Below are 121,896 nucleotides of genomic sequence, written 5' to 3' on the forward strand. Positions count from 1 at the left end.
TTCAAAAATATACAAACCCTTTCGTAAACCACTTCACTCCCCCCTGCCCACCACAGTGCCCAGGACTCTCAGAAAACCCACCTCCCACACATTGGCTGGTTGCGCCCAAGCAGGAAGCCCCCAGGGTCAACCAGGCCTGGAAACAGGGTACGTTCTCATGGAGAAGCAAAGAATGAATGAAAATATGACTCCTGCGATGCACGGGGCATGCCACCTCTAAGCACAAAGTGAAACTTGAACTATCCCTTTGAACTTAGAAGGAAAATATCAAGGAAATTAAAAAGACCTTTAATGGCACTTGAACTTGTAGAAGAGCAAATCTAACTTTCATTATGCTTTTTCTCTAACATCTGCACTGTCTTAAGTAGAATTGCAGATGGTCTTTTGTTACCTTTTTTTTTAAAAAAAATTTTATATTTGGAGAAACAGCTCAGCTTTCAAAGTAGAATTATTAAAATAATTCTGGGTAAGACGTAAAATCCTCCACTTGTCCCAAGCCATCAATTGTTTCTGCATTATCATAAATTCTCAAGCTTAGCTATTTCCCTCTCCTCCCCTCCTTGGCTGCACTCTTACAATAATGTGGGTTCAAGGGAAGAGATTCCTTCTGATTGGGTTACTATGGGACGAAAAGGCAAGGAGTTGGGGAAAGAGAGTGGCTAGACAGCTCCATCAAAATGATATCCTAGTATAGTGTCTACTTTACATGGCTGGCTTTTAAATCCTCACCTGAGGATATTTGTTTCATTGCTTTTTAGAGAGAGTGGAAGGGAGGGAGAAGGAGAGAGAGAGAGAGAGAGAGAGAGAGAGAGAGAGAGAGAGAGAGAAACAGTAATTGGTTGCCTTTCACATGAGCTCCAATAGAGGCTGGGGATTGAACCCACCATCCAGGTATGTGCGCTTGGCTGGAAATCAAACTCGACACCCTTTAACTATTGAGCCACACTGGCCAGGGCACAGCTGGCATTTTTTAAAAAAATATATTTTATTGATTTTTTTACAGAGAGGAAGGGAGAGGGATAGAGAGTTAGAAACATCGATGAGAGAGAAACATCGATCAGCTGCCTCCTGCACACCCCCTACTGGGGATGTGCCCACAACCAAGGTACACGCCCTTGACCGGAATCGAACCTGGGACCTTTCAGTCCGCAGACCGACACTCTATCCACTGAGCCAAACCGGTTATGGCACGGCTGGCATTTTTATGTCAGTGTCCTAAAGTCTTGTACCCATGTATGATCTGTTGGTGCTCTCTGTAACATCCCTTTAAGAACAATGAAAAGCTTAATTAAATGGCTATAATATGTAGAGAGAAACAAGAAAAAGAAACTCCAGATTCTGGGATTTTTTTTAAAAAATATAAACTCTGTATTTTGTTGAAAATAATACTTTAATGTTTTCATTATAAAAGCACCCGTGGATATTAAAGAAAATTTAATGGAAGCGTAGAAAATACTAGGAATCACCAGAGTGCTATCATCCAGCCATGATGGCTGTTTCCATTTTGGTTGGGTTGTCTCAAACGTGTACTTGTGTGTGTGTGTGTGTGTGTGTGTGTGTGTGTGTGTGTGTGTGTGTTCACATACAGAGCAGAAAGTGCAAAGGGGCAGCCTTTGAGCCAAAAACAGCCTGGCATGTTTTATTTGGCCCACGCAATATATTTATAATTTTAATTAGACTTTAACATGCAAGAATGAAATCCAGACTGAGGCGTTTTCTTGAAAAATTGAGCCTGCATTCCCAAATGGCAGGGCCTGAAGAGAGGCTGTCACCTGGGAAGGGGTGTGTGCTCCCCGTTTGAAAACGGTTCCAACACAGTTTCTTTTATTTGTTTATGCTGCCTGTTTGGCTCCTGGAGGTATTTTAACTTTGATGCCCTTGATGTAGAGTTTTGGGTGTGTCTTTTAAAATCACTGCACTCGTTTTGTAGACACAACTTTATGCTCAGCTCTTTTCTTTTAAGCAACATATCATTAACGCTTCCATACGCGTTCTCCGGTGTACAGACAGTCGTACATAGAAAGTGCATAAACATATAAAGAGCAAAGTGTTATTTGGAATATTTCCTTCTAATTTTTTAATGCAAATATCCTTGTTTTTATAGTGGGAGTCGTACTGTATGTACAGTTTTCCCTCCAGCCTTTTCGCTGATTCTTGTCTTATAAATACCTTCGCTGCTCACCCGCTGTATGCAGCCTCGTTGGCTTAGTCTCGCCTCCCATCCGCCACCCCCCTGCCCCCAGGCTGGATATAGCTTTCTCTGTCATAATGAATATCTTTGTACTGAGAGCTTCTCTCTATATTGGAGATTCTTCTGCTGGGACACATTCCTAGAAATGGGCTATGAAGTTAAAGGATACAAGCAGTTTTAAACTCTTGATGTGTATTGTCAAATTGTATCCCAACAGGGCTAGCCAAGGTTCTGATTTACACACACACCTGCAGTATGTGAGCATGTTTCCTGACACCTTTCATAGCATTAAATGGAACACTCATTACTGATTTGACACAGAAACATAGTGCTTCTGGTTCTAATTTGCGTTTTTCTCCTCCTCAAGAACCCACGTTTACCTTTTGAAAAGAACAGAACACCAAGGAAAGAGAATCCCTAATCCAAAAGGACAGCCACAGCCATGAAGGTGGAGGGAACTGTTAGAGGCAGAACCCCAGGAATCCCCAGCTGTGCACGAGGAGCCAGGAGCAGAGGCAGGAGGAGGATGGGATGAGGCCGAGGAGTGGAGGCCACGGGAGTCAGCCCTGGGAAAACCAGGAGGGTTCAGACCACTCTCTATGGTCCAGACCTCATAGCTAAAGCCCAAATAGCTAAACCCACAGAATACTAATTTTTTTTGTCTTTTAGTGTGTGATGTTTTCAGGTCCAAAGTCCTGATGAGGCCAGTAGTCTTGGGGGGCCACTTTTCTGTCATGGGTAATTTTTCCATTTCTTTATCCTTCTCCCCAATTCATCCTGCTAGTTTAAAATCCCTCTTGAAAAAGGATTTGTCCAGAACCCACTGCCCTGAATCCAAATCATTTATTTAATCATTTATTTAACAGGAACATGTAACCAAACTAGAAACCAGGTACAACCTCCAACCTGGAAGAAAATGACCCAAGACAGGAAGGAGAGGTCAATGGGCCAATCAGACTTCAGAGCCAAGGGCAACCCAGGGAGTGGCTGGCGCTCACTGCCTGGGGCTATTTATTATTAGAATGGAATCAAAAATCTTTTCATATTTTTTTCTGTGAACATTTCATAAAGCCAAAGTTTAGAGGGAAATATGAAAATCTGGAACCTCATATGAATAAATAAACTTACTTTGCCACAGCAATCTGTAATCAAACTTGAAGGGATCAGTTGTTTCTAGATTTAATTTGAAATTTATTTCATTAAAGGTGTTTTTCTTAGTTGCCACCTCTGGGCCTTAGGATTTTATTCTAGTGACATTATTGCCTGGGAAACTGAGAGGGAGGAGCATAAATTATAGTTGTCCCTAGCTCACCATCCTATATAATAAAACCCTAATATGCAAATCGATCTAATGGTGAACGACCAGGCACTATGATGCACACTGACACGAGGGGGTAGATGCTCAATGAAGGAGCTGCCCCCTGGTGGTCAGTGTGCTCCCACAGGAAGCCGGGCTCATGGCTGGTGAGCACAGCCGTGGTGGCGGGACTCTCCTGCCTCCATGGCAGCACTAAGGATCCCTCCGGGGATGTCAGCCTGCTGGCTTAGGCCCACTTCCTCGCTAAGCCAGGAGGTGGACATCCCCAAGGGGTCCCGGACTGCGAGAGGGCACAGGGCAGGCTAAGGGACCCTCCCTACCCCCAGTGCATGAATGTGCACCGGGCTTCTAGTATCGGGCTGCGTGGGGCAACCAGGCCGCGGGGAAGCTGTGAGGGGTGACCAGGCTGGCATGGGGGGAGGGGGCAGTTGGGGGCAACCAGGATGGCAGAGGGGAGCAGTTGGGGGTGACCAGGCCAAAAAGGGGGGCAGTAAGAGGTGACCAGGCCGGCAGGAGGGGGGGGCAGTTAGGGGTGACATGGCTGGCACGGGGGGAAGTTGGGGGTGATTAGTCTGGCAGGGGGGTCAGTGAGGGGTGACCAGGCTGGCAGAGGGGGGCAGTTAGGAGCGACCAGGTCGGCAGGGAGGGGGCAGTTAGGGGCAATCAGGCCGGCATGCAGAGGCAATGAGGGGCGATCAGGCTGGTTGGTGGGGGGGGGGGTTAGTTAGGGGCGACCAGGCAGGCAGGCAGGTGAGCAATTAGGAGCCAGCGGTCCAGGATTGTGAGAGGGATGTCCAACTGTCCTATTGGTTTAGGTCCAATCCTCGGGATCAGGTCTAAACCAGCAGTCGGACATCCCCCGAGAGGTCCTGGATTGGAGGGGGTGCAGGCTGGGCTGAGGGGACCTCCGCCCGTGCATAAATTTCATGCACTGGGCCTCTAGTGTTAATATAAGTATTGGTCTTGTGGATGAAAGGGGCCACATGCTAACCTGACAAGCTCAGGGAAGGCCCGGTCTTGCAAACTCAGAGACCTAAAGTAACCACAAAAGGATGGTCTTAAACTTTAACTAAAAGCAGTTATGGTGGGTAGTTACATCCTAGACCGGTATCTTCACTGACAAGGTCAACCTTTACTTTAACTGAGCCTACCTGCCTTTTTGCATCTATAATAACATATCCTTGAAATGTCTGGGTAACTTGTAACTTCCCTTTTTCTGGACCCCTTGGAGCACAACCTAATGTGCCTGGGCACCAGGACAGATACCACAAATTCCTTCATGACCATGTTAATTGTTCCTGCACCCACCTAAGTATGTGTCTATCATTTTACTTTTTATCTAATCCCAGGGGTCCCTCTTCCCCTCCTCACTTTGCTTTCTTCTGCCTCTCTAATCTATCACCAATGGATTTCATCTAACCCACCTACGTCCCTTCCTTTGATTGCAATGTATAAAAATAGGTGTAACCTGACATTCTTGGGAGCATTATCTCAATCTGTTGAGGTTCTGCTTCCAGGCAATTATCGACAGGTTGGCTCAAATAAACTCATAAAAATTCTTTATGGTTTGAATGTGTTTTTTTATGTTAACAGTCTCTACATGGGGGCTAGCAAACCTACGTGAGATCATACAGTATGTCTTTATCTCACTTAGCATAATATCCTCAAGGTCCATCAATGTTGTCACAAATGGAAGAATGTCCTTTTTATGGCTGAATTATATTTCATTTTGTGTGTGTGTGTGTGTGTGTGTGTGTGTGTGTGTGTGTGTGTATACACACCACATTTCATTTATCTATTTATTTATGGACACTTAGGTGGCCTCCATGTCTTGGCTATTGTAAGTAATGCTTCAATGAACATAGGGGTTCAGTTATCTCTTTGAGATCGTTATTTCAATTCTTTAGGACAAATACTCAGAAGTGGAAGCATGAAAATAATCTTATTTTTACTTTTTTGAGGAAACTCCATACTGTTTTTCACAGTGGCTCCACCAATTCACATTCCTACCAATAGTTGTACAGGGTTCCCTTTTCTCCACATCCTTGATAACACTTGTGATCTCTTATCTTTTTGGTGATAGTCATTCTAACAGGTGTGAGATGATAGCTCATTGTGGTTTTGATTTTAACTTCCCTGATGATTACTGATGTTGAGCACCTTTTCACTTACCTGTTGGCTATTTGTATGTCTTTGGAAAAAATGTCTATTCAATTCCTGTGCCACTCTTTAATCAGATTTTGATTTATTTTTATTTTTGCTATTGAGTTGTATGAGTTCTTTATGTATTTTGGATATCAACCCATTACCAGATATATAGCTAGCTCACTGTATGTTCATATAAGTACTGCTGTCTACATTGGGGCTAACAAAACTTGCTAAATCTAGCCTGTGTTTGTATAGTCTATGAGCTAAAAATGGCTTTTAGGTGTTTAAGTGGTCAGAAAATATATTGAAACGGAAATAATATTTTGCAAAATGTAAAATGATATGAAATTCAAATTTTTGTGTCCACAAATTAACCTGTTTTGGAACATGGCCATGCCGGTTTGCGTATGTATTGTCCACGTCTGTGGTGTGTTGTTGTTGTTGTTGTTTTGCCATAACGGCAGAATTGAGTAGTTGCGACAGAGACCGTAGGGCTTGCAAAACCTAAAATATTTACTCTCGAGCCATTTACAGAAAAAGTTTGCCGACTCCTGCTCTAGCGCATTTACAGATATAGCCTTACCCAGTTTTACACCCTCACCCAGGGTTTCTCTCAGTAGTGGGAGAGAAGAGAGATGTCCCACAGGACTTGAAATCAAGTATTGCACTTCCGTTGGCCAAATGTGTAGATGCCACTCAATCAGGCAGGACGAGGAGGGAATTGTTCATCTACTGTCAGAAAAAGAATGAAAGATGAACAGGATAAATGATTAAGTTGAAGCGGACATTTAGCATCTAAAATGAAATGCTACAAGTCCAAAATGAGGAAAGCCCAAGGGAAAGTATGGCATTGGCATTCCGAATAATGTCATCATGTTGTAGTGGAAATAAGTCACTTTCTCAAGAGAAGCAAACATGGACAAGCTTTTGCAGGAGAATTGGTCAAATCAGCTGTTGTGCTTACACTGGGGAAGAAAAAAGGAGCAGCTTAATGCTGTAGAGCCAGGAGTGGATGTGAAACAGAAGGCTTGGTCTTCGATGCCTGGCCTGGCCACTCACTAGCTGTGTACTACAACCTAGCTAAGCTTCTTTATTTAAGTAATAGAAATACTATCTCCTTAAAAAATTCTTGAGGGAATTAAATAAGGTAATGTTAAAAGAGTTTGGTAAATCTAAAACAGACAGATGTGGGACAATGTTAGTATGAGAAAGCCAGGCTGTAACAATGACTATTCTCAGGGACTGAAGAATTATCCCAGGGTTTGCACACTGTACCAAGGGTTGCAGCCAAGTAGGCCAGTGAGGGCTTGCCAAACCGCTCTGGTCTGGCTCGGCCTGAATCCAGGAAGAGGAGCATCTTTTTTTCATACTAAAGCATCTTTTGCTGCCAGACTTGCACCCATTCGGAGGAGGTATCTTTTTAAAAAAACAAACAAACATATATTTTATTGATTTTAGAGAGAGAGGAAGGGAGAGAAACACTGATGTGGACCAGGAATTGAAGCAGCGACCTTTTGGTGTATAAGACGACACTCAACCAACTGAGCTGCACTGGCCAGGGCCAGAGGAGGTATCTTTCCACATTCCTTCTCACAAAGGTGCTGATTAGGTTACATATTTACATGCGAATATACAGCAGTGTTGTATATTTCAACTGTAGTCAAGAGGTGATGGTAGATAGTTGTTTTCTATCTTCCTCAGAGGAGATAGAATATCTTAAGCAAAGAAGAGCTCAGCCAGGCAAAGAGACGCTTTCTGTTGATCTGAGAGAGCTCCAATATTAGCCCACTTGAGGCAAGAACAGAATATCCAGCTTTGCAAAATCTAACAAAATAGAAAACCCAAGTGTCTGCCTTCTGAATGTCTCCCTGACACTCCTGGTTCTCTGATTCTCATGTTTATCTGAGACTGGAAAACACAGAGACTGCCAAGTGGCTTCCCTGTCTTCACTCACCAGATAATAAAATGGTTTCTTTTTCTTAATTAGATTTGCATTTATCAAACATCAAACTGTGCTGCATGGTGGTAATAAGTAAGAAGAAAACATGCAGGGAATATTTGAAACAGTTTGGAGTCTTTACAAATGTCATATATCCTGTTCATACATCTTATTTATATTTTCCCTGACATTTATTGATTAATTCAACTTTTTAACCTAGTTTGTAAGAAATGCTTTCCATATGATGATGCTTCCTCTCCATTTGCAGGAAGCTGAGCCAATCATTGAGCAATATATGTCCACAGCAACACAGGCATCAACAGCAAATATACTGCCTGCTCTGAGCCCAGAACTGAAATAAAAGCAAACAGGTAAGCTGTTGGCCTGAGCCAGATGTAACTTTTAACGATCCCAGCATGCTGATCTCCCACTTTTGGAAATTCTCAGAAATTGTAGTTAAACAATGGCTTCCCTCTCAGAAATACTTTATGCAGAGGACTCTTTGCCTGGAACATATTTTTTTTTTGCAAAGCAATGACCTCGTCACCTGTACAACTGCACCATAGAGAACTTTTCAGTGCTGGCAAATGTCCCACAACATAAATACCATTTAAAATGCATTCAGTGACTGAAGGGGTGCTCAAGAACTTTTGCTACAGAGTACTTTACATTATATATGCCTTTCTATATTATTTAGTCTTTCAGAACAACTCTGTGAAACACAGACAAATATGGCCCCTATCTAACAGATGAGGAAATACAGTTGGAAAGAAGTTAAATATTGGAATTGGGTTCACACAAGAAGTTAGTAGCTAAGTCAGTTTCAACCCATAACTCTTGGTCAGGTTCTTTTTGGCTACTCTCACTGAATAACAGGAGAAAAAAGAAATGTATTTTTGTCTATTCTGAATGACAAATAAGCAGACACCACCACAAGTTCACATTGGATGTTCAGATATATATAATTGATTTCAGAGAGGAGAGGGAGAGAGAGAAACATCAATGATGAGAGAATCATTGATTGGCTGCCTCCTGAACGCCCCCTACTGGGGATTGAACTCATAACCTGGGCATGTGAAAAGACAGCAATCAAACTGTGACCTCCTGGTTCATAGGTCGATCCTCAACCACTGAGCCACACCAGCCAAGCTATACTAGCTTCTTGAGCAACTCAATTTTTTGTTTTATTTTATATTATGGCCATTGTCAGAGATAAATTATACATCATACATTATAGTTCAGGAATCCTTATGTAAGCCAATGAAATTTACTATATTGGACAACTCTTGGTCAGTTACTCTACAAAGCTCTCAATAAAATGTGAGCAAATAAAATGATGGCTCAAAAAATTAAAAATGGAACTCCAGTAATCCCACTTCTCGGAATATATCTCAAGAACAGAAAGAATATATAAACCTCTATCTTCATAGCAGCACAATTTACCATAGCTAAGATTTGGAAACAGCCTAAGTGCCCATCAGCAGATGAGTGGATTAAAAAACAACAGTGGTACATCTACACAATGGAATGCTATGCTTCTGTAAAAAAGAAAGAAATCTTACCATTCCCAATAGCATGGATGGACCTGGAGAGCATTATGCTAAGCGAAATAAGCCAGTCAGAGAAGGATAAGTATCACATGATCTCACTCATTTGAACTACATAAACTGATGAACAAAAATAGATCCAGAGACATAGAAATGTCGCATAGACCATCAAACCTCAGAGAGAAGGCAGGGGCGGGTAGAGGAGGACGGGGGGTAAGAGATCAATCAAAGGACTTGTATGCATGCATATAAGCATAACGAATGGACACAGACCATAGGGGGGTGAGGGCATGTGCTGGGGTGGGGGTGGGTGGGACCGTCTGGGGAGAGGTCAATGCGGGGAAAAAGGAAGACATATGTAATACTTTCAGCAATAAAAAATTTAAATTTTAAAAAGGGGTGGTTTTGAATACTAGGAAAGACTAGATTACTGTGTTCAAGATCAGATCACATTTTGGTATGGTAAGGACAAGAAGACTTTCTTTTTCAAAAAGAATAGATTCAAGGATACTCATTGAGGTGCTGTTTAATGAGGTGCTGTTTAATAGGTGCTGTTTAATAGGTACTAATAACAGTCTGATCTTCATTGGTCTAACTGTGGAGGAAAAATTCCCGGGGAGAGTTAAAAAAGTCATGCAATGATTCCTGCATACCTTTATGAGGAAACAATTGGACAATTTGCATCATTAGTCACATGTCTCCTGATTTTCTGATGACCTTGGGTCCCTCTGAGGCTGTAAAAAATTACAGTAACAGCAGCTAATTGGTTGGGGCCTAGAATCCCATTTAAGCATATAGATGTGCCACAGTTAAAAAAATATGTATTTTAATGAGTGTTGAAGGTGTATATCAAATTTAATATTTAGAAAGTTTGGTGATCACTGATATTTGAGAAAAGCAAATTTAAGTCAGAGAATTTTACAGAAAAGTAAATAGTTGAGAAGAGAGGAAAAGAGATTAGCACAAAAGGAAAGAAATAAAGAAGAAAGAGACAAACAATAAATCTTAAGTCCAATGACAAGACTTTTGACCCTGTCATTGGTGTTCAATCCAAAGGTATTGAAAGGAAACTGTCTACATTTGATGTCATCTTTTCTATCCATCAGGGGTTGGGAGAAACTGATGACCTCCAGAAGTTGTTGGCTTCCTGAGGCCTTTTAGAGCTCCTTCAGTCAGGTACCCAGTGGTCTAGGTCGTGGGATCCAGATGGAGGATCCTAAGTGTGTTTACCAGCAAGAATGTGTCTATGACGTATATCTTGGAATTTAATAATTTTTTTGTAGTTAAGAGTACTTAAAAGTACTTAAAACTTTCCATATAGTTTTAAGACTGATTTTCATCAGAGCCTGAATATATTTGGTCTTCTAAATCTGTGTCATGTGGTGGTGAATTCAGTCATGTACCTTTGGGAATTTTAGCTCACATCTGTTGGATCTATGACCACATGTCAACCTGATCATATCTGACAAGACCAGGATGTTCCAAGTGGCATCTGTCAGAGGAACAGTCAAGACGAGACTCGGGGGGCTTTATGTAACCATTTTATACAGTGAGAATTTATGAGGGCTTGGACAGGTCCCATTAAAATGGAAAACCAGGATAGGTTTGGTTATAAAATACCATTAGCTCATTTTACGCTCTTAGAGTTTTGGAAATAATATGTCAGTGACACATTTCTTTAAATATTTCTTTGCATATTTTAACTGTAAAGTGAAATTTTCTAAAAAATAATCTGTTTTTTCCTGGGTTATGATAACTCTGGATTAAGCAAGCTTTGAGCACCTGTTGAGTCTCTCAGGTAAAATTTTCCCACCCATAGTTTGTAAAGTCTGAACCAAATTTGACCCTGCCACTCCCACTAGGTTACTTCTTTAGTGCGTATGTATAACGATGTGGCTCGGAAACATCCAAGGATGTGAAAAATTTTTGAAATAATATATTTTCTTTCTAGTGGAGAAAATTGTTATATTTGAGTAAGCCCATTTTATTCAGAAATCAAATCGAACAACTGTCTTAATGATAATAACATTTGTAAGGGTTATTTGTTTTGTATAATAGTTGACTGAGATTTTCTTTAGATATTGGATTATTCCAATAAGTAGACATTAATTTCATTTTTAAAAATTTGATTGGGCTGTCCAAAGATGTTAGAAAAACCCTGTTTTAAAAATAGAGTAATATGTCAAAATCATGAAAGACCAAAAATATTTCTATGCATCAGGTGATGCTGTAAGATGATTTAGAGTGGAGCAGGTCTGCAGCCAAGGAAATTAGGAAAATGTTGCAATGTTTTTATAGGCATGCGGTGAGGAGGGCCTGTCCTTGAGAATGGAAAGGAAGAATCAGATCTGCAGTTGCAAATGAAGTGAGAACTGGCAGGATTACCTGGGAGAGAAGGCACAGGAGAAGCCAAAGATGATGTCTAGATCCTGGGTCACTGGGATTGAGAAGGAAACCCCAGACAGAAATGAGTTGATAGTACGGAGGAGCTGAAGGGGGGTGGGGAGGAGGATGCAAGCAAGGGAAAAAAAGGCAAGTGTAACCTTGTAAAAGAGGAGAAGGAAAGATATGTGCGCTTTCATTCATTCATTTATTAATTACCTCATTCCACAAGGATCTGAAACCATTTATAAAATTACATAGAATATAAGTAGATGAGGGAATTGGATGAGAAAAAATAAGCACAGGAAATATCAAATCCAGATGTGATGTTAGCACATAGGTGTGTGTACTATAGACACTACACTGCACGTTGCTAGGGTGATGGTGTAACTTTGGCTCCAAACCTCTTAACGACCTGTGCAGGCACAGGAGCCTGCCAGCAGAGGATTCCCTGCATCCATGAAAACGAATCTGCAGTTTAGTAGGAGCACAGCTTTCCATGATGCCAACGCTTGAATATTTTCCTGTTGTGCACAGAAAAAGGAAACAATGATGCAACAGATGATGTAGTCTCCTGTCAGATCCTTCAGGGATTTGAATGGAGCAAAAGAATTGACATATGATGCTGCCAGCCGTCCCCTCCTCCCTGCTCCTTAGAGAGTACTTTGATTTTGCGCACCCCGTTTCTTCTTCCCCTTCACCATTTAAAAGCAGTTTGGCCTTTGCAGACTTTCCCCCCTGGATTTTGTTGCTGACTCATTGAGGAGAAAAGGAGAGGACTGGGAAGCCAAGATATGTGTGAACTGAGGTTGGGAGAGAGCCCTTCACAGAGTTTTTGGAGGAGAGGTTGGCTCAGAGGAGCCACGAGGCATGAAAGAAGCACAAGGAGAACAAGATGGTTTTGAGAAGCAGTGCTGCTGGTTATGTATCTCCCTCATAATGTTTGAAAAATATTAACCAGGGACTGCTTTATTTTGAAGTCTTATTTGGTTGCTGGAGTTGTTTTTCTATGGGTGCTGGCCCCATTCAGGACCGTTTCATTATGGATACGTGAGGGAGCTGCCGGGTGGGATGCGGACCTGTGTTGCTGCACTCTTGCTGTGTGCTGGACTAAGTCATTGCTGCATCAGTCGGGAGCACAGTTTCCTCTTTGATGCGTAGACCCAGAGCCCAGGTGACCTTGAAACACTGGGACAGGGTCCAAACTTAAGATCCACTTGGAGTTGCAAACCAAGAGAGAGTGTACTAGCGGGTGTATGTTCACTGCATAGAGTTGTTTCATCAGAAACAAAACAAAACAAGAAGTCTCAAGAAATGACCAAGTTGAAATTGGTTTCTATGTCAATATATTTCAATATCTACTTTCTTTTTAAAAAATTGATTTTATAGAGAGGAAAGGAGAGGGAGAGAAACATAGATAGGTTGTCTCCCGCACCCACCCCAATCGGGGATCAAACCCACAACCTTTTGGTGTATGGAACGGCACTCCAACCAACTGAGCCACACTGGCCAGGGCAAATACCTACTTTCCTAAGCAAACACCAAGAAGAGGCATACAGTAGATCCACGCTCTGCATGACTGAGATTGAGATTATTCAGTGGTACATTTGACAATAAGACATTTCCTTGTGAGGGCCGCAAAAAACTGAGCGTCCCTAGCCTCTCCTTCCTATCCCTCCACCCCTCTTCTAGGAAGATTCTGGGTTTGGCTGATTAGTTTTCCCCCTCCCCTGTTTTTTAAGTTGGGTCCTGCTTTTTGGTAAACCAGATCTTCTGAGTTCATGATGAAGAACTGATAGGAAAGAGGGTGGGATGGTGAAGGACAATGGGTAGGATAAGTCAGGAATTTTCTTAGGGATTTAGCAGCTGAGAGGTTCTGTAGAAACTGTAGGATATGATGGTGGAACACAGGTGGCATTTTTTCTGGAAGCTTTATTTGTTACTTCTCACAACTTTCTCAATGTATAACATACTTCAACATGCATAAACTCCACATATTTAAAGTGTACTATTTAATAAGTTTTGGTATATGTGGACACCCATGAAATTATCACCACAATCAAGATAATAAATTTATAGATGAGAGTTTTAAAAACATTGCCTTTGCTATGTTTAAAAAACACAAGTTAAGAACTTGTATGATTTTGAAATTACTTTTTGGTTGCTGTGTGCTGGACTAAGTCAACATCTATTTTTTTTATTAGAACTTCACTCAGATTTTGGGCCATTGCTTCAGTAGGGTTCTGTATAATACAGAATTTAGGTGGCTGTTTCTTTAACATTCTTCAATTAAAAATATAACTAAAAATGTAAAATGCTGTGGCTGATGAGTGACTTGGGAGAGGGGAGGAGGCATAACAGTACAGCCATGGCTGCTGGACAGCCTGCTCGAGCCAAGAGCAAAGTGTCTCATCTCCAGTAGAATGATGAATTATGTGCGTGTTGGCAAGCTCCATCCTTATAACTGAGCTTTGGATATATCTTGGACCACAAAGTTGAAAGTTGTAATATTTAGCAAAACTTTGGAGTAGAGATTTCTGGGTTCCTAATTAAAACAAGATCCAAATGCATTGGCAATCAATAGAGCTGAGGATAAAATGATGATCCTCTTACTGACATTAAGGAGCCCAATCAGGACAGTTGTCTGGACAGATACCTTCTCACCGCTGATGGCAGGACCAAATTATCCTCAGGAAACAATTCTGGGTCTATTCTAATTTATAGGTGCCTCTGGGACTCCGAAGTTCTGTGGCACAAAAGCTATTAAAGAAGATAGTAAGTTTCCCACAAAACTCATAGAAAAGTCTAAATAAAATTCCCATGGAACTTCTGGTTTTAAACAGTGTACCTTTCTGGTTTGCTCTCCAATATAAATTAGTTGTAAATTGTATCCCCAGGTAAACCTATTTGATTTGCTCTAATCAGGAAACTTTCAACTGCAAGTCACAGAGACCCTGACTCAGCTGGCCCAAACAATAAAGGATTTTTATCTCATATAAAAATTGCACAGGTTGGGCACCTCCAGAGTTGGTTAGTGTAGTGACTAAAAGACATCATCAGGAACCCAGGGTTTTCCTAGCTTTCCATTGTGTCTCATGAGGATATCAGCCTCACCTCCAGGCTGCTCTTCTGTCACAAGATGGCTGCAGAAGCGTCAAACATCCTATTCTAACTCAACAACATCTGGTGGCAAAAAAGTCATTCCTCATTGTTCACCTTTTTAAGATCAGGTATAATGTTTCCCAAAGCCCCTCAGCGGGATCCCCTTTATACTGCACTGGCCAGAATGGTAGCATGTATCCACACCAAAACGAATTGCTAGCAAGCTGAATGGGACCGCCCTGAGAGACAGACAAATCATGGCCTAACACTGAGCCACTGGGGGAGAGGTGGCTCCTGATGCAAAACCAGGTTCTGCTAAGAAGGAAGAAGGGGAGCAACCACATCTGTCATGCAGAGTTAGGGACAGAATCTGATTGGATATTGGAAACATATGCCAAAGCTGATTATTTTCATTAAGATTTATTCTTAAGCCATTGTTTCAGGCAAAACTTTATTAGCAAGCCTAATAGTCTATAAAGCCCAGTTCTAGTATCAACACTAATAAAAGAGAAAAATGGTAATTGGCGTACGAGCTACCCTTTTCATTGGCTAATCAGGGCTATATGCAAATTAACTGCCAACTAAGATTGGCAGTTAACTGCCAACAAGATGGTGGTTAATTTGCATATGTAGGCACAATGCAGGGAGGCCAAAGGGAAAGCAGGAAGAAGCCCCCTGCCACTGACAGTGATTGGAAACCCAGGGGGGAGCTAAGAGCTGGGGGGCAGGGCAAAGGCGGCCCTGGGGCCGCCTTTGCCCTGCCCCCCAGCCATGATTGGAGAATCAGGTGCCTTTGCCACCCTGGCCAGTGATAGCAGGAAGTAGGGGTGGATCCAGCGATGGGAGCTGGGCACGGTCGAAGCTGGCAGTCCCAGGAGTTAGGGGTCCCTTGCCTGGGCCTAAAGCGAAGCCCACGATCGTGGGGCCGCTGCAGCTGCGGGTCACCGCTGCCCGGGCCGGATGCCTCAGCCAGAGGCGTCCTGCAGGAGCAGGGGCAGAGCCCGCCGATTGCGGCACCCCCCGCTGCCACTGCAGGTCCCCGCTGCCCGGGCCGGACGCCTAGGCCAGAGGCGTCAGGCCTGGGCAAGGGGCCGATCCTGCGATTGGAGGGTGATGGGGGTCAACGCCTGAGGGCTCCCAGTATGTGAGAGGGGGCAGGCTGGGCTGAGGGACACTCCCCCCTCCCCCCCCCCCGCCACCCAGTGCATGAATTTCGTGCACCGGGACCCTAGTGTTGTAATAAAACCATATCCTTTGTGTAGAGATAATCTTTTTCAATTGTTCATTGCAGCCATTTAGTCATTAAAATTCAAGCTCAAAAGAAGTAGGCATAGAACATCTCCCTTTGCAGTGCTGCAAATGGTTACCTGCTCAATTAGAAGGTGAGTCTTATCAGCCCTGACCCTCAGGAGCTATTAAAAGCTTCCTATGAGTATGATTACCTGGAGGGTCTGTATTCAAGTTCATGACTATAGAACACACATCAAAGAAAGGTCATTAAAAACTGCAAATAACTCTTATAATTCCTGTCTTTCTAAGGAAACAAAGAGCAGGATACATGTCAATAGTAGTTGTATCAGACATAATCTTTAATGAATCTATTCTTAATATGCTGTGATTCAGAAGTTCTATAGGCTTTCAGAGAAGTATGGGGCTGGGCTTGGAGGGGGAGGAACTGTGAAGAGAACTGGGCGAGTGGGGAAAGCCTCGCTGGGTCGCTGGGTCTCAGTGGTGAATGTTGGATGAGGGCACAAACAGGGTTCTTAGTTGCAATTAGGACCCAGCTGAGGTCGTACAAACCCAGCCAAGCCCAGCGGCCTGAGGTTGCCAGTGGAAAAGTCAAAGGCTGGAGAGACCCAAAGTCAATAACCCCGGGAGACCTATGCAGCCAAACGTTGGGGCCCAGCCTCTGCAAGGGGAGAAGTGAATCCAGAAGGAGGTTGGTGTTTGTGGGAAATGGAAGGGGGGGAGTATCGCTGCGTAGGAATTTGGTTCGAGGTTACCCTGGAGAAATAGAATTCCGAAAGTCAATTCAGAGAAGAAGACTTGAAGTTTAAGGTCTTGGAGGTGAAAAGTTGCAGTCATTGTGTGGATGGGGAAAATTGCACTTGGAAAGAAGCAAAAAACAAACAAAAACAAACAAAAAAACTGAGCTCTAGACACACAGCCAGTTAATGAGCTGGGCAACCTCAGAAAAAGGATTTCAGCTCTTGGAGTCCTGTCAGTGGAACAAAGTGCAACTCAGGGGCCCTGCTTGTCTTTCAGGCTCCACGGTGGTGGGGCAGTGGTAGCACAGCTCATGGCGATTGTGCCCGGGAAATTCTGTATAAGAACAGAAGCCACAAACCACAGAAAGTCTTGATTTTACCCTGCTGTGGGTGCAAAAATGCATCACGTGCTCCTGACAGTCCCTCCAGAAAAGGAGGAGGTAGATGGCAGCAATAAAGAGGAAGTGATAGAACTGCCCCAGAACATTGGAGGACCTGCAAGGAGCCATTTTTCCCACATTCTTCCTTCACCAGTTTGTGGGGTGTGGCTTCCGGGGCTCCACCAGTGCCCCTAAGTCATGTCTGCGCTCTCCCTTTCCTACCCCACCCCTGCAGGCCTGGCAACAGAGTGAAAAATGACTGGCCCTTTACCCAACTGCCCAACTGGACTTCCTTAAGCCCCTGCACTTGGCCTCTGCCAAGGGCATCACTAGGAAGGTGACCAGCTACTCCCTTAATGATGAGGAAACTGAGGGTGTGGCTTGGGAGGGGACAGGGAATCCAGCCCTGCGGTTGTCTGGGCCATTCCTGCAATATGTCTAGAGGGACCTCAGGCCCAAGCCCTTAGCCACATGCCTCCAAACCACAGATTTTTATATTTTGAATATTTCTCTCTCTGTGCTCTGTGCATTTGGATATTTTGAAGCCTTTTACATGCCAAGTTTTTGAGCTACTTTTTTTTTTTTTTTAACAAAGAGGATGAAAGCCTGAGATAGTTGAAGGAGGAAGATACTCTTGTTGGCATTGATTCAAATTCTTTTCTCTGGGGGAGGCCTGCTGTGGAGGCAGGATGGGGTAGTTCATAAAGGTTGTAGCATGTTCTGGTTTGGAGCCCAACATTGTTGAAAAATGCTCAGAGGAGACTCAGAGCACTTAGGGTTTTGGCTTGAAAACTGTCTTTGTTTAGATGTTCATATTTGTTTAAATATTTTCGTCAAACAGAAACAATAAAGGAACTTACATAGAAATTTTTTTCCACGGAGCAATTTTTTTCCTAACCCAATCTGACAAGTTCACTCTAAAATTACGTTCATGTTTAATATATGAGTATCATGCAAACTACATGAAATATAATAGGGTCCAGCTGAGTTTTAAAATACTCCCGACGTTTTACAATAATAGTAGCAACCACTTTCAGCTACTATTTGAGGCGAGGTCCCAGGTCCTACTGTAAGTGTTTCCTATACCTGATCTCCCGGAATCTTTTTGACAGTCTTTAAATGTTGTACTCTTGTCCCCATCTTAAAGGCAGGGAACCAGACACTCATGGCTCAAGGAGCTTGCCCAGGACACACTAGTAAGTGTCAGAGTTCAGGTTTGTATCCAGACCCCGATTTGTTTGACTTCGAAGCCTGATCTCTCAGTGGTGTGTTAGTGACTGTTCCACAACCAGCTCTCTGGCGGGGGAAGGGAAGACCCCTTTCTAGTTTTTGCCAATTTCCTGCCGTATACATTTTCCCACCCTGGCTGGTTTCAAGCTACCGACTTGACTTCACTGAACACAGAGTCGAGAAAAAAATACACAAAAGACACTCTTGCTGGTATCAGCTGCCTCCAGCACATACATCATGTTGTCATGAAATACATTTTAGGGCCTGGGGCAAACTTGTGTCACCCACCATTTAGTAGCAAGATCCAGTCTTCATACTCTTTGTATTCGCGTGCACTTATTCTTCTTGTAGGGCTCCTTCCTGGAACACTGCTACTGAGCACTTGACCCTGCCAGGCACTGCCATAAAGGCTCTGCATGCGTTTTCCCAGTAGATTTTCCCTACAGCCATTTTGAGGAGACTGTTGTTTTCCTTATTTCACAAAATGAGGAAAGAGAGGCTCAGAGAGCTGAAGTCATTTGGTGAAGGTCACACAGCTCACAAGTGAATGAGGTGAGGCTGTTAGACCAAGACTAGCCCTGGGTCTGGGAGTCCTGTAGATGGTGAACTTTTCAGGAGGACCTGGGAAATAAGATGCCGGGGAGAAGTAATGTCAGCCAAGTAAGCTTGGACATAGATGAAATTGTATCTATATAACGCCAAAAAAAGGACCAGTCACTTGTATCTGGATGATAACAAACATCAGAATGATTAGCTGTATTTTTAATTTTTTAAATATGGATAATCAGGGAAAAGCAATTGTGGTACAGTGAAAAAAATGTGGAGGGATGGGAGGGTCTGGATTGAATCCACCCTCAAGCAATGGATCTTGGCCGTGTCCCTTGACCCTTGACCCTTGACCCTTCCTAGCTTTGACTCTAAAATGGTTGCATAGGCACCAACTGAGACCATTTCAGTGAATGATGTTCAGTACCTAAATGTTTGTGTAATGTTACATTTTGGGGTTGAACAGGCACAGCTGAATAAAAGGAACGTCTTTTTGTTCAGTCTTTGAGCTTTCAAGAAAAATTTTAAAAGTTATGAATTAGCTAGTTACTATGTAATTTGGGGTTGGATGATAAAAAAGACACAGAATTTTTTCATCTTCAGTTTCATGGAACTAAAAAGTTGTAAGTTCATGGATGAATATTTGGAACCAACCTTCTCCAGGAGGACTTGGTCCCGTCCTTTTACTCAGTTTCTTAGACTTTCTGGTTCTTGCTGATTTTCAGGTTGGAACAGGAAACCACCTCAATCCAGATGGACTGAACTGTTGCTCTGGTTCCTTCTTACGGCTGCCTCTCTAAACTTGCTCTGCGTGGAAATGGTAGGTGTACCTAGCCACAGGTTTATGAAAGTTGTCTCATACATACAAATCACAAGCAGTATTAAGTTAAGACCTGATGTTTAAGGAATTAAATCCTCTACATTCTCCTTTGACCAGAAGGAATGTTGAGAAAGAAAAGTCCGGCTGTTTCCCCATGGATGTGATAAAGTCTGAGACTTGCAAAAGAGCTTAAGTAGTACAACTTGTGTAAGAAGAATTCTTTGGGTGCAGTTAGTGTAAACAAAGGGCCTTTGGCATGAACAGAAACTAAGCAGCTGCGAGAGATTTGCTCAGAAACCAAAAGATTAAATACTCCTAGGAGAGGCAGAGAGGAAATACCCACTAAGTTCTCTGATATTTCTTTTTTTCTTTCCTGCTTCTCTATAGCCTTCTAGGATAAAATATGCCTATCTGTGGCTTAAAAAGTCCAAAAATTTTTTTTCCTTGAAAATGACCATTTTGTCAGCATTTTCTCTTTAACTTTAAGCAAGCATACGGGTTTAAAGTTAAGTCACAAGAAATAAATTATTTACATTCTCTTGCCAGCGTTATCTATTCTCTATGAGATCATCAATGAAAGGACACTGATAGTAACTTAAGCCCCATGAGAATAGTATGAGTTAGTGGGAGTCACTGATGCAGAAAAGAATTGCCTTGAAATGAAATAACTAAAAGAACATACCAGATTCAGTTTGTTTATGATGGAAAAACCCTGTGAGCAATAATGCAGGGTAATAAATTTCTTCGTAGTCTTGCTATTCCTTGTCATACAGCAGCTACCCATAGGCCAAGTTTCTTAAGACATAAACATGAAATTAACTGGACCCTGCTTCATATTTCCACATCATTTTTCTAAAAGAGCCCTTATTGCTGCTGCAACACAATCAGATCAAAGCTGGGAAATGTGCAACATATAATTTCATCAGAGAATTTGTACAACTTTAAAATTTTACTCAAATACTAGAAATACAATGGCTATTATGTTGAAACATATGGAATTGTCAAAAAGTGACTTTATACCTAAAAAACAAATTTCTGTTTCATTAAAAAATATAACACAGTAGATCATTGAATAATAAGGCACACAATTGAATACCATGACACGGATGGCTAGCCAAGTTTATTGTTAAGTGATAAAAGCAAGTTTTCAAATAGTGTGTATAAAATGCCACCATTTTTGCTGCTCTGCCAAAAAAATAGGTATACTTTTGATCCATTCCCACTGACGGCTATTGTTGTGTTGACTATTCTCATTTTTTAATTTGACAATCTAAGAGAAAGGAGGTCAGTGCCCCTGACTAAATAGTCAGGTATTGCATGTTTCAAACATTCTTGCGGCACACGGGTTGACAGTCACTGTGCTGAGTGATAGAAGTCTGATGCATAGCTGTCTGGTTCAGTTTATGTGACATTCTGGAAAAGGCACAACTCCAGGGTTGGAAAACAGATCAATGGTATCCAGGGATTAGGGGTGGGTGAGGAAAGTGAAGGCAATGTTTTAGGGTGAGAGAACTGTTCTGTGTCTTGATTATGGTGGTGGTTATACAACTCTAAGCATTTGTCAAAACTTACAGAACTATACACCAAAAATGTGAATTTTATTGTATGTTAATTTTAAAATAACTTTAAAAAAACAGCATTGGAAAAAGATCTAATGTTTTATTAAAATAAAATCTCTTCACAAGTCTTGATGCATCCTGTAATTTTCTGGGTAGAATTAAGAAAAAGAAACTGCTTTGAAATTGACAAAGGTGGTTACCAAGTGTAAATATTCTTCCTACTTGAGGGAAGATTGGGAGTTCAGGGCCAAGCTCACAAACTCCCTATATAAATGCCAACTGTCTGAAGTGTAGACCAACACTCGGTGACTTGTGAGGACAAACAGACTGTGGGTGATGTCCATTGAGCTTTAACACCACAGAGCTCCCCCTGCACACCTGAACGTTGCTTTTCCTTACCTACCAATTAATCAGATGCAAGAGATTGTTTGGCCATGGGTGTCTTAAGTTCCGATGCTCCTCCTCCTTTTATTGAAACCATGAGCAAAGAAGGCCCTTGAGGACCAGAGAAGCAAGCTTTTCTCCCCTGACTGCTTTGTGGACCCTAACTGCATTTATCTGCTGGGGCTCCAAAATGTAAACGGTAACGCTCAGATGGGCAGCATGAGAATAATCTCTTTAGCAGTTAGCATGGTATTTGGCCAGTAGAAGCAGTGTTTCCAATTATCTTTTTTTTTAAGTTTGCTTGTTTAATGGAGGAGCAATCTTAGAAAAGAGGAAAAAGGAAGAGGAGAAGGAGGAGGAGGAGGAGGAGGAGGAGGAGGAGGAGGAGGAGGAGGAGAAAGAAGAGGGGGAGGAGGATGAAGAGGGGGAGGAGGAGGCCACAAAATCTGGGTCCCGAGGCCAGAAGACTGAGCTCTTCTTGGTCATGTCCACTTTCCAGCTTGGCTTAGCAATGAGGCCCACCCTATTCACATGGGTTACTAATGAGTCAGGCTAACCAACTTGGGTTTGTAAATAGAAGAGGCTGAAACAGATTGTTCCGTATAAATAAGTCTATAAAGTGGTACCCTGAGTAACGGCTATGATGCACCAGCTGTCCGTCATGAAGTGAGCACTTCACAATAATAGCGTGCCCAGGAGTCTAAGCTGGAGGAAGTTCCTCCAATGGCCTGTTTGTCCTTTTCTTTCCCTGTTTGTAATAGAATACCTCCTCCCAACTCACACCCCCGTGGGAAAATGACACCGGGCAGGCCGCTTGATGCTTATTTGATTCTGTCTGTTATTGTGACTGTGCTGCCAGATGCTTCAAGTGGGGGCTCAAAGGTCTTTTTAACCCAAACAATCAGGCTAATGCTGCCACATCTAAGCCCGGGGAGTGAGGGTCTGTTAAGCCCTTCTGATATGCTTTGTCTTTGAAGAGATCATACTGCAGCCAGGGAGCTCAGGAAAGAGCAGCACTAGTGCTTTGACCTGATCTGAGAGAGGGGCTTCCTCTCGTCATCTGTTTATAACTGGCAGGACGTGCGACAGAAAGGCCTGGGACTTTGGTCCAAGGGTCCCTAGCCTGGGAACTTGGAGACTTGATTCTGGTGCTGTGATGCTTGAACGTGTGACTGAATCTTCCTGAGTCAGGTTTTGTCACATTAAAGCCAGGGGATAGATTACAGGATTTCTCAGGCCCCTTCCAGTTCTGAAAGGCCAAGAGTCTATAAAACAAGGGGGAAATGTATGAAGCCCAACTAGATTAAATCAAGTAATGGAGCTCAAGTACACAGAATGCTCAGGATTCTTTTTTATTTTAATCTTTATTGTGGAAAGTATTACATATGCCCCCTTTTTTCTCCCATTGACCCCTTATAGCCTGCCTCTGCCACCCAACCCCAGGCCTTCACCACCTTAATGTCTGTGTCCATGGGTTATGCATATATGCATGCAAGGTCATTGGGTGGATTGCTTCCCACCCACCCACCCACCCACCCAGCCTTCCCTCTGAGATTTGACAGTCTGTTCCATGCTTCTGTGTCTCTAGATCTATTTTGTTCATCAGTTTATTTTGTTCACTAGATTCTACATATGAGTGAGATCATGTGATACTTGTCTTTCTCTGACTGGCTTATTTCACTTAGCAAAATACTCTCTAAACCAGGGGATTGGATTACAGGATATCTCAGGCCTCTTCCAGTTCTGAAAGGCCACACGTCTATAAAATAAAGGGAGGAAATGTATGGCCGCCAAGATTAAATCAGTAATGGAGCTCAAGTATACAGAATGCTCAGGATCTTCCTGAATCATTAAGCTCACCTGTTTATAGTACACTACTCATTCAACATACAGAATAAAAATGAAAGAAGTGGCAAGGTGACAAGTGACACTATTAAAGGAGAACCATTTAGATGGGGATGTTTCTAAAGTTTTAGGGCATATAGCATAATGATGTTCAATACTCAAGCTTTTGAGTCAGCCTGCCACGTTCGAATTTCAGCCTCACTATTTGGTGCCTGTGTATCCTTAGCTCATTTCTTTCTCTGGGCTTCAGTTCATCAGATGTGAAAAGAGATAACAATATTATTCACCTCAAAGAGTTGCTGTGAGGATTTAATGAAATAATGCATGCTGTCTGGATCATGAAACATTTGATAAATATTATATATTACCACTCCTGCTGTGGCTGCTGCTACTCCTCCATGTAGAATAAAGTGAATGATATGCTCCAGAACTATGAAGAACAATGCATGGTGCTGGGGAGAAGGGACAGCTGTTGGTGGGGCGACTAAGGCACCAGACTTGACATCAAAAGTCTAGGGTTTTAGTTCAGGATAACACTGAAATAAAGAATGTTCCCACAAACAAATTCCACAGTGCAAATTACATTAGGCACATACTGCCTCTTACTAGCTGGGTGACTTTGGGCATGTCACCCAACCTCTCTGAGCTTTGGTCTCCCCATGAGGATGTGAATGCTTATCTCCCAGAGATACTGGAATGAGCTGTGCGAGATAATGCATGTGAAGTCATGCATTGTAAGCCACAAACCCCTCTGCAAATGTAAGGATCGTTATGAACTAGATATTCATTCTTCTGATGCCCTGAAATACTTGGCACTTTTCACGATGACTCAGGTTTATCTTCAGGAACATCTAGTACTGACAAATAAAACATAGCTGTCTGTGGCGCTTTACCAATTTAACCTGCTTTCACGTACATCACCTCTTTCATCCCCACAACCTAAAAAGTACATAGGCTGTTTGTCCCCATCCTGATCCTGTCCTTAGTTCTAATCAGTGTCTTTCTTCACAGCTGCCATGGTCTGGCTTCTTATCCCACTTCTCTTTACTCATGGAGTTATTATTGGAACCAGACATAAGAATAGCAAACATCTTGAATGCTAGGTCAAGGAAGAATTTGAGCAAGAAAGGAGCATGTTCAGGTATTTTTAAAATCTTACTTAGCATCAGCTGAACTCAGATGGGCTGGAACATATGGCCTGAAGTCAGAATAGATTAGCATGTTATTTAATAACAAGGAAAGGTGGTAAGAGCCTACACTTGAGTGATGGCAGGGAGGATGGGAAGGAGCCAAAAGACTAAAGAGACTAGGAGATAAGGAAATAAATCTTTTGAACTTTTTAATTTGTTCAATAAATGTTTATTGAACATTTGCCATGTGTCAGATATTGCACCAGGGGCTGGGAACACTGACCAGTCAGATAAATTCTTGATCTTTGTGTATTTATGGTCGATGGCATTTGTCCAGCAATTGAATATCAATGAGATAGGAAAGTGGGAAGTCAAATAGAGGTGACTGGGGTTTCCAGCTCCAGTGTCTGGGGAAACGGTGTAATTGAATAGCAATGGGAGGCAGGAGGATGCCTGGGTAGGTGTGAAAAGTGACACATTCTGTGTCCGGCACAATGAACTTGGAGAATTGACATCTAATTAAAATGCTTTCCTAAAATGAAATAAGCTCTGGATTTAACTCTTGGGCTCTGGGGCTGGCACTACATGATCTCTGTGGAGCTGTACAGTCTCTCCGTGTCTAATTAACGACACACTCAGGTTGGGCTGGAGACACTTACTTTTTCCTGGCCCCAAATTTTAGGAGCCATTTTTCTTGTATCTTTATATGAGAAAACACATTAAAATAGATATTATTGAATAGAGTTATATGGAAAGATACTGAATTGTATACCAAGTTGACTTATCTCATAAAGACCTTCTATAAAAGTTAAAAGTATAAATTAAATTTTAATTTAGTCAAGGTATTTTTTGGAGGCAGTAAGATAAAATAATCCACGTACATTTATTTCTGATGATTTAACTTAATTTAGGGATGGAATATAGAGAATGTGTCCTCTAGGCTGTGTTTTAAACATCAGCTATATCTAAGAAACTATTGCTGAGGGCTGGATTTTGATTAATTCCTGATTAAATTCTCTGCCTGGTACCTGACACGGCAGTATGCAGCGTGGCTCATCGAAGAAAGCTCCAAAGGCCATAGATGCACATTAACACAGTTGACATGCGATTGGGAAATTTAGAAGCCTTCCTTTATTCTTTCCCAGGCTAGAAATCATTCTACTTTCTCATAGAAGTGGCCACAGAGGTCAGGCCATTTTTTGTCCCCCAAAATATATTGAATCTCCTCAGACTTTTAAAGGGTTTGTTTAAACCTTACTGCTCTGTACCATAAGCTCTAGAAGAGATCATTTTATCTTGAAAAAAATATTAAGATTAGGTTCAAACAATCAATCGCTTATAAATAGGTCAATGTGACCAGCATAAGCTATTTTTAAGGTGCCTATAGAGCAGTGGGTTTTAATCATGGCTATATTTTGAATCATCTTGAGAACTTTAAAATATACTGATACCTGAGTCTGGTGCCAAGGGTTCTGTTTTGAGAGTTTCAAATTTTCTCAGGTGATTAGATGGGCAGCTCTTATTGAGAACCACAGCTGTAGAGCATCTGCTTTGGAGTAAGACCACATCCCAGTGGTCCTTGCCACCATAAGTTAGCTGAAAAATTAAAGTCCAAATAAGCTGACTTATTAGAGATACTCATTTATTGTGATCCTATGCTAACTTGGTCCTTTCACTGGCTACCCTTGCGGTCCACCTGTCATAGGGCTCAACCAGAGATGGAGCTGTTTCTGAGGTCTGCTCCAGTTTTTTGCTAATAAAACTATGCCATCAGTGTAAAGGAGGGGGCTCCTTTTCCTCTTTATATTTGCCGTGGAAATGCACCTTAGCCAGCCCTAGCTGGTTTGGCTCAGTGGATAGAGTGCCGGTCTGTGGACTGAAGGGTCCCGGGTTGGATTCTGGTCAAGGGCACATGTCCAGGTTGTAGGCTCGATCCCTAGTAGTGGGCATGCAGGAGGCAGCCAATCAATGATTCTCTGTCATCATTGATGTTTCTCTTTCTCCCTCTCCCTTCCTCTCAGAAATCAATAAAGATAAGAAAGAAAGAAAGAAAGAAAGAAAGAAAGAAAGAAAGAAAGAAAGAAAGAAAGAAAGAAAGAAAGAAAGAAAGCACCCTAGCCAATTCATGGAGTGTCTTTATCAGGATACATGTCCCTGCTAAGATAAAAAGGGGAGGGGAGGGGCAGCATGGGACATAGTCCCATAGCCTACTTTACATCATTTAGAATTTGAGAGCTTGTTCTTACCCATGCTTATCTTGGTAGCAGTTTTACAATATGAAGAAACATGGGTAGTGTCTGATATGGTCATACTGCTGCTTAGTGATCTATCAATATATTAATGGAATCAAAGACTGAGGAGATTTTGTAGCCTTCACATTTCTGTCTTTTCTTCATTTGTTTGTTTGTTGTTATTTCAGATGTTCATGTTTGGAGGATTTCTGGCCCATTTTGGTGCTCACAGTCATTCTGGATGGCTTATGAACCAGGTTCCAGTCAACAGATGCATGAAACACAACTCTATTTATATTTGATGTGGCCCTTGGGGCCATCAGCTCCTAACTCAGCTACTAATAACTCTTGTAGCCAGAGCATGTCAGTTAAATTCTCAGAATCTCATCTTCCTTATCTTGTAATCTCATTTTCCTTATCTTGTGGTGTTGTTGTAAGGATTACAAATAATATATTACAGTGTCTACTGCATAATAAATCATAGCTATTATTATCTCCAAATCTAGATGGCAAACTCCTTAAGGGTCATGTTTTCTCTACCAAGTTTAGATATTTATAATTCTCAAGCATGCATGAGTTGGTGCTCAAAAAATATAACACAATTCCAACTTTACAAATGATAGGGAGTATTAGAACTAATTATCTTCATCAGGCTTGCAGAATTAGAGGTATAGTCTACAATCATGTTACTGAGCAATGTGACTGGTCCATGAGAGAATCAGATACACAGTCTTACGAGGTTAAAGCTTGGGTCCTGGAGTCAGATTGCCTGAATTCTTGATCAAGTTGCTTTATCCCTTTCAGCTCAGTTTCTTTATCAACAACCTGGACATGCTCAATAGATTAATGAAATAATACACATACAGTTCTTAACTAGAAGCTGGTACATTATAACGGTTTAATTAAGGCTTGCTATTATTATTGTTGGCTTTATTAGCATTGTTCTGATTCAGGCACTAACTTCCAGAGGAAGTGACAGTCGCCAGCAGGTTACTTGCAACAGAAACAAGGTGACTCAATGTGGTAAGAAGCACAGGATGTCTAGGAAAGAAGTACAGAGGGAGCCAAAGACAACAGCCTCTGGAAACACAGCCACAGCCACTACCCAATGGAGATAGCACACACTGAGGTCACTCTTGGGCAGTCATTCAATTCAATAGAAATTGAGCAGCCTTTATTTATTCAGCATTGTGTTAGATAGCTGCAGGAGTCTTAAAGGAAGTGAAAAGTAGAACCTTTGAGGAGCTTGGAGTCTGTGTGGGGAGAGAAGTCTTTGTGAAGAAGATGGAGACTGATGTTATATAATTCAGTACTGACTTGGCGCTTCAGCCTGTGCTTGCTGTAGCAGTTAGAAGAGGAGCGAGTAACACTGGCCTGTCTACACTATTCTTTCTAGAGGAAAATAATGCCGTTAGTAATAACTCCTCCAAATATGATGAGCAGGGAAGGTATCTTATCTACCGACATAAAAGCCATACCGTTTAATTTCTGTTTTCCAGAAACAATCCAGAATATAACAAATATGTGAAGAATCAGGAAGTGGGCTATTCAGGAAAAACTACAGGAGTTAGGAAAGATTTCATTATAACACTTTCCCCAATTCAAATCCACAACGGTTCATTAAACAGCCCAGAAGACTGCCCCAGGTACTGTGCTAGACCCATGAGATTTAGAAAGAAAAAGATATGGCCCTGCCCTCAAAGGTTGGCTCACATTCTCACGGTCATGGGCAGCCTAAGTTCCACCCTAAAGGCGAGGGAGAGCTACCAAAAGAACATGGGATGGTTGGATTTGTGCTTTAGATACATGTAGAGAAAGGACTTAGCAAAGTCTCAATTAGAATTGAGTACTGTTGCATAGAACAGGGCTGAAGCCAATAGGGGGTTTTCTCACATAAGCAGAAGTCTGGAGGTGAGCAGTTATTCACTGGCTCAGGCACTCATCTCCTTTCTCTTTTTGCTTTGCCATGCTTTGGTCCTCACAGTTGTCACCTTCTGGTCAGGAGGGGCCTGTCTGACTTAAACTATCACATCCACGTTTAAGGCAGCAAGGATGGCGAAAAATGAAACTATTCCCTTTAATCCCCAATGTAAAAGGCCTCTCAGAGACCACCAGCCTTTTGGCAGAGCGCTGGTGGTTAGGTAAGGACTATGCTAGATGGTTACCTATAGCTGCAAGAGATGCTGAGAGAGCAATCATCTTCTTACTTCTAGAGTAGATTTCTGTCAGGGAGAAGGAGGTAATAAAGAAGGAGTGGATATTGTTTCCATTAATTGAAATTCTTAGTGCATGTAGTTCTCTTGGATGTGGGTGTGAGGTGTCATCCCAAGGAGATATTCAGGGAGTTGGAAATAAATTAAAAACTCAAGTGAAGGCTTAGGGCTCGGGATATATTTGGAGGTCATTAGAATGTAGGTGGGGTGTAGGAGGATGCCCTACATTCTCACAATTTCTGAGGAGTGAATGGCTTTTCATCCTCCTAACATAATTTCACTTTAGCCCAAGTTTGTGGAGACGGGCTAATTTTTCTACATGCTCACACACCCACCCTGGAATTTAAAGGATAATAAAGTTATGCAAAGAATCACTGTGTGCAACAAAAAGCAGAAACTTTTCTGCCAAACCTACCTCCAGTACAAACATGTATACACCCCAGTCAGTGCTATACATAGAACTGGCTCTTTAATACCCACATACTATTTGCCACGCTGTGGAGTAAATGTGTTTTCATTCTCTTGATTAAAATAACAAGCACTATCATCATACTGGAAGGCTTGGTATTTGTTACAGAAATATAACCACACAAAAAATACAACTGTGGAGACTCTTGCTGAGGTCTACTGGCAAGGTGTCTGGTACTATCTGGCTTGGGATAAAAATCCTGCAACTAAAATAATCTTACCTCTCAAGCAATCCTCGGATCCACTGTGAAGACTATTGAAGTCCTCTCTTACCTGCGGCCTGAAAGGGGCCTCTGCCTTTTTAGCCAGGCAGGCGGGTCACGGAAATTCTACTCTGGAACTGTGGATACAAGAGAAGCATTTCTTCAGTATTTACTCTGACCAGTGAAATAGCTATGACAAATTTTTTCTTTCCCCAGAGACACAAGGTGACATTTTAAAGGAGAAACCACTCTTTTGGTGCCATAGAGTCTTTTAAAAATATTAGAATAAGGGCTCAAAGGAATGCCTGCTTAAGCACAGCGGTCCAAAGCCTCACATTTCAAGGAGAATTCAACCACTTTATGCCGACAGGGATCCATTCCAGCCTCTTCCTTGTTGGATCTACTTTGTACTCGGCATCAGATTCAAAACTAGTAACATCTTCTTGGTTCAAGGGCCCCCTTTTTCCTGCTTAGCTAAATCCATGTTATATTGTAACATTGCTCCCTGCCCCAGTCATGAGCTCCTTAAGGTTAGGGGTCACATCTTGTACTCGGTTATTTCTTGCAGAGTTATGTCTGTCATGGTGAACCTGCAGGAAATAGTTGTTAAATGAATGAATGAAAGAATGGAGAGCAATGGTAGGTGAGCTGCTAGGCAGCCTGGGAAAGAGGATTAGAAAACTCAGGTCAGGTTAGCAGGAAAGGTGGGGTAGGGGAAAGAATGTTTTATTGAGCCAGCAGACAGAAATCCTAGCCCCAGGTTGGCTTGTTTGCCTTTACTCATTCAACAAACATCTCTTTAAGCTTCTTCCAGTGAGCCAGGCAGGCCTTGCCACAGACATGAATAAGACAAAGACCCTGCCCTCAAAGTGCAGTGGGGGTGGTGAGGGGCACATGTGACGATCAGGGGTGATAGAGATTTGTGTGATTGGAGACACAATGATGGGGCACATGGAACAAGGAGAAGAGGCTTATAAGTCAGATTGTGGTTTCCTGAAAAGCTTCATGAAGGAGAAAGGTTTTGATTCAAGAATTAGGATGAGTGTTGACTCAATGAGAGAGATTGATTAGGTAAAACATCATAGGGGACTAGCATGTGAGATGTTCCAAACCATAAAACAGGAGGTTGCAAATGAGAGCTAAAGTCTCACCTGAAAGATTGGCTAGAGCTAGAGCTACCTTTCAAAGGGCTTTCTTGCAAGATGATTTAGTGCTTTTAAGAGCAGAGGTTTAGAAATCAAACAGAACTGAGTTCAAATCTCAGCTCTGGTAGTTACCAGCCATGTAACCATAACTGGTGTGTGTGTGTGTTTGTGTGTGTTTACCCCTCTAATTCTTAGCATAGTGTCTGGCTGTATCACATATATTGCTGCCTAACAAATTATCCCAAACCATAACAGCTTGAAACAACACGTATTTATTAAATCCTCAGTCTCTGTGGGTCTGGAATCTGGGCCCTGCTTATCAGGGTCCTCTGCTTCAGGGTCTCACAAGGCTGCAATCAAAGCATCAGCCAGAGCTAAGGTGTCATCTCAAGACATAACCTGGAAGGATTCACTCCCAAGCTCACTTACATGTTTGCTGGAAGAATCCAGTGCCTTGCTGGCTGTTAGCCAGAGGCTGCCTGGGTTCCTTGCCATGTTGGCCTTCCCATCATAACAGCTTCCTTCATCAAAGCCAGTGAAAGAGATATGCTATCAAGACAGATGTAGCCTAATCACTGAAGTGACTTCTCATCATGATTACCACATTGTACAGGTTAGAAGTCAGTAGGCTGGCCCACACTCCAGAGAAGGGGCTTATACAAGGCAATAATCACCAGGAAATGGGAGGGGCGTCATTGAAGGCCATTTTGGGGTCTGTCTGCCTGACCCACTAAATAAATAGCTTCTTACCACTAAATAAATGTTAGCTATTATTATTATACTAGAGGCCTGGTGCACAAAATTCATGCACAGGTAGGGCCCGAGGCCTGGCCGGCAATCAGAACTGATGGGGCCTTCCTTCTCCAGCTGCCAGCTGCTGGCTGGGGCCTTACCTTTGTTCCACACTGCCCCATGGTGGTCAGCACAAAGCATAGCAAGTGATCCAACTCCCAGTCTCCCCGTGGAACTCCTGAGGGGACACTTTGCATATTCAATTGAGAGTTGGAAAAGCTAGAAAGCCTGTGAAGGACTTCATATGAAGGAGTAACGTTAGGTGACCATGGGAAAGTAGTCACCTCATGTCATTGAGCCTTCATTTCCTGAATACATTGAAAAATACCTAGCCCCAAAGAAATGAGAACGCATCTATGCAAGCACAAATGCATGTTGTAATACCAAATATACAACTCTACACAGTCTGTGGAAGCAAACTGTTTTGGGCTAATTTTCCATTTTGTGTGGATTCTGTGAACCTCACAGTCTGATATCCTCAGCGTGGTTAGGGCTTGGCTCTGTGGGCCCAAGAGGATTTGTACAACTGGAATAAACTTTCACGAGAAAAAAATCGAGCAATGAGGGTCCCTTCAGCAATTCCAAAGGTTTGCCTTTTACTTCTTTTTACCTTCTTTTTGCTTCCAAGAACCCCTTGGGGGACTGGAGGGAGAAAACAGACTATCTGGGAAATTTCAAGCTCTTGATAATAAAAATGGTAATAAAATATCGTCCGGCCCCTGATGCTTCGCAGAGGGAATGTTTTTGGTGGATGGGGTTCCTCCACACCCTCGCAGCTGGTCTGTGCGGGTTTCCAGTTCGAGGATTCCACCTCTGTGTGCGAGGGCGAGGGCAGCTCCGACGCCCACGCCCTTAAACAGCGGGTGAGAGACCCAGGGTCCCGCGCCCCTCTGTTTGATGCCCAAACGGGACGCCTCATCCCACGCCCCAAACGGAACCGATCACACACTGTCGTTTTTCATGTTCTTCCCGGGTGCGGTTTTCCCCGGGGAAGGTAAACAGTTTCATGACCTGGACGGAACTTAGGAGTCAGCCCCTCCGACTTCGTACAAAGACGCGCTTCTCAACTGGACTTCTCTGGGTGGCGAGAAGCGGTCAGAGGGTGCGACTGCGACAAGTTCCCGTTGCTTCTCGGCCCTAGGGGTTGGCCTCGAGGACAAGGGGCTCCTGGGACCCCGGCACACACCCTGGCGCTGCCAGCCGGGTGGGGGGCACGCGCCCCCGCGGGGTTCCCCCTTGGCGCTGAGGTCACCTCTTGCAGCGCAGCTGCCTCCAGACGGGGGCGGGGCTCGCGGGGACCGGACGGGAGGGAGGGGGTGCCCCGGGAGGTCTCGGGGAGCGGAGGCGGAGCAGAAGGGGCAGCTCTGGGCAGCGCCGGCCGGGGGCTTTCCCCTCGCCTGGGGTAAAAGCGGGGCCGCTTCCGCAACCCCTGTCTTAGCAAACTTTTAACGAGAACCAGATGTGGCGGCTGCTGTCGAATTTTCTCAGAGCCGGTGATTGGTCCCCGTGTAGGGCCACAGCCAATCAGCGTGCTGAGAGGGCGGGGAGGCCCGCCCCCCGGAGCCCCCGGGGAACCAGGTTGGAGCTGGCGCTGCGCCGCCAGTGGACTCGCGGGCCGGGCCGGGACGGTGCGGCGGGGCAGCCCAGGCCGAGCAAGCATGCGGGGGGACCGGGCGGCCGGGCTGCGGGCACTGCTGGCGCTGCTGGCGCCGCCGCCGCCGCCGCTGCTGCTGCTGCTGCTGCTGTCCCGGGCCGCGGCGCTGGACCCCAGCGGGCTCTTCCCCTACGGGCAGTTTAGGGGGGACCAGCTCCTGAAGGAAGGCGACGACGAGAGCTCAGCCGCGGTGAAGCTGGCGAGCCCCCTGCGCTTCTACGAAGCTCAGTTCAGCTACCTCTACGTAAGTGCGGCCCCCTCTGGGTGCGGGACCCGGCAGCTCCTCCCCAGGGGTCCGTGCAGTGTGGGTCTCACCGAACCCTGACTTCCGAGGGGAGGGAATAGTGCGCACGCTGTGCTGTCCCCGAGCGCCCTGGGGTGGGACCAGCCTTTGCAGCGATGCTGCTGCCGGACCCGCGGCGTTCCTTGCCTCCAGTGAGAGAGCTAGACCTGTTCGCGGCATCAGGAGCGTCCGGGCAGAGAAGAAGGTAGCGTTGCTGGAGCAGCCAGTGGGGCTGCCAGTGAGGGCGGCGAGAAGGCTGCGCACGTCGGCAGAGCTGGGGTGCTCCCGCCTCGGACTCGGAGGTCTTCTCCAGGGTTGTGCGCCAAGGAAGGAAATATGCGAACAAGTTTTAGGGCTCCCGGACCTATTGCGTCGGGTTGTAGGGTAGGAGTGGGCGGCTGGGACTCGGGCCTTGGGCTTTGGGGAAGGGGGAGCGTCATGCCTGGGGCGGTTCCCTTCCCTCCTTGAGGAGCCGGGTGGGCGTGCATGTCTGGACCTGTGGTGGCCGCCCCCGGGCTCCTTGCAGATCAAGCGACCGCCACCTTTTGTCCCCCTCCTCTCCCAGGTGGGCACCAACGGCATCATCTCCACCCAAGACTTCCCCAGGGAGACCCAGTATGTGGACGATGGTTTCCCCACGGACTTCCCGGCCATTGCTCCCTTTCTGGCCGACATCGACACGAGCCAGGGCAGAGGCAGGATCCTGTACCGCGAGGACGCGAGTCCCGAGGTGCTGGACCTGGCCGCCCGCTACGTGCGCACCAGCTTCCCGCGCACCGCCTCGGATTTCACCCCCACCCACGCCTTCCTGGCCACCTGGGAGCAGGTGGGCGCCTACCAGGAGCCCAGGCTCGGGATGCCGCCCTCCGGAGAGGTAAGTGACAAGGGGTGCCTGGCTGCTGAGCCAGTGGAGGGATGGGCTTGAATTCTGGGCTGGAGCCCAGGGAGCGACTTGGAGTCTTTTCGGCGGAGTCTGCCCTTGAGCTGAACCTGATGTATCCTTTGGTGGCACCAGGCTCAAGTGGCCTGGATGTGAAGTCTTCAGGCTTCCACTGAAGATCTGAGAGGTGGTCCCTTCTAGCAGAAGAACGTGCTTAGGGGATGAGAGGGCCCCAGTGCAGATGCTGACGGCTCTCAGAGCACAAGGCAGTTGACTGTTTGGTTGTTTATTTTAAGAATCACCTCTAAGTATACAAGAATTATTTCTAATTATATGTTCATTGAAAGAAAAACATAAGCAAATACAGGCAGTTTTAAAAAGAACAGCCTCTCATTTTCCTACCACTCAAAGATAACCACTGTTAAACATTTTTCCTGTTTATTCCAAAAGTTTTTTCCCCCCTCTATCAATATCTATATTTATCTGTCATTTTCTATTAACAATGATGGGTTCACAGTGCACATACTGTTCTGTAGCCTACTTTCCCCTCACTAAATAGTATATTGTGAATATGTTTCAGTGTCAGTAAATCTATTTCTACAACGTTATTTATAAAGTCTGCATTATATTCCACCCACTGGATTTACCACAGTGGTCATTAAGGTTATTTCCAATTTTTTATCATTATAACTAATTTTGTGAAGCACTTTTTTGAAGCTAAATCTTTGCACATGTCTTCAGTTGACATTTTGGGGTTTGGAATTGGTGGGCCAGGGGGATGAACTTTTTATAAGGTTATTGATAGCTTTTGCCAACTTGCCCTCCAGGTTTCCATGCCTCCCTCATTTCCAGGAGACTGTCCTCAATTTGTTTTATAGTCCCTACCTGAGGAGCAACCCAAGCTCCCCGTCTTTAGGCTTGGCAGCAAACAAACGGACATCAGGTGGGGTCAGGGCGGCTTGGCAAATGGTAAACTGCCTCATTCCTGGAGTAGGTAGGGACTTCCTCCATTGAATTAGACCTGAATCAAAAGTGTTCTACTCCAAGGGCTGAAACGCTTACAATTTATCTCTATTTTAACTCATCAAAGTGGTTCTTAGCTACAGAAAGATGCTACATCTCTTCCCTGAGAGACTAAGTAGCTTGCCCACTCTCACTGAGTATTTCAAGATGGTGGCCATATTTATGTGTTCTGTAAGAGAAGTATTTGCTATAAGACTGTACTAAGTAAAAAAGATTTAGAAATAAAAATTGTTCAAATTTATGATTTTTTGGCCACTCATTTTTTTTGGGTCAGGCAACATCTAGTTTTGTTTATTGAATACTTTTTAAACAATACATGGTTTGACATTTTAATTATTCAATTCAACAGAATACATTGAATTTAAACAGATATATTGAGCACCTCTTTTGTGTAGGGCATTGGGCTAGGTAAAGAGTTGGAGAAAGTTGAGTAAGGTATGGCCCCCACCATCATGTTGCATTCATTCATTCATTCATTTTTGTTTATAAGTTTAAAAAACATTTAAAATTAATTATAGCATACTTACAATAAAACATTTAGAAAAGAAAAGAAACATTAGTTATAATTTCACTAACCAGAGGTCACCACTGCTAATAGTTTATTTTCTTCCAGTCTTTTATTGTAAACATATATCTTATATGTGGCATATTCATATGTGTGTGTGTAAGTAATTTACATTTAAGCATAGTTGAGATTTATTCATCCAACAAACCTTTTTTGCATACTTACTGTATGTCAGGACTGACATAGACATCATGAAAGGACATACTCTTTACTCCCAAGAATCTCATAATTTAGTAGGAACATTCATGATTATTCAATATGGTAAGTGTAGCAGCATTTTTACTTATGGAGAATAACACTACTCCTCTCTGGTTAGGAGACACTATCAGGGAAGGTTTCAATGAAGAAGTAGCTTTGAGTCTGAGTTGAGCAGAGTAGAACATTCCCAAAAGGATAGTCTATGACAAGGGTCCTCAAACTACGGCCCGCGGGCCACATGCAAATACAAATACTGTATTTGTTCCCGTTTTGTTTTTTTACTTCAAAATAAGATATGTGCAGTGTGCATAGGAGTTTGTTCATAGTTTTTTTAAAAAACTATAGTCTGGCTCTCCAATGGTCTGAGGGACAGTGAACTGGCCCCCTGTTTAAAAAGTTTGAGGACCCCTGGTCTGTGACATATCAGCCATGTGCTGTAGAGTAGAATGTGTTTGGGGCATTATGTGTGGTATATGATCACTGAAGAGGAGGGTGGTGGGACAGGAGGCCGGAAAGGCCAAGAAGTGGGAATTAGCAGATAATGTACTGAGAGCTTGGACTTGGTTCTTTGGCGATAGGCAACCTTTGAAGGATTTAAAGCAGAGGATTGATAGTTTTTGTTAAGAGAACTCTTTTTGATTGTATTGAGAAGGTGAGGGCACAAGGGAAAGATTGACTACTTATAGAGGTTGTTTGTATAAGTTATCTAGTTCATTCTGATAACAATATTTTTATCATACTGTCTTCCCACAGCAATCCTACAAGGTAAGTACCACATGACTTATCGTTTGCATTTCACAGATAATGGCAAATAGAAGTTAAAGCTATTATCCAGACTTGTGCTCTTAGTGAGGCAAAGGTAGGTTTAGAATACAGACTTATTGGTTCTTAGGTTTTTTTTGTTGCTTTTACACAGACTTTTTTTTTTTTTTCCACGCCAGACCCATTTTGTTGGCACAGGTGATGAAGGTAGACACAATAGTTGTGCCTTTTCCTAAGACTCCCAATAAATAAGGCTGGAGCTTTATTGTCTTGATGTGATCTTAGTAACAGAAGAGTCCTAGGAACCATAATGCGTTCAAAGGAAAAATGAGCTTGGAATGAAATTTGCTACGATGGACACTGTTGATACAAATTAGTATTCCAACACTCTGGAGAGATTCAGCTGTATCTGCCTTACTTTTCAACACGGAATAGAAAGACTAACTTGAATGAGATGAATCGGGGAGAGGAAATCACGCTACAGCTTTAAGTTCCAATTTTGTCAGGGCTTATTTGAAATCAAAAATTAAAATACAGATAGCATGACTTTGTTCATTATTTTTCTCTATTTCATCTGTAGTGTGGGAATAATGCTTCTCTTCCCCATCTTTCCGGGTGATGTAAAGACAATGACAATAAAGTTAAAACCATTTTGAAGGAAAAAGTGATTATGAAATGTTATCCAGTGATTTCAGAAACAATGACTCAGTCTTAGCCTTAGTTTTCTAAGCTGTGAAATGGAGTAGCAATGCCTGCCTTACAGGATTGTTGTGAGAATGAGCTAAAGTGACATTTTTATGTAGCCACTGCCATCCCTAGACCAGTGGTTCTCAACCTGTGGGTCGCGACCCCTTTAGTGGTCGAACGACCCTTTCACAGGGGTCGCCTAAGACCATCCTGCATATCAGATATTTACATGATGATTCATAACAGTAGCAACATTACAGTTATGAAGTAGCAATGAAAATAATTTTATGGTTGGGTCACAACATGAGGAACTGTATTTAAAGGGCCAGAAGGTTGCGAACCACTGCCTTAGACCCATCTGGTGTGGATGCTCACCCAATCTGTGTTCCCCTTCATTGGCTTGATGGGACCAGGTTCTGGTTCTTTTATTTCTCGATCTTGCAAGGATGCAAGTCCTTTACATAAGGACTCTTTAAATACAAGGTTTTCCAAATTGCAGTTTCCATCCGGGCTTTTTTGGGGTGGGGAGTGCAGGAAGATTTGTAGATTCCATCTCTCTTTCACTTTTCTAATTAAAATCCATCTTTGGACATTGCCATATGCTGAGTTGGCTTCAGAGTTTGTTTCATTTAGAAAGGAGATAAAGATTCTGTTTAGAGAAAGAATGTTTTTTCAATTACCCGTGTTGAAGGTTCTTCTGAATACTTTAAAGAGCTCTGTGACTTGAGTTCTTGTTTTAAGAGTTCTTTGGAGGTAGATTTTGGCAAATTGTCTACTTTGCTTGAAGGATTTCTACATGGCTTTTTTAAACCTTGGCATATTGACCTTATGTTGCAAAGTTACCTGAAATTTGAAGAGATCAGAGGAATGGCATCTTTACCACTTAAACAACGTCAGTTGTTGCCCTTTCTCTCCATGGATATTCAAGGTGGGTGTGACAGGATGTTGTAGCTGATACTGCAGGGATATCAAGATGTAACTGCATCTAAAATACGAACAAATAGTGTTTATCAACTCAGTTCATCTGAGATTCCTTGAGCTGTCATAGGTACTTCACGGACAAAGAAGTCACGGTATTGACATCAAAGAACTTACTGACGGAAAGAGGGCTAGTGTTTACTTTAGCTGCATTTTTTGGGAAGGGGAGTGTTGCTTTGCTGTTGTTGGAGGGATGGGGGTTACACAGATCTGTGTGGGGCAGGGAATGTTTTGTTGATCTGGATTTTAAGTTGGGCTGTAAGAATGGGTCTTGAGAACGAGGTAGCAGGAGAGCTTGTCCTGAGCTAGGGTGTGTGGGAGAAGGCTGGAGAGCTGAGGCTGGAAAAATGGGTGAAGGAGTCGGGGCAGTAACATAAGATGAGCAGAAAGGTGCCCATTGGAGGCCCCTGTGGGGCCTGAGGTAGGTTGACTTGTTTCAAAGGCTGATGGCCATCGATGGAGGGCATTGGATCCACAGAGAAAATTCGAGGTAAAAGCAGGACAATGTTGTCGCTTTTTGACTTCTGGAGCTGACGTCCAGAAGAGGGGAGGTTTGCAGTCGATCTGAAAGAGTTTAACCTGAGGCTGAGGCATAGCGGTGAGGACATACAGAATGAGACAGATAAGGAAATTGATTAAAGAAATGCTGACGTCTTGCTAAAGACTAAAGGTCAGGAAGGGATATGATAGCACTGAGCACTTACCTTTGATTTGGGGCAGGCTCTGTAGGATTTAGGCAGAAAATAAATGAGGGAAAATCATGCATGTGACAGTATCGTACAAGTAATGGGCGATGGAGGATTATGCCAAGGCATGGCATTTAGTGTTGAACCCAAACTCTGGAGGCCAGAAGTCAGAGATGCTGCACTCTGGGAAGCATGGGACCCTAAGGAAGAGAGAAAACTACAACCCCTTTAGGAGGCACCCTCTAGTGACTAATTTTCATGGTTATTTTTGTAAGCCACTATAGGCCATCCCTTTGGGGTAAGGTTGGCACTACTCTGATTTTTTGCCAGTGACAAATTAGTTAAATGCATTAGATGGGTATGTTTGATATCCATCAGCTTGGCTCTGCGAGTGTCCAGGCAATATTGATGGGTGATATCCTATACCTGCAGAGGACAGCCAGGCTCCTGCCTGCTTTCTGCTAAGGGCTCTGGCTTTTCTCTCTTTCTGATAACAGGATGACAGAAACCTTGCAGCTCCGCAGCCACTGGCCCTGATCCTGTCTGTGCTACTCCTCTGCCTGGGAAGGCCCCTCTCTCCTCTCTGGGATCCTGGGGGAGTTGGGAACCTGGGACCCTTCTGTGGGGTTTGGCAGCCCATCTGAGGGTTTCCCTTCAGACAGAGCGTGTGGGGTTCTTGCAAAGGCTTGTCTCTAGGAATGTGAAGACCTTTCCGGTCTGGAAGCCAGTCAGCGAGTGCCTTGGGAGGAGGAGCAGCCCTCAGGACTTGTGAAGGCCACTCTTTAGCAATAAGATGTAGAATTTTCTGGAACCGGGCGAGAACTTAAAAAGTGATCATTTGGTGTGTGGGTGGATTTTAAGTAGCCAAACTTTTGGCGCGTACTTTGGGGCCCTAAATTCTATTTTAAAATTCTTCTTTTATTGGCCTCGGTGGAGACACGTAGATTAAATGCTTGCGACCTGTAATTACTGCTTGTCTCAGGGATGGCGTGTAAAAGACATTGAGTAAATGTTCCTTGAAATGGATTTGTTGACTGGCTGACTGAAAGAATGAATAAAGTGCTAAATGCCCAGACCCCACAGTAAAATGTCAGACCCTCCCCTTCCCAGCTCTGTGTCCTTTCCTCCCTCTCCCTCCCCCTCCCCGCTTCAATTCCTTCACAATCTGTAGACCCTCCTTATCTCGTAGAATGTCTCTAAACTTAGAACCAGGATTTCTTCCTATCTCAGGTTTATTGTGGGCAATCAACGCCAGGAGCTTTGAACGCTTAGCTTTTGGAAACAGGTTCTGTCTCCTTCCTGGAGTACTTTTCTTTCCCTCGTTGAGCTTTATTTATTCTCACTATAGTAAAAGTCGAAAGTTCCTGGATCCACATTAGTTGATGACGTAGTATATATATTACATGATGTATAGACATGATGCAGCAGCTCTGGCTTCCCAGCTTGGAGAAATTCTAGGAAACATCTCTTGCCTTTTGTTTTCGGAACACTCAGGTTTTGCTGATGAAATAATCAACAACTACAGTAGCAAATACACCTGGGCAGCGTCCCGGTCCCTGCCCCTTTGCTTCCTCAGCACCAAGCATGTCAGGTGCTCATAGGCACTTGGCTGTTTGAATTACCGTACGAATGAGTTAATAGATGGGGTTTGCAAACAGATAAATAACCAGCCAGGCAAAACGAGGTGACTGCAAGCTAGAAACACTCCCAAAGGTGTCATGGAGGGTCAGAGGACAGAAATCGATCTACACGGAATCACAGCACACCCCTAGGGGCAGCACCAGAGGGTTAGGAGGTTTTCAGTCTCAGGGAAATGTGAGCGCACATATAGGGGCATCTGAGTACACGGGACAAACGGGGAATGTTAGATAGTCTGGCGGAGATACAGCAGATCTGAACCCGGAGGGGAGTTCACAGCAGGGCGCACCTCACCTGGAATGGCATGCTGAGGAGCAGCGAGGGTGGCCTCGTCATACAGGACCTGGACTCTGAGCTGGCCAGCCTGCCGCCATGGGCCAGCTACCTGAATTTAGGCAGATTCATTAGCCTCTATGTCTCTCTCCTCTTCTCTTCCTCTGGCGGGGGTGTGGAGAGATGGATGGAAGAGAAAAGAGAGTGAGGCAATAGTAAGGAGGTCTTTTGATCAGCCGGTGCCTAACACCGTGTCTGCCCACGATGGGCATTCAATAAATAGGTGAATGAATGAATGATCCAGATGAGTGCCCAGGGCAGGAAACTAGGGCAGTGGGAATGAACAAGGTAAGTTTGCTACTTGCTCTCAGCTCTGAAAGAGGTTTGAAATTGAGCATTTATACCTTAAAAGGTATTATGTTTTTAACCCGTTTTTTTTTTTTTACCTATACATATTTCAACTATTAATCTGAATTGACAAAATGTGATTATAGCTTATAAAATTATATTGCCACTTGAAGAGGAAATTTAAAAGAATAGTACGTATAAAAACATTTTGGAGAAATCCTAATGAGGGGGAAACCCTTTGTACTTAATGATGCTTCGCTTGCATTGTCTTTTTGTTTGTTTGTTTTATTAAGAATATTTCCTTTTTTTTTTCCGCACAGCTGAATACTTTCCAGGTAGTTTTGGCATACGATGAGTCCGATACCTACGCCTTCTTTCTTTACCCTGTCAATGGCCTTCATTTCTTTGGAACGCGCCCCAAAGAGTCCTACAATGTCCAGCTCGAGCTTCCAGCCCGGGTGGGCTTCTGCCGAGGGGAGATCGATGACCTGAAGAGAGAAGGACCATATTTTAGCTTGACTAGCTCTGAACAATCTGTGAAAAATCTCTACCAGTAAGTGCCCTAGGGCTTAAGCCCTTTCCTGTTGGAATGGAAGGACCCTTTGGAGCTCCCCAAACCCAAGTGGTCATAAGACCATTAAATAATATCTTGGTGGTTTCTGAGTAAGGCATCTCGACTAGACCCTGGGAGGAGCAAGGCCACCAAATATAAAAGGTCCTTTATTTTTCTTGCCCTGTTGGCTAAAGATACCTGAAACAGAACTGTGTGTGTGTGTGTGTGTGTGTGTGTGTGTGTGTGTGTGTGTGTGTGTGTGTGTGTTTGCAGAGCCACTGAGGTTTGCTATGGAAAACATTGCTCTTGGAACCACATAAAAATACCCAGTAATATAACTGCCCAGATTGAAGTCTTTCCAGGTTAATTATTTCACAGAAGGAGATGCTGTGATTTTAGTCTTTTAGACAGATAACGTGTTGAAAGTTAAATAAGAGTAAAGTAATTTGGGAAACAAAGTAAACAAATAGACGGACAGGTTTTTAGCAGTGTCATGGTTTCACTATGGCTTTATTATCTGAAATCGCAGCGATTGGTTTTCTATGGAGCAGCCAAGACTGAACACATCCCTCAGTCCCATCGGCGGCTTACTCTGCTCATGCAATCCAAGCCCTTTCAGTTCTCGTCAGTCCACATCACGCCAGCATAGGGGCAGCACCTCTTGATATCTATTAATTTTAAAAATATACTTGCTTTTATTCCTTTCCTGAATATGGATGCTGAAGCCAGACAGAACACCTTGGCTGCGTAGCCTCCCTTCCTGCCTCTCGGTTTCACTAGAGTATTCCCGGGTATTGAAACACTTTACACATTTGCATGCCATCTGCTCTGCTCAGCTACCGAGGGCAGGCCCTGTAGCCAAATATGGTTACTCGAGATAACATTTATTTTATTTTTTTAAATTTTGTTTTATTGCTTAAAGTATTACAAAGAGTATTACACATGTCTCCTTTTTTTTTCTCCCCTTGACCTTCCCCTGGCCTCCCCTATCCCCCAGTGTCTTGTGTCCATTGTTTATGTTTATATACGTGCATACAAGTCCTTTGGTTGATCTCTTACCCCGCCCCCAACCCTCCCTGGCCTTCCCGCTGTAGTTTGACAGTCTGTTTGATGTTGCTCTGCCTCTGCATCTATTTTTGTTCATCAATTTATAATGGTCTTAATTATCCATAAATGAGTGAGATCATGTGGTATTTTTCTTTCATTGACTGGCTTATTTTTTTAAAATATATTTTATTGATTTTTTACAGAGAGGAAGGGAGAGAGATAGAGAGTCAGAAACATCGATGAGAGAGAAACATCGATCAGCCGCCTCCTGCACATCCCCCACCGGGGATTTGCCCGACCCAGGTACATGCCCTTGACCGGAATCGAACCTGGGACCTTTCAGTCCGCAGGCCGACGCTCTATCCACTGAGCCAAACCGGTTTCAACTTGACTGGCTATTTCAATGGAATACTATGCTGCTATAAAAAAGAAGGAATTCTTACCACTTGCAACAGCATGGATGGAACTGGAGAGCATTATGCTAAGTGAAATGAGCTAACATTTATTGAGAGCTTAACCACTCACCAAACATTGTGCTAAACAGTTTCTAGAGGCTGTCTTAATTAAAACTCACAAGAATCCTAGGAGGTAAGTTAGATTCTTCTCTCAACTTCACAAATGAGCTTAGGGAAGCTAAGTTGCCTATAATCCCAGTTATTAAGTGGCGAAGCCAAAATTCAAGCACAAGACTGGGGCTCTGAGCCACTTATTTTGTGCTGAATCCTGGTTGTCTTTTCCATTCTCGTGCATCTGAGGTCTCCATCTAGGTTGCCTTTTAGTCTAGGCTCTGGTGGAGAAAACTTCGCTTCTTGCTTTTGCTCCCTGGGTTCCACCTGACCCTCCCACCCTGGAGGCCAGAGTCTCTGCTCCTCAGATATTATGGAGAGCTCACAGGGGGCCATGCGCTTGAAAGACAAAGGTGTCTAAGGCACAGGCCCTGCACTAGCAACTTGCCCTGTAGCAGGGTTGACAGACAAATAGATCAACAATTCCCAGCACAGGGCGCAGGAGGTGGTAAGGGCCAAAGAGCCTGTCAGAAAAGCAGTTGTGCTCCCCCACCACAATCATAAAGGCCCCTAAGACTACACACACAGCCCTGACCGGGTTGCTCAGTTGGTTGGAGCATCGTTCCATACACCAAAAGTTGGCAGGTTCAATTCCCAGTCAGGGCATGTACCCAGATTGTGAGTTCAATTCCTAGTTGAGGCACATGTGGGAGACAACCGATGAATGTTTCTCTCTCATATCGATGTTTCTCTCTCTCCCTCTTCCTTCTGCTGTCTAAAATCAGCTTTTTTAAAAAATAAAATAGCGCGCGCACACACACACACACACACACACACACACACACTTACACTTCCATTTACCTCCTTCCATGCCTTCCCTCATTTTTATCTTTGATGCTTCCCAGAAACTTCTGAGTTGCTTAATGAGAGCAGAATAGTTATGGGGCCAAAATGACTAATAGATTTTTCTTTAAGTGTAACCCATGCTTAATATTAAAAAACAAAATAAATTATAAACAATGCAGAATAATATGAAATAAAAGCAAAAAATTAACCAGTATCACTACTTCAAGTGATAACCAGTGTTAATAGTCCTTCCAAAATTTTAGGTACAGTATAGGTAAAAACTTTTAAAAGCTATAATGACATTATAGGCCTCTTTCAGTACAATATCTGTTTATATTATCATTTTGAGGCTACTAAAACATGTATCATATCTATTCTGTATTATTAAGACAACTTATCGATGAACATTTCATGTTTCTGGTTTATCCTGTTGTAAATATCATTGCAGTAAACAGCATAATATACAAAGTGGGGCAAAAGTAGGTTTACAGTTGTGAGTATGTGAAACAGAATTTATTCTTGTATTATTACTTATTATTTTCCATACGAACAACTGTAAACCTACTTTTGCCCCACCCTCTACATTGCTCAGATTCTCATTTCCCTTAAAAGTAGAATTTCTGGAAAAGGACGTACTAAGTTTCACATTTTGATGGGTATTAACAAATTGCCCTTCAGAAGCATTGCACCAACTTATATCCTCACCAGTGATGCAGGGCAGTAATTGGCAGTGTCTGTTCCCTATAGGCTTTTATTCTTTTTAATATTTGTGAATCCAAGGGGTAGAAAATGTTCTTATTTTCACTCTAATTGTTTTGGTTACTAGTAAATCTGAACACCTTTCCATATGTTTATTAGCCATTTATCTATCTTCTTTGTGACGTATCTGTCCATATCCTTTGCTATTTTCTGTTGGGGTGTTTACAAAGAACGCTTATAAACCAGAAAAAAACAACAACAACAAAAAACCACAACAACATGGTAAAGATCTCAGTCCTCTTCTATGCTGTGCATATTTTTATCCAGTTGTTCATCTTTAAAGATACTCATGATCTAGAAGTTAGAAGTTGAGAGTTATCTTTTCCTTTATGATTTCAGGTTTTGAAGTTATTCTCAGAAAGGTCTTCTCTACCTCCAAATTATAGAAATGTTCCTCAATTAAGTCTTCTTTTTTACTTCTCATTATTTAAATTTAAAAAAATAGAGAAAAGTGGAGAGAGTAGCTAAATGAACAGCCAAATGCTTGTGATCTAAATTCGTTATTGACATTGCCATGTTCATCAATTTTTTTCTTTTTTTTGCTTAAGTATTTTAAAGTAAGTCATACACTTCATTCCATTCACTCCAAATACTTCAGTGTACATCTCTAAAGAATTAAGTTACTTTCCTAGTCAGTGGAATCTTTGTATTACTCAAACTTGTTCTATTGTTATAAGCTCAAAGGTCATACATTATACAAATCATAGTGTGTTTGTCATAAATCTTCTGAACATTTGAATATAAATGCACACGCCTGCATTTTTGAAGTTACACTTTTCTATTTCCTGGAAGACAGTAGTTGCTAAGTACTTACCATGTGCAAGGCCCCATGCTAGGCATTTTATGTGATTTTCTAACTTTATCCTCCCAACAACCCAGGGAGGATGCCACTGTCATCCCATTCTGTAGTCTTGTTTTTCTTTCTAGGAAATAAAATCTTTCCATCACTAAGCTTTCCAAATGACCTTGGACCCTAGGATAAACTCACATTGGTTACTTTCCCATCATGCACCATGACAAAACCAAGATAGTGATTTATATTTAATGAGAAGGTTATCTTATTTAGCTTTTATCTGCCATAATTTGTATTTTCCTACTCTTTGAAGCTTTTATAGTTTTCTGTTTCTAACATCAAGAGGAAATTTCACAGCTGCAACACCTCCGATATGATAATAAACTCAGTATCCGCATATCTTCAGGGGTCTCTCTTATCTTCTTTAGTGTTCCTTATTTGCTTGCCAAGAAATACCAACACTAATTCTCAGAACTTACAATGCATAGCATATTACACAAAGGATCATAGTTTTGCTTTCTATATTCCTGTTTTCCTAAGTTACTTAGAATAGCAGCAGCAGCAACAACCATAATAACAATAACACATACACATAGAGATAGAGATAAACAGAGATAGATAGATAGATGAGAGAGGGGGGGGAGAGAGAGAGAGGGAGAGAGAGAGAGAGAGAGAGAGAGAGAGAGAGAGAGAGAGAGAGAGAGAAAGATTCATTACCGAGGATATTTTTTTCCATTGATATTTAGAGAGAGTGGAAGGGAGGGGAAGAGACAGAGAGAAACATCAATGTGAGAGAGAGAGACATTGATTGGTTGCCTCCCACACCCACCCTGATCAGGGCCAGGGATCATGCATGCAACCCAGGTATGTGCCCTTGACTGGAATCAAACTGGGACCCTTCAGTCCACTGGCTGCCACTCTATTCACTGAGTCAAACTGTCTGGTGCGTTATTTGTGGCATTTTGATTAAACTACTTTCTTATTTTCCTATTAACTTTGTTCTGTGGTTGATCAACATTTTAGACTTGTTCAGTTGTATTTCTTTGAATTTTTTTACATTGACTTAACCATTCTCCATGAATTAGTTAATTGATTGGTCCATGTGACTAAGCAGTGAAATGTCTTTAACGTTCTGTAGAGTATGGTAATTCAGATGTTGTAGAGTTATAATAATTCAAGTGCTGATTGATTATAGAGTATTTGTTTTCTGACATAAAATAATAATTATTTTATAAGAATATAAAGCCCAAGTGTAAAGCATGGGTTTTAGTGTTAGTGCCTAATCCAAGCTGTCAATTATTAAGAAGATTAGTTAGCCTCTCTAAACCTATTTTCTCTTCTATATAATTGGGCATGGCCACTGCCTCTGCCTTATAGATTGTACTGAAGAAAGTTAAGCACTTGACAGATAACTAATGCTTAAAAGCATGTGGTAGTCATTGTTTGGCAAAAAATTTTCAGTATACATTTTCTTTTCTTTTTTTGAGAGGGAGAGGAAGGGAGAGAAATAGAGAGAGAGAAACATCGATGAGAGAGGAACAAGGGTCATCATCAATCAGCTGCCTCCTGCACGTCATCAAGCCCGCAACTTGGGCATGTGCCCTGACTGGGAATCAAACCTGTGACCTCTTGGTTCCTGGGTCACTCAACCACTGAGCCACACAGGCTGGGCAGCATATGTTTTCTTAAACGTAGAAGAAAGATAAATATTTTTGCATTCCCTCTTTGTTTTCAATCAGCCAGATTTTAGATAAAATGTGGATTGTAGAGCAGTCTAGCATTCTGTGAAACACAGCCTTTGAAAGTGACTATAAATAAGAGATTGTTTATATCAAAATTCCAGTATCATCCTTTTAGTTAACATGTAAGTCTCATTTTATTTGTTTTTTTTCTACACCCATGAAAACTCTGAATCTGATCTTGATAGTCTTTTAGTTTTAAAATAAAATGCTCACCTTTGTAGGAAGATGGGTAGTGGCCACTTTTATTACAATGCACTGCCCCCCCCCCTTTTTTTTTAGACACAGCAACCTGGGGATTCCTGGAGTGTGGGCTTTTCATATCGGCAGCGTCTCCCCACTGGACAATGTCAGGCCAGCAGTAGTGGGAGGATCCCTTTCCCAAGCCCGCTCCTCAGCTTCCCGGAAGCATTCCTTCAGCCATGCTGCAGCCCTGGAAAGAAACTACAGTGAGGACGACTTGGATTATTATGGTGAGAATGAGGAGGAGACTGAATACCCACCGAGCGAACCGGAGGAGGTGTTGAAAGGCCACGGCAATATCAATGCTTCCTTCCACGCAAAGGCTGACTCAAGGCCTGTAGGGGGTGGGGTCTCTCCTCCAGATTCCTACCTGGACTCCCCTTTGCATCCAACACCCAGAAATAGGCCATTCCATCCTGAAACAGAATCTGCCTCCTTGGACTCTCAAACCAAAGAAGGGAGGCGTGTGAAGGAGATGGCCGCCCTAGATAGAAGAGGCCAGGTGGAGGCTTCGGAACAGCCATGGACCAGAGGCCCGCCTCCATCGGAGAGAGAAGAAAAGGTGCTGGATCCTTCCCAGGGAGCCCCACCTCCCGACCTTGAAAACAGAAGCATCCAGCCAGACGTAGATGGAGGGGCACTGCCTTCCGAAAGGGGTGCTCGCCCGGCCCATGGCGAAGGAGAGGTGGTCCTGCCCAGTTACGCCAGGCCAGGTCAGGCAGCGCCACGGGATCACGGGAGGCCCGCGGAAGGGGCGGACGATAACAGTTCCAACACTGGGGGTAAGTGGCTAGAAAACCGGGTGCTAAGATCCCATTTTAAAAATGCTGGTTTTGCAGGGAGTCATACGTTTTCTCTCAGGCGAGTACGTGGAAAGTTCAGCAGAAAGAAGATTGGAACTGATTTTTAAACGCATGTTTCAGGAGATAGAGTATCTTTCCTTTGCCAAATACATCTTGGCAGGCAAATTCTGTTTGGAATCCCTTGACGATTAATCATGTTTTTGAAAAAATGGGCCTCATGGAGCGAGTGGGGAAGGACTGGCTTGCTCGTGCCAGCACCGCTCTCAAGTGTAATGAAGTATTTCGGTTTTGAAAGTTCAGCAAAGGTATAAAACATTCCGGGGCTGCGCACACATTACAGTGATGGAGGGCGGAAGGCTGGTTTTAAGTGGCTAGCATTCCAGATTCTTCCCCTGTGATGGGACAACCCTGTGCTCCCCTCGGTTAGAGCTACTTGGTGGTGCGTGGGAGGGGAGACCCACGGGGAAGGAAGATTGCTAACCACCTGTGTCTTGTCATTTCTGCTTCATGGCTGTGCAGCTGTGGTATTCGCCTCCCTGGAGCCTTGTCCTCATTTCATGACTCACTGACCTGAGTGAGGGGCCAGGAGGGAAGTGCCGGGGGCGGCAGCGGTTAATTCAGACAGACGCGGAGCCCGCGTCGCCTTCTCTTCCTAGTGCAGCCTTGTCATGTCAGCTCTTTCTTCCCAGCCAGGGATGTAAACATGGAATGGGAAACTGACCACAGAGTCATTCCGTTGGTTGCAGGGCCTGCTCCTCTGACCTCTAGTGGGAGGAAGGAGGTCAGAGGTGAAGGCATTCAGGACCTCCTTTTTTATTTTTTTTAAACTTTTTCTGTTTTCCATCCCTTTTGCAATAAAAACATGTTGACCTAGCGAAGAGGGTCTTCTGGTTCTTCTGCAGTGGTGTGGAATTTGCATGGAGAAGCGCTTATTTCAGGAGGGAGGGACCTACTTTGTGACTGAAGTGGCACTGCGTAACGGCCAGAGAGAGGGTTGTTGGTGTCAGACTCAGGTTCGAATCCTGGCTGCCACATTCCTGGCCGGGCCACACGAGGCAACTACTGTAACCCCCAAACCTCTGGCTTCTCCTAAACATGTTGAGAGGATTAAGTGAGATATGAAGTTCTTAGATTAGTGTCGGCACCAGTTGGCTCTTCATAAGTGGTGGCTGCTGTTACTAATTATAGAAAATTTATAGCAGTGGGAATGAGATGGGGCGGGGGCGGGCGGTGAGTAGAGAATAAGGATTCGGCTTGTTAAGTGGTTGTGCCTTAATTTGTGCTTAAAGAGTATGTGTCTGCCCAGTTGGAGATGTGAATTTTAGTGGAAGGCTTTGGAACCTTCAGACCCTCTGGACAATTCCCTGACTTTCCAGCATAAGTTCCATAGATCTAAAGAAAACTTAAAGCTAAGTATTAAAGATTTTCAGCAAAGGAATCTTGAGGCAAAGATGTATTTCTAAACGGTGTTTGCACTTGTGATTTCCTGCCCTGGGAAGAGGTTGGAATATTAAAAAGCAGACCCATGGAGTGATTTATTAAAGAGTGGAGAGGAAGGGCTGTACCCCCTGCTTTGAGCTGTGAGAGGTTGAGATCACTGGAGTAAGCGGAGGAGGTTGAGGGAACTGGCCATGGAGAACAGAGGCGGCAACCATCACCCTCCTGGGGCATGAACCATGATATTTATCAGATGCAGGAAGGCGTCTACTACTGACATCTGGGAAATGGCAAGATGCATATGAAAAAGCTGGTTAATACACTGCGACATTCAGAAAATAAAATCTAACGAGCAACCACTGTGTTAGAGAGTGGAGAGGAAAAACTTTAAAACTTGAAAGCAGAGAGGGAAAATAGGCGAGCCTCTGCTTGCACCTCAGGCTTTAGGAAGACTGTGTGGAGTATAGAACCATGCAGTTGTTAGATACTTTCTCTTGTACAGGGAGTATCCCCCGCCTGGCCCTAAAGGAAACAGTGGCTCCCCAGAGGCCTACTGGCAAAAAAGGACTTCCCCTGGGAAAGCTGGAGGGCAGGAGTAGCAGAGACGTAGAGCATTGCCTGCTGACTGCCAGGCCATGGCCCATCCTGCCTGGCTTTCTCTACTGATGGAGTGAAGGAGTGTGGACTGTGGTGTTAGGTGGACTTGAGCTTGATTTCCAGCTCTGCTTTGTGGTTTTGTTACTGGAGGGGAGAGGTCCTTGTCTCCTCTGGATGGTAGTGGGGGTGGATTTCTTGTGATATCCCAAGAGGAATAATTTTCTGAGACTTGCACGGGAGAATGAGAGGGAGTAGAAAGCTTTATGTCTGTGGAATTACATCCTTAAGTTTCCGAAGTCCCATTTCCCTCAGGGCAGTCATGGAAGAAGTGTAGCTGGGGCTTAGCAGATCTGAATGCGGAGCCAGTGAACAGAGTTTCCTTTCCATGTTGGAGCAGAGGCCAGCCCAGCATCAGGCTAGCACAGTGTGTGTTCCCCACTGCAGTCCACCAGCCCATTGCACGTGGGGTCTGCAGGTCCACATGGCTATGGAGGAAACACGGGAGAAAGCAAGCGAGTCAAGAGCAGGTGAGCAGCAAGAGAGAAAATTCCTTTGGAGATTATGTATTTCCAAAGTTTCACTCCCTTGCAGCGGCCATGCCCATTCTGGCCAATGATCTTTGTTCCCTGATACAATTGAGAGACAAGGTCACCCAAACTTTACTGGGCATGCATCTATCTTCCCTGGTTAGGTCCCTTCCCCCAGTGTTTTGCAGGGAGGAGGCCTGTGGTTCCCTGGAGAGTGAAGAGTTGCAGCTTCCTGGTGAAGCCCAAATGGCATGCCCATAATGTCTGGCTTCCCCCTTTGCTCTTTTCCTATTAATAACTAGCTAATTACCATGGTATCAGTTTGGGGTAAAACTTAAGCTCTATTGGCCAACATTTTCCTTAGTTCTAAAGTGGGAAAGTTTTAGGCCTCATTAAGTCATTATGAGCATTAAAATTGGGCATCGGAAGCACCTCGCCTAATGAATTTTAGTAGTTTCTCCTTCAAGCTTCATAGCAGACATCTTGCTAAAACAAGAAAGTAAGATTTAGTTGAAGCCCCTCCCCCCAATATCTCTCCCTTCTCCTTTAATTTCTCCTCCCCCCCCCCACCCCCTTAGGGACTCTTATTATAAGCTTTCCTTTTTGTTGAGAAATCTAGATTCTTTTCAGATCATGCCTGCACCAGGCAAGAATGTCCCAGTCACAAGCTAGCTCTGGCCTCAAGTATATTACTTGCCTTATTCTGTTTTCTTAGCCCAGAACCAGCAATAAAATGAGTGTGCAAGTGTCCTCTGTCCGAGCTGTCTTGTTTCTCCAGGGAGCGCTAAGGGCTGGTTGTCAAACCAGAAAGTTCCCTGGACACCTGCTGTGTGCTGTCTCTGATGGAGGCACTAGTGGGAGTTTCCCCTGGCATTTGTGGGTGCCCACTGGGGCTCCGAGAGGGGACTTGGCTGTAGACTGCACTATCACAGTTAGTTCTCAGAATTGCCCTGTGAGGTAGTAGTATTATCCTTCCCATTTTATGGAGGAGAAAACTGAGGCCTGGAAATACTGAGTGACTCGCCTGAGTAAGAGGCAGACCAAGATGACCAGACGTAGGCTGGGAAGTAACACAGCGAAGGGTGAGTCCGTGTGTATCAAGTCAGGGAAGTCCTGAGGAGGTGCCTGAGCCGGGCCTTTAGGCCAGAGCCTGTTTGCAGAGGGAAACAGTGGGGAAATATTCTGGGCAGGAGGTGATGAGAGTGGAGGTGTGGAGGTGGACATGGAGAGACAGCATGTGAGTGAATGGAGGGGGTGGGCATGAGAGAGAGAGAGAGGAGCTGCCAGTGAGGGCAACCGCTGACTAGAATGGGGACTGCCTGCGTGTGAGTAGCAGAAGTGACATTGACTATGGACGTCTTAAGCCTGCTGAAGTGGTGCCCTGAGGAGTTGAGTCGAACCTCAGGCTGCGTGATGAATGAGAAAGGAGGTGGGACACCTGGCTTTCGGACACCTCAGGCATTGCTGCTCCATTGTGGGGCCTTCTTGTTTCTCCTAAGATGGCAGCCATGTGGGGAAAGCCCAGGTGTGACCGGATTTCCCTGTGGCTTCTAGTCCAGCCTTACTTTTGGCCTTGGGGAAGGCTGCAGGGATGCGTTGCTCATGCAGCTTCTACCCTGGGATGCACTGGAGCAGGCTCCGCAGCCCAATCCAGCTTCCCAGCAGGAAGGCCCCTCTCTGGGGGCACCTCCTGGCTGCGGAGGGTCAGTGAAGACCAGCATGGGAGAGCCTGCTGGGTCATGACAGTGGATGTAAACGCCCGCCCCCGCCAGGGGCCTAATAACCATTGGCCAGACAGCATCACTGTGCACTGTACACATTCATCGAAAATAAACAAACTTGTAAACTGGAGGAGAAGGCATGCCACCATTTTTTGTTATAAATTCGGATGTGGTTTTTCTCACTAGTCTGTCATTCTGGGAGGTGGGGAAACTTAGCAAAGTCTGACAGCTGTGGAAAGGCGGGTCCTTTTCCTGGGGGCGGCAGTAGAACTCATTTAAAAACATCGCTCCAGCCCGACCAGCATGGCTCAATGGTTGAGCATCAACCTATGAACCAGGAGGTCAGGTTCAATTCCTGGTCAGGGCATATGCCTGGTTTGTGGGCTCAATCCCCTGTGATTCAGCCATTCAATGATTCTCTGTCATCATTGATGTTTCTATCTCTCTCTCCCTCTTCCTTCCTCTCTACAATCAATAAAACTGTATCTTTTTTTTTTCTTTTTAAAAAATATTTAATTTAAATTTTGTTTTTCAGTTATACTTTACATTCAGTATCATTTTGTATTAGTTTCAGGTGTACAGAATAGTGGTTAGATAATTATATACTTTACAGTGTTTCCCCCGATATTTCCAGAACCCACCTGACACCTTGCATAGTTATCATAGGATTACTGACTATATTCCCTACACTGTACTTTACATCCCCATGACTGTTTCATAACTACCAATCCGTATTTCTTAATCCCGTCACCTCTTTCTCCCAGTCTCCCATGGCAATATTTCTCTTCTACAAGACTGGTACTTGAAAAACATTATTTTCTTATTGCATTCAGAAGACTGAGTGAGTGAGGAATTCAGTTGACGGTACTGAATGTAGCAACTCCCGCTGAGCAAGACATTTTGTGGTGATTGAAGAAGGTTTGGTCTCGGGGGAAGGAGCCCTCCCAGGGAAAGGCAGTAGCACAAGATGGCTCCAGGCCTTTGACCGCACCTGGAGCCTCAGAAAGTCATGGGGGCAGGTGGTATTTTCCAACGACGGCCACAATAGCTTTAGTCTCCCACACGCTTCTACAATGGGACTTTCTACTCCCCGACCAAGAGGCCGAGTCTCATGTTCCTCCCCTTGGATCTGGTGGACTGTGAGTGCTTCAACCAATAGAACATGCAGAAGGGATGCTGTGTGATGTCCAAGGTACGAAGTGAGGCAGCTTCTCACTGTTCATTGGAACACTTGTCTTATTCAGGCTTTCTTTTTTTTCTTTTTTCTTTTTTTTTATTGCTTAAAGTATTACAAAGGGTATTACATATGTCTCCTTTTTCCCCCACCCTTGACAATCCCCTGGCCTCCCCTACCCCCCAGTGTCTTATGTCCATTGGTTATGCTTATATGAAAAACTGTATCTTAAAAAAAATAAAAAAGTCACTCCAGCTGCCTGGGGCAACCCCACGCAGGAAGCCCACCATCCCCCTCATGTTCGCACAATGAACTCGGTCTGTGCCTCGGAGTTTGCCCGCCTCCCACGTGGCTGGGCCAGAGCCCGGAGTGGGGGGGGGGGGCGCGCAGGGGGCGGGGGTGGGGGTGGGGGGGGGGAGACAGGGCAGGCCCAGGGCTGAAGACAAGTGCTTAAGTGTTTTGGGAAAATGAAGATTGAAGGGTGGAGCCGAGCAAGTGAAGAGAAGTTTTCCGTTTTTGTGAGAAAAAAAAAACAACCCAAAAAACAAAAACAAAAAACCAATTAAGATAAGTGTCAAGGACTTGGACAGCACCTTTGCTTTCTTTCCCTCTTATGTATCCTCATCCTATTTTTCTTTCTATCAAGGGTATGAGAAGAGTAAAAAAGCATTAAATGGAAAAAAGAAAGATTTAAAAATCCTCTCGTTAAGATTCCTTGAGCAACTGCCTACCCTCAGTTAACAAAGCCTTTGTAAACTGAACTCATTCCTTCACACCTGGCCGGCCTCCACCGCCAGCCCTGTCCTAAAATGCCAGCACCTGTCTCAGTCACGTTGACTCCAGGTCAGGAGCTCCCTGGCAGAGAGGGGGTCCCCAGAGGGTCTGGAAGACAGCCTGACCCTGTAGGTAACTTCAGGAGAGAGGAAGCCGTGGAATAAAAACTGCTTCTCAAAGCGGGGGCTCTAGTCCGCTTGCACATGAGGCCCTTGTTTAAAGCGCTGATTTCCATGCCCAGCCTCTAGCTTCTGAACCAGAATCTGCATTCTAAAACCAGGGTCCCTGGTGACTGTAAAGCCCACACTCGAGTACTACTGGTGTAATGGAAAGACATGGGATGTAGAGCCAGAACATCATGTGATCGCTGTGGGCCTCAGTTTTCTTATCTGTAAAATGGGGACAGTATCTCCTTACCAGAATTGAAAGAAGTGTGTGCCGATACATTGGCAACTATGATGTAAAGGGCATATAAATAACCACAAGAAAAATATGCCACTTTTTCTTGAGATGCTCACATCTTATCCAGCTGGGATCCAGACGCTGATTCCACACCTTCAAGTAGTTCAGCATCGTTGAAGCACCTGCAGTTCCCATAGGAATTGGAGAAGTCACATTAACCAGAAGCTTGGCTTTTCTTGCCCTGATAGAGAGGTGCATGTGGGATCACGTTTCTCGCCCTTCATCAGGGAAGGCAGCTGGCCTCTGGGCTTTGAGTTACCTCCATTAAAGGGTCCTCACACTGCTTGCTTGTGGAGCTGGGCCTAAGTGGGCCACAGGCAGAGATGGGCTTCTCAGCTGGCCAGGAGTGAATGCGAGAGCTTCCCTGAAATCCCACACGCCCCAGAAGCTGCTAGTTGATCAGATGATCGACATGAATGAGCACCCTCTGTCTCAGAAATGGGACGTTTGTGAATGCCCTGAACATCATCATCAGTGGGGAGTCCCGAGGCTCAGATTCCCAAGACCCGCCCATAGAGAATCTGAGTTGGTAGGTCTGAGGTGTGCTCTGGGAATTTGCCTTTTTAACAGGTACCCAAGTCCGTGGTCGGCAAACCGCAGCTCTCGAGCCACATGCGGCTCTTTGGCCCCTTGAGTGTGGCTCTTCCACAAAATGCGGCTCTTTGGCCCCTTGAGTGTGGCTCTTCCACAAAATACCACGTGCGGGCGCGCACATACAGTGCGATTGAAACTTCGTGGCACATGCGCAGAAGTCGGTATTTTGTGGAAGAGCCACACTCAAGGGGCCAAAGAGCCGCATGTGGCTCACGAGCCGCGGTTTGCCGACCACTGACCCAGGTGATTCCGCTGCAGTGCGGAGTCCACAGGAGGAATGCAGCTCCCTCTGAATCGGTGGAGTAGCGCCTGGGTGAGGGGGTAAGTCCCTGTCAGAGCTGGGTTGGCACTTCCCTGCTCAAAGCTGCTGCTAGAACTGATCTCCCGCAAACCTGCTCCTCGGTCTCCCTGTCACAGTAAGTCGGCAAGACATGGGCACCCTGTGGATTCCTCTCTGTCTCTCCCCTCTCTGCTACCTCTCTCTCCTCTCTCCACATCACCCCTCTCTCCTCTCTCCTCGCTCTGTCCCTCCACTCCATCCACCAGCAGACCCTGTCAACTCCACCGTCAGATATTCCGGGTCTGGTCCCTTCTCCTCCTCGCCACCAGCACTTCCTACTACTAAGGCACTGCTCCTGCCCGAGGTTCCTGAAGTCAGATCATGTCACTCTTCTGCTCAAAACCCTCCAGCAGCTTTCCACTCACTCAGCCTAAAGTCCCATCCTCCCTGTGACCTAGAGGTCCTGGGAGACCTACAGGATTACCTCTCTCCCTCTCTGCTCTGTCCTCCCACAGCCCCACCCGCCTGACAGACAGAAGGTCCTGCCTCCAATGTCCCCTCCTCCAGGCCTCTGCCCTAAGGCCACCTTCTCCAGAGGCCTGACATTTAAAGGAGCAAATCCACCCTCTTGTCCTTCCCTGAGTTAAGTTTCTGCACAGCTCTTGACACAATCCTCCATACTGAGTAATTTACCTGTCTGTTGACTCCTGCCTAGGAGATTGTAAGCTCAGGACAGGAATACATTGTCTTTTTCCCCACTGCTACAGCCCTAAGTCCTAGACCAGCACCAGGCCCATAGTGAGTGCTCAATAAATATTTGTTGAATTATTGAATGAATATCGCAACAAGAATGTACTTTTCACCTAGCAAGCCGGCCCTGTGTGAAGTGAATACACCTGTGTGTGAAGGCAGGCATGGAAAAGGGGCCCCAAAAGCAAGCCTTATGTGCCCCCTGATTAGGAGTGAGCCTATTTTCATGCCCTGGTGTGGCTATCCTGGGGCTGGAAGGCTGAGCTTGTAACGCAGTGCTTGGTTCAGTGAATTCCATCCTGAGAATGCACTATTCCTCACACACCCCAGGCCAGCTTACCAATAACTAATTTAACTGATAGCTTGTCTCATAATAGCCTTTCCTGGGAGCCTAATCATTATTTTTGTTGTTAGAAAAATACTAGAGACCTGGTGCACAAATTCGTGCATGGATAGGGTCCCTAGGCCTGGCTGGCGATTGGGGCTGTCTTGCCCAGTCCCGAACAAGGCTGGCTGGCCGGCTAGGGGGAGGGACCACGGGAAGTTGGCTGGCTGGGGGGAGGGACCGCAGGAGACTGGCCAGCTGGCTTGGGGGAGGGTCTGTGGAAGGTTGGCTGTGGGAGCACACTGACCACCAGGGGCAGCTCCTGCATTGAGCGTCTGCCCCCTGGTGATCAGTGCATGTCATAGCTACTGGCCAGTCATAATGGTTGCTTAGGCTTTTATATATATAGACTTGAGGCTTGGTGCATGAAATTCGTGCACTGGAGGGTTGTCCCTCAGCCCAGCCTGCACCCTCTCCAATCTGGGACCACTCAGGGGATGTCCGACTGCCAGCAGTCGGACATCCCTCTCACAATCCGAGACTGCTGGCTCCCAACCGCTTGCCTGCCTGCCTGCCTAATTGCCCATAACCACTTCTGCCTGCCAGCCTGATCACCCCTAACCACTCCCCTGCCAGCCTGATCAATGCCTAACTGCTCCCCTGCTGACCCAGTTGCCCCCAACTGCCCTCCCCTGCCAGCCCGGTCTCCCCCAACTGCCCTCCCCTGCTGGCTTGGTTGCCCCTAACTGCCCTCCCCTGCTGGCCTGATAGCCCACAACTGCCGTCACCTGGCGGCCATCTTGTGGCTGTGGGCGCCGCCATCTTTGAGGGCAGGGCAGTCAATTAGCATATTCCCTCCTTATTGGCTATGGGCACCACCAGCTTTGTAATGGTGTGAGGATCAATTAGCATATTCCTTCTTTATTAGGTAGGATAGCCTACATGCCAGTCAGCCTAAATTTGCAGTTGTCTCTGTACGTTGCTGGCTGCATGGCTCTGCCTCTCTTGTTACCATGCCTGCAGCTAGTTTTTTAGTTAAATTAATCTAATTCTCCATATCTGTAGTCCTCCTCCAACCCTTCTCTCCCTGTTTCATAATCTACTCTTAAAATGGGAAATGAGTTGGAGAACAAGTCTTCACAACGAAACAAACAGGGGGCATATAACACAGATCCATAATTTCCTTAATTTGGGGCAGAGCAGTATTAGAGTTTAGTTTTATTTTGAACTGAATTTCCTGAAAATGACTACACTTTAGACCTGCATGAGATTGCTTTAGACCTTGGTGCTCAGAGTATATTAACTTAGAAAACATGATTTCTGCAATGAGGTGTGAGAAGAAGTGTCATCCCGATTTCAGAGATGAGGAAACTGAGAGACTGCCTTTCTGTAGTTTCCCCCCAGCAGTCTGAGCCATGGTGGGGTAAGCTCTAGAGCTTGGGACCCTCTGCCCCTGCCCCCACTCTTCCCTTGGGTTCTAGAGGGAGAGTCTGGATGGCAGCCCAGGCCGTGAGCACACTCGCAAGTGTGCCAGTCCCTCCAGGTGCCACTTCTTTGCACTTAGTTGTAACTTTGAGCTGGAGAAAACAGACTTTGACACGCTCAAGCCACAATCATTTCTTTTTACTTCAACTAGGGTTTTATCTCCTTTCTTAAACCAAAGGTAGACAGTGATATATAGCTTCCCTCACAGGAGCCTCTTAGAATAATTTTTATCATTCTGTCTTGAGTTTTTTGTCACTTTTCTGTTTTAAAAACTGTTCAGGGTTAGTATGCCTCGTTTTTTATTTTTATCAGGCTGGGATTTCTCAGCTCTCTCATGTAGGGCCCTGTCCCAAATCTTGAGTCACCAACTTCCTTCTCACTAGTTTCCCAGTCAGATGTTCCCCTGAACTCAAGAGTCTGTGCTGCCACCCCCTCAGCTTGCTGCGTTCTCAGGAATCTAAGCAGCACTCACGTGCTGTCCAAAAGCTCCTGCTCTCACTTCCTCTTACCTGTGTTTTCCCAGGGTGCTACGATACCCATTGGATAATCTCTGCTGTCTTCTGCCATTAAGCCTGATGGCTCAAACCTTCCTTGCTGAAGCCTCCGCTGACTAGCCCCAGACCCCTGATCAGATCCTTAACCCGCTCTCATGATGAATGGACCAGGCTTCCCTGGAAGGGTAATAGAATCCTGGGCCAGACTTTCTGAGTTCAAACCCAGCTCTGCCACCTCCTGCCCCTGTGACTTCAGGAAGGTCACTTTAACCTGTACCTCAGCTTGTTCATCTATGAAACAGGGATCAAAATTGTCCCCTGCTCTATGGAAATTAAGAGTTCAAGTTCATAGGATAGTGTCTGGCATACATTAAGCACTAGTTCAGTGTTAACTTTGTTCTGCCTGGTGGATACAAGTCTTTATGAAACTACTAGAGGCCCAGTGCATGAAATTCGTGCACAGGTAGGGTCCCTAGGCCTAGCCAGCGATCAGGGCCAATCGATCGGGGCCTTCTGCCTGCTGGCCAGGGCCTTCCTACCCTGGCTTCTGGCTGCCAGCTGGGTCCTTCCTTCATTCCGCACCACCCCCTGGTGGTCAGTGCACATCATAGTAGTCGAACTCCCATTCAGTAGAACTCCCAAGGGGACAATTTGCATATTAGCCTTTTATTATATAGGATATTGTGACATATACAGTGCTACATCTTCCTCCCACTGGTTTCTTTGTTTTTGTTCTCTGCTGGAATACTGGACAAATCTTGATTTTTTTCATCATCTTGCTTCCCCTCTCATTCCCTCCTTTCTAGACCTAGACCTGGGACACAACTACCTAAACTAGGGTGTCCGTCTTCCCTGGGAGCTGGCTCCTCACAGCAGCATCAGTCTAGCACTAGAGTTCTGTGCCTTCCCTTTGGTCAGCGTGCTCCAGAGTCACCACCCAATACCAGCTCCTGGGGATACAGGAGCAGAGGTGTGCACAGCCCCTTGGCCTCCTGGTGGCTATGCTTAGGATTGGCATCATCCCCAGTGTCAGGGAAAAAGCCTTCCCTTGTCCATCAGTGCCAACCCACAGCCACATCCCACCTTTTTGGCCATTTCCTTTATGATCGATGGCGTTTGCTCCAATTCCTTTATTTCTTGGTAGCACTTGGAAGCTTGCTTTTACGCAGGCCTACTGTGGCTTCCTAGGAGACTGTGGTGGTGGCCAGGCTCTACTACCGCATGAAGTCCTGCTTGTTTCACAAGAAACTTTGCAAAGGCTCAGAGCATTTAACAGCTGGATGGATTCCCAGGTCTTTCCCTCCATCTTCTCCCACACACTTTCCTTAAGGGAGCTGTGTGTTCTTTAAGCCCTTCTCCTAAAAAAAATTTTTTTTCTGGGTGGTGAGACAAGCTATAGGCTATTCTCTTTAGGTTCAGGGTCACCTAAAAGAAGAGAAGAATGAATGGTTAGGCATGAAATGACATTTGTTTCTCTCTTTTGTCTTCCTCTCAGGGGATCATTACTAGCAGGTTGAACCAGAATTGCTGATCTTTGGCCATGTTTGACCCCCAAGCTGGCAGTTTTGTACAGTTCATCCTAACACGATCTTACTGGTGGGCTTTCTGTTACTCACTCCAAGCAGAGTGCACTGCTCACGCTGGCTCACCAGCCTGCCAATGAGACCAGGTGGAAGCCCTCTCGCCAGAGAACCAAGCAAGTTAATCCCCCTGCGTTGAATGTTATTCCTGTCTCTTAAACATCAATGCCCATGTGTTGGTTACAATCTAACCTGATGTTACGGAGCAGATACGGTGTCCACAATGAAGCTGGCAGCATCGAGGATGCTGGGATCGCCTAGTCCTTTAATGCAGATTTGTTTGACTTTCCAGATTTCTTGTACAGAACTCCCAACAAGGAGACCTGTGAACACAACCACCAAGCGTGCTCCCGGAACGCCTTCTGCACTGACTACGCCACTGGCTTCTGCTGCCACTGCCAGTCCCAGTTTAATGGAAATGGGGAGCACTGTCTGCCGAGAGGTGAGGCGTCCCAGCATGATTAGGGCTGGGGGCTGCTCCGTGTCTATTTCTGCCGCTTGCTCATGTCTAGCTGCCCCTGGGAGCTCTGTTTGTAGACCTTGTACCTCTGCTACCTGAACCGAAGCCCTAGCAACTCGCAGATGCTCAGTGAATGTTTGAGGGATGAACATGTTTGGGCTGATGTCCCAATTGGAGGATTAACTAGAAATGTTTCCTCCTTTTTGCCAGCTCATTAGAGTCAAAGTGGATGGGAGAGAGGGATGATGGGAGAAAAGAGGTCAAAGACAGGTGTATTTCATACTGAGATGGATAATTGGTTGATTCGGGGAATCATGGAAATGGCTAATGATTGAGTTTGGGGGGTTGCAGTGGAATTATGTTTTCTGTGGGCCCCTCCCCAGCCTGGATGATGGTCTTGCTGTTTTTCAGGGGCACCTCATCGAGTCAATGGGAAGGTGAATGGCCACCTCCTCGTGGACCACACCCCCGTGACCTTCACGGACGTGGACCTGCATGCTTACATTGTGAGCAATGATGGCAGAGCCTACACAGCCATCAGCCACATCCCACAGCCCGCCGCCCAGGCCCTTCTCCCCCTCACACCCATCGGAGGCCTGTTTGGCTGGCTCTTCGCTTTGGAGAAACCAGGCTTTGAGAACGGCTTCAGCTTCACAGGTAAGCAGGGCCTCTGAGAGGGCCAGTGGTCACCGTGGCTTTGGTGGCATTGCTCCTTGGATTCTTATTCAGTGGGAGAGGATTTGCCTCTTCAGTGTCCCAGAGCCACAGGTGTGTAGTTTCCTGTCTGGAAGTAGCTGGGGATGGTTTGACCTCACAGGACTGTTTTTGAAAGACAGTGATTTCTTCTAAATGGCACCTGCTCCAATTCCTTTGTTTTGGGTAGCACCAATGGCCCTCTTGTTTTAATGGGCAGAATAAGTGGGAGATGGAAGGGACCGCTGGAACATTGAGCTACCCTGACCCACTGTGGCTTCCTCTACGTTGTCCTGACAAATAGAATATTCCATTTGGAGCATTGTGTCTTCTCGCCCCCATTTGTTGAAGCTTGTTGGTCAGGCCTCGTTTAATTGAGTTGTTATGCACAGATCTGTCCAATGGGGAGGCACAGATGGTAATAATAGGGCACCTGGAGATGATAGACTGTCATGGGAAAGGGCGTGCCTTTCCTTTTCTCCCGCCCCCACCACCCTGACCTGTAAGCGTAGAGACCAGAGCTGCTCAGATTTTATCCAGCACCAGATCCCCTGGGGTCCTTGTGAAAATGCAGCTTCTCGTTCAGTAGGCTCGGGTGGGGTCTGATTTTGTTTTCCCAACAAGCTCCCAGGCGATGCTCATGCTGGTGTAAGGACCACCCTGGGATAGCGAGAGTGCAGAGGGTAATTTTTGGCTTCTCTGCTCTCCACCTGGAAAAGCTTGTTTCCTGGTAGATTTATCTTATTGCACAGAAAGTGCTGAGAGAAAAGTCCCCCCCCCCACCTCCAGCTGTAGAGCTCACAGCTGTTAGAGGATCTTGCTCTTAATAAGGGTTTGACTAAAACCTTGAGTCAAAAGTAGATAAATATAATACAGTATACCCAGTTACATTTGAATTTCAGATAAACAATAAATAATTTTAATAACTTAATGTAAACATGCCCCAAATATTGTGTGGGACATGCTTATGCTAAAAATATATTCATGCCCTAACTAGTTTGGCTCAGTGGATAGAGCATCAGCCTGCAGACTCAAGGGTCCCAGGTTTGATTCCGGCCAAGGGCATATACCTTGGTTGCCAGCACATACCCAGTAGGGAGCGTGCAGGAGGCAGTTGATCGACGTTTCTAACTCTCTATCCCTTCCCCTTTCTCTCTCTGTAAAAAATCAATAAAATATATTAAAAAAATTTTTTAAAGAGACAAAAGAAAATATTCATTATTTATCTGAAATTGAATGTAACAGGGTATCCTGTTTTGTTTGTTTGTTTATTTTGCTAATTTGGGCACCCTTGGAAAGAGAACGGTCAGTGATGTTTCCAGGAGTTTATTTCTCATGGAAAATAAGCTCCTACAAAAAGAAATGGTGTGAGATGTGGCAGGATAACAACACACTCTGTAAGAGAGAAGTTGAGGAGCTGTTGTAATCGACAGCTGGCAGCACTTAGTCTTGGGTATCACGTGATCTCCTTAGGCCCCCTCTCCATTAGCAGAGGAAATTGGGAGGAGGACATATGCACTGGTAATTATTACTAGAAGATGCAAGGCCTCTTTTTCATCTCTGTACTGATTTTTTTCACCCCCTCCAGGTGCTACATTTATCCATGACATGGAAGTTACTTTCTACCCAGGAAAGGAGAGTGTTCGAATCACTCAAGTTGCTGAGGGGCTTGACCCAGAGGACTATCTGATCATTAAGACCAACATTCAAGGCCAGGTGCCTTACATCCCAGCAGGTTTTACAGCCCACATGGCTCCCTACAAGGAGCTTTATCACTACTCGGACTCAGGTATGTGTAACCGGTCTTCACATCTATAAAATGGGAATAGTACATATCGCCCAAGGTAGTTATGGAGATTAAGTGTTACTACATGGAATGTCCTTAGACTAGTGTGTGGCACATAAAATAAGCTTAATGTCGTTTTTATTATTTTTGTTGTTAATATCAAATTTATAGTGTAAGTGACCAGAGTGTCAGCTGCTATACATAAGAATCTTAATGTTCCTACCCAATATTTTCAAATAATAATAATGTCATCAATAACAACTTTGATGGGTAGGGATGCTATAATTATATATAGTTTTTAACCATTTTACTCTCTGTGCCATGTCAAAATATTCATTATTGGAGTTGAGACTCATCCTATAACCTTATTTCAGCCTGCTTTAAAGTCACAGGCATGCTGCAGTGTTGTAAAATTAATGCCAGGTTTGGAGTCAGAAGATAGAAAAGCGTATCCTGGATTTGCCACTTAAAATAGATGGGGGAAAGGCCGTCATCCGAGAGCCTATTGTCTCATCTTTAGAATGAGAATAACACCTTTTCTGTCCCCCTTACATGGGGGAGATGTGTAAAACGAGGTCTTTGTAAAACACCACCCGAATGCAGGACACTGCCAATCCCAGCTGCTGCCCTGCAACAGGGCAGTTTGCTTGGGTTGTGCCTTTCCTTGGCTCTTGCTCCTCTTACTGGGTGAGGACTGGACGCCGGGCAAGAGATGCAGGGAAGAGAATGGCTGCTGAGACCTGGACTGGACACAGAATAGTGGGTGTCCAGATAACTGACCTGCGCTCCTGACTTGGGACTCAGATTGAGAGAAGTGACCCCTTTCTTTCCCTGGAGCCCTTCAGACTTAGGCACAGGGGGTTGGAAGCCATCACCTGTGTGATGAAGAGGACGGACTGGCTAAAATCGTGGGGCGAAGAGTCAGGTGGACTTGAATTCCATTCCAGCTCTGCCACATGCCATCCTTGCATCTTTGACGACTACTTAACCTCTACAAGGCTCTGCCCACGATCACAGGGCTCACCTCTTGGGCTGGCACATCGTAGCACTTACTGTTCACATAGCGACAAGCAGTGGCCGGACCTCCTCCCTCTCAGCACTTTGGCTCTGTGTCAGCTCAGGTCTGGGGATTGCCTTGCAGGTTTCCATGTAAACTCAGGAACTTCCCAAGCGAACATGTCCCAGGAATTAGATTTTAAAAAATCTAAGTGTATAAAAACATACTCTATGTGAAATTCTCTGTATTTAATATTTTTCAAATTTACCAGTTTGCCTGTATCATGTGTCTGTTGCAGCTGTGACCTCCACAAGTTCCAGAGACTACTCTCTCACCTCTGGTGCCATCAACCGCACACTGTCCTACCACCTCCAACAGAACATCACGTACCAGGCGTGCAGGCACGCCCCCAGAGCCCCGGGCACCCCCACCACCCGGCAGCTGACTGTGGACCGGGCCTTGGCCATGTACAGTGATGAGGAAAGAGTGCTTAGATTTGCTGTGACCAGTCAAATTGGCCCTGTCGAAGGTACAGTTTCCTTTTTTGTTCTTGGGCAAAATTACATGTAACCTTTCTTCATACCTTTTTGGGTCGCCTCAGAATGATTCATAGAGGTTACTAAAGGTTGCTGTGCCAGGCTCTGTGTTATGTGCTGGGTCTGAATAAAGCAGGTCCTGTCCTTGAGGTGGAGACAGAGGCAGAAACGGAATTTTTAGAACAATATCCTTGCCAAGCTCAGGAATAGAGCATTGTATGTGAAGCTGGTTTGTAGCAATAATTGTGAGCACCAACCTGTATTGGGGATACAACTGTGAACAAGCTGGGGCCATGTTAGGAGGGAGAGTGATGCTGGCAGGTAGTTTGTTATAATTGTGATAAGTACAGGGTCCTTTTAGCCTGGTCTGGAGGTTCAGGAAAGATGTCCCTAAGGAAGAGACAATTTAGCTAAAACTTAAAGGTGGGACCAAAATCCAGTGCCCTCCCAAAACACAAAACAAAATAGAGCTTACATGTATGAAAAACCTACAGTTAACACCATACTTAATGAGGAAAGACTGGATGCTTTCCCTATACGATCAGGAACAAGCCAAGGATGCTTGCTCTTCTCTTCCACATGGTTCTGTGAGTTCTAGCCAGGGCTGTTAGTCAAGAAAATGAGACACTGGAAAGAAAGAAGTAAAATGATCTGTATTCTTATATAGCATGTTCTCATATGTAGAAAAAATCTAAGGAATTCACGTTAAAAAACTATTAGAACTAACAAGCAAATTCAGCAAGGTTGCAGGATACAAGATCAATATACAAAAATTAATTCTATTTCTATATAGTAGTAATGAGTAAACTGAAAGGAAATTAGGGAAACGATTCCATTCCAAAAATAATAAAATACTTAGGATTAAATTATAAACTTTAAAAACACAATATGTCTACATTGAAACCTATAAAACAATTTTGAAAAAAAATTGAAGATCTGAATAAATGGGAAAATATTCCATGTTCACAAATAAAAAACTTAGAATTGTAAAAATTGCAATACTTCCTAAATTGACCTATAGATTCAACACACTCCTGTCAGCTGGTTGTGTGTGTGTGTGTGTGTTTTGAGAAACTGACAAGTTGATCCTAAAATTCATATGGAAACTTAAGGAACCCACAAGAGCCAAAATCATCTTGAAAAAGAACAACAAAATTGGAGAATTCATACTTCCTGAGTTCAAAACTTAGAGTAATCAAGACATTGATCTCTATGTGCAGCCAGCCATAAGGCTAGACATACAGATCAATGGAACAGAAGTGAGAGTCCAGAAATACACACTTACATTTACTGTCAATTGATTTCGAGAAGGGTCCCAAAACAATTGATGAGGAAGAAGACTAATCTTTTTAACAAATGGTTCTGGGACAACTACTGGCTACCCATGTATAAAAGAATAAAATTGGACCTCTACCTCACACCATGTGCTAAAATTAACTCAAAATGGGTCAAATACCTTAATGTAAGAGCTCAAATTTAGAAAAAGACATGGGATGAATTTTCGTGACCTTGGATTTGGCAATAGCTTTTAAGATAATGATATTTAAAAAGCACAAGCAACAAAAGAAAAAAATAGATAATTTGGATGTCATCAAAATTAAAAACATTTGTGCTTCAGAGGACATTATCAAAAAAGAGAAAATATTTGCAAATCATATATTTAGTAAGGAATTTGAATCTAGAATAGATGAAGAACAACTTAATAATAAAAAGAAATAATATAAGTAAAAGATAGGCAAAAATTATGGATAGACATTTCTCCAAAGAAGACATGCAAATGTCCAATGAGCACATCAAAGGTGCTCAATATCATTAGTCATCAGGGAGATGAAAAATCAAATCCACAGTGCAATACTACTTTACATGAGTGGGGATGGATATGATTAAAAAACAGATATGTATTGGGAAGGATGTGGAGAAATTGAAACCTCATACATTGCTGGTGTGAGTGTAAAATGATTGTACTTACTATGGAAAACAGTCTAGCAGTTTCTTAAGAAGTCAAACACAAAGTTACAGTTCAAGCAATTCTACTCCTAGCTATACATGCAAGAGAAATGAAAACTTTATGTCCCCACAAAAATTTGTACATGAATATTCATAGCAGCATTACTCATAATAGCCAAAAGGTGGAAACAACCCCAATGCCCATCGAATGATGAATGGATTTTTAAAAATATCATATATCCATACAGTGGAACATTATCTTATCTAATAAAAGAGTAATATTCAAATTGACCATCACTCCAACACACAAGATGGCCACCCCAAAGTCGTCACAAGATGGTCGGCAGGGGAGGGCAGTTAGGGGCGACCAGGCTGGCAGGGGAGGGCAGTTAGGGGCATTAGGTAGGCAGGCAGGCAGGTGAGTGGTTAGGAGCCAGTGGTCCTGGATTGCGAGAGGGATGTCCGACTGCCAGTTTAAGGCCGATCCCACAGGGGTCCCGGATTGGAGAGGGTGCAGGCTGGGCTGAAGGACAACCCCCTCGTGCACGAATTTCATGCACCGGGCCTCTAGTTAAACATAAAAAGAAATGAAGCTAATACACATTACAATATGGATGCGCTTTGAAAACATGCTGAGTGATGGTAACTAGTTAGGAAAGACTACATATTGCATGATTCCATTTATATAAAATGTCTGGAATAGGCAAATCCACAGAGACAAAAGTAGATTAGTGGTTGCCTAGCGCTGAGGAAATAATAGGGGAATAGGGAATTGATAGCTAAAGGGTACAAGCTTTCTTTCTGGAGCGGGGGGACTGGATTAAAATGTTCCAAAATTAACTGTGGTGATGGATGGTTGCAGAACTCTGTGAATATACTAAAAACCATGTAATTGTGCATTTTATTATTTTTTTCAGTTTTTATAATTTTCATTTGCATGGAATGTGCACTTCAGATGGGTGAATTATATGGGAAGTGAATAATATCTTCATTTAAAAAAAAAAACAGTTGAGGGGGGAAAAAAACCATAACTCTAAAGCAGTGGTTCTCATACTTCAGTCAGCATTAACCCCACTGTAATGTGTAATAAAAATGTTCTAGGCTCATCAAGGCATTAAAGGACATGAGGAACCTTTCCTGCATATTGCTAAGTGAAAGAAACCAGTCTAAAAAGGCTACATCCTGTGGGATTCTAGCTATGTGATCTTCTAGAAATGGTAAAACTATAAAGACAGTAAAAAGATCAGTGGTTGCCAGGTGTTCAAGGGGCAGGGTGGGGAAGAGAGTGATGAATCGGTGGAGAACATGGGATTTTCAGGGCAGTGAAACTATTCTGTACGCTTCTGTAGTGGTGAATACGTGTCATTACTCATTTGTCAAAACCTACAGAATGTACAACACAAAGAGTGAGCCTAACATAAACGATGGACTTTAGTTAATAATAATATTCCAATGTTTGTCTATCAGTCACCACCAATGTACCACACTAATACGAGATGTTAATAATAGAGAAAACTGTGCAAATTGAAGCAGGAGAGGGGTGGGGAATCTATACTTTCTGCTCAATTTTTTTTTTTAAACCAACTATTCTAAACTGTTCTAAAAAATAAAGTCTATTAATTAACAACAACAAAAGTTGTAGGAAAGCCAGAGGATGAGCCTGTGGGTCAGGGAACTATACAGATAGGAATTGACGTCGTCAGATCAGGGGGACATTGTCATCCTGAAAACCAATAGGTACTGTTCACTCTAGAATGCAAGAGGCAGGTGCGGAGAAAGAGAATGTCTCCTCATTCAGCTCCATATCCAGGCTGCTGAGCCCAGAATCGGCGCCTCAGAGAGGTGATTCTGTACCCAACAGGCCATTCTGGGAGCTATCACTGGAGGGGAGGGCTCCTGGAGCCTCCTCGGTCTCAGTATGCACGTGTCACTTCAGTAACATAACAGGAGATTAAGGTCAGAGGACGAGACTCTTCTAGGAGGCAGAAGTGACTTGAAATGAGATCCTGAGTTTGCTGGCTTGGGTGGGAGTCGGTTTGGTTTTAGGAACCTTAGATGGGGCACAGGCATTGGGTGTCCGGAGATGGGATTATAAGGTAGTGAATTGAGAGCATGGAAGTGTCACTTGATTTGAGAGAAATATGCACATCAGAGGGATGGAAAAGATCGTTACTGCCGATTTCTCATGGAGAGACCGAAACAAAAACAACTAGGGAAAACATTCTTCACCTTGGAGCGTCCAGCCCAGCCCTTTGCTGGCGTGTGGGCGTTCCATCCGTGAGAACAGTGTTGAGTGGAAAGAGCTTCCCAGGCCACAGAGGCCCATTCCCACTCCAGGATTGTTTAGGGGAAAAGATAGATCTCTGGTGTGTTTTTCCTAGAGGCACACCAAGTAGGAGTCACAAAGGATGGGAGAAATCCCGCACACTGGCAGGTACAAGTTGCTAATTTGTCTTCAGAAACGTATATGATTTTTCCCTTCCACACTGCATCTAATAATAACAAGAGTGATAGCAAAGGATGGTTTTCTTGGTGCCAAACACTAAGTACCTTCACGAATTAACTCGTTTAATCGCCACTACAACTTCAACGGGGGATTATTACCCCATTTTCCAGACTGAGTGGAGACATGAAGTAATTTGCTGGGTCACAGCTAGAAACGGGGGAGCTGGACTCCAACCCGGCACCGGCTCCAGAGCCCCGTCTCCACTCTCCAGGGCACTGCCCCTCCACCTGGCCTCGCTGGCCTCCAGGCTGCCTCTAATTTAGACCAACGTTTACAAGAGGGAATGCATACTTTAACCCTTTATGTTTGCACCCTGCTTCATCCACCCCCACAGAAAACAGCGGTACTGTTTATTCTCTCCAAATAGGAAAAAATGGGGCGAAGGGGATGGGGATAGGGTGGGGGAAACAAAAGAAAAAGATGAACAAAAAGAAAACCTCTTTTTCTTTCCCTTCTCAGTGCATAGCATCTTAAGAATTTCCCACTCTTTCCAGAGGGAACGACAATCTGGTCGGAAAGTCTGTGGACCGGTCCAGCCGCCCCTGAGGTGGGAGCCCCTGGCTCCCCCAGGGGTCCAGGAGGGGTGCTGTGGTCTCCTGCTGAGCACTACAGCCACTAGCCCACCCCTTCCGTGTGGGCTGGCTGTCTCCTGCCCTGGCTCCCCTTTGGGGCTCCATCTGGCGAGTTGAGGAGACTTCGGGCAGAGGGCCCCGCACTGTTCCTTTAAGGAAAACCGCTCTTCCCTTCTTGATTAAATGAGAAAATGAGTTCCAGATCCCCAGTCCGAGTCAAGCTGTTTAAGAGGGTGAGGGTGAAATAGAAAATGTCTTAAGAAGGGCACCGCTGTTCTTTGCTTACTATAATAGGAGACAAGCTAACACGCCATGGGGAGTGAATAGCCATGTGGTTTTAGAGATGTACTTTTAAAATAATGCTTCTGAAAACCAAGTTTAGTAAATGGGGCCCTGTGCACAGAAGGGCTTTAGCACTTGGTTTAGTGCTCTGCTGTTGTCTTCTTGAAGCGCTTATTAATTTTGAGCAAAGGGCTCCACGTTTCGTTGTATGGCCAGTCTTGTCTGTGACGTATATTTTAAATCAGTTTTATGTCATTGTGGGCATTTTTCCTCAGTTTCAGGTAGGCCGGTGTATCCTGTCCACGTTTGCAAGTCAACTTTTCTGTTGCTTTCTCTTTATATGCCTAGGAGGGGCGTAAGCTCTTGTGTACTCACTGATCTTTGCTGGGATGTGCCAGGGTGAAAATGTGATGCTGGAAAGCACTGAACAAGAAGGCCAGGCATGAGTATTTATAAATTAAAACATTTCAAAGCGCACATCCCCCTTTGGCTGGGTAAGGCCGGGCATTTAGTACAGAATCTTCTCCTAAAATGGAGACATAATCATGGGGGAGAATTGGGCTCTTGTCTCACACGGGGCCTCCGGTGAGGACATGACCCTGTCGTTGTTAACTGAAACACAGGCTGGGACTGACTCAGGAACTTGGTCTATGCTAGTAGGTTAACCCAGCGACCACAGCCCCAGTGCTGGGCGTCCGTCCCATCTGCCAAGAGACCCGGCGGGAGGGATGAGGGGCGTCCAAGGATGTCTGCATGATATGGGGGGCTAGGCTTGTGCCGGCAAGCTTAAGTTCATCAGGTTTAAGAAATGCTGGAGTCATTTGTTGGTCCTCTTGGCAAAGTTGCTGTTACTCTGGCCAGTGTCATTGAGGTGAACCAAGGAGAAATCCATGGCCTTCCTCTTTTTTGTTTTCAGGCCATAATATGGGAATCAGTACCATGAGGATATTCTACTGCAGGAACACACTGTGGTGTTTGTTATAAAGCAGATAGTGGCTCTTTACCAGAAAGCAGGGGTGTCCTATCAGGGACTCAGCCAAGGCATCCCAGTTCACAGAAGAAAACTGGGAGAGCCCTAGTGTAGGCAGTGGGGCCAGGACTGGTGTGGTGGCCAGATGTTCTGAAGGACTGGGAGGAAGTCCAGTCTGGGGCAGGCAACAGCAGCAAGCCCTTGGGTCCAGGCTAGGTGGGACTGCCACCGTCTGTCTACGATGCCAAGATGCTGGTTTCTGGGGAGGTGAGGGAGCTGTTAAGAGCAAGATAAGACATGAAGTGTACTAAGCTGGCTGTCAAGACAGGGAATCAGGCACAGAAATCTAAGGCAGAAGCCCAAGTTAGCATGACTTAGATGTAGCCTCAGTGGTAGCAGAGATGGCTTGATGGAGAACCTGGGAGGTTTGGGTCAGGCTCCTGAAATCTTTCAAATCTCAGGCCAGAATTAATTCTAGGGATTGAGACAAAGATAAAACTTTAAGTGAGCCCTAACGGGTTTGGCTCAGTGGATAGAGCGTCGGCCTGTGGACTGAAAGGTCCCAGGTTCGATTCCAGTCAAGGGCATGTACCTTGGTTGCAGGCGCATCCCCAGTAGCGGGTGTGCAGGAGGCAGCTGATCGATGTTTCTCTCTCATCTCATCGATGTCTCTAACTCTCTATCCCTCTCCCTTCCTCTCTGTAAAAAATCAATAAAGTATATTTTTTTAAAAAAACAAAACAAAAAACAAACTTTAAGTGAAGAGGAAGAAGGAACACAGTCACTGGGAACTGGGTAGGCCTGCCTGGGGAGTCACTTTTCACATGCATTGTGTTGGATTTTCTTTATTTTCTTCAGCGGTTCTAGCAGATAGAAGCATTATTTGTGTTCTTGTTTTATTTTATTTATTAAATATATTTTTATTGATTTCATAGAGGGAGTGAGAGATAGAAATATCAGTTATGAGAGAGAATCATTGATCAGCCGCCTCCTGCACGCCCCACACTGGGGATGATTGAGCCTGCAACCCAGGCATGTGCTCTGACCGGGAATTGAACCCTGACCTCCTGGCTCATAAGTTGATGCTCAGCCACTGGGCCATATCAGCCGGGCTGTGTTCTCATTTTATACTGGAGGAATCAGAAGTAAATGGAAGTGCCCATGGTTAAGGATTCATCCCATCTGGGTGTTTGGGGCCCTTTCGAACACCATCATCTCTGTGCCCTTGGCTTAGACTGGATAACTTTATGGCGTTCCTTTGGTTGTGGTTGTAGCAAAGTGGTGGAAAGCATGGTCTCTGGAGCCAGACTTCCTGGCTCTTCCTCCCAGCCCCATCCATCTCTTCTGGCTGTGTGGCGGTGGGTGGGTTACTTCCTACAGTGTAGTCATGAGGATTTCATGGGCTGGGATGTAAAGGGTTTAGAACAGTGCCTGGCATGTAGTGCTCAATAAGCGTTACTATTATGTTGCTTGTAGAAATAAAATTATTTAGGGAAGATTTCAGATGTTTACAGTCATCACTATCTAGTGGGTGGATGGGTCCATGGCAGGGTTAATCCTAAAAAGTAAACACTGCAAAAATCATTCCTCTTTATTTTGTAATAGCAAGATTTTTCTCATGAATTTTGATTTATAGTGAATTTTAGTGAGAGATTGCCCAATTTATGAGCAGAAATTTGGGGTGTGAGTCCTTGTTGTCCCACTTCCTAGCTTTGTGAGCTCAGGCAATTTTTCCAATAGCTGTCACTTTCCTTATCTGGGAAAATTACCAATAATGGCAATGACAACCCAGCTCAGTATTACCCCAAGAATCACATGAGATGATAGACCATCTATCATAATAAAAGGGTAATATTACTAATTAGACCAGACATCTTCCGGATGTCATTCTGGACATCCTTCCTGACAAAGCTGGGGCTGGAGGGAAGCCAGCCAGGTCCCGGGTGCCTGCGGGCAGCCCAGGGGAAGCTAGCCCGGGTCCTGGCTGGGTGCCTGGGGGTGACTGGAGGAGGGAAGCAGCCTGGGTCCCAGGTGCCAGAGGGAAGCCGGTGCCAGCAGCCAGGGGAAGGAAGACCTACTCTTGGTACGAATTTTCATGCATCGGGCCTCTAGTTTTTAAATAAAAGGATGCCATGTATTGGATATTTTTAATCCCTGGACACAAGCCTACTATAAACAAGAAAAGGTTAGCTGTCTGTAAAGTAGGCAAAAGGAAGTCATTCTGGAATTAAAAATCACCATACAAATAATGCAGCCTAGCTTTGGATATTAATAATTTAGCAGGTTGCCATATGGGCCCCAAATACAGACACGTATACAGTTAGTTCCAACAAGTCTTGGATCTCCCTCCTGTGCCGTTCTCGTAACAACAGCCAGATTGTGCTTTTATTTCCTCTCTACCCGCACAGAGTACTCAACCCCCGTGCCAGTGAATCCTTGCTATGATGGGAGTCACACATGTGGCCCGACAGCTCAGTGCTACCCGGGGACGGGTGTGGACTACACCTGCAAGTGTGCACCTGGGTACCAGGCAGATGGACGGAGTTGCATGGGTAAGAGCCATACTCTGTTCTCGCGTGGAGCCATCAGGCACTATGTTTATAAAAGACAAGTGTCTATCTTCTTAATGATCTCCGTTGACCCATAAGGTTAGCAGATGTTAATCTAAAGACGAGGATTTAAAAACTAAGGTGTGTGCTGGATAGTTTGAGAGGACAGTTTGGAGGTGGGTATTTGGGGATGGGACTCTAAAAAGAAGACCTCTATTGCAATACCTGGATATTCTGAGTTTTTAAGCTTTGTAATTTTAAACCGGTATTAAATATTTCTTACACTTACTAAGCAGTACATTTTCTGGGTTTTTTGTGTGTTTTTTCAGATTTCAGACATTGTGTTTCTTTCACCTATTATGTCCCCAAAAGTTTCAGTAGAAATCTCTTTACATTTTAAAAGAAAAATTGTTACAGTGTGGTTTTCTTCTAAATGTTCAGTATTTTCTAAACATTCAAAAACTTTTCAGAATATTTATTCAAAATACATCTCCCTGTGGCTTATGCTTGAATGACTTGAAATATTATTTATGATCTGCAACATGCATCCGTATCTGGTGCTTAAAATCCTGCATTTCAACACCTGTTTAGTCCACTAACAGTGAGTCCCCTTGAAGCCTCATTGTGGTGAGAAAATACTGAGTTTCCAGATCTTTCACCTGTGGGACCCATGATTTGAGCAGCACTTTTCTGTTCTGATTTCTTCCTAGATCTAGATGAATGTGCAACTGGCTTCCATCGCTGTGGCCCCAACTCTGTGTGTATCAACTTGCCGGGAAGCTACAGGTGTGAGTGCCGGAGCGGTTACAGGTTTGCAGAGGACCAGTACACTTGCGTCTGTGAGTCCCAAAGTCATTCCTCTTTTTGGCCAAAATGATGCTGAACCTGGCTCTTTCATTCATTAACATTTCCATTTCTACTGTATGGTTTTTCTAGAAAACATAAAATTTACATTAAAATAACCCAAAGCTATGGCTCAGTTCAGTTCTGGGTTGTTTGTTTTGGTTGCTTTGTTGTTGTTGTTTTTCTCTAAAGAGACATTTTTGGTGTTGAGATATTCAAGGATGGTCACTTCAGTTGGGATTCCCGTGTGTCTGGTATTTGGTCCAGTCATGTAACAAGACTATGAACCTCTTTAATAAATAATAACAGCTCCAGGTAGAAGTCAAATATGTCTCAAATTACAATGAAACAGATTTGTAATTCAAAGATGCTTTTCCCACTTGACCAGACAAAGCGTTCCATCTATATATATAAAAACCTAAGTGATTGTTATGACTGGATGACCAGACAACCAGATGACCGGCTGATAGCTATGACTTACACAGACCACTAGGGGGCAGTCGCTCAACACAGGAGCTGCCCCCTGTGGTCCCACCCCCCAGTCAGCCAACCTCCGCGGTCCCTCACCTCAGCTGGCCTGCCCCGATTGGTCCCTTGGCCCTGATCACTGGCCTGGCCAAGGGACCCCAGCCATGTGTGAATTCATGCACCAGGCCTCTAGTCTATAATAAAATACCATTTTCTAGGGTTCACCCCCCAAAAAAAGTGGATCCAAAAGAACTAGAATTCCAAATTCATGCCATTGCTAGATGATATTAAAGAAAATACACTTTTAAATCCACTGTTTTGATCATCTTCATGCCTAGTGCTTTAACCACAAACCCAGACCAGCACTTCTCGAATTTTACTATGCATACAAACCATCTAGTGCTCTTATTAAAATTCAGATTCCCTGGCTCTGGGATGGGGCCTGAGAACCTGCATTCCTTATTCGCCTTCAGAAGTCCCGATGCTGTTGGTGCGCCGATTGCGCTGTGAAGAGCAAAGCTCGCCCATTTGCAGGCCTGAACTCTTGGACATCTCGCCTTCTTCTCTTTTTTAGTGATTGCCCCACCTCCCAACCCCTGTGAGGATGGCAGCCATACCTGTGCTCCCACTGGCCAGGCCCGGTGCGTTCACCTTGGAGGCAGCACCTTCAGCTGCGTCTGCCTGCCTGGTTACACCGGCAACGGGCACCAGTGCACCGGTGAGTACCTGCGGGTCAGCCTCAGTGACAATGGTAGGCCACCTTGGATACACATCCCCACATCGGCAGGACCTGGTTTAGAAAAGACCCCTCGTTTGACTCATACAGCTTTGGAATTGCCAAAAGAGAAAGAGAAAGGGTGTCCTTTGAGTCAAAAAGAGGGGCCAAGGGTGGCTCTCCCTTGGCTTGGATTGGTGAGCATGTATGGTTGTCCGTGGTGGAGACGTGCCTTGAACGCCAGGAGCCACTGCCGGCTTGTAACCTTCTGTTCCTTGGAGCGTTGTGTGGGCGGGAGGGACTTCGGGACAGTCACTTAGTCTCCTGTTAGGATGCCGGCTTCTTTCAATCTTTTGGTTAATGACCTAATTTAGCACTTTAAGTCATGCTTAATTTTTAGCTGCTATTCCCTGCTTCAAGTAATATTTTAAGCAATATCTGAACATGCATATAATTCTAAGTTTTTCCCTCTCTTCTCTCTGTGGAGATAGGTAGGTAGGTAGGTAGGTAGGTAGGTAGGTAGATGAACTCCACAGATATGAGGATATTAACACTTTTATATGAGTCCTCAAAACTTTTCTCCCAGAAACCTAACTACCATTAAGACTTATAAAAGCAATAAACCAGAATGTAGGACTCACTGTTCAGATTTAACTTAGAAATAATGTGTGAGGCTGTTTTTGAAACAGTAGGCATAACACTCTGGGTATAAATATTCATGGAACTGGGCTTCGTAGTGGTTTCAGCTAGAGATTATCCAGTGTGAATCTACATAATCCAGCCAGTAGCATGTGCTTGAATTGAAATTCCATTTCATGCTGTCTGTCCATCAGTAACACACAAGTTATGGGAAGGAGAGGATGGTGGGAAGAGGGTTTGGAATGGGAAAAGGTCTCTCTTGGGAACAGAAACTTGAGAGGCAGGCTTTCCCCCCTCCTCGAATTGCTGCTTACATCTGCCACTGTACCCCGGGCCCACTGAGCGGGGTGCTAAGAACTGCCTTGTAACTCCTGGGAGCTCCAAAAGATCTAAGTAGCCCGGCCCTCTCCCTCCTCGCCAGAGGTTTGATTCTCATCCTTCTCCCTTTCCTTCTGCTTTGGTTTCAGCAGGACAGGCTGACTGGACCAGCAGACACAACCATATGTTATTAACAGACGATGTGTGTCAAGGCAGCTCAGCCCTCCTCTCCTTTCCAGATGTGGAGGGCGACTTAGTCTCTTCTGAATCTTGCAGCCTAATCAATTAATGTTTCCTCTTCTGTCCAGAAGCTCTGTTTATATGGTTTTTCTTGAAAACACAATTTACATTGAAATGACTTAAAGCTGGGTCTCAGTTCAGGCCTGATTCCCCCAACCCCCTGCAAAATCAACAAAAACCACCCCCAGATTTAGACAGAGCTCATGTGTTGCTCAAGTGAGAATGAGGTGCATTTATAATTCACAGATGCTTGTCCCACTTGACCAGCCAAAGAGCTCTGTCTATAACAGATAGGCTTTTTATAGATGGGGTACCTTCTCCAGGCTTGGGGGGTCCGGGTGAGGAGCACAGACTCCTTGTTTATGTCAAGCCCCGCAGTGGGAATAATATTTTGTCCACCCTTGTGGAACTTATCACTCAGTTCAATTTAACACACTACTGGTTTGAGAAATGAGAATTCAGAGAGAAAAAAACCTTGCCAGAATTTCATATTCAAACATCTGGCTGCTCAGGTCAGCTGAGAGGGTGCTTATGAAGTATTTAATTTCTTGGGTCTTTGGTTTGAAGCAAAGCAGTTGAAATTAATTGCAGCCTAGATGTGAGGAGTGTTAATCATCAGAATGTTAATTGAGGTTAGATGTGCCTTTGCCCTAATCCCTTCTACAATCATTCTCTCCCCCCTTCTTTTAACTTCTAGCCCAGTGGTTCTCAACCTTCTGGCCCTTTAAATACAGTTCCTCATGTTGTGACCCAACCATAAAATTATTTTCGTTGCTACTTCATAACTGTAATGTTGCTACTGTTATGAATCGTAATGTAAATATCTGATATGCAGGATGGTCTTAGGCGACCCCTGTGAAAGGGTCGTTGGACCGCCAAAGGGGTCGTGACCCACAAGTTGAGAACTGCTGTTCTAGCCTGTCCTGTAAGATTTTGCTCACCTCTCTTGTTCTCTGCTTTTAGAATTCTCTCTGGGACCCACAAATTTAAAAACATGCCAGATATATCAGTTGCTTCCCCAGTGTGTTAACTAACTATTGCTGTAGAACAGACCACAAAATGGGGCAGCTTAGAACAATACACATTTATTGCCTTCAGGTCAGGGTCCTGCCTTAGGTGGGTCCCCTGCTTTAGGACCCTCACAGGACTGCAGTCAAGGGGTCTGGCAGGCTGGGGGTCTCATCTGAAGGACCAACTGGGGAAAGACCCTCACATGGTTATTGCAGGATTCAGTTCCTTGAGGAACTGACTGATGGATTGAGAGCCTCAGGTCCTTTCTGGCTGTGGTCTGGAGGTGACCATCAGTTTTTTGGCAAATAGCCCTCTCCAACAAGGAAGCTGACTTCATCAAAGCCAGGGGCAGAGACGGAAGTTATAATCACAAAATGTCATCCCCTCGATATTGCTTTTGTGTATTAGTTAGAAGTGAGGAAGCAAGTTACTCAAGTGAAGGGGATCATACAAGACTGTGAATACCAGGAGGGAAGAGAAATCTTTGGGGCCATCTGAGAGGCTGCCTCCTAGAGTCAGTTACCATGTGGTTGCCTTCCAAGCTTTCAGACTGTGGTAGTAGTCAATGAATAATCCTTTTCCTAAATACCCATGACATACCTAAGTCAGGTTGGGCTAATCACAGAGATGACTTGCAGGACGTGTGTGTGTGTATATTTTAAGGCATGTGTCCCAGTGGCCATAGAGATAAATAGAAAAAATACATAAAAATAGAGATAAGGGCTCGGTTTTGTGGAGAGCATGCATTCTTAAAGCACACCTTTTTATTCCATCAAACTAGCAATAAAAGGGTGTGTGCTTATTTTCTCCAGGTAGTTTGTTAAAATCCTGGTTCCCTGGAGAGGCTGCACTTGGCTTTAGGTTCTCAGTCTAGTCTGAGTCACTAGCAGGAACCATTTTATCCAAGTTGAGTGAAATCATTCCTCAGCCCTGTGTTGGATCAGCCCTGTGTTGGATCAGCCCTGTGTTGGTCTGAGCCCTGTGTTGGTCTGAGCCCTGTGTTGAATCAGCCCTGTGTTGGTCTGAGTCCTGTGTTGGATCAGCCCTGTGTTGGTCTGAGCCCTGTGTTGGATCAGCCCTGTGTTGAATCAGATGTTCCTCAGGCACATTTGTCCTTATAGAGACTTGGCCACTTTGCCGGGTGCAAAAACAGATTGTCTTGAGCTGGACCTTTCCAGGCAGGAGCAAGTGTGAGTTGAGGAGATGGGATCCAGATGGCCCATCACCCAGGGCCACTGCCGCTCAGCAGGGCCAGGAGAGGAGGTGCTTACATTATTGTCACAGGTTCTCTGTTCTAAGGATATGCTATTGAGTAAGGTAAGGTAACAGTGCAGCCACGGGAGAAGAGAACAAGACTTAAAAGGAGGAAGTTTATTATTCTCACAGGACCAGAGTTCACCGTGTGCCATGCAGGGCCACAACCAGAAGGATGCTTGACCAGATGGGTGGGGAGTGAGAACTTGTGGGCCCTTACTGGGGGTCTGGAGTGGGAGGCAGGTTAATTGGCACCAGGAAATTTCACTGTGGGTTCGAAAGCAAAGCAGACAGAGGAGTGAGGGAAGGAGGGAGCTAGAATCCATTTGGTTGGGTTTGTTTTGAAGGGATTTCAGCTGGTTATGGGTGTGTGCTTAGAATTAGGGCAGTGAGAAGAATGTGGAAGCACCAAAGCATGAAGTCAAAATGGAGGATTTTCAACACATTCTCCAAACTGTTTTTTGCCAGCTTAATAGATGCTGGAAAGGAGAAGTACTATCTGCTGAGACTGCGCCTCCCTGTGCTATCTGAGTGGTGAAGCTCTACCACGCCTTGCACACTGCTGTCCTGGCCTCGGTGTTCTCACAGCCCCAAAGACCCTGACAGTGATTGTTCGGCATAAACCTCCCCCAGGGGTACAAGGAAAGCCCCTCCTTGGCAAGGGGCTGGAAACCTTTCCGTACTTTCTCTCTTGACACCCTGTGAAATAGGGAAGAGTTCTTCTCCTTACCAAAGCCCCAGTTACCCTGAAGCCCGCAGTGTTGGCCCTCCTGAGGGGGCCACAGCCTGCTCTGAGCTCGGGACGTGGAGTGGCTGACTGGACGTGGTGTCAGCTCCTCCAAGGAGGTGGCATGGACTGTGCTCCAGGGAGCCTCAACCTTCTCCAGATTTGGGGGGATAAGCATTTCTCACTTGTGATGCTTTTAGTCTCTTGAGGGACTTTTCCCTGTTGGGCATTTATTGCAGTTCCTGTCTCCCCAGGACTTCAGTGTCTGCGGGGAGGATGGCTGCTCTTTTAGGTCTGATCGGAATTCTAGACCATAGGCTTAAAGAACATAGGTAACATGGTAGCTCTGGGGAGTCCCCTCTGAGTTCAAAAATAATCACAAATCACAAGAAAATGATCCGTGAGTTCTAGAAATAGGCCGTGTCTCAGGAATTCCTGCTTCCTGCCATTGCCTGGGTTCCGGTTACCAGGAGAAGCACTTTTAGCATATGTATTCTGAATAGCTTTCATTTCCTGCCTTTGGCTGGACGTTAATTTTTACAGCTCTGGTTTCATGGCCCCTTCCAGGCCCAAGGAACTGGATGGTCACCAGCTTTGCCCAGCTGGGAATTCGGCTTGTGCTTTGGAAGAGACGATCTCAAGGATGACTAAATTTGACAACGTACAGCTCCTATTGGAGAGAGGGTTTTCCTTGTAATTGTTTTCATTTGGTTTACTTCGGGTTAACTGAGGAGCTCACCAGAAAACCTTGTTTCTAACTCTTCAGATGAAGTTATAACTCCATTTTTGCCTTTGCAGGTGAAAGGAAGTTGACCATGGGGGCCGATTGCTCATCTGAGCAGAGCCTGTCGGTGTGGCATTGAACTTGGTTGTGTGGAGCGTTGAGGACTTTTTTGGACTAAAGGGAGCTAATTTATGTTGACTAACCTCCCCTGAGACTGAGGAATGCTAATTTGCTAATTGCAATGGAAGAGATTCCTTTCCTGTGAACAGAAGGTCTGTGTTGCACGACCAGTGTGTCTGCTTGCTGGTACCGGGACAGGAGTGGCTCGGTGAGAGTGTGGTCACAGGCAGGGCGGCGCTGATAACCCTAGAGGAGATTCCATCTGGGTCCCGGGAGGCTGGGTGAGGAGCCACGTCTGTCCTCAGCCAACTCACATCCAATTCAGGCTGTAAGTCTCTGGCTTCCCGGTCCCATCAGTCCCCGCCCTGGGTTGTACCAAGTTGTTGCAGTTCACTTCTGGGATTCCTGTTTTCTTGGTGTCACACTGATCATCCCATCCACATGTTTCCTATTTACACGTTTTGAAACCAGTTTTTGGATATCATTGTGGATGTGACTATTTTCAGTGGAGCCTTGATCAGACCTACACCCTTAGCCTCCTCTTAACTCTCAAAGACTTCCTGTCTGTGAAGACAGCTTATCTCAACCACTGGGCACTGGTTTTAACAGACTCTCGGAGATGGTTTTCTTTTCTGCTATTATCTGATTTCAGTAAATAAAATAGGAGGGCTAGAAGTTGGCTTTCGTTTGAAGTTTCAGGTGGTTGTAGGTTTGAGAAATAGGAAAATTTTCATGGTGCTATGTAGTAGAGTGTGTGTGTGGTGGTGGGGGTTCTGAATTGTTTGTACTTTGTAAGCCTGACAAATTTAGTTTTTTTAATGTGTTGTATCAAAACCTCTGATAATATTTTTCTATACTTTTCTATTTCTTCTGAAAGTGGAAAGCAAAGAAAAATTTCTGATGAATTGGGCATTCTAGACAGTAGGACTCTGAGCAAGACCGTATGTGCTTCTAACTTTGTTGAAACCTCATTGGACTTCTCTGCACCCATAAATCAGTGCCACAGGGACATGGTGCCGGCAACAAAAGGGGAAAACCATTGTTACATATGTTTATTGTAGTGTTACTGAAAGGAATTAATGATTTATGGTCTGAAGGTTAGTTCGCAGGTAATAACTTCTTGGACTTCACTGTAGATGAAACTGCTATAGAAATATACTGCAGGATCTATTTTTCTGAGTGACCACATGTTTCATTTCTACACTAAACATTCGAATAGACTAATACAGCCTTTGACCTTGTACTGTTAGGTGTGCCTTTCAGTGTCAGTAATTTCTGCTCATGCCCAAAGGTCTTCTGAAGTTGACCCCTCATGGTTGATCCTCCTGTACTAAAGGCCAGGTAGTAGCACAGATTGAGTGCAGTGAAGTCACATGCCTTACCCCCCCCATCTCGCCCCCCCCCCCATTCTGACACTGCAGATGTTGATGAGTGCTTGGAGAACAGATGTCACCCCTCGGCTACCTGCTACAACACCCCCGGCTCCTTCTCCTGCCGCTGCCAGCCTGGCTATCATGGGGACGGACTTCAGTGCACACCTGGTAAGGGGGAGGCCAGATTAGGCACGGAGAACTGGCTCCTTCAGCACTATTTCTCTATAGCACTTCAGCCCACTCTTGATTTCTCCAGGTCGGAGGCTGTAGTTAGTGGATCTTCAGGCTCTGGATATTTCCCAGTTACCACCAGGGCTCGGTTTGCTGTTCACAGCTATTCGCATTCTGGGAGGCTTGGGGTGTGGCCCATCCATTGTCCTACCTGTGAGCAGTTCTGGTTAACGGCCCTAATGACCTGCTTTGCCTTGATAAGTGCGAGTTAGAAGTATTGAGACTCAGGTTACTAAGCAGGAGTGCTGTGCTCTGGTGAGCTGGGCGCAGCCTCTCCTATGACTGCTCTGGGACTTGGCCCGAGGGGCAGTCTAGTGACAGCTGTTGACCTGGGGCTCCTCAGACTTAAACTCTGGACTCAGGAGACAAACCGAACTGTTTCCTCCTGAGCCTCTGGGATGTTTGGACCAAAGCCATGACTGCTCTTCATTTGATCCAGACAGCAACAGGAGCCAGAGGCGGGTGGGCGGGGCCGCTTCACAGTAAAGTCAGCCTAGGCACTTACAGGGCGGACTGCGAGAATTAGGGAGGTGTTGGGTAGTTAGTGGCAGAGCTAAAATGAGAATCCAGGACTCCAAATTCCCAGTAACTTGCTCATTTTCCCACATTATGCTGCCTTCCAACTATGGAAGAAAAAGCCTCCGACAGGAGACCTTGAGGTTGGCTCATAAAAGCAGGTGGGTAGCAATGCCTTTTATTCCTCCTCCTCCTCCTCCTTGTGTCTCCTCTAACCCCGCTCTGAAGACTCCACCTCAGGACTGAAAACCTGTGAGCGTCAGCAACGCGCCGCCCAGGCTCAGCACCTCTACCCGGGCGTCAGGATCCACATCCCCCAGTGCGACGAGCAGGGCCACTTCCTGCCACTGCAGTGCCACGGCAGCACCGGCTTCTGCTGGTGCGTGAACCCCGACGGTCATGAAGTCCCTGGTACCCGGACGCCACCCGGCTCTAACCCACCTCACTGCGGACCCCCAGGTGAGCCAATCCAGAAGGAAACCTTGTGCCTCGTTAGGCCTGGGGCTTGGGGAGCAGAATGGCACTGGCTGTGGGTAGATTATAATCCCTGCCCAGACCACGCAGATTCCGGGCTGATGACCATCCTTTATGACACCACCCTCCTTCCTTCTAGGAACTCTTGAGTGATATGCACTCAGCTACATGCACAGTCACATTACAGGGGCATAGAGACATGCACACACGATATATGTGATCCCGGCATGCATTGTACTCCAGCCTCCTGACTCTCATCTAATACAAAACTCGCCTGCATGATGGGGTCAGCTTGAAGGGAGAGAATGGGTTCTACCCACGATTGAGACTGAGTGTGTAGGTCAGGCTGAGGCCACTGCCCTAGACCTGTTAGGGCAGCTTAGAGATGTCAGACCCAGAGGGTCTTGCCAGACCAGCTTTTTGTCCAAAAGAAAAATTGCCTTTCCCATATAACTGTCGCTTCACTTGGCCTTCTGAGTTACAGGAAACTGCCTGAAGGCTGTTTTAATAGCATTAGGAAACATAAGTATGTCATTTGTGAGTGGATCCAGCTAGTTTGCTCTGAGCAAATAACCCCAGCCCCCTCTAGCCAGCCCAACATGTCCATGGGGAAGTCACCATTGGCCCAGCTGCCTTCAAAAGAGAAGCAGGAACCTGTATTATTAGCCCCTGTGAACTGAGATGCTGATGATAAACATGTCTGTTTTCATCATCACTCCCCATCCGGATGGGGAATGGTTATCAAGCGCTCACAGTTTACGCCAACCACAGGTTGCCAAGGCAGGTTTCTGCTCCTTGCAGAACTGTTCAGAGATGGGAAGAACTTTATTTTTTAAAAACAGAAGAACTTGATTGTGAAGAACGTAGAATTGGTATGATACTGTTTCAGCCAAAGTGATTCCTCTATCAATGTGCTTGCTATATTCAAAGATCCATTCTTAGTGTTGAAAAGGTTTTCATAAATACTAGTCTTGGCTTTTAATGTATGTGAATATGAAGAACTAGAGAATTACTACCAGCTTTGATCCTTTTAAAATATTAATTATTATGGCCAGGACATTAGTGATTCATCTAGGTAAAAATGGGTAATGCTTCATCTAGCTCAGCGGTCGCCAACCTTTCGCACCTCACGGACCACCAGTGGTCCACGGACCATTGGTTGGCGACTACTGATCTAGCTGTTCACACAGTGACACTCCTAGTTGCTATTTTTAGGAAAAGATTTTGCAGCCTCTTCCCCCCACACTGCCCCCCCCCCCCAAAAAAAAAGAATACTGAGAAATCCCGTTTCACTCATGCCTACTGTTTAAGAAGTCTTGGTTCTAACTCCCACTGGGATTTGAAGGAATCAGATGTTGGGAGGTTCCTTGGGGGAATGGTTCAGAATTCTGTTGCATTTACGAAGACAAGCATGTGTTAAGGACAGTGATTCAAAAGGGAGCCGAGAGAATGGGAAGTTCATCACTAAGAGAGGCATGTTCTTTTAGGCACTTTCCCTGTGGCCCAGACTTCCCTCTTGGCTGCCATTTCTGGCTGGTCTCATCTACATATGGGGTCAGCTTGAAGGGGGACAGAACAGTTTCTGCCCACAATTTCAAAATATTTAAAACCTTGCCAACCAGAAACAGAAGGAAAATAAAGCCACGGTCAGATTGAGAAGGAGCTTCATATAGTCAGGCATGAGAGGGATGCCCACGTGTGAGGGAGGTGTGGTGCCATTTCCCAGAAGCTGACTGTGCTGTGTGCCCTCATTCCAAACAAAGACATTCCTCACTGGGTGGTCCCTGAACCAAGAATGGGTCCTCTGGGTTTGGAATGTGGACCAGTGGTGGTGTTGGGAACTTCTCCAGGGATGGAGGGCAGGCGTTTGAGAAAGCAGCACATCCCTCTCTGGGTTCGTTGAGACACATCTGGGTGCGGAAATCAGTTTTTCCTTCTGCATGAGGTCTTAACAAGAGCTGTGCTTCCGTGGGTCATGAGCGATGGTGAGTCTTGTAGTGGAGCCTGTTGGGTTTGAGCCCTGATTTTATTCCTCATCTTCTTGCTTTCCTAGAAAAATTATAGGTGTTGGAGCCCAACTATAGTGTTTCCAGCTTGTTCTTTGAAGCCGTTGGAGATTTTGATCAAAGGAATGACATGAAATGACTTGTTTGTTTGTTTTTTAAATGTATCTTTATTGATTTCAGAGAGGAAGGGAGAAGGGAGAGATAGAAACATCAATGATGAGAGAGAATCATTGATTGGCTGCCTCCTGCATGTCCCCTACTGGGGATCAAGCGTGCAACCTGGGTATGTACCCTTGATTGGAATCGAACCTGGGACCCTTCAGTCCACAGGTTGATGCTCTATCCACTGAGCCAAACCAGCCAGGGCTTGAAATGACGGTTTTATTAAATCTTTATTGTTCAGATTATTACATTTGTTCCTTTTTTTCCCCCCCATAACTCCCCTCCTCCCAGTTCCCGCCCTACCCTCCGCCCTCACTCCCCACCCACTGTCCTCATCCATAGGTGCACGATTTTTGTCCAGTCTCTTCCCACATCTCCCACACCCCTTTCCCCCCCAAGAATAGTCAGTCCATTCCCTTTCTATGTCCCTGATTCTATTATAATCAACAGTTTATTCTGTTCATCAGATTATTTATTCACTTGATTCTTAGATTCACTTGTTGATAGATGCATATTTGTTGTTCATAATTTGTATCTTTACCTTTTTCTTCCTCTTCCTCTTCTTAAAGGATACCTTTCAGCATTTTATATAATCCTGGTTTGGTGGTGATGAACTCCTTTAGCTTTTCCTTATCTGTGAAGCTCTTTATCTGACCTTCAATTCTGAATGATAGCTTTGCTGGATAAAGTAATCTTGGTTGTAGGTTCTTGGTATTCATCACTTTGAATATTTCTTGCCACTCCCTTCTGGCCTGCAAAGTTTCTGTTGAGAAATCAGCTGACAGTCGTATGGGTATTCCCTTGTAGGTAACTGAGTTTCTTTCTCTTGCTGTTTTTAAGATTCTCTCTTTATCTTTTGCTCTTGGCATTTTAATTATGATGTGTCTTGGTGTGGTCCTCTTTGGATTCCTTTTGTTTGGGGTTCTCCGCGCTTCTTGGACCTGTAAGTCCATTTCTTTCACCAGGTGGGGGAAGTTTTCTGTCATTATTTCTTCAAATAGGTTTTCAATATCTTGCTCTCTCTCTTCTTCTGGCACCCCTATAATTCTGATGTTGGTACGCTTGAAGCTGTCCCAGAGGCTCCTTACACTATCCTCGCATTTTTGGATTCTTTTTTCATTTTGCTTTTCCGGTTGGATGTTTTTTGCTTCCTCGCATTTCAAATCATTGACTTGATTCTTGCGCTCCTCTGGTCTGCTGTCGGGCGTCTGTATAATATTCGTTATTTCAGTCCGTGTGTGCTTAATTTCTAGTTGGTTCCCCAATATAAGATCGAGGGTCTTATTAGTTTTCGTGTAGATCTCATTAAGTTTATCGGCAGCTTCTAAACAGTTCTTGAGAGACCTTAAAAGTGTGGTTCTGAACTCTATTTCTTCCATTGACAATTTTGTCCTGTTTCTTTGTCTCCGCATTTTGTTATGCTTCCTTGGTGCACCCCCTAGTGGTCTTTGTTCGCAGTCTTATAGATAAATCTTGATTGCTGTAGCTAATTCCAGGGAGGGTTTGACCTCCAGGCCAAGTGGCTATGAGATTCAGCTGTGTCAGCGGTGAGAGAACTTCTGTCCTCTAGGGAGGTGCTAATCTAGCCTTTGCCTGAGGCTATCCGGCAAAGGCCTCTGTGCAGGGCTTGGGCAGGGCGGGTCGCACAGGATCAACAGGGTGGGCTGGAGAGAGCAGTTATGGCGACTCTCAGTCCTGTCCCAAGGGGCTCTGCCTCTCTGAGTCCCAGCACCCGCTGCAAAGCTCGGAGAGAAAGCTGCACTCGCTCTGACCGAAGCCAGACAGTCCCGCTTCTCCCGCCTGAGTCTGGGTCCCTAAAGACTCGCCCGGATCTGGAGCTCAGAGTCTGCGACTCCCTCCCGATTGAAAACAACAACCGCGCCCTCCGCCGCCAGCCCGCTCCGCGCACTCCGCACCTCAGAATTTGACTTCAGCACTGCGCCTCCTCTGAGTGTCCGTATGCGTTTCTCTTTCCTCCTAGTTGTAGGACTTCCACTCAGCCAGCGCCCCTGTGGTTCTGGGTGATGTCCCTTCCGTTTTTTGGTTTCACTTTTGAAGTAGTTGTTCAAAGCAGCAAACTCCGGCGTTAACCTATGCCGCCATCTTGGTTCTCCCGAAATGACAGTTTTAAAGGGACTCTTTCTGAGTCCGGGTTGAGTTTACACTGAGGGGCAAGAAGGAGGGGAGAAGCAGGGAAAACAGCTGTGGCACAGGGTAATGGGGCGTGGACCAGGGTGATGGGGGTGAATGTGGGAAGATGTGAAGATATTCTGAATGTATTGTGAAGGTACAGCTGATATTTCTTGACATATGTGAGCGAGAGAAAGGAGTCCAGGATAGTTGGACTTGAGCAATGGAGAGGTGGAGGTGCAATTACTCATAAGGGAAGTCCAGGGGCCCAGATTTTGTTAGTCCTCCTCTGAGATTTCTGTGATACATCCAAGTGGTGGTGCCAAGTAGGCATGTGGCTGTCTCCTCTGCACACTATGGGCTGTGAGTGGCAGGAGATAAAAAAGGAGCAGCACTTTCTGTTTCGGGTCCTTTGGGCAATCCTCCCACAGGTGGCTGTGCTATAGGCTGTAACAGAGCCCTCTTGGACAGAGAACTGGTGTTTGGGACAGGCCACGACGGCCCTGTGGAAGCAGTCCGGGGTATTGCGGGTAGAGAAACTGCTCTGCAAGAGAAGCTAGTGGAGTGTAAGCATGGTGGTGAGCGGGGTGGGAGGGAAGAGGGGCAGGGTGCTGGAGAAACATGGTGGGAAGGTGAAGCCTACTTCAGCTTTGAGATAATACCAGGAACAGCATGGCCAGACGACTTCCAGCAACTGGAGTGTCACTACCTCTCTGTGCTCTCATATACCAATTACGATAAGTTGTGCTCTCACCAGCGTAGTCCTCCAGTGGACAGGTACTGAGGGCCGCATAGGTGGACATTCAGGAATGCTTTCTAAGACAAGCACTAGCCAGCCAGCCTGAAGATAACCCTCTCAGATGCAAGTCCTAGAGTTTGAAGCAAGTGGGAAAGAAGCAAAGGTTGCTTTAAGCATCATGTAGGCCACTGCGCCCCAGTGTTGTTAGCAGAGGCCCTGGGCCTCTCCTGTCCAGAGTGAGCTGGCCCCCTTCCCGGGCTGAGTGAGCCCTGCACCTGATCTTAACCTCCTCTTGTTCTTTTCCGATGTGGTGGGGCCTTGATGGCAGATCCTCCTGGCCAGGGAAGATGGGAGCATCCAGAGAACCCCATTCTCCTGGTTCCTGTGGAGGACTTCTTAGAGCACTTGACTGCTCTGGTCCGTGTTCAGGGACTTGGCTGAGGCCCGCTAATGCACGTGAGGAGGAGGGCGGCCAGGCGGCCAGGCTGCACTCTGTCCTTGGCTTACAATCAAAGGCTTTTCTGTCCCATCTGCTCAGCGCCCACCCAGAGGCCCCAGACCATGTGTGAGCGCTGGAGGGCAAACCTGCTGGAGCACTACGGTGGAGCGCCCAGGGACGACCAGTACGTGCCGCAGTGCGACGACCTGGGCCACTTCACCCCCATGCAGTGCCACGGGAAGAGTGACTTCTGCTGGTGTGTGGACAGAGACGGCAGAGAGGTGCAGGGCACCCGCTCCCAGCCAGGCTCCACCCCTGCATGTAAGCACCCGGGGCAGCCCTCACTCACCTCAGCGGCCTCTGAGGTTTCTCTGTCGGGAGGCTGTGTAGGAAGGTGGGCAAACAAGGGGTTAACAGATCCAAGGCGACAAGTCACTACTGTGTGGTGCTGATTTATAATCTGATCCCACCGAGATCCCAATTTGGACTTAATGTTTGATTTTGTCATTAGCCGTTTCTGTAACCAGAACATCTGGAACTCAGCTCAGCACGCCGTTACTCCCCTTCCCCAGCCCAGGGTGAAAGGGGACGCGTGTCACCCCGGGGCCCCAAAGAGAAGCTGACACAACTCTGGCTCTGGTTTCTTTCCCTTAAAAAGAAGGGAAAAAAAACAACAAAAAAACTGCTTTGTTCTGAGGGAGATGTGTTGTTGTCTTCCTCCCTAGTAATTGGCAGTGATTTACATAATTGATCCTTGGGAAAAAAAACCTAGAAATTAGAATTTCTTTAAAGGAACATCTGGAGCACATCTGTCTAGGTTTAAGAACTTTTGATGTTTTTGGAGGCTCTGGTCTATGGGAAAGTAACTGTTCTCTCTCCCCGCCCACCCTGTTCCCCTTTCTCTCCGCTCACTGTCTTTCCCACGGCAGGTATACCCACGGTTGCTCCACCCTTGGTCCGGCCCACGCCTCGGCCTGATGTGATTCCTCCGTCCGTGGGCACCTTCCTGCTCTATGCCCAAGGCCAGCAGATTGGCTACTTGCCCCTCAGTGGTACTAGGCTTCAGAAGGACACGGCCAGGACCCTGCTGTCGCTGCATGTAAAGAGGATTTCTCGTGTGGGACGGAGCTGCGTGGGGTTCAGATCTGGGGAGGGGCCTGAGATGGAGGGAGGTTGTGGAGGATTTCTGAGCTGGTCTGTCTTCATGGGCCGGACACCAGCACCACCGGAAGTGGGGCTCCCTGTTGCTGGGTCATGTCTGACCAAGGCTGCCGCCTCGTTGGTTCATGGGGTTTCCGATGTGTGGAAAGGGCATTCCAGGGTTGTGAGGCAGTATGGTGAGCCAAGGGAAAACTGACTTTTAACCCCAGGCCCCAGGGTGCTTTCAATGCCCCCCCCACACACACATTTCCAGAGATCTAGAAATCACGACAGGAGTGGCTGCAGGGTGTGGTTTCGGGGTTCAGATGAGAATCCCAAGTGGAAATCCATTAATGACTGCCTCAACTTACTGCCCTCTCCCCTCCCATTTTGGTTCTTTTCTCATCTTCTCTGGCTCCTTCTAGATGAGTTGGGGAGAGAGTGATGCTGGAAAAGGAGTGGCCAGCTCTCCCTCGGGGATGCTTGCCGCTTCCTGAGCCAGCCACTCCCTGTTGTAAGGCACTCCATTCCGGAGGAGGGACTCTTCTCTCAAATGGAGAAGAAAAGGGAGGTCACAGAAAGGCAGGGCCACTTGTAGTGGAAAATGGTCTGACTCCATTTCTAAGCTTCACGCTCCAGGTACTTGCTTATATAACAGTACAGTGTCCGTGTTTACTTCTGTTGATGAACCCCATATCTGGTTCCGAAGATGTTTAGAAGCAGCCAGTGTTTAGAAAAAGATGGGGTTTTTTCTTCCTTTTAGAGTTTTTGTGTGTTTTCTTGGCAAACACTAAGCATACTCTTTTTTTATAAAGGTTTCTCTAGAAGAGGTAGAAACTCAGAAGTTATCACAAGTAACCATCTATTCTAGCCATGTCACATGGCTTCTCTGCATTTCTGAATTTGTCTCTGATGAGGACAGGGTGGTGGTGGAACTGAAACAGAAATGGAACACGGTTATAAGCACACCTTGGGGAAATTTACTGAAACGGGGACTTTTTCTCCAAATAACTTTGAAGTCATTACATGGGTTAAGGAATCCCATGATTGCCTAGGTTAATGGAAGCCCCTGTGGATGTGTACTCTTGCCTGAGACACGACTTTTTAATTTTCAAGTAAAATTGTATTTGACCTTCAGACCCTCCTACCCCATATAAACTGTTCGCTTTTCCACAGGAGCCAAATCCTGCTTGTGTAGTGGTTCTCATGCGGACTCCTCTGCCAGGGGCCGTAAGTCACGCCAGCCCCAGGCACGTTAGGCAAGCAGGAGCTGGCGTGGCCTCAGGGACAGCCAGATGGCCCCTAGATGTTGGCTTTGCACATGCGGCTGGGCTTCTCAAAGCAGGAATCTGGGTTGGAAATCAAACGAAGCAAGTACTGTGCAGACTTTTGGAAAGGAGTATCACTGACGCAGCGTTTTATAAGACTTTGCAGTTTATTTAGCAATAAGGGGGACGAAACCTCCCTAGCCAGAAGTTGAGTGACGACCATTCCCCAGTTCCTTAACCCGTCTAACTGTAGACTTTCTTTTACCCAAGAGTACAACCAAAGAATTGCTTTGCAACGAGAGACAGAGTTGAGGGTGACAGCATCTGGGCTAGGGGAAAGAGCTCATATGACAGGGGAGGGGAGCATAGATTTTGTTATTTGTTAGCAAATTTTAGAAAGCTTGTTCAAAAAGTGCTGATAACATTTGAAAGGTGTCACTGTTTTTGTCCGTTAAAGTATTAAGACCTTATTTTGCTGAGACTAACATCTGTCCTTCAATCACTGAATGGGCTAATTTTTTTCATGCAGGCACTTTTGCTTTTACTGCCAACAATTATAGTGAGTATTGAGAGCTTACTGCATATTCATTTCTGATTAGGACACTTCACAAGAATTTATGGTATTAATTTTTATAGCAGCCATATGAAGTATAGGTACTGTTACCTTCATTTTGGAAATCGGGAAACCAGGACACAGAAAGCTTAAGTACCAGAATCGCACAGCTAAGTAAGTGGCCAAGCTTGGCTTTGACTTCAAGAAGTCGGCCTGAAGAGCCTGCATGTCTAACCACTGAGCTTGGCTACCTGTACTGTGCAGGGTTGTTCACTGCAGACATGCATGTGTGAGGCAGCTGAGCATGAACTCAGGGGAAATGCAAGGAGTCCTAATTCTTCCAATTCTGTGTTCTGGCCCACACAGGGCTCCATAATTGTGGGAATTGACTATGACTGCCGGGAGAGGATGGTGTACTGGACGGATGTCGCTGCGCGGACAATTAGCCGTGTCAGTCTGGAACCGGGAGCAGAGCCTGAGACAATCATTAATTCAGGTCAGCAGCTTCACCCAGAAGACACTTTCCATTTCATCTGATTCCTTGGAAGGCCAAGTTATTTTTGCCTGTTTATCCCAAAGTTCCCCTCTATTTTAACCCAACAGGGGAAACTAAGTTCTATGCAAGTCACTTGTGCGCTGGACAACATCCTCTTTATAAACAAACGTGTTCATACATAAGGAATAAGAAAGTGATTCTTGCTGTGGGCCCTTTCTATTGAGAAGTTGGGCTCCCAGAGGAAAGGCTCACAGTTATGGATTCAGGGTGAGGCCACACTGTTGCTGCCTGGGACACCAGCTCTGTGGATGCCTGGTGCATTCAGGCTGCTAGGTCTGTTCATAGACCAGTGGCTCTCAACCTTCCTAATGGCGCGACCCTTTAATACAGTTCCTCATGTTGTGGTGACCCCCAATTTCATTGTTACAAATTGAACATAATGAAAGCATAGTGATTAATCACAAAAACAATATGCAATTATATATGTGTTTTCCGATGGTCTTAGGCGACCCCTGTGAAAGGGTCGTTCAACCCCCAAAGGGTCGCGACCCACAGGTTGAGAACCGCTGGTCTAGACCAGCGATTTTCAACTGGTGTGCTGCAGTTTTTAAAACATGCAATACCTGCCTATTTCGTCAGGGGCAATGACCTCTCTTCCCTTAGATTGTCAAATGAAAAAATGATTATCAGCCAACACAACAGCAGCCCTCTGGTGTGAATTAATCAAAATGATACCTTTTTTTTTTTTGTCAATTCGGCAAAAATCGTATTTTGGGTGTGCCACAGAATTTTAGCAATTAGTTTGTGTAACCCAGTTCTTCCAACTTAAGGGACTCTCAGGACTTTGTTTTTGTTGTTCAAACATAAATCTGTTGCAGGTTCACCTGCTCCAGTCCTACCTTTTTTTTATTTCCAGATCTGATAAGCCCTGAAGGCCTTGCCATTGACCACTTTCACAGAACGATGTACTGGACAGACAGTGGCCTGGATAGGATAGAGAGGGCCACGCTGGACGGCTCTGAGCGCAAGGCTCTCTTCCACACGGACCTGGTGAATCCCCGAGCCATCACTGTGGATCCTATCCGAGGGTCAGCTGGGCCTCCCTAATTCTCCATTACCTATAGATCCTGATTTGAAGTCCTTGGATTTAACCTTCTCTCCTTTCATACAACACTGAAGTCCTTGGATTTAAATGTGGTGGGGAGTCAGAACAAAAGCAGAAAGAAAAGCCCAAATGTGTTAATTTAACAGTATTTATTGAGGAGCTACTAGGTGTCAAGAACTGTTCTACTTTTTATCAGATGATAAGGTAGGGCCTGGGGTCAATACTTAAACTAGAATGAAGTGGGTCTCCTTCAGTAACACAGGAGTCAATGTTAAAACCACAGTAGGGTTTATGCACATTAAATGGTAACCAAAACTCACACCTGGCGTTTTATTTCTCAGACCTTTCATTGTAGCAAAATGAAGAAGAAAATGTTCCCTGTCCATAAATGCTAAGGTCATCACTGGGACATATAACTTGGTCAATGTTTCAGTACTTGTTAGAACCAGGGAGGACTGCTGTATCTTGAGAAGCTCTTGCCATATTTAATGGGGCTTCTACCAAATGAAGTTCCAGAGAAAATCCTCAATAAATGAAGAAAACATTGTTTCCGACTCAGAAATACTTAGTGAAAAGCCTCAAAGAAGGTTCTGAAGTTTGACTTGTACACACTCAGGGTGCTTTTTCTACTCAATTTATCCACAGCAACTTGTACTGGACAGACTGGAATCGAGATGCTCCTAAAATTGAAACGTCATCTTTATATGGAGAAAACAGAAGAATTCTGGTGAATAATGACCTTGGACTACCCAATGGTTTAACCTTTGACCCCGTGTCCAAACTGCTCTGCTGGGCAGATGCAGGTAATACTACTGATGGGATGCAGATACAGAATGCTTCATTACAGTGGTGCCTGCCCTTGATCAGATTTTATAAACAAAATCCCATCTTTTGGCTTAAATTTGTAACAGTACAGCACATAGAATCTATTCCTTTGGTATGTAAACTTTCAAAGGACATTTTGTAATGATGCTTACAATGAACTTCCTAGGGTTTTAGGGTGTGTGAATATAAATTCGGCAGTTAAGTTTCAGGAGTAGTACTATGTCCCTCATTTTTGTATTGTGTGCCATTTCCCCACATGAATACTTGGCATGCTTTCAAAGTTAAAAAGAAATATTACCCACTGTTAGAATTGACCGATTTAGATAAATGAACAAGAGGTGATAGGTGGTTTTTCCTTTGGCCCGTGTTATAAATTTCTAAGTATCTGTCTAGCGGTCAGTATGCCATTATGCTGAGGACATTCTTGAAAAGCTGTATGGCAGCTTCACTTCAGTAACAAGTTCAGATTGCCGAAAGCCAGGCTAACGTTTTCTGTTGTGTGATTTCACTACTGAAAGGATGCAGTATGTCTATATACCACAGAACATGAAAACGGCCGTTCCTAAAGAATTTATCATCTAAAAAAGGGAACTATAATGCACATAGGTCACTATTATAACCCAGTTGTCCAAACAACAGTTAACATTTTTTAAAGTATTTGAAATTTAAATCCAGGTCCCATAAGAAATGTGAAACTTGGAAATTTTTAACTTGTTTAGCTATGGCAAAATTTTCACAATTAGATTCCTTTAAATTGAAAAATAGAAGTCATGTTGCCCCTTTAGTTACTTTTTATTTCTACCTAGAAACTAGTTAAAAGGCAATCTTGGCTATTATACATTACTTACAAAGTGCAAATATTTATCCAAATGTTATGTTTACACTTGAAATTAATTGTAAAAAAGCTTCTCTCTAATGCCCTACTTTGGGAGAAACTTGGCTAAATTTCTGTAAAAGCAATCCTTTCTTCCAAAAAAGGATTAAGAGTTTAAACTCTATTAAAAACTGCAATGTTATTAAACAATTTAAAGACTGAAAACAAAAAAGAAAAAATTAAAGCCTGGTAATAGAACAGAAAATTTTAGGTTTTAATTTGTATCACTGCAATGGGAGTAAAATAGCTATTTCTTATTCTACCTTTCTTTAAAATGGAATCTATCGGCCAATATTATTTTTGGCAAGGTTTCCTCTCCTCTCCCCCATGGCGTGAAAGTATCTTTTTTCCTCTTCGTTTTCAAAGGAACCAAAAAACTGGAGTGTACACTGCCTGATGGAACTGGACGACATGTCATTCAAAACAACCTCAACTACCCCTTCAGCATTGTTAGCTACGCAGATCACTTCTACCACACGGACTGGAGGAGGTGAGCCTGACACATTCTGGACGAGCCTGAAAATGCAAACTGTTCTGGGGGATACATCGCTTGTTTCACCCAATGTTAGCTAGTGACTCCAGTAATTAAGTCCTCTACTGACATTTATTTTGTTATCTTTATTAGTAGATAGCATCTTTTAAACATTACCCAGAAATTTAATGGTAATGCTCACATGTGGCTTAAAAGTGGCAGAGCTATTAAGTAGTAACTATCCAAAAAGGAAGTGCTTTAATCTAAGTATGATCTTCAGAGTTATTACTGGCTTAAGTGGCACCATGAAGTATATTAGTTATATGATTTAAAATGACACTGTGGACTTACTAGTTGTCTACCAGTTCTCCAAGGAGGAATTGGGGAACGTTAAAAAAATATATACAAGGTTGGTAAAAGTAGGTTTACAGCTGTTTATGTGGAAAGACATGAGAGTTATGATTATTATAGTTTTAATTCAAAAGAATGTCACAGACCTACTTTGCCCACTCCTGTAGTGTCTATCCTAAACCCTGTAATTTTGATTTAATTCATCTTGCATGGGCCCAGGCATCAGTATTTTAACAGATCTTCATGATTCCAACACCCAGTTAGTGGTCCTCAAACTTCAGTGTGGATCAGTCATTCTGAGGGCTTATCTACACTAATAAAAGAGAAAAATGGTAATTGGCGTACGACGATACCCTTTTCATTGGCTAATCAGGGCTATATGCAAATTAACTGCCAACTATGATTGGCAGTTAACTGCCAAGTAAGATGGCGGTTAATTTGCATATGTAGGCACAATGCAGGGAGGTGAAAGGGAAAGCAGGAAGAAGCCCCCTGCCACTGACAGTGATCGGAAACCCAGGGGGGAGCTAAGAGCTGGGGGGCAGGGCAAAGGCGGCCCTGGGGCTGCCTTTGCCCTGCCCCCCAGCCATGATCGGAGAATCAGGCGCCTTTTCCGCCCTGGCCAGTGATAGCAGGAAGTAGGGGTGGAGCCAGCGATGGGAGCTGGGCATGGTCGAAGCTGTCAGTCCCGGGAGCTAAGGGTCCCTTGCCTGGGCCTAAAGCGGAGCCCACGATCGTGGGGCCGCTGCAGCTGTGGGTCCCCGCTGCCCGGGCCGGACGCCTAGGCCAGAGGTGTTAGGCCTGGGCAGGGGTGGAGCCTGCAACCGCGGGGAGCTGGGGGTCCCCTGCCCAGGCCTGACACCTCTGCCGGAGGTCTCAGACCTGGTCAAGGGGCCGATCCGGTGATTGGTGATTGGAGGGTGATGAGGGTCAACTCCTCTGGCTGAGGCATCAGGCCTGGGCGGGGGGCAGAGCCGGGGATTGGGGGGATATGATGGTCCCCTTGCCCAGGCCTAAAGCCTGGGTCAGAGGCGTCAGGCTTGGGCGGGGGGTGGAGCAAGCGATCAGAGGGAGATGGGGGTCCCCTGCTCAGGCATGATTCCTGGGCCAGAGGCCTCAGGCCTGGGCGGGGGCCAGAGCCAGTGATCGGGGGGAGATGGGAGTCCCCTGTCCAAGCCTGACACCTCTGGCGGAGGCGTCAGGCCTGGGCAAGGGGCCGATCAGGTGATCAGAGGGTGATGGGGGTCTACGCCTCTGGCTGAGGCATCAGGCCTGGGCAAGGGGCAGAGCCAGCAATCGGAGGGGTCTGGGGGCAGAACCAGTGATGGGGGGAAATGAGGGTCCCCTGCCCAGGCCTGACACCTCTGTCAGAGGCGTCAGGCCTGGGCAAGGGGCCGATCCTGCGATTGGAGGGTGATGGGGGTCAACGCCTGAGGGCTTCCAGTATGTGAGAGGGGGCAGGCTGGGCTGAGGGACACTCCCCCCCCACATACACCCAGTGCACGAATTTCGTGCACCGGGCCCCTAGTCCTATATAATAAAAGGCTAATATGCATATTGACTGAATGGCAGAATGACTGATCACTATGATGCGCACTGACCACCAGGGGACAGACAATGCAGGAGCTGCCCCCTGGTGGTCAGTGCACTCCCACAGGAGTGCCACTCAGAAGCCAGGCTCACAGCTGGCCAGCGCAGAGGACCTAAGCCGTCAGTCAGACATCCCCCGAGGGCTCCTAGACTGTGAGAGGGCGCAGGCCTGGCTGAGGGACACCCCCCCCCGTGTGCATAAATTTTGTGCACCAGGCCCTCTAATTAAAACATATTACTGGGTCCTATATCCCAGAATTTGATTAAGTATGAAGGAGGGCCCAAGAATTTGCATTTCTACCAAGTTCCCAGATGATGCTGGTCTGAGGACCACTTTGAGAACCACTGCTACAAACCTTCTGAATCTAAATGAGTCAAAACTCATTTTGTTATATTAATTTAAAATATGTATTGTAAAAGGCTGTAGAGATTTTTGTTTTGAAATTTACGACTTCATGTTTCCTTTCTGTTCCCAGGGATGGTATTATATCAGTCAATAGAGACAGTGGCCAGTTTACTGATGAGTATCTCCCAGAACAGCGATCTCATCTCTACGGGATAACTGCAGTCTACCCCTACTGCCCAGCAGGTAAACAACGTGCTCAGGCTGCTCCTTTGGATTAGCAGGGGAGGGGAGGACAGATCTGGTGACTGATTACCCTTGGTCCCGATTCTGGCTGCTGCCTCTGACACTGCCACCAGTGAGAGCCACTCCGAGCTGGAAAAGTTAATGGCCAACCCATGGGGTGACCAGTTTTTACTACCTTAAGTCTATCTAGCTAAACTATACACAAAACAGGTCAGCCTATTAGGATATTTCTTCTTTAAAAAGACTTATGTTGCAACTCAGTTATAAAAAATACTCATGCACTGTCCTCTCCCACACTTTCCCTTACAGGAAGAAAATAAATATAGCATCCTAAAGGACTTGAGTTTACAATCAGATTCTGGACCCTAAAGAACATTTACTGCAAACAAAGGCGAAGAAAGTGAAAAAGGAATTGGCCATTAAAAGTTCTGGGACATGAAAAATGGACATTTTCAGTGCAAAAAGACTAAGTATATTTTGTGAAAAGTTTATACCTCAATCTTTACTACTGTATTTTTAAAAACAAAAATTATTGCAAGTTTAAAAGAGGTAATAGAATTTTAATTGTTGCTTATTAAAGCAACTTTTTATAAACATTTATGTCATATTTAAAAAGGTCAAATTCGTTCAACTAAGAACCAATTAGAAAAATGTCAAGACCCTATATGAGTTCTTTTTGGCCAAGAAATTAAAGCACAAATGACCAGTATAAAAATAAAACCCTAAAGATCATAAATTTGACATAGAGAAGGCTATGCAGAACTGATGGGAAAGAACCAACTTAGTTATAGTTTCCCAACAAAAGTTCTAAGACTTAAAATATTTTTTACCTCTGCATTACTTCATTTCTATTTATATTAAAAGGTGCTAGAACATTTCAGTTTGTATTTCCTGTAAGTCCCTCTATAGAATAACCCACAGAAATTACTACATTTATAAATACCAAAGATGTATCAGTCCTCAAATTTTCTAGATTACTTCAATAAAATATTTTAAGTTTTCTTATGACTTTTTGAGGATGTGTATTATTTCTATAACAAAGCTGGGTGTTGGCATGTACCTTAATTACAAAGGAAGAAACAGATTAATTATACATAAACATAACACATAGTCAAAAAAAAATAGTCCGCTTTCCCAAACTTTATTAAAGAAAAAGCAATGATGGTAAATCTCTAAAACATAGTCAATTTTCTGGGACTCTTCCCTTGAAAATGTGATGTTTGATTTTGAAACACATACCACAGTGTGCATGGTTCTCAACTGTACTAAATAGGTGAGAGGCTGAGATCCTAACAGGTTCATCTCCCAACTTTCCCCAGTCTGTGGTCTGTCTTTGGATCAGCAATAATTGCCTGAACAGCTACTATGGCTTCATTAATTTTTGTCTGTAGCTCTCTGAGCTCTTCTATATGCAGCAATCGCAGAATTTGAGCCGCTTCATTAAGAACTGCATCTATTTATAAGAAACATGGCAAAATTAATAACTTTTATATTTCAGACCACTCATTTCCCCCAAAATGTTCACCAAGTTTCTAAAATATTTTGAATTAATCATCAAAACAAAATCACTTACCTCCTGTGTCAAAACCAAGAATATGCTTGTCTAAAGCAACAGGCAACCCCTTTAAAAAAAAAATGGACAAAATGAGGCAATAGTTAAGTATCATCTCTTTTCTTATCTAAAACTAAAGAGCAGCTAGCTATTATTTTAACCCTTTTAGTCACAGTAGCAAGGGGAATGAGAGTTCTCTTAAATTTGCATTTTGATGTTTGTTTTCCCTACTATAACCGGTGAGGAAAGAATGGCCTTTAAATATAGTGGGAGGCTAATTCCATAACCCATCCAATCCTTTAAGACCAGGCATATAAAATAGCTCCTTTTTGCTGTAGTGCCCCTGTCACTACTGCAGGGCTGCTATTATTCTGTTTTACCTACAGTAAGCAGCAGTGTACAGGGCAAATGGAATAGGACTACTTTTAATATTACTTCCCTGAGCACATTAATTTGTCTGCAAATTGCACAAACCTAAAACATACTTTTTCAGCCAGAAATTTTAAGATTATATGTAATATATATAATTTAACGTTCAACAGTTCATTTTGAAGTTACTTTGAATAGAATCTAAACCATAGTGATACTTCAATGCTATAAATGCTAAGTTGTCACTACTCAATTCTTGCCTAATCTATTAATGAAAATCTACTTAGGTTCCATCTGCTTCAAAATAGCTAATAAACACACTATGTAAGTAAAGAAACAAACAGGTATGGAAACTCAGTGAGCAAAACTAAAGAGTAGAATTGTACTGTGCTAGGCTGTACCAGAGGCTCCCTTTCCCCTTTGTCTGCCCAAACACCAAAAAATACCTCTATGGCTGAAGATGACCACATGCTAGTTATGAACAGTTACAAACAAGAACACAACTGTAAAACTTATCCACTGTATTATTATTTATAGCATGGAATCTTTTGAGATGACATTAAAACTATGATTTATTTGGAGCACTGAGAATAAAACTAAATTTTACTTTGTAAAGAGCAGCAGTGATTTGACTCTGTCCTTATTTGCACTGCCTTCCAAACCATAGCTTTACCGAATGAATTTACTCTCTGTTTATAGTGTGGGAGAAATAGGCTAACCTTTAGCCCAATTTCCAGTGGCTGGACTCACACATAATTAATAAGCCAGTAAGAACCTTTAAAAGAAACTGTCTTTTAGAGGGAGTACACTTACCTGGCATCAATAACCTTTTAACAGAGGACAAGTGACATTGGGGAACTGAGGGAGGCAAAAAAAAAAGGACCAGGGTTCAGGATGGTGGTTGTACCAAAGGCTGTCGCTGCAACATCTGTACAGCAGGAAGGGGACATTATCAGGCAGCTGCTGCTAACCCGTGAGGACATTCTCTGTACTGCCCCATAGTCAATGAGACTTTTGGGACATTTAGATTTATGGTACAATTTATCTAAAAACTTCTCAGAATTATTAGATAGTTATGGTGTAGTTTTCTCATTCTACTAAGATGAGTTTTAGTCACCTGTACCCTGAACCTCACACTCTAGTAGCCTCTCTATCCCCAATTCACCTAGATCATCAACTAGCTCATGTGAACCACCACACGAATCCTTGTCTCAACCACGTATCCACTAGGTGACCTTATGCAAGTTACTTAGGTTTTATGGTAGGAAATAGAAAAGGTAAAATGAGATTTCTCTGAAGAAACAAAAGAACAAACGTAGAATTTAGGTCAAAAAGAAAAATATTGAGAGGTTGTGTCCTGTTCCCCAGCAATTAGTCAAAATAACCCAGAATATTTCACAAGTGCACATTCCTTTAAATAAACTTCAACTAGGCAGATGCAGTGGTTTACACTGGTAGACTGGATGTGCCATTGGCAGCTTCTCTAAGGTGTGAAGGGAGATAAACATGAGTTCATTTTTCACTCAAAATGGTTAGACACAATTTGCTTAGAAACCACATTCAATCCCCTTGAAGTAAGCTATCCTTTCTCTGGGCAGTTCTAACACAGAATGGGTATCTTAAGCAGTAACATGCAGGGTTTAACCCATGACAACACCAGAAGAAACTTTCATTAATAATTACTTTAGATTTTACTTAAAAAAAATACATACCTCTTTTGCTTGATTTGCTTTAGCAACTGCATCCTGTGTCAGGCGTTCCTGGACCAAAATGCGAATTGCCTAAGAAACCCAAAAATACCGTTTTTAGTTTTCACTGCCTGTTTGTCATTTTTTCTTCTCTGAGTCTAGATAAGGATGCCCAGTTTGATCAAGTTAGAATTACCTAGTTCATTAACAAACTCCCCATTAAAAAAACAAACATATTGTAATAAAAGTTCTCACATTTAATATTTAAAATGTGAAATGATACCCAAAACAATTTAAAACATTTTTTGAATTGGTAAGTCATGTGTGCAGTAAAAAAAAAAAAAAAAAAAAAATTAAATAAAGGACACATGGTAAAAAGTAGGTCTCCTTCCTTGTCCAAGCCTCAGCCATCCCTCCAGAAGACAATCACTGTTACCAGATCCTTGGATTCTTATTAAAAGTACAAGCATACTCAGGCAAGCATGTGCACACGCATGCAATCTCTGACACGAAGGGTAGCACATCACATACACTGTCCTTGCTTTTTTCTCTTAATTATAGTAAAATGTTTTCAGGTCTTTCATAGAACATGTTTTTTTCATCACCAAGGAATTTTATTCCAGCAGACACAAGTGCATACATGCATTTGCATAAACTAAAAAAATAAGATTTTTAAATGGAATTTTAACTAATGGATGACAATTACAATTCAAAAGTAAGTGAAAACTGGAAATTTTTTTAAATAATAAAAACAAATTAAATGCTACATTTGAGAAGAATTACTTAAACCAATCTTAAACAGTGATTGCAAATGTAAACAGTGTGGTGGTCAAACAGTTAATATATTGATTCTCATACTTGGCAAATCTATGAAGATGTTTTCCATGTTGTTATGCTTTGAATGATTCTTAAAATAACTCAAAGGAAAACCATGCAACTAGGATTAGAATTTTATTAAACTTATGATTATAGCTAACTTTTACTTTTTTCCCATTGGGTGTTTAAAGTATAACAAAGAGAACCTCCAAAATGCTGAATTGTCTTTCTCCTCCCAGTTTATGATTAAAGCTGATGTGAATACTGTAGAACTGTTCCAAATAATTTACATAATTGCCTAGGTAAGGAACAAGCCTTTGAAAGGGCTAAATTTCACTAAATACAACTTTTTGTCTCTTGACATCCAACCTGAGTTGAGAAAATCCAAGTTGACATTCAGAGTCAGCATACAGAATAATAATCTAGGAACAGAATAGTCTTTCCCTTGTTACAACCGCCATTTACTACATACAATTCTAAATAGTAGAATAAATTAATCTAATAGTAGAATAAAAAAAATAGAATAAGGCTTAATCCTTCTTATGGGTAGAGTGAAATTTATTTAATTCACTGCAAAGCAATTTAAAAGTAATTTACATGTGCAAGGTGTAGATTTTTATGAGAAACTAAAACTTTAATTAAACTAAAATAATGTCCAAGTCTGGTATTATAAATACCACTCCCCTCTCCATGAGACCCCCACTATACTGTCACAATTACTTGGCATAAATTTTCTGAAATATGAGTATATTTTTCCTCTCAGAAATAAGAGACCTTTTTCAGACTGTTGGAATCCCTGAAGTGGAGGTATGAACTGAGGGCCTATCTAGGAAGGGTGACTTGGAAGACAGAAACATTCTTTCCTTCCTCAAAGACATTTGGGAACATGTACTTTTGGCCAAATTCACCATTACTAATTTGGCATATTCCACTATCTTAATGAATAGGGCGATTTAGGAAATATAGAAACGACAATGTCAGAATGCCTACATTAAAATCCTGGCTCTATCATTTTTTTGTGTCATCTTGGACACTTATTCTCTTTAAGTCTATTTCTTCATATACATATTAAAAAGAAAGACATTAGCATCTACCTCTAGGATGTTGGGGAGGATTGGATGAAACCATCTTTGCAAAAGGATGTAAACAAAATGGCAGGCACACAGTAAACACTCTTTGATATTAGCTGTTATTAGATAATCTAAAACAGATGAAATCTGCTTTATGTTCCACAATCCTCCACATTTTAGTCATCAACCATAAATTTAAATATGAAAAAGTTGATTTTTTAAAAACTGAGTTTAAATATCTATACTAATAAAAGGGTAATATGCTAATTAGAGCAGACGTCTTCCAGATGTCCATCTGGACAAAGCCACAGCAGATGCGAGGCCCGGGGATCAGGCAGCCGTGAGCCCTGGCAGCTGCGAGGCCTGGGGCTCAGGCCTTGCAGCTGCGGCAGTGGCAGCAGCAGCCGAGTGATAGGGGCGTCGCCTTCCCCTGATCAGCCCGGTCACCTCCCACAGAGGGAGGCCAGACTGTGGCTTAGGCCCGCTCCCTGTGAAGCCCTCAGTAGGACATACCCTGACGGCTCCTGAACTGTGAGGGGGGCAGGCCAGGCTGAGGGATTCCCCAACCCCCCAGTGCATGAATTTTCGTGCACCAGACCTCTAATATATATATATATATATAAAATATCAGTCAAGAATCAAGAATACGAAGCTGACCTTAAGCATTACCAGGTAATCATCATGACGTTGAATCTGAAGAAGGTTAGCCAAAGCCATTACACCAGCCTTAAAATCAGGATTATTAACTAGAAAAAATTACAATGGAAACTTAGAGCTCTGCAAACATATAATTAGACAGATATGTAAACATAAATATACAAGAAACATTTTGAATTTTCCATTAACAACAAATCTCAATTTTTAAAACTTCTGACTAGAGCAGTGCAGAGGCATCAACAGCTAGGCAAAATGATAAGATTAATGGATTTCTTACTAATCAGCCAAACTGAACAATCCAATAAATAACTAAATTAACTCATAACTTTTTCTGCAAGGCCCATTTATGCAGCACTTTTAATTAACATTTCTTCCCAAAGCTATTCATTTTAATACATAGATTCCTTCAATGGACAGTTTTCCCAAAACCTTTTCTCTAAGCAGCAGCTCTCAAGTGTCTAAGCAGCTTATTAATTCACAAGAATAACTCAAATTATAGGTCACAATGAATCAGTAAAAGAATTATTTAACGTATTACTATAATGTAATTAGACTCTTTATACTTTTTAAAGCAGAATTACTAAAAGACATCTGGATTTAAAATAATGAAAAATTTTACCACTTTCTCATAGTGTCACATTAGATTAGAAAAAATGTTATGTTACCAGGAAGCAAACAATCATCACCATGATTAAATACAAATAAAAATCTCCACACTACTATGAGAAGATCAAAGAAAAGCATTTCAATATTCAGATATTCAATTATAAGAGGAAGGAGACAGCACATTGTAACTGACAATAAAGAAAACCATAGAGAATAAAATATCCTCACAAATGCTGCCTGCATGAAGTATTTACTAAAACCAAGTAAACACAGACTTTATTTTAGAAAATAAAAATCATTTAGGAAACCAAAAATGTTGATCATTATTATGCATTTGCATAGTCATCTCCCCTTATCCAAACGAGATCCATTTCAAGACCCACACTGGATGCCTAAAACTGGGACAGTACCTAACCCTTTATATACCATGTTTTATATATATATTTTGTTGTGTGTGTGTGTTTTTTTAAAGAAGCTTTTTACAGCTTCTCTTTGGCATATCCAAATTGCCAGCATCATATGATGTCTCATGTTTTGGGGCCATTAAGTAGCATAAAGGTTTCCTGAACACAAACACTGGGATACCATGATAATTGATCTGATAACCCAACGGAAACTAAGTGATTACAGTGTGGATATGCTGAGCAAAGGCTTGATTCATAAGCTAGGCAAAACAGTGCAAAACTTCACCATATTACTCAGAACGGTGTGCAACTTAAAGTGAATTGTTTATTTAAGAAATTTTTCATGTATTATTTTCAGAAAGCAGTTGACCACAGGTATCTGAAAGCATGGAAAGTGAAAGTGCGAATAAGGAGGGTCTACTGTACTTACCATCCAAATTGATCAATGGCTCTGCATTTTTAGCTGCATTGTCAGCATTTTTTGTATTATCAGATACTGAGTCTTTATATTTTTCAGCTGAAAAATAGGCAAAAATGCAATTTGTAAAACCGCAACTTAAAACAAACATTGTTTATATACTGAATCTGAGCCAAACTGGTTATTATAAAACAACTCATCCAATCAAAATTATTTTGCTATTAAAAAAATCTAGCAGAAGACAATGTGATTATAGCTTTCTAATTAATCTAAAATGATTACTGAATCCTTACACAAGGATCTTTTCATTAATATCTTTAAAAGTAATATATATCAAACATTATTTAAATCAAACATGTCAAACTCACAGCCCGTGGGCCGCATGCAGCCCACAATGAATTTTTTTGCAGAAGAAACGCTTTAATAAAAATTTCGTAACTTAATTTTTATAATATCCTGTTATACATTATTAATGAACTACAACATTCAATAATGACTGATTACTATCATCATGTTGCATTCATTTCCCTTACACGCCTTACGCGCAGGTGCACCATTTCTCTCTACTAATACTAACAGCGAATATTTTAGCAGCCAATTGCCACGTCCTTAGTCTTGGACTGACTTGTTTGGTGTGCGCAACAGGAAATATTTTGCTTTTGGAGAACAAAAAAAATAGATTTGTGTTACGCTTATTAATTTGTGCAGTTATTCAGTGTCTGGTAAGTTAATGTTCAAGAAAAATTATTAATTTTTATTAAAATGTTCTATCATTTTATGTTAACCATTACTCATTTATTTCAGCTCTTTGTATTCAGCATGTCTCTATCGAAATAAACCTACATTTCTATGAAAATTGAAGCTTTTGTTTTTTTGTGGCCCACATAAACGTAAACCTTGTTTATTTGGCCCATGTTAGTTAGCCTTTGAGTTTGACATGCTTGATCTAAATGTTTGCCAACAAAGTCTGCTTTCACGGCTTCCTTTAAAACTTATAGGGGTAAGGGTAAATGTAAGTTACGTGAGATTAAATGCAAACAAACTAAAAAGTAAGTTTCTTCCTAAATCTTTTGAAAGCTGTACATAGAACCCAAAAACTTTTCTTTCTAAAAATATCAGTACTTCAAATAATACACCATCATATACAAACCTAAACCTATTTTATGGAGACTTGAAAGCCAGAATTACAAAGGTAGAGTTTGCAACTTTTACTTGAAAAATATTTAATATACTGAATGTAATGTCCAAATGCCATCTTTTGCTATAATGCTTACATGATTTGCTATTGAAACGAGAGAAAACAAAAGCGTTAAGATTTAAATCAGACAGAAGATAGCTTACAGGAGCTCCCACTGGCCAAATCTGGGATAGCGTAAACATCAAGATACACTATTAGCCCTAACCGATTTGGCTCAGTGGATAGAGCGTCGGCCTGCGGACTGAGGGGTCCCAGGTTCGATTACAGTCAGGGGCATGTACCTTGGTTGCGGGCACATCCCCAGTAGGAGGTGTGCAGGAGGCAGCTGATCGATGTTTCTCTCTCATCGATGTTTCTAGCTCTCTATCCCTCTCTGTAAAAAAAATGAATAAAATATATATTTTTTTTAAAAGATACACTATTAACAAAAAAAGATTGTAAGCCATTGAGTAAAATAAGAATCCACATATACAAACTAATCTAAATAAACAAACAAACTGGAAAGACAGGAAAAGTTCCTCATTAAAAAGCCAACAAGTAAACATAGAAAGAATGATGGAATTAAAAAAACATCATTTGGCAATTATCTGCATAATTGACTCAGATGAAACTCATCAAATGGAGCTAAACCTAGATGAAAAAGTTTGAGGAATAAAAGCATACTGACATTATCTCAAAGTATCTCCCAACAATAAACTTATTTATTACAAAGGGGAAATAGTAACTTTAGAATGGAGAAGCCTTAACCATGTGATCAAAGTAATAGCACCAGTAATAGGGACATATTACTAACACATGCCTCCTGATAACATGCACTTAAAAGAACAAAACATCACTTCTGTGTTCTTAACAGAAGTACAAACCCTAACTCTAATCATGAGGAAACATCAGATAAACCCAAACTGAGAACAGTCAATAACCAGTTAACTGCCACACGTCCAAAACTGAAACCATCCCCACATAGACACTTATGACATACAAAGGGTTAAATATACGCCAGTCTCATGAAGCACAAATAAAGAATGAGGAACTTTTCCAGATTATAGGAGACTAAAGAGACATAACAACAGAATGCAACACATGATCAAAGAATGCATTTTTGTTTTTGTATGAAGAATATTATTGAGTCCAGCCAGTGGTTGAGTGTTGACCTATGAACAAGTCAGGGTTAGATTCCCGGTCAGGGTATATGCCCAGGTTGTGGGCTCGATCCTTAGTGTGGGGCGTGCAGGAGGCAGCCGATCAATGATTCTGTCTCATCATTGATGTTTCTCTCCCCCATCTCTGAAATCAATAAAAATATATTAAGAACAAAAAACATTGAGACAATTTATAAAATGTGAATAACAGCTATAGAGAAGAGTAGTGAATCAAAGTTTATTGCCCGATTTTGCTAACTATCCTGTAGTTGTGTACATTTAGGAAATGCACATTAAAGTACTCAAAGGCAAAAAAGAACCACCTACAACTTAGTATCAAATGGTTTAGAAAAAATTATGTATATTATATAGAGAGAGAAGGACAAGGCAAATGAATTAAATGTTAATATTTACAGAATATGAGAAAATTTATTGTATTCTTGCAATTTTTTTGTAAATCTTAAATTATGCCAAAAAAAGTTAAAAGAAAAATTTAAGTCTGATTTTAGTCACTTTAACTGACAAGCTAACAAAAACCTTTAAAAGTACTAAAGCCCAATACAAATTTACAATGGCTTCATCAAATAAGGACAAACATTTTAAATAATTTAAAAGTCAAGAAGAATGCAAGGAGTTAACGTAAAACCACAAAAATACAACAGTGCCTTCTACTGATAAGGGACAGTACTACCACTTTAGCCCTTTTCCCAAAAAGTCTGTTCTTTAATTCTGAATTTTAAGATTACACAAAAACTTGTTTTCTAGTTTAGACTTTTAATATACTTTTGATATAATTTACCTTTCAACAATAATTCAGCTAAAATTTCAAATAAAATTCAAGTATAAACTTCAATATAAAAAATTTACTTTATTTCAGATCCAACATCAGTGTATTTCTTTTATTAATTAAAAAATATCATGCTAGCCCAAGCTGGCATTGCTCAGTGGTTGAGCATGGACTTATGAGCCAGGAGATCTGCAGGCTCAATTCCCAGTGTGGGGTGTGCAGGAGGCAGCTGATCAATGATTCTGTCTCATCATTGATGTCTCTCTCTCTCTTCCTCCTTCTCCATTCCTCTCTGAAATCAATAAAAATATATCTGATATCTATAGTTCCTGGTACCTAGGTAATCTAAATTAAAGTATTATAAAGATGGACAAATGTGAAATAAATACAGTAAAAGTAAAGCAGAAATAAATTGAAATATGACTACAATTTCATTTGGGAATAGCTGAAATACACTTTTGAAAAGCTGGAGAATACTTTGTAAGAAATTAACATAGAGTTACCAACTCAAAGCAGAATAAAGACTTCCCTAAAGGTCCTAAAAATCAACTAATGCCATCAAGGCTTCTGATTACAACATTTATTCATATGTATTTTCATTTTAAACTAAAATTCAAACTGGAAAAAAAAAAAGGTTGGAGCTTTTAATATTTCTGCCATAAAGTTTCTGTAATTTAAGTCTGGAGCTGGTTGGTGCTCTGTATTAGAATATGTGAACATTCAAATACTGTATTTGCCAAACATTAAAAGTCTTCTATTATATGCAAAGAAACAGAATCATGACTGCCCATTCCCTTCCAAAGATTCCCATATTCCCAATTTCTTAAACTATGAATGTTACCTTACATGGCAAAAGGACTTTGCAGATGTGATTAAATTAAGGATTATCCAGGTAGGCCCAATGTAATCACAGCACCCTTATAAGAGGAAGCAGGATGATCAGAGATGTGACGATGGAAATAGAGTTACAGAAAGACTAAAGACGCTATGCTGTTAGATTTGAAGATAAAGGGACGTCAAGGAATACAGGCAACCTTCAGAAGATAGGAAAGACAAAGAAAGAAATGGATCTTCCCCTAGATTCCCGAAAAGAATCTGTCAACAACCTGACAGTAAAACAAATGGCTGGGCTTCTGACCTCCAAGACTGTAAAATAATAAACTGTGTTTAAAGTCATTGAGTTTGTGGTAATTTGTTACAACAGCAATAGGAGACTAATAGAGGTACAGTACCATGTAGGAAGTAAAACTGAGTAAGAGCTTACAATTTAGTGGGGCAAGTAAGACATAAGCCAAAATGGAAAGTGAATGACTTAAAAGGTATAGAGTTAAAAACTATGAAAGTTCAGAAGGAAATGCTAATTGGTATTTGTGCTGGATCTTATAAGAATGAGCAGGATTTAGAATGTGTAGAGAATAGAGTGAAATGGCATATTAGTCAAAGGAATATGTAAGCCAAGAAATCGAGGGAAGAAAAAAGAGATGTAAACAGGAGCCAGCATTAATCTAGTTGGGCTGGAATACCAAGAACATGAATACTGGTGGACACCAGTTATCAAAGGCCTTGAATACCAGGCTAAGGAGCCTGGAGTCCCTTTTGGAGAAAAATGGAAAAGCAATGATGCTTCTGAATATAACAGGAGGTGCTTTTTTGGAAACCAACCATAGCATTCTAAAACAGATTTGTTTAAAAAAGTTAGCTTGAAGGGCCATGCTGATGAGAATAGAGGGTGATGCTAAGAGACCAGTATGAGAGAGATTATAATAATCTCAGTAGAAAATGATAAGAGACTGAATTAGGGCAATAGTATGTAGTGGGAAGGCAGAACAGATACAATAGACATGGGAAAAAATAGATGGGAACAGGATGGCAAGAAAAGGGACTCAAAGATATCAAAAAGGCGTAAAAAAGCAATGATTAAGAGAACTGAACTGACAGACGCATAAGAAGGAACAACACAAAACACAGAGGGTGGAGATAAGATAATCAGATCTTGAATTTAGATATTGGCAGGCCTTTCAAAATGAAATGGTCTAATGAGAGGAAATGTTATTTTTGTTATAGATATTAGTATTTAAAAGCATCCTATAAGTATCTGTAATAAAATGATTATTACATATAAATAATATATTTTGACCTATAATGTATATCAGCATTAGACATATCTTTCAGTCTCTTGTGAAATGACCTGCTGCAATCAACATTCTGAAATCCTATCAATTCTTCAACACTAACAATTTAACTTGAAAGGCTAAGGTACAGACTGTGAAAGATGAAAAATTTATTAATGTAATAAATACTACTTTTTGAGAAGGCATAAAAATGCTTTCTCCAGAAGACACCATTCTAAATTCTAAAAAAAGACATAACAAAAATCTAAATACCAATGAAAGACAGTGCTTTTAACGTCTTATAATAATAAAAAGGCTCTAATTTTAGAAAATTCTTTCCCAGACAATTTAAGAGTTAGGGGGGAGGGGAGATGGGTATTAGACACAGAAGAATGGTTACCAAAAATTAAGTGTTTAAATAGATACTGAAAAGGAACATGAGGATATATAAAACTTCAAACTTAAATGTCTCCCAAAAGTAGACAAAGAAACACAAACTGGTATTCCCTACATTTTTACTCCTTTCCCAAATCCCCCCTCCTCTCTTTAAAACATACATTCCCCACAAAACATACCGTTATCTCCATATTCAAGTCTAACGGCTAAACCAAGAAGCCAGTCAATTGCTTCTTGTCGATCTTCAATCTTGAAAGGACAGCTAACATCTGTGAGATACTGTTGAGAGAAAAAAGAAAATCACTTTCATTATTGCTATAAAGTCACAGAATCAAAAAATGATAAAATTAAAAGATACCTTAGTTTGGATCTCAAGAATTTCTCATAACATTTAAGTGTACCACCTTAAGTGAATTATTTCCATCATGCTTTTTGAAATTATTCTTTTGCAGATTCCAGATTTAGAACAACTTCCTCATTTTATAGATAAAAAAATTGAGGTTAACACTTGCCAACATCTGGGACCTGAATCTAAACTTTCTGATTCCAGGTCTCAATACACATAGAGCAATTAAATAAAAAGGACTCTAAAAAGAAGAACATAAAAATAAAGCAAGAGATAGAATTTTTAGTTTGAGGAAATCTTCTGGAAGAAGGAGAAATGGCAAAAGATAAAAGAAGCTAAGATGTATGAATTAATATGTTGCTATTTAGACAAGAGAGCCCCAGAAAGATAGAAAAAAATGCAAAGAATGTAGTGTTTTTAAAACCACTGGAAATAAATTTCTTAGACTTCATAAAACATAGAAGAAACAAAATGGAAGAGATGGGAGATTAAAAATGGCGGCAGAGTAAGTGTATGCTTCATGGATATGCTCCCAGGAACAAACTGGTATTACAACTAAAATACTGAAAAACTTCCTGAATAATCAAGGGAAAACTCGCAGGAGAACCCTGACACCCGAGACGGCAAGTGGAGACCACAAGTGGAGACAGCATAGAGACTGGTAGGAGGGACTGAGGTGCGAAGGGCTGGCTAGGCGCCCATAGACTGCAACTGAAGTCCCAGAGAGATATCTCAGCTGTGGGGGGTTGCCACTGAGAACTCTGGGGTCTAATCCCTAAGCTGCCCTCCCCCCCCCAGCAGAAAAGACCAAAACTGAGGAGGGCACCCACATAACATCTGGCTGTGAAAAGCAGCAGGGTGCTGTCTGCCAGAGAGTAACAGCTGAAAATTCAGGCACCCTCTTAAAGAGCCAACGCACAAAATTCCTTGTGTAGCCACCCACCTTGTGCTCTGGCAAAGGAAGGGTGAAGTGGACTGGATCTGTGAGAGCAGAAGCCAGGACTGGGAACTGGGGATAGAGCTCAAAAGGCAGACACCCCAAGTTTCCTGGGCTGAGTCATTTCCCTCAAGCAGCAGAGGACATCTTTCCCACATAGACATCAGCCCTGCCTGGGGGAAAGACAGTTGACACATCCTATTGGAAAACACCTTGCTCTGAGGCCACTTAAGAGATTAAAAGTAACAATTAGCCTCCAGGCAGAAGCAACTGCCCCACCCTGTTGAAAAAACAAACAAACAAACAAACTCAATCACTCCAGGAACACCGGAGGATGATTGACCAGGGGAGCAATTCAGGTTGGAATCCTATCAGCCTGTAGGCCAAGGCAGTCTCTGCCTGATCTAATTAGTCAGAAACAGCCTTTAACACTGTCCTGCAGTAGAGACTGAGAGGTGTAGAGGATCTACCTAAAACACAGTCACAAACCCAAACAGAAAGCCAAAATGAGGAGACAAAGAAACAACCCCAAAATAAAAGAATTAGAGAATTCTCCAGAAGAAGAGTTAAATGAAGCAGAGGTAAGAAATTTATCTGAAACAGAGTTCAGGGTAATGATGGTAAAGATGCTCAACAGCATGAAAAAAGATATAGTAACTATGAAAAAAGAACAGTTTGAGATAAAGAATAACATAACACAAATAAAGAACACATTGGAAGGAATACACAGCAGGTTAGGGGAAGCTGAGGATCAAATCAGTGAATTAGAAGACAGAGTTGAAAATATCACTCAATCAGAAAACCAAAAAGAAAAAACAGGAGGAAAGCTTAAGTGTGCTGTGGAACAAGGTGAAACTTAACAATATAAGAATAGCAAATGTTCCAGAAGAGGCAGAAAGACATAGAGGAGGTGTTTGAAGAAATAATGGCAGAAAACTTCCCTAACCTGGTAAAGGAAAAAGGCACAAGTTCAGGAGGCACAGAGAACCCCAAATAAGAACTCAAACAGGCCACGCCCAGACACATCATAATTAAAATGCCAAAAATTAAAGACAAAGAGAGAATCTTAAAAGTAGCAAGAGAAAATTGTTACCTATAAAAGGAGTTCCATAAGGCTGACACCTGATTTCTCATCAGAAACTCTATAGGCCAGAAGGGAATGGCATGAAGTACTCGTTCGCCAGACTCATCAAGAAACAAAGAGAGAGGACCCAAATAAATAAAATCAGAAATGAAAATGGAGGAGTAACCACTGACACTACAGAAATATAAAGGATTATAAGAAAACTAGAGCTGGTGCACAAAAATTTGTGCACTGGGGGGAGGGGGGGGGTCCCTCAGCCTGGCCTGTGCCCTCTCGCAGTCTGGGAGCCCTCGGGAGATAACGATCTGCTGGCTTAGGCCTGCTCCCGGGTGGCAGAGGGTAGGCCCAATCCCTAGGTGCAGCCCCTGGTTGGGCTCAGAGCAGGGCCGATTGGGGAGTTGGGGCGCCGGCCCCTGTCATGCACAGAGCAGGGCAGATCAGGAGGTTGCGATGCCACCCTCAGTCACGCTCAGGGTAGGGCCAATTGGGGGGTTGGGGCACCGCCCCCTGTCACACTCAAGGCAGGGTCGATGGGAAGGTTGCGGCGTCACCCCGTCACACACAGAGCAGGGCTAATCAGGGGGTTGGGAAGCTCCCCCCTGTCACGCACAGAGCAGGGCCCATCAGGGGGTTGAGGAGCTCCCCCCTATCAGGCACAGAGCAGGGCTGATCAGGGGGTTGGGGCGACTTCCCCTGTCACGAACAGAGCAGGGCGGATAGGGAGGTTGTGGCCCCGCCCCCTGTCACACACAGAGCCGCAGGGCGATCAGGGGGTTTGGGGGCTGCCCCCTGTCATGCTGATCCCGGTGCCGGGAGGCCTCGCGGCTCCGCTGATCCCAGTGCTGGGAGGCATATTACCCTTTTACTACATAGAATGAGAGCTTCTATATTTGTTACAATGTTTCAAACTGCCGGCTCAGAGGCCGGCAGCGGCAGGCGGGGAATGTTGCAGTCCTCCGTCACTGAAGCAAGCAAGCCTCATGTTCAGTTTAAGCTAACTGGCTGCCAGCCGCCATCTTGGCTGGCAGTTAATTTGCATATCGCCCTGATTAGCCAATGGGAAGGGTAGCGGTTGTACGCTAATTACCATGTTTCTCTTTTATTAGATAGGATACTATGAACAACAAGCTGGACAATGTGGAAAAAATGGACAAATTCATAGGAAAATACAATTTCCCAAAACTGAAACAGGAAAAATGAAAAAACCTGAATAGGCCAATAACAACTGATGAAATAGAAGCAGTTATCAAAATACTCCCACCAAACAAAAGCCCAGGTCCGGATGGCTTCACAGGGAAGTTCTACCAAACATTCAAGGAAGCACTAACACCTACACTCCTCAAACTATTTCAGAAAATCCAAGAGAAAGGAACACTTCCAAACTCTTTTTATGAGGCCAGCATTATCCTAATTCCATAACCAGATAAAGACATTACAAAGAAAGAGAATTAAATGCCAATATCCCTGATGAACATAGATGCTAAAATCCTCAACAAAATATTAGAAAACTGTATCCAGCAATATATTAAAAATATCATACACCATAATCAAGTGGGATTTATTTCAGGGATGCAAGGCTGGTATAATATTCGCAAATCAATAAACGTGATACATCACAAAAACAAATTGAAAGACAAAAATCACATGATCATATCAACAGACGCAGAAAAGGCATTCAGCAAAATCCAACATCCATTTTTGATAAAAACTCTCAGCAAAGTGGGAATAGAGGGAGCATATCTTAACATGATAAAGGCCATCTATGACAAACCTACAGCCAACATCATACTTAATGGGCAAAAACTAAAACCATTTCCTGTAAGAACAGGAACAAGATAGGGATGCCCAGTTTCACCCCACCTGCTCGACACAGTACTGGATGTGCTACCATAGTGATCACAAGAAGAAGAAATAAAAGGCATCCAAATTGGAAAAGAAGTAAAATTGTCATTATTCGCAGATGACATGATACTATACATAGAAAACCCTAAAGACTCCATAAAAAACCTACTAGACTTAATAATGAATTCGTGAATACTTAAACAGCTTGATGGAGAAAATTGTGGCTAAAAAATTCACATTTATGGCCACTTTGTTTTGGCCCAGGAAAATCCCCAGGAAGGCTGCTTTTTTATTCTTTTAAATCTTTAAAAATATATATATATTCTTATTGATTTCAGAGAGGAAGGTAGAGGAAGAGAGGTAGAAACATCAATGAGAGAGAATCATTGATTGGCTGCCTCCTGCACTCCCCACACTGGTGATTGAGCCCACAACCCAGGCAGGTGCCCTTGACCAGAAATGAACCCAAGACCCTTCAGTCCTCAGGGTGATGCTCTATGCACTGAGCCAAACCAGCTAGGGCCAGAAATTTTTTTTTTTAATATATTTTATTGATTTTTTTTACAGAGAGAAAGGGAGAGAGATAGAGTTAGAAACATCGATGAGAGAGAAACATCGATCAGCTGCCTCCCGCACACCCCCCACCGGGGATGTGCCCGCAACCCAGGTACATGCCCTTGACCGGAATCGAACCTGGGACCTTTCAGTCTGCAGGCCGACACTCTATCCACTGAGCCAAACCGGTTTCGGAAGGGCCAGAAATTTTTTATATAGTAGTCCCCCATTATCTGTAGGGACTATGTTCCAAGACACTCAGTAGGTTCCTAAAACCTCAGATAATGCCAAACCCTACGAATATATATATATATGTATATATTACACCTATGATAGTTTAATTCATAAATTAAGTACACTAAGAGATTAACAATAGAACAACTACAACATTACTGCAAAAAGTTATGTGAATGTGATTTCCCTCAAAATCTTACACTGTATCCTCTTCTTGTGATGACGTGAAAGGACACAATGCCCATATGAGATGAAGTGAGATAAGTGACATAGGCATTCTGATGTAGCATTAGGCTACCGCTGACCTTCTGTCAATTAAGGATTACTTGAACACAAGCACTGTGATACCATGACAGTTGATCTAGATAATGGAGATAGCCAGTAAGTGAATAATGGGTGAATAGTATATACAGCATGGTTATGCTGGAAAAAGAGATCATTTACCTCTGGGACAGGGCAGAACATCACAAGATGTCACCATGATACTCATAATAGAGTGCAATTTAAAAGTAATGGATTATTGCTGGAATTATCCATTTAATATTTTCAGAAAGTGGTTGACTGTGGGTAACTGAAACCTTGAAAAGTGAAACCACAGATAAGAGGGGACTACTGTATTCTTCAAATACCTTCTGTATGTGGAACTTTGTATACAGTCTTATACACATGAATTGGCCGGAAATAAGGTGATTTAACTATAAAATCTTAATATATTTCAAAATTTAAAGAAGCCTATAAAAATTTTCAAAAAAACTTTTTAGGAGCAAAGGAAAATAACCTAGTAGTAGCAATAACAGTAGCAGAGGCAGTGGAATAAGCATATAGCATTTGCTTAGCATTTGCTGTGGGCCAGGCACTCTGTAAACAGGTATATTACAACTGATTAACAACACAAGCCACCACTATGAAACAGGTACCACTGTTATCCCCATTTTCTGCAAAAGTGTTATTAAAATTAAACTAAGTCAATGTGAAAATTATTCTAGCCACAAAAATAAGAAATACATTCAGGGCCTTTTAATAAAATAATGGATATATTCAGTATATCTATTCATTATTTCATTAGTATAAAAATAATCCTTTTAGGATTATTTCTATTGTTCACAACAAGGGACGTGTGTACATTAAATATAATCATAAATAGGACAATCTTCGTTTTCAAGCATATCGATGTCTTATCGATACTAACAAAAAGGTAATATGCAAATTGGTCACAACACCCTCACATTCATAAACAGATATGCTAATTAGCCACAACCAGTATGCAAATTAAACATCACTCCAACACACAAGATGGCCACCCCCTAGTGGTCAAAGATGGCCACCACAAGATGGCCTGCAGGTGAGGGCAGTTGGGGGTGACCAGCCAGCAGGGGAACAGTTAGGTGTCAATCAGGCTGGCAGGGGAGTGGTTAGGGGTGATCAGGCTGGCAGGCAGAAGCAGTTAGGGGCAATCAGCAAGCAGGCAGGCAGGCAGGCAGGCAGGCAGGCAGGCAGGCAAGCGGTTGGGAGCCAGCAGTCCTCGATTGTGAGAGGGATGTCTGACTGCCCACTGTGATCGGGCCTAAACGGGTCCCAGATTGGAGAGGGTGCAGGCTGGGCTGAGGAACATTCCCTGCCCCACCCCCTGCCAGTGCACAAATTTCATGCACCAGGCCTCTAGTTTATCTATATAAACAGGGAATATGTAATTAGCCGAGCAAGACGACCGCTCAGGAGCTGCACGGGCACATGGGTGGGAGGGGACTGTGTGCCGCCCCCACCCCAGTGGCCGCGGGGAGGCTGGGGCAGGGGGCGGGCCAGAGTGGAGACACAACACACAGGAGCACCTGCCCCCACCCCAGCAGAACACAATACGGCAGCCGGGGCAGTGCTCAGAGCAGCCGCTGTGCAGCTCGGAGCTACATGGGTCAGGCGGGGTCCAGGCCCCCCACTGGGCGCCTCCTCGTGCAATTTCAATTGCACGCTGGGCCCCTAGTTTTAATATAAGTATTACTGCTACATTTTTAGTCTACTGTAGAAATTCTTATTTTGGCCATTTTTTACCATTTATAGAATATGTGTACTGGTATATCACTGTTTATTTAAGAAACCTCACAATGTTTCCAGACAAAAATATTTCTATCTAATACTGAAAGCTTGGTAGAGAGAATATAATTTACTCTAAAAACAAAAGAAAAGTAGAATCCTGAAATCTAGCACTTCTAACACTGATCATTATTTTTATTTGAAAAGAACAAAGTAATCTGAAGCATGTCTGTCTTCACATAATTTTTAGAAAAGCTCTCTGTACTTTTATTTTACTTTCAAATTCATTACCTTTTCAAAGAACTTGGGCCAGTCACTGCTGTGGATGTTTCTTAAATTACCTCTGTCTTCAATCTTGTAGTGTCTGATTTTCTGGTCTTCAAGCCAAACAATAAAGTTTCTAAATTCTGTTTCATCTGCAACAAAAATACCATATAAATTACTAGAAGCACTTCCTTCACCTCCAATAAGTGGTTTTGTGGAACTTTTAACTCCAAAAACAAGAAGTTAATTGAGCTGGTCAAAGTAGAGGTTAAAAGTGCAGATTTTGGGTCAACAGATTAAAAAATGTTCTGCTCATATCTTGGATTAAATTCAAATTCTGGTTCCAGACACTTAGTGGCTGTGTAAACTTGGGCTCACCACCTTAATGTTCTCTGCTTCAGGTTCTTGAGTTACAAGATGGAGGCAATAATAGGGCTTACCTTATAGAGCTGTTATGAAAATTAAATGAAATAAGATTACAAAGTGTCTGGTAAATGAGATAGTTTTGGCTACTTCAGTGTTATTATTCCAGTTCCTTTGGAGAGAGGGACGGGGCCAGGCTCAATGTACAGCTAAGTAATAATAAAGCAAATGACAAAATAAAAAGAGGATACCGTTGTCTCCGTTACTGCACATTAAATGCCCACACGAGAAACCACACGTTGTTTCATTTAATCCTTCCACAAGCTCTTGAGGTAACAGCTCCCCCGCCCCCCTTCACAGATGAGAAAAACGGGGGCTCAAATCCCGACCTAAACTCTACTGCCGCCGACCCTTTTTTGTTAAATAAAAGGCAAGACAGAAAAACAAGACTCTATTAAACTGATATGCTTCTATGGAGACCAACAAGACACTGTTACTCCTGCTGAGAACTATTTTCCCTCTCCAAGTCCAGCTCCCACTGTGCAGTCCGGAGGACCAACTCACCGTGAGCGGCCTGAGGCTCGCAGGCCGTGCACCTGGACCCCTGCGGGCTGTGCTGGGCGGCAGTCAGGGAGCAGCGGGTGGCCACGCCAACGCCGCAACATGCTCTGAGGCTGGAAAGCCCAAACGCCTTCGTATTTACAATCCAGCCACCCCGTTCACCTGCTAGCAACCTTCTCGTACGACCACGCCAGGGAATGAGCCCGTCACTGCATCGCGCACTCCAACGCCATCGGTCCCGGTCCCGGTCCGGTCCGGGACGGGCTGGGTGGGCTCCGGGTGCCCCCACACCCACCCTCACTCAGCAGTTCCCGGCGGGCAGGGAACTGGTCTCCAAATTGCTCAGCATCTTCCTCAGCTCCCGGCTCGGCGGGGCCCACAGCAGGTGCTAAAGGTGCCGCCCCATCACCCGGAAGCCGTGGAGTTGAAGGACTAAGTTAGAAGGCGAATCCCTTCTCTCTAGTGCGCTGGGGGCTGAGGGCTGAGGGCTGGGGGTCTGAGGGCTGGGGGACTGGGGGGCTGGGGGGCGGGTCATGTTGGGAGTTTAGCAAGTGCAGAAAGTGACGGGGCCGAGGGGGAAGGGGGAATGGGGAAGGGGGAGGGGGAGGGGGGAGGGGGGAGGGGCTCCGAAGCCCGGGCGCGGCCGGGGGTCGGAAAACAGAGGTGCTTGGAGGCCGGGAGGAGAGCGCGGCCCTGGACCCCCCGGGGAGACGGCCGCGGAGGGTCCGGGGAGGGAGCCCAGCCCGGGTCGGACGCCGAAGAGCGCGCCGGCAGCGGGGTCCGTGGCCGCAGCGCAGGCCGGCCGGCGCCTCACCTTTGCAGTTGAAGCCGGCGGGGTTGTGGTAGTCGAGGGCCGTCAGCTTGCGGCGGAACATGGTCCCGGCTTCCCGCTCGGTCCCCCGGGCTCCGGCCGGGAGAGGAGAGAGAGGCGAGGAGCGGCTGGCGGCGAAGCTCCCGGCGACGCGGCGAGAGGGCGGGCCGGCGTGCGGACGCTCTGCAATGACGGCAGCCTCCACCAATCGCGGCTTAGTACAGGCGGCCGCCGGCGAACGCACACCAATCGCGGCTTCGGCGGGGGAGGCGGGGCCACGTCGGGCACGTCGACGCTCAAATAAACTTTATTGTCCGCTTCCTAGTTGTACATAGGCAAAAAGCCTCTGAGAAGCCGCTTTCCTCTTGTGTTCCAAGCCAGTTTCCTCTGGTTTTCCTCGCCTTCTTGATACAGCGTGCAGAGAATAGTATATGTAGAATTTCTACAATGGGACACGCTCATCGGCTCATAGAATTACTCTTTAGTATGTTCAGTGTGTTCATTCATTCATTGAATGCCTTCTACATAATAGGTGCTCTTCTTACACGGCTAATACAAAGATCCCTTTCAGACTAGTTTGGAGTGATCCGCAGGTATCATACAGCCATAATATTATAGTTACAAACATCACCAGTTATATATGTTTCATTTCATTTCGACAGATTACAATTACACAGTTTTAGCATTTGTGGGTCATACAAATGAGCAAGATATTTTTAGGAAGTTTAATAGCAAAAATAGGAATGTAAATAGATACTTATAGATGCTTGTGTTGTGCCCAGATTTCAAAGTTCCCAAGACCCCCAGGGAGCCAGTCAGTCCGATGCAAAAGCAAAGAGTCATCTATTTCAAACCCGGGTTTGGCTCCCCTGCCACACTCACCGATGCAACGATAAGCTCCAGTGGCCGAGAGAGAGAGAGGCCTGATGGGACAGGGGGTTTTAA

The 121,896-nt window shown here is 44.0% G+C and overlaps 2 protein-coding genes across 5 annotated transcripts; one reads left to right on the forward strand and one right to left on the reverse strand.

Moving 5' to 3' along the window:
* The first annotated feature begins 33,147 nt into the window (after positions 1-33,147).
* Positions 33,148-99,723, forward strand: NID2 (nidogen 2). The gene is made up of 21 exons (XM_059695970.1): positions 33,148-33,459; positions 34,064-34,372; positions 41,857-42,089; positions 48,062-48,804; positions 61,318-61,467; positions 61,897-62,142; positions 63,767-63,967; positions 65,260-65,490; positions 74,183-74,326; positions 75,034-75,162; positions 76,209-76,352; positions 82,804-82,923; positions 83,731-83,961; positions 89,552-89,773; positions 90,382-90,551; positions 92,780-92,909; positions 93,826-93,997; positions 94,660-94,817; positions 96,080-96,203; positions 98,603-98,715; positions 99,025-99,723. Exons 1-21 carry the CDS (start codon positions 33,220-33,222, stop codon positions 99,033-99,035), a joined length of 4,221 nt encoding a protein of 1,406 aa, XP_059551953.1. The 5' UTR covers positions 33,148-33,219; the 3' UTR covers positions 99,036-99,723.
* A 117-nt stretch (positions 99,724-99,840) lies between these two features.
* RTRAF (RNA transcription, translation and transport factor) lies at positions 99,841-121,126 on the reverse strand. Of its 4 annotated transcripts, none has more exons than XM_059695993.1 (8): positions 120,955-121,126; positions 119,244-119,368; positions 112,106-112,205; positions 106,308-106,394; positions 104,880-104,956; positions 102,349-102,417; positions 100,289-100,337; positions 99,841-100,168 (listed from the first exon to the last, which is right to left on the reverse strand). In XM_059695993.1, the coding sequence occupies exons 1-8, from the start codon at positions 121,013-121,015 to the stop codon at positions 100,014-100,016; spliced, it is 723 nt and encodes a 240-aa protein (XP_059551976.1). In that variant the 5' UTR covers positions 121,016-121,126; the 3' UTR covers positions 99,841-100,013. The 4 variants fall into 4 exon arrangements, with proteins under 4 accessions (XP_059551976.1, XP_059551965.1, XP_059551995.1 ...); XM_059695982.1 differs by having other exon boundaries at positions 104,868-104,956; positions 120,955-121,124; XM_059696012.1 differs by lacking the exon at positions 106,308-106,394.
* Positions 121,127-121,896: the final 770 nt, after the last annotated feature.

This window comes from Myotis daubentonii, chromosome 1 (assembly GCF_963259705.1).
Source record: "Myotis daubentonii chromosome 1, mMyoDau2.1, whole genome shotgun sequence".
NCBI classification, from domain to species: domain Eukaryota; kingdom Metazoa; phylum Chordata; class Mammalia; order Chiroptera; family Vespertilionidae; genus Myotis; species Myotis daubentonii.

What these genes read in the sequence shown, in the direction of transcription:
- NID2 (XM_059695970.1), top strand. Translation starts at nt 33,220, where the DNA reads ATGCGGGGGGACCGGGCGGCCGGGCTGCGGGCACTGCTGGCGCTGCTG. An exon ending in TGAGACAATCATTAATTCAG is followed by an intron (nt 92,910 to 93,825) that starts GTCAGCAGCTTC and finishes TTTTATTTCCAG; the next exon opens with ATCTGATAAGCCCTGAAGGC. An exon ending in GCTCTGCTGGGCAGATGCAG is followed by an intron (nt 94,818 to 96,079) that starts GTAATACTACTG and finishes TCGTTTTCAAAG; the next exon opens with GAACCAAAAAACTGGAGTGT.
- RTRAF (XM_059695982.1), bottom strand. Translation starts at nt 121,015, where the DNA reads ATGTTCCGCCGCAAGCTGACGGCCCTCGACTACCACAACCCCGCCGGC. An exon ending in GGCCCAAGTTCTTTGAAAAG is followed by an intron (nt 112,206 to 119,243) that starts GTAATGAATTTG and finishes TTCTCTCAACAG; the next exon opens with TATCTCACAGATGTTAGCTG. An exon ending in TCTTGGTTTTGACACAGGAG is followed by an intron (nt 100,169 to 100,288) that starts GTAAGTGATTTT and finishes TCTTATAAATAG; the next exon opens with ATGCAGTTCTTAATGAAGCG.